Here is a 107,816-nt window from a genome sequence, read left to right as displayed (position 1 = left end):
TTTAAAATTTCATTTCTTACTAAACTAAGCTCGTTAGTTGGAACCACGTTTATGGAACATAGAAAAAACTGGGATTCCTTTCCATCAAATTCCATGTCACTATGTAATTAAAACAAAAGCAAACTCTTAACATGAAATCAAAGATTAACTGGTAGCGTACTTGACACTTGAGTTTTCAAATGTCAAAATCCCAGACACAGCAACATGTGCAAAAGTATAATTTTTTACATTGTTTAAATTAATTAAAAACACATCATAAGTGATTTTTTTCCTATCCTGGTTTTACTCCTCTATAAAATTAATGCTCAGTAGGAATTACCAGTTCTTTGCCTTGTTGAATTGAGGAAGGAGTCTTCAGTGTTCAATGTTTCTTACCTTAATAAACATCATCTCCTAGTTACCTTTTCCCTCATGCAAAGAAGCCACTAAAGTGTTTATAAGATACAGGGGCCACATTTCTGCTGAATTGAAAACATGCCTGAGGGTAGAGTTTTCCAGATGCTCTCACCCTGGTGTTTTTCCTTCTGGATTTCTGATTAAAGTTCTTAATATAGTTGGTAAACCCCTCCTATGTCTCAGTGAAAACCAACATGTAAATAAAATGCATGTGCCCAGTAACATAAGTACTTACCAATATTTGTCTGCTGCTTTAGTGACTCTAAACTCACAGACAGGGCCTTAATTCAAATTCTACAGTAGAATGTGATCACCATTAAAGATGTATTTCAGTGTGTTAAATTGACCTAAATGATAACAGTAGTTTTCAGGAGATGTGTCAGTATAGAGGGTGGAATGCTATTTATTCTATCTTCTTGCAAGCGTTGACAGAAGGGCTGGAAGTGTACCCACACCCACTCATGTTTTAACAGATTGGTAGTGACCCTTAATGAAGGATTTTTCTTGTGTTCTGTTACTTGTAATATCCTGTCTTAGAGACTTTATTCCAAACTTAATGTTAAATTCAAGTAGGATAAAATGTAACAAAAATAATGAAATAATGTTGTATTTCATCATTGGAATCAAGATAAAAAGATATTTCCTCTCAACTTTTAGAGATTACCTTCCTTTGGAATTACTCTTTCATTTCTTTGCAGTGACATTCCAAATCAATAACATTGTTATCTTTCAAAGGAATTTGTTTGTCCCCAGACATGGCTGCAGATACGAAAAAAAGAAAACATCTTGTGTTTTTAATTTATTCATTTTAACTTATTACTTTCCAGTGGTTGAAGTAAATTCTTAAATTAGCAAGCCACTTGTATTTCTGATTTTTCTGTTTGCTGGAGTTTTTACTGAATGGTCTTGTATTTATGGATTTCAGGATAACAACGTCAACAGTTCAGGGCTATTTAGTTACTGAACAGTGAGGGCAACAGCTTGAGAGGGTGGAGGGAGCTGGAAAAGTAGGTTTTTGTGGACACTAGCCAGGACTTTAACCATGAATAAAAGGTTTGGGAATGAGACTCTATACAATTATTTGCCCTTTCAGTTCTCAACTGTATATTAGCTATGACTTTATTATTATTAACAACAATTGCTACCTTTCATGTGTCAATCCACGAAGTCCACTGTGATCTTTGAGAGAAACTGATAGGAAAGCAGAAAGCCTTTTCAGAATTTAGGTAACATAGTTAAATTCTAAAAGTTTACACAGGTAATAAAATTTCTGGAAGATCAATGTTTAGAATATGCATACAATTAATTTATGATTTTGTCAAAACAAGACTGATATTTAATAGATGATTTCTTTTCTTTTTTTGCTCTCTCCTTCTCTTCCAGCTGTTTTCCTTTAGGACAAGATGTGAAATGCCCAGAAGGAGTGGTTTTGTGAGGGGCTCCCCGCAGGGTGGGCAGGGGGGTGGAGAGGGCGTGGCAGAGGCAAAACTCATGGTGCCCGTGACTGCCTGCTGTGCCCAAGGTAGGCAGGGGGACCAGAGCCCATTCTGGGCACCTCCCCCAGGGAAGCCTGCTCTCTGCAGAGGGCCCTGCTCACTCACCAGGTTTCCCATTAAAGCCTGAGTAAGAAAATTAGCACATTTACAAGAAACAGAATTCCACTGCATCCTTCATGTAAAATGAGAGTAAGGAGAAAAATATTTTTTCTTACAGACTATCTTCCCGTTTATCTTTTCCTCATTGTAACAGAGACACTGCTCACACATGTAACTCCACTTTTATGACCCTGCAGCTTGTTAAAGGCCTTGTTGAATGCTACAGATGTAAAAACCTGGCAGAAACTGCCCAAGAATGAGACCAGTATCTGGGTCCACAGACACTGTTATTTTCTTTGGCCACCCTGCTTCCAGCCCTCCCATTCAGACCTGGATTCTCAGCATCAATCAGAATGATCACCACATCACCACTGAGGAGGGGTGTTCCACTGAGAACATGTGGTCTCTCCCAGCTCCAGGCAAGGAGGAGCTTTCTCCATGGCACAAGCCACCTTTTCATCTTTTGGACTTGAAGGTATCTCACAAAAATAACATCCACACTCAGAGATGAGGTAAATGTCTGTTAATTTGTATGTAACAAGGCAATGTATTGGTAATTTTTAAAATTAGTTCCAAAGTTTAAAAGAATATATAGGTTTTTAGGAATCATTTAAAAATTACTTTAAAAGAGGCCGGGCGCGGTGGCTCACGCCTGTAACCCCAGCACTTTGGGAGGCCGAGGCGGGCGGATCACCACGTCAGGAGATCGAGACCATCCTGGTTAACACGGTGAAACCCCGTCTCTACTAAAAATACGAAAAATTAGCCGGGCGTGGTGGCAGGTGCCCGTAGTCCCAGCTCCTCGGGAGGCTGAGGCAGGAGAATGGCGTGAACCCGGGAGGTGGAGGTTGCAGTGAGCGGAGACGGGGTCACTGCACTCCAGCCTGGGCGACAGAGCGAGACTCCATCTCAAAAAAAAAAAAAAAGTACTTTAAAAGAGTATAATCCTTATTTTATGTGATCACTAACTTTACTGTAATATTTTACCACTCGTTTCTTTTCTTGGAGAATGCAGAATTTCAATCATTTTTGATGGAAAATAATAGTAATTGGTCTTAGCACTCAAATAAAATGGTATCAGCATAAAACATTACGAACATTTTAAATTTCAATGTACAAAGATAATTACAGATTTAAAAATAAAATAACATTTTTCTATAAAATAATAATTATAATAACTGAACTTAAAATACTTAGAAACAGATTGGAATAGCATGCCTGATGAAGTCTTAAAACTAATACAAAGCTTATGCTGCATGTTTTGCTCTTTCAGAAAGGTAGGCTGGGCGTGGAGGCTCACACCTGTAATCCCAGCACTTTGGGAGGCCAAGGTGGGCAGATCACCTGAGGTCAGGAGTTTGAGACCAGCCTGGCCAACATGGTGAAACCCCATCTTTACTACAAGCACAAAAATTAGCCGGGTGTGGTGGCACACACTTGAAGTCCCAGCTATTGGGGAGGCTGAGGCAGGAGAATTACTTGAACCCTGGAGGCGGAGTTTGCAGTGAGCTGAGATCGTGCCACTGCACTCCAGCCCGGGCGACAGAAAAAGACTTCATCAAAAAAAAAAAAAAAGAAAGAAAGAAAGAAAGAAGAAAGGAAAGGAAAGGGAAGGAAGGAAGGAAGGAAAAAAGAAAGGTAAAGTGCCCATCCCTATATGCACACACATAACCCTGCTTCAGTCAAGAAACATTGTTACTTACACCATCTCTATGGACAAAGGGTCTATACACTCCACTGGCTATGAAATACATAAATATCTTTGTTTTTCCAGGGAATTTTTTTTTTTTTTGAGACGAGTGTCGCTCTGTCGCCCAGGCTAGAGTGCAGTGGTACGATCGTGGCTCCTTGCAACCTCTGCCTCCCAGGTTCAAGTGATTCTCCTGCATCAGCTCGCCAACTAGCTGGGATTACAGGCACCCGCCACCACGCCCAGTAATTTTTGTATTTTTAGTAGAAACGGGGTTTCACCATCTTGGCCAGGCTGGTCTCAAACTCCTGACCTCAGGTGATCCACCCACCTCAGCCTCCCAAAGTGCTGGGATTACAGGCATGAGCCACTGTGCCCAGCCTCCAGGGACTATTTTCTAAATGCTTGACAATGTAATGACACAAAATAGAAATACATTCCCATATTTGAACTGACTCTATTCGAAAAAAGAATTTTTAAATGTCTTTATCAGAAGAGATAAAAGAAGTTGCTGCCATTTAAGAGGTATTTTTGACTGTGAGTTGTCTGCTACTTCACCATCCTTGTCGGAGGATTTTCTTCCTTCATTTTGTAAGATGTTGGTGGATTGCAACCCTTTTAGCAGTGTGCACAGCATAGATTCCACATAGGGCCACTGAGGCCTCTTTTCCCACGCAAGGATCCTGAATACAGGTGCAGGGATCTCTACAACTCCTGCTCCTGGCAGGCATTTCCTACGAGGACGCAATGTATGCCAAAGGAGAATCAGACAGGCTTACTCTGCTAAAATTTATTCTTGTCCAAAAATGTCTCTTAGGAGAACTGTGGTTGTCATGTATGCCTTCGTCTTGTATGTTGATGTACATGTGTAAAGTTTGAGTCCTTCATTTGAAAGAATGGCTGTTAAAGGAGAGTTTAGGAGATCTGCTGAAACCTGGAAATAGATTGAATAATGGGTTAATCAAAGACTAAGGGATAAAGTCTCTGCCTATACTGATAATTCATTAGGAGTTTTCTTTCCCAGAAGACACTATCTCCACATACGGTGATGAATTCTCTCTTTTGATTCCCCGTGGGTCCTGGTTACATGGGCTTCAATTGTAACAGTTAAACAAACCTCCTTGTATATGCAGCCTATATTTTTATGCCTGGCTGGAGGGAATAACACCCCAAAGCCGCTGCAGCCTGTTGTGTGGTTGCTGGGAGAGTGAATTAACTGTTTTGATTTTGAATGAATATACCCCCAGCAAGCCATGTGGCCAAAATAGTTTCTTAGGTGTCAAGATGACCACATTTATGGAACTGGTAGTACACCCTTCCCAACACCCTGGGAACCTATGGGGCCAGGCGTTCCTTACCAAAACATGCAGCAATACAAGAACGGAACTCATAGCAGTTTTGCCTGCATGCCTTTCTTATTTCTGTTCTAATTTCCTTTCAACCATTCCTTTATTATCTTTATCTATCTTTCCAAAGAAGGAAAAGACATAAGGACATGTCAACCTGCCTTTACATTATTCTGTTGCTACCATATCTCCAGGAAAATTAGACCAATTAGTTTATTCAGATTGTCTACATCAGGAAGTTAAGAATCAGTAAAACCAGCTGATGAAGAGTTTTGTGCTCGATGTATTTCTCATGAGCAAAATATTTGCCTGAAGCCTTTGTTCAGCAGGTGGCCTTCCCTGATTTTCTCCAGTAGAAATGACTTTATTGCCTGAACAAATCTGCGACCAGTTTATGTTTAGGCACGTGGTTAGGGATGAGTGTGTGGTTTCTGTTCACTTCCTGGAGTGGGAATTCCTACACTGCAGATCATGAGAATGCTGAGGAGTCAGTTCCACTCAGGTGTGAGCTGAGGTCACCTAGACTGTGGCAAATGGATTCCAACTTGGTATGTGACACATAACAGCAGTTACAGCTTTCTCTTTGAGCTGAGGCATGTGTATCTAGAGATCTGTAAACATGTCCTAGAAGAAGAAAATAATTTTGAATTCAACCTCTTTCAAGGCAATAAACTTTTACCAAATTAGTTAGTCCAAAACTATTGAGGAAAATTAAATGGCATAGCTGAAATTCCTAAAGTACCAATTCTAGTAAAGAATTATGCTAGGCTGGGTGCAGTGGCTCACGCCTGTAATCCCAGCACGATTACGCTAGGCCGGGCGCGGTGGCTCACGCCTGTAATCCCAGCACTTTGGGAGGCCAAGGCAGGCAGAGCACTTGAGCCCAGGAGTTCAAGACCAGTGTGGGCAACATGGTGAAGCCTAGTCTCTACTAAAAATACAAAAATTAGCCAGGCGTAGTGGCCCACACTTGTAGTCCCAGCTATTCAGGAGGCTGAGGCACAAGAATTGCTTGAACCCAGGGAGCAGAGGTTGCAGTGGGCCAAGACTGCACCACTGCAGTCCAGCCTGGGCGACAGAGCAAGACTCTATCTCAAAAAAAAAAAAAAAAAAAAAAATGACTCTGGTAAGTGTCCCCTGTTGCCAGATGCTGATTTTTTCCATGACTATATGGAGATGAGGAGTGCGAGGTAGATTTCTTAAGCTAAGAGGGACACACATATGTATATACACATGTCTACATATATATGCTTAATATATATGTACTGATTATATCAATTTAACCAAGAAAATTAGTAACTTGTGTTGATTTCCAGTGGAGATTGAAAGGATCAAATCTTTTATTTTTATTAAGAATGAAAGGGTTGGAAATCTAATTTCTTCTTTATTTTCCTTTTTCTTCTTCACCAAGAAAATGAGGTTTTATTTATTTATTGTTATTTGCACCTGTTTTGTTCTTTCACTTCTTACAGCCAGTTGGCAACTGTGGCCCTGAACACTTTCGGTGCTGTTGCATATTTTTGAGAGATCAAGTAACACCAATTAGAGCAATAACTACAGTATATCTAGAGATATAACCAGTCGGTATCAATAACCACAGACATCACTTATATTTGCCTTCCCACAACACTTTCAGTTACATATAAAAAAATATACTGATACGGTTTGGTTCTGTGTCCTCACCCGAATCTAGTGTCTAATTGTAATCGCCAGTGTTGGGGGAGGGACTTGGTGGGAGGTGATTGGATCATGGCGGTGGACTTCCCCCTTGCTGTTCTCTTGATAGTGAGTTCTCACAAGATCTGGTTGTTTAAAAGTGTATAGCACTTCCTCCTTTGCTCTCTTCCTCCTGTTCCACCATGGTAAGACATGCTTGCATCCCCTTCACCCTCCGGCGTGATTGTCAGTTTCCTGAGACCACCCATCCATGTTTCCTGTACAGCCTACAGAACTGTGAGCCAATTAAACCTCTTTTCTTCATAAATTACCCAATCTCAGGTAGTTCTTTATAGTAGTGTGAGGATGGACTAATACATATACCTATACACACAGACATGTGCACAAACCCAAGTACTTACGGAATTTTTATTTAAATAAATGTATTTTGGCTGAGCACAGTGACTCATGCCTGTAATCCCAGCACTTTGAAACATTGAGGTGGGCGGATCACTTGAGGTCACGAGTTCGAGGTCAGCTTGGCCAACATGGTGAAACTCCGTCTCTACTAAAAATACAAAAATTAGCCATGTGTGATGGTGGGTACCTGTAATCCCAGCTACTCAGGAGGCTGAGGCGGCAGAATTGCTTGAACCCGAGAGGCGGAGGTTGCAGTGAGCCGAGGTCGTGCCACTGCACTCAAGCCTGGGCGATAGAGCGGGACTCTGTCTCAAAAATAAAAAATAAAAATAAATAAATAAATAAATGTATTTGCATACTTTTTAATTCAAGGAGTAATTTTGTAACAAAAATACACACCCATGGTTTATCTGGCAGCATCAGGAAAGTAAGTGCGGTTTTCTGGCCCATGTCAAAATCATTTGCCATAAAAATCATTGAATATTATATATCAGTTACTCTAAAATAGCTGATTTTTCTCTCTGTTCTGGCTATGTTTTAGCCCAAACACATTTGCCTCCTTTGGGTCCTAAAGTTTTCAACTGAAACATGTTTTCTCTCTTTTCCAAAATTGTTGTGCCTATCTGGACCTGCACAGTAGCCATTTAAAGACTGACAATTTATCTGTCATACAGACAACTTTGAAGATTCATAAAGCTTATTGATGCCTTTTGTTAGAAGAGTCCATTGATACTTAAGAGAATGCTAGAATGTAAAATTAACCTTCTCCCAATTTGCCAAGGGCATATTTTTCTGTAATAACTGGATTCACTATGCCTTCATACTAAAGGATTTGTAACACCACATCTATTGGAATCTTGTTGGGCTACATCTGTATGTGAAAGTGAGGCATCATCATTCAATCAGTCCTGATTGAGCTCATCACAGGACAAGCAGCATTTCAAACTCTGTAAGAGAGAAAACCTTTCATCTATTTCTTCCCATTACGAGATGACACTGGGAAAAGGAAAGGATGGCTGCACATTGAGGAAATATGGCCACTGAGCTCATCTCCCTTCCCCTACACTCCTCATCCACCTAGCTCCTCTTTTTCTGGTGCCTTCTCCTTAGAGCAGCAATGCCCAGGAGAACTCTCTGAGATAACGGGAATGTCCTGTATCTGCACCATCCAATACAGTAGCCACTGGTCATACAGATCTGTTCAGCACTTGGCAGAAAGGCCAGTGCAATTGATGGACTGTATTTTTTATTTCATTTAATTTAAATATTAGTGACCACTGGCTACCATGTTGGGTAGTGTGGCCTTATAGTTATTTGCATCTGGCTGGTTAAAGAAACATCTGTTCTTCTCAGACCCAATTTTTATAAGATGCTAAATCTTCTACAACAAAGAATAATCTAAGCAGTTATTACAATGTTACAAATTTTACATTTAATCATTCTGTAGTTTAATAATTTGATGGAAATTTAAGAACTTTAGAAGTTTTTCTTGGCTGGGCACAGTGGCTCACACCTGTAATCCTAGCACTTTGGGATGGCGAGGCGGATGGAGTTCATCTGAGGTCAGGAGTTCAAGACCAGCCTGGCCAGCATGGTGAAACCCTGTCTACTAAAGATACAAAAATTAGCCGGGCATGGAGGCGGGTGCTTGTAATCTCAGCTACTCGGGAGGCTGAGGCAGGAGAATGGCTTGAACCCAGGAGGTGGAGGTTGCAGTGAGCCGAAATTGTGCCGTTGCACTCTAGCCTGGGCAACAAGCATGAAACTCCGTTGTTTTTTGTTTTTTGTTTTTTTAAAAAAAGAGTTATTCTTATGCCTAAGCATGATTATACGAAATTCTTAGGGCGGGAGCAGTGGTTCACACCTGTAATCCCAGTACTTTGGGAGGCCAAGGCGGGCAGATCACTTGAGGTCAGGAGTTCAAGACCAGCCTGGCCAACATGGTGAAAACCTATTTCTACTAAAAATACAAAAATTATCCAGGCATGGTGGTGCATGCCTGTAATCCCAGCTACTCGGGAGGCTGAGGCAGGAGAATCACTTGAACCCAGGAAGCGGAGGTTGCAGTGAGCCGAGATCATGCCACTACACTCCAGCCTGGGTAACAGAGTGAGACTGTGTCTCAAAACAAAAAAAAAATAGAAATTTTTCTTCAAAGGAACATACATTCTGTAAGACTTAGTTTGAGATTAAAAGTGCTGTAATCATCATGGTAGTAAAATAATAAATGTGATATATCTTAACATTGCTGACATTTATTATAAATAAAAATATTATAAATAAAAATTACTTATTATAAATAAAAAGTAGTGTGTCCAGCTAATCTCCTATTGTTTAGTTAATAGATGACTTTTAGAATTTATTAGCTCAGCAGTTTGATGAAACATACAATTCTCATTTAATAGTCTACCAATTATATTCAGCTTTCGTCCTATAAAGAGATTATGTCTTACATTGCAAAGAGACATAAAATCATTGAGTTTTGTCATTTCAATATTTCAAATACATTGATGATGGAACAACATTGTCTGAAACACAAATGAGGCAGAGTTGCTATGCTTGAAAGAAAACTTTACAATGTCAAAACTTAGGTTTCGTTCTCATTCCCTTAATTGATGTGTGGTTCAAACGATGTCACCAAGTTAACCTCTCTCTTTCACAAAAATCAACTGAACTGCTCAATCTACATACAGACTTTGTGGCGGGGGGCACGCAGTAGGGAGAAGAAACTTTGAGAGGGAAAGCTTGGAAGGGTTAAGATTGTGAAAGGAAAATTTACTTGTTTTAGCCACTCCTCCCAGAAGGAAGCTTTGACCCCTAGGGAATCACTCCAGGAGCTTTTGCCATCCAAACCCACATTGTAGTCCCCCTGCAAAAAGTAGAGGCAGGTCATGCTGAAAGTAGCACACATGTAGGGTATGAAGCTCACAAAGGAGCTGGCCTATAATGCTCTGTCCACTTAAATAGCAATCTCAGCTGCATCCCAAGATTTTAGAAGTCTTTATCTCATCAGAAAGGGATCAAGAACAACTGCTTCTCTGCCTGGTGTATAGATCTGTGTATTCCATTCCTCCTGAGCTTTGCTTTGTTTCTTTCTTTTTTTTTTCTTCTTCTTCTTCCTTCTTTTGGGGGTGGATGGGTTCCATTGTCTATTGCTTTGCTTTTTTATTTTCCAACAAAGAAAACCCTGAGGATTAAAGAACATAATTTTTCCTTCTAGGCTCCTGGGTCGTTATGTTAAATTACACAATATTCTTCATTTCCCCATTAAGTACATTAATTTCCTAGACATATGCTTTGTCTTCATAATAGTCACAGATGTTAAGTTTCATGTATATGTATACAAAATAAAAAAAACTTAAGAAGCCACATGAAAGGCTTACTATGGGAGGTTAAATTTAATTACTATCACATATATTTACTTATGTAGTATTATTTATTGCTATTGAGGATGAAACTGACCTTTTTCTTCTCTTGTCCAAATTCCTATCTAAGGGGCCTAGGTGTCAGAGGCATTTGAACAAGAGCAATTCCATCTTCAACAGGGGCTGGGTAAAATAAGGCTGAGACCTACTGGGCTACCTTCCCAGGAGGTTAGGTGTTCTTAGTCAAAGGATGAGATAGGAGGTCAGCACAAGATTCAGGTCACAAAGACCTTGCTGATAAAACAGGTTGTGGTAAATAAAGAAGCCAGCCAAAATTCGCCAAAACCAAGACGGCTACAAAAGTGACCTCTGGTTGTCCTCGCTGCTCATCATACACTAATGATAATGCACTGGCATGTTAAAAGACACGTCCACCAGCACCACAACAGTTTACAAATGCCTTGGCAACATCAGGAAGTTACCCTATGTGGTCTAAAAAGGGAAAGAACCCTTAATTCCAGGAATTGCCCACCCCTTTCCTGGAAACCTCATGATGAATTCACGCCTTGTTCAGCACATAATCAAGAAATAACTATAAGTATATTTAGCCATTCAGCCCATGTTGCTGCTCTGTCTATAGAGTAGCCGTTCCTTTATTACTTTGCTTTCTTAATGAAATTGCTTTCACTTTATGGACTCGGCTATAATTCTTTAATCCGTGAGGTCCAAGGACCCTCTCTTGGGTTCTAGATTGGGTCCCCTTTCTGGTAACATAGGGAGTCATGGCTACAAACCATAAAATCTCTTCAGATGGGTTTTATTTAACCCTATATAACATGGCTTACTTTCCAATCTGACCCTGGCATAATTTCACATGACAGATAAAGAAGGAAATCAAAATATTTTACCCCCAAATATGTTTATTTGTAATATTTTGAAATGGCCTGCAAAGCCATTCTTGTGGAGGGAAATTCTACCTGTAAAGAACCTCTAATAATGTAAGTAGATCTTTCGCTGTTCCAGGCCCTCCCAATCCTGAAGAGAAACTGAGAGTCTAGCACCCTTTGGAGGGTCTGAATAAGAAACACTCGCTATCGATTGTCTCTAAGGGTGGCTTTGTCTACATAATAAGAATCCTGATCTCCACAACCCCTTATCTTGACGCAGCCACTCCTTTCTATTGATTCCAAGCCTTTAGATAACAACTCTTTCAACCATTTGCCAATCAGAAAATCTTTGAATCTGCCTATGACCTGTAAGTCCCAACCGTTCAAGTTGTCCCTCCTTTCTACATGGAACCAATGCATACTGCAAATGCATTGATTGATGTCTTATGTCTCCATAAAACATATAAAACCAAGCTATAGCTCAATGACCTTGGGAAAATGTTCTCATTACCACACGAGACGGGGCCTTGAGCCTTGGCCGCTCCTATTTGGCTCAGAATAAACTTCTTTAAATATTTTTATAGAGCTTGACTCCTTTCATCACTACTTTTGAAACTCAGGTAATAGTATCTCATAGTAATGAGAAATAATATCTTCTGATGTAAAATTCTATTTCTGTCCTGTCCTTGTGTATTTAAGGTTAATAATTGTCTCTTCCATATTAATGTATGTATCAATCATTCTTAAACTTTACAAGTGAATATCAGAAGTTTTCTAAGTTATTCTAGGCAAAGTCTGACAAAATAGAGTATCTGAGTATCTATTTATGTGTTCACTAAATATTTTATTTGAAGATTTTGATTGTTTTTGGTAGATGCTGTTACTCGGTGGTGGTTTAATATGTGCCTTTGACATCTGGAGTAGCATGTGGCAGTAGTATTGATGGCAGCGGCAGGAGCCAGGAACAAGAGGGAGCCCTACCCCTTCCAAGTTGGGGCAGGAGCTCCCTGGGTGCTGCTGCAGCCACTCTAGTCACAGCTGTGGACCCAGGTCTCCCCCTCCACAGAGCAGGCAGGAGCCCCGCCCTTCCAGGTGCAGCTGCAGCTGCCCAAGTCGTGGCTGCGGGCCGGACCTCCCTGTGCTCTTGGTGGTAGGAGGGAGGCAGAGGCAGGCAGGAGCCCCGCCCTCCCAGGTGCAGCTGCAGCTGCCCAAGTCGTGACTGTGGGCCGGGCCTCCCTGTGCTCTTGGTGGTAGGAGGGAGGCAGAGGCAGGCAGGAGCCCCGCCCTTCCAGGAGCCCCGCCCTTCCAGGTGCAGCTGCAGCCACCCAAACCGTGGCTGTGGACCCAGGCATGTCTGCACTCTCGGGGACCCAGGAAGGCCCCCCTTCTCCCCTCACAGGCTCCAGAGCGCCTGCTTGCACTGCCTGACTTCTTCCTGCTGTCAGCCCCTGCTCCAATCTTGGAGCAAAGTCGGGGCCAAGCCTGGGTGCTTTCACAGCCCAGCCGGGTGTGCACACACTCAGGGCGGTGCTAACATACCAGCCCCCTGTCGCCTTGGATCCCTCTGGACTTTGGGTGCTGATCAGCATAGGAGGGAAGTCAAGGGGGTGCTGAGGGAAGCTTGGCACTGGCCTGCAGGCACCCCTTGGCACCTACAGCCTGGGCACCAGGAACAGCAGGAAACAAACAGGTTCCAGGGTGGAAGGGCGGGGGGGGGGCGGGGCCTGGTGAGGCCTCACCTTCAGGCCAAGGGGGTCCTAAAGGCTGGTGACTGGGCTGCCAGTCCCGCAGACCAGAGTGGGAACTTGAGGTGCCTTTTCTGGATTTGCCCATGGACCAATTGGCATGCACTTCCTCCCCTCTGAGGCCCATAAAAGCTCCAGGCTCAGCTGGGACTGAGCAGACATTGGGATGACCTGCCAGCAGAGAGAAGCTACGCACTCCAGGGCCACTTCTCTGCTGAGAGCTGGAAAGATGACAGGGTGACTTGCCTGCAGAAAGGAGCTTTTCACTCCAGGGCCTCCTCCTTGCTAGGAGCTGAACACTCGTTGGAACACCCTGGCTGTGGAAAGGAGCTACCCACTGTGGGTCTCCTCTGAGCTGTTCTGTATCATTCAATAAAGCTTCTCTTTGGCTGGCTCACCCTCCACTTGACTGTGTACCTCATTCTGCCTTGTCGCAGGACAAGAACTCAGAACCCATTGAATGGCAGGGCTAAAAGAGCTGTAACACAAACAGGGCTGAAACATGCCCCTTGCTTGCCATGTTGTGGGCAAAGAGAATGAAAGAATAGCCGTGGCCCTTTGGGAAGCCCAGACCTGGGAGTTCCCTGAGTCAGGGCTGTGACTCCCTCTTTAGGTCCCTGTGGTTCTGGCATCTCTAAGCTTCCAGGCATCGCTGTGTTCCCTGGTGCCAGCCGTGGAAGGTGCTTGCAGTGCACCTGGTCCAGCTGCAGCCTTGCAGAGAGCTGGTGTCAGCACCTGGAGCTGCCCATCCCACTGCAGCAGCCGGCATGTCTAACTGCACTGTGGCCAGACCCAGTGCTCGCTCACACACCTCTTGCTGCCCCATGCCTGGCTCACCCCTGGCAGGCATGGGATCCAGGCTGGTAGCATAAGCCAAGCGCAACCTTCCAGGCCAAGTGTGTGGAACGAACCCAGAGTGCCCGATCAAAACTCAGGCAAAGGCACCACCGGCCAGAAAAGTGACACCTCAAGGATCCGGTAACAGTATGTGTATCACGCTTGTACGTGCATAGAAGTGACTTTGTATAATTTTACATTTTTTAGGTCGAATAATGAATGCCAATCAACAGGGTACAGAGGTTTATGATTTCCCTTTTTTTGAACTAAGGTTTAGTTGTCTCTTTTTGGACATTTCCGTTTATATATTGCAGGAAGTAATAACTTCTTGGCGCTTTTTTATTGACAAACAGGTCCTGATCTGGGAACAAGTTTTCTTTTCTGTCACTGCTGACTTATTTTTAGTCATTGGAATACAATTCCATTATATTCATTAACATGAGATTAATCAAATGAAAGATTTTTTAATTGAAAAGAATCAAAATTCATCTTTGTAAATAAGGCTTGAAACCACTAGCTAGACACAGATCTCAGGAATCACACCACAGGGTTAGAATTCTGTACTCTGTGGATGAAAAGAGTCAAACATCTACCACATACATTTAAGATATACATTGGTTTGGTCCAGAACGATGCACGAGTTGAGCGTGGGGCTGGGGGTGAGGGGGTGCTTCCGGTTTATAAGTAGATTTTTAAATTTTGTGGCAGGTAATTGGTCGAAAAAGTTACTATCAATAGAAACGAATGTTACAATAAGAGGTAGTGGAGACCAAAGTTTTTTTTCTGTTCTGTTTTGTTTTGTTTTTTGTTTTTGTTTTTTTTGAGACGGAGTCTCGCTGTGTAGCCCAGGCTGGAGTGCAGTGGCACGATCTCTGTTCACTGCAAGGTCCGCCTCCTGGATTCACGCCATTCTCCTGCCTCAGCCTACCAAGTAGCTGGGACTACAGGCGCCCACTACCGTGCCCAGCGAATTTTTTTAATATTTTTAGTAGAGATGGGGTTTCACCATGTTAGCCAGGATGGTCTCGATCTCCTGACCTCGTGATCCGCCTGCCTCAGCCTCCCAAAGTGCTGGGATTACAGGCATAAGCCACCGAAGTTTTATCATCCAGATTAAGCCTTCAGGTAGCAGGCTTCAGAGAGACTAGGTTGTAAATGTTTCTTATCAGACTTAAGGTCTGTGTTGATGTTAACACTGGAGGGTATAATGAGGCATGTCTGACCCCCACTTCCCTCCACGGCCTGAAGTAATCTTTCAGTTGCATTTTAGAGTGATCTGGCCTAGGAGGAAGTCCATTCAAATAGTTGGGGTGGCAAGGGGAGCTTAAAATTGTGTTTTTGGTTTAAAACTCCCAGAGGCAGAGCTCCGTGTTTAAGAACAAGAAGCTGGGACAAGAGCTTAGCTCTATAGAAATAGCCAAGTCTAAGGCCACAGGTAGCTCTAGATATGAGGAAGTAACAATTCTTCTACAAATGGAGTGCAGGCTTCTTGTGATTTTTTCCATTAAAACAAAACTACATAGATAGCCTTAGGTTTTAAAATACTGCCTTTCTATGTGTAGTGCATAGTTTAGGTGTGTAGTTCTTAGAGACAAAATTTTGCACTGCATTCAGCTTTTATTGCTAGTCAGTTCAAACACCATAGTTCCTCTGAGTTAACTTCTTTCTTTTAGCAATAACAGCAGTCATTTAACATAGTACTATATGCTATCTCGATTCTCAGGATGCTCTGTAAGGTAGACTTTATTATTCCTGTTTTACATGGGAGAAATTAAATTTCAGAATGTCTAAGTGGGTTTTCCAGGATCATATACCCAAATTTATCTGAATCCAAGGCAAGTACTCTTTGCATTTACACTATAAAACTTCATCTCTGTAACCTTACCTTGGTCGGACAAGACAGGGGCTAAATCAAGGAACCCTCTTCCATTCAGATTTGCCTTCAATTTTCATAAAACACATTTTGGTCTCCTAATACACTTAAGCACTGTGAATCATAAAAAGTTAACATTTAATGAGGCACTTGCCTGGCATATAGAGTCTCTCTACTCCTTGCTTCTCCTTTCCCTCCTCTGTTACCGCAGTGGCTTTGTTAAACTGGAATAGAGGAATGAAAAATAAAATTAATTGATAGCAGTACTGGCTAAAGATTGCCAAAGCATAAGACATGAATAAAATTTAGTCAAGGGATATGGAATTTTAATTTATTCTTATTAGTCTATTCAGGCTACCATAACAAAATTTCATAGATGGGGTAGGTTAAACAACAGAAATTTATTTTCTCACAGTTCTGAAGGCTGGAAAGTTCAAGATTAACGTTCTAGCCAGTTTGGTTTTTGGTGAGCACTCGCTTCCTGGCTAGTGGACAGCTGCCTTCTCACGGTGTCCTTGCATGGTGGGAGAAGAGAGAGATAGAGGAAGAGAGTTTTTCGATGCCTCTTATAAGGACACTAATTCTATTGTATCATTGTATCAGGGCCCTATCCTTATGAAGGCCATGTTACAGTCACATAAGAAGTTAGGGCTTCAAGATATGAATTTTGGACAGACACAATTCAGTCAATAGCACTCCTAATTTTTCTATTTATTATACTGTGCTTGTCTGAGAGTAGAGCAGGTATGTCATTGTCATGAAAATCACATAATCCATCCAGAGCTTGAATAGTAAATCACTGGAGAGGAATTTATATACATTTTGTTTACTTTGATTTTAAATAAAGTTTTTTGAGACGCGATCTCACTCTGTCACTGAGGTTGGAGTGCAGTGGCACAGTCATGGCTCACTGCGGACTTGACCTCCCCGTTTAGCCTCCCGAGTAGCTGGGACTACAGGCACATGCCACAACACCAGGCTAATTTTCGTATTTTTTTGTAGATATGAGGTTTCACCATGTTTCCCAGGCTGGTCTCAAACTCCCCTGCTCAAGCAATATTAACACCTTGGCCTCCCAAAGTGCTAGGATAACGGGCATGAACCACTGCACCCGATACAAAAAATTTACATTACATATAAATATGTTTAACTTATTAATAAAATTTATTGTCATTCAAAAAGAAATAATCATTGTTAACTATTTCTTCAAAAGTAATGATTTGGCCAGGCGCGATGGCTCACACCTGTAATCCCAGCACTTTGGGAAGCTGAGGCGGGTGGATCACCTGGGGTCAGGAGTTCGAAACCAGCCTGGCCCACGTGGTGAAACCCCGTCTCTACTAAAATTTCAAAAATTAGCCAGATGTGGTGGTGGGCACCTGTAATCCCAACTGCTCGGCAGGCTCAGGCAGGAGAATCGCTTGAACCTGGGAGGTGGAGGTTGCAGCTAGCTGAGATCACACCACTGCACTCCAGCCTAGGTGACAGAGCGAGACTCCATCTCAAAAAAAAAAAAAAAAAAAAGGTATGCTCTGACTCGAAAGTGCTCAGAATTTACAATTGACATATAAATATTGTAAAACAAAATTCACATTTAAACCAATCCAACCTATATTCAGGCCAGAGAAACACAATTCTACAGGTATCATGGGAAATATGTGCTTTATTCCCTATAAAAACGTATTAGTTATTGTGATGGTTAATATTGAGTGTCACCTTCATTGGATTGAAGGATGCAAGGTATTGTTCTTTAGTGTGTCTGCGAGGGTGTTGCCAAAGGAGATTAACATTTGAGTCAGTGGACTGGAAAACGAGACCTACCCTCAATCAGCTGCCAGCAAGGACTCAATAAAAGCAGGGAGAAGAACATGGAAAGACTAGACTGGTTTAATCTTGTGGCCTACATATTTCTCCCATGCTGGATGCTTCCTGCCCTCGAACATCAAACTCCAACTTCTTCAGCTGTGAGACTCCGACTGGAGTCCTTGCTCCTCAGCTTGCAGATGGCCTACCTGCAAGTGGGACCTCACCTTATGATCGTGTGAGTCAGTACTCCTTGATAAACTTCCCTTTCTATCTACATCTATCCTATTAGTTCTATCCCTCTAGAGAACCCTGACGAATACAGATTTTGGTATCAGGAGTGGTTCTAGAGGAACAGAATATTAAAGATGGAGGTCTTTCATTGGTTTTGGGGTTTCTGGAGTTGGCTGGTTAGTATGATTAGACCCAAAAATGCTAAGGACCCTACTTCTAATAGTATGGAGAACAGCGATAGTCCTTGGCATGAACTGTTTAGAGAGTTATGCGAAATAAATGCGTCTGATACTCCTGATACACTGCTCATGAAAGGCAAGGAGTTTAGTGACACTATACATAATACTTTTGACCATATGTGGAGAACCAAGGAATGTAATGAAGTTGATTGGTTGCTTCTAAGTTCACTGGCCAAAGTAGTGAAAGAAAATGATGAACTCAGGGATTCTAACTCCCAACTTCAGAAGTAGATACTGAGCCTCAAATCTTCTAAGATTGCCCTGAGCAAGAGTCTTATCTCCTGTAGAGAAAGAGCTGAAATTGTGGAAAATCAGACACAAGCTCTTATCATGTGCGTGGCTGACCTGCAATGAAAGGTGCACACACACCCTTGCCAGGTGTCTGCTGTTAAGGTGAGGGTATTGATTGGAAAAGAATGGGAACCTGCAACTTGGAATAGGGACATGCAGGAGGACCCTGATGAAACTAGGAACACTGAGCTGGTGAAATCTGATGAGCCTCTTTTGCCAGAAGAAACAACTTCCCTATCCCCAGTAGTGGCAACATCCCCTCCCCGGCCCACACTGCCATCAGCCTTTCCATCTTTGCATGAGGAGATAAACCCTGTGTGCCTGAGGCAACCACGATGGCCTCCCCTGAGGCAGTTGCCAGGCAAGACAATGTTGATTCTTCTCATTTCCCACCTGCAACACCCTTGTTTGCTTCTAGACCTATCCCTAGACCAAAGTCCTGGTGGGCACCTAGAGGTGAAGCTCAGAGTGTGACCCATGAGGAGGTGCGGTACACTCCAAAAGAACGGCTTGAGTTTTCTAATTTATGCAAAAAGCAGAAATCTGGAGAACAGGCATGGGAATGGATATTAAGAGTGTGGGATAATGGTGGAAGGAACATAGCGTTGGGTCGGGATGAATTTATTAATTTGGGCCCACTAAGCAGGGATTCTGCATTTAATGTTGCCGCTCAGGGAGTTAAAAAAGGCTCTAATCATTTATTTGCTTGGTTAGCTGAAATATGGATTAAAAGATCCACTGTGGGGCCAGGCGCGGTGGCTCACGCCAGTAATCCCAGCCCTTTGGGAGGCTGAGGCAGGCAGATCACAAGGTCAGGAGATCGAGACAATCCTGGCTAACACAGTAAAACCCCATGTCTACTAGAAATACAAAAAATTAGCTGGGCGTGATGGTGGGTACCTGTAGCCCCAGCTACTCGGGAGGCTGAGGCAGGAGAATGGCATGAACCCGGGAGTCAGAGCTTGCAGTGAGCTGAGATCGCACCACTGCTCTCCAGCCTGGGCGGTAGAGTGAGACTCCATCTCAAAAACAAACAAACAAACAAAAACACTGTGAATGAGCTAGAAATGCCTGATCCCCTTCGGTTTAATGTAGAGGAGGGATCCAAAGGCTTAGGGAGATTGGGATGCTGGAGTGGATTAGTCACTTCAGACCTAGTCATCCCAGCCGGGAGGGTCCAGAAGATACACCCTTAACCTATACTTTTTGAAATACATTGTGGCTTCAGAGAGAATAGATGGCAAATGTTTCCTATCAGGCTTAAAGAGTCTGTCCTAACAGTCTTAAGGTCTGTGTTGATGTTAATGGTAATAAGACATGTCCAACTCTCCCTTCCCATCATAGCCTGAACTCGTTTTACAGGTTAACTTTAGGATACCCTTGGCAAAGAGGAAATGCCATTCAGATGGTTGGGGAGCTTAGAATTTTATTTTTTGTTTACAGTAGGTGTTTAAATAAAGAGAATGGATAAAATCACTTAGGAAAGGTATTTAGAAAGAAGACAATACTAACACTAATTCTTAAAATCAAGAGTACATACATACATACATGTGTATCAACCCTCAATGCGCAAAATATATTACCATCTATAAACACTCAGGCATACTCATAAGTTTTCCTTTAGGCCTATTCGTGAGAATCACTGAATTATTTAGTTGCTTCTTAAGTATGCTTTTCTTTCTTTTAAATTAGGGATCTTCAAAGAAATTGGTCTGATATGGTTTGACTCTTGTCCCCACCCAAATCTCATCTGAAATTGTAATCCCCACATGTCAAGGGAGGGACCTAGTGGGCGGTGATTTGATCATGGACGTGGTTCCCCCATGCTGTTCTCATGATAGTGAGTGACTTCTCACGAAATCTGATGGTTTAAAGGTTGTATGATCCCCCTGCCCCCTCATGACACCACGTAGGATGCACCTTGCTTCTCCTTTGCCTTCCACTGTGATTGTAAATTTCCTGAGGCCTACCCAGCCATGCAGAACTGTGAGTCAATTAAAACTCTTTTCTTTCTAAGTGACAGTCTCAGGTAGTTCTTAATAGCAGTGTGAAACAAACTAATACAGAAAATTGGTATTGAGAGAAGTGGGACATTTCTATAAAGATACCTGAAAATGTGGAAGTGACATTGGAACTGGGTAACAGGCAGACATTGGGTAACAGGACATGACATTGGAACTGGATAATTGGATCAGTTTGAAGGCCTCAGAAGAAGACAGGAAGATGTGAAGGTTTGGAATTTCCTAGAGACTTGTTGAATGGCTTTGACCAAAATGCTAGTGATATGGACAATGAACATCTAGGCTGAGGTGGTCTTAGATGAAGATGAGGAACATATTGGGAACTGGTCTAAAGGTCACACTTGCTATGCTTTACCAAAGACAATGGTGGCATTGTGCCCCTCTCCTAGAGATCTGTGAAACTTTGAACTTGAGAGAGATGATTTAGGGTGTTTGGCAGAAGAAATTTCTAAGCAGCAAAGCATTCAAGATGTGACTTGGCTTTTTCTGAAAGCATACAGTCATATGCATTCACACAGAGATGATCTGAAATTGTAACTTATGTTTAAAAGAGAAGCAGAGCATAAAAGTTTGGAAAATTTGCAGCCTGACCATGTGATAGAAAAGAAAAACCCATTTTCTGGGGAGAAATTCAAGCTGGCTGCAGCTTAATTTGCCTAAGTTAAGAGAAGCCAAATATTAATCACCAAGACAATGGGGAAAATGTCTCCAGGGCATGTCAGAGATCTTCACAGCAGCCCCTTCCATCACAGGCCTGGAGGCCTAAGAGGAAAAAATGGTTGTGTGGGCCAGGTCCAGGACCCCACTGCTCTGTGCAGCCTTGAGAATTGGTGCCCTGCATCTCAGCCACTCCAGTTCCAGCTGTGGCTAAAAGGGGCCAAGGTGCAGCTTGGGCCATAGCTTGAGAGGGTGCCAGCCCCAAGCTTTAATGGCTTACACGTGGTGTTGGGCCTGCAGGTGTGTAGAAGGCAAGAACTGAGCTTTAGAAGCATCTGCTTAGATTTCAGAGGATGTATGGAAACAAGTGAATGCCTAGGCAGAAGTCTGCTGCAGGGGTGGAGCCCTCATGGAGAACCTCTACTAAGGCAATGCAGAAATGAAATGTGGTGTTGGAGCCCCCACACAGAGCCCCCACAGGGGCACTGCCTAGTTGAGCTGTGAGAAGAGGGTCACCATCCTCCAGACTGCAGAATGGTAGTTCCATTGACAGCTTGCACCGTGCACCTGGAAAAGCCACAGGCACTCAGCACCAGCCCATGAAAGCAGCTGCAGGGGCTGTGCCCTGCAGAGCCACAGGGGCAGAGCTGCCCAAATCATATGCAAATTTCTAAACCTGGCTTGAGTTTCTTCCCAGAAAATGGATTTTTCTCAAGGCCTTGAGAGCCCACCTTTTGCATCAGCATGCCCTGTATGTGGGACATGGAGTCAAAGGATATTACTTTGGAGCTTTAAGATTTAATGACTGCCCTAGATTTGGCACCATGCTTGTACAGCCTGCAGAAATGTGAGCCAAATAAGCTTCTTTTCCTTATAAATGACCTGGCCTCAGGCATTTTGTTGAGCAACACAAACAGACTAAGACAGTAGAAATCCTTGTCTTGTTCCAGATCTTACAGGACAAGCTGTAAGTATGATGTTAGCAGTTGGCTTCTCATAAATGAACTTTATTGTGTTGAGTTACAGTTCTTTTTCTTCTTCAAAAAAATTGCACTCAGGGGTATCCTTAAAGAGGTACACGCCTTCTATGTCTAATCTGGTGAAAGGTTTTTTTCATCTCTCTCTCTCTCTCTTTGCTTAGAGAATGGAAGATAAGAGTTTTTATCATACAAGGATATTAAATTTTGTCAAATGGTTTTTGGCATCGAATGAGATCATTATATGGTTTTTGTCTTTAAATTCTGTTAATGTGGCATGTCACATTTATTGATTTGCATATGTTGCAAATATCATATTGGCATACCATCCTTGCATTCCAGTGATAAAACCATTTCTTAAAAGAAGACATGCAAATAGCTAACAGCTATATGAAAAAATGCTCAGCATTACTAATCACTAGAGAAATTAAAATTAAAACCACAATGAGATATCATCTCTCACCTGTCAGAATGTCTTTTAAAATGTTTATTAACCAACTTATACATCCTGAACATGTACCCCAGAACTTCAAATAAAATAAAAATTAAAATTAGAAAAGATTTAATGACTGCCCTGTTGGGTTTTGGACTTGTATGGGACCTGTAGCCCCTTTGTTTTAGCCAATTACTCTCATTTGGAATGGGAGCATTTATTCAATGCCTGTACCCCCATTGTATTTTGGAAGTAACTGACTTGCTTTTGATTTTACAGGCTCATAGGCAGAAGGGACTTTCCTTGTCTCAGATGAGACTTTGGACTTGGACTTTTGAGTTAATGTTGGAATGAGTTAAGGCTTTGGGGGACTGTTGGGGAGGCATGATTGTGTTGTGAAACGTGAGAAAGACATGAGATTTTGGAGGGGCCAGGGATAGAGTGATATAGTTTGGCTCTGTGCCTCACCCAAATCTCATCTCAAATTGTAATCCCCATGTGTCAAGGAAGGGACCTGGTGGAAGGTGATTGGATCATGGGAGTGGTTCCCCCATGCTGTTCTCATGATAGTGAGGCAGTTTTCATGAGATCTGATGATTTAAATGTGTGTGGCAAATTCCTCCTCTCTCTCTCCTGTTGCCCTGTAAGACGTGCCTAGCTTCCCTTTCACCTTATGCCATTATTGTAAGTTTCCTGAGGCCTCCCTAGCCATGCAGAGCTGTGACTCAATTAAACCTCTTTTCTTTATAAATGACCCAGTCTCAGGTAGTTCTTTATAGCAGTGTGAAAACTAACTAATACCTAGTCAGAAAATTTCTTTTAAGTAAATCTTCTGTCTAAACAAAAATAGCTTTAAGAAGTTGACAAGATTAATTCAGGACATAGAAGATTCTGGTTAGAATTGGATGTTAGGTTAAAGACAGGGTCCTGGGGTGCTAAAGAACAAAGTAGAAAGAAAGCCCTGGGGACAGGGAAGGAATTTGTGCTTTTATCATACAAAAGGGAACTTCTGAGAATAAACATGTAGTCTCATGACTTTATTATTTTCCTAAAGCCAGAAGCCTTTTATTTTGCTTTTCTTTAACAAGCTACACTCATTATTCAGCTTAAGGTCCTTCACTGAGCAGCCATCCCTTAATACAGAGTTTATATCCCAGTAGATTCAATTTTAAAACAAAGTTCCCTGAGATAGTATCTATATTGTATTTTAGACCAAATAGTGGATCATGTATACTAGGGTTTCCTCTACCCCACTAATATTGTGATTTTACTAAGAAAATCTCTTCATTTTTAGACCTGGTTTGTTCTTTAACATTTCACTATTATTTATTATTTTTAGTTTAAGTCCATTTCCAGAAGTTTTCTACCACACATAATTTTATTAAGGTATTTAAATTGGATTCGGTTTAATATCATTTTAAACAAAACCTTCATTTTTGTCTTTGAATTAGTACCGTATTTGCTTTTTAGAAGTAATTACTGTTTCCTAGCACTCAGCAATTTAAAAAAATAACTGGCTTTGTAGACAAACCAACTTTTGCAAATAACTTATGTAAAACTACTTATTTAAAATTTCCTAGGGATCCCCTCTCCTGTTTTGCAGAATGAAGTGTGTGTGTGTGTGTGTGTGTGTGTGTGTGTGTGTGTATGTGTGTGTATGTGTTTAAACCAACACGCAAATTTTGCAGAATGACATTTCTTTCTTTTTTTGTCCGGTTAAAAGCTAAAAAAAAATGACTGAACTTATCCATTAAGAGTCACAACATTTTCATGGTTAATTGGTGGTCTTTTTTCCCCTGAGATTAATTCAATATTCTGTTCTGTATTAATTTCCCCCAGAAAATTTATGGTATAATGCATCTTGTTTTTATATGTATTCTAACAATTTTCTATTTTTATATTTAGTTGTTTAAAGAAGACCTTAAAGAAACACAAATTGGATTTTTCAGATTTATTTTCTCCATCTTTTAATTATGGAAAATTGCAAACATAAAAGTCGGTGAAGAGAGGGAGTGATTCATTTTCATGTACCTCTTATCCAAGTTTAACAATTGTGAACACGTGGTCAATCTCACTACATTTTTATATATTTTTACTTTAGTTGGCTTGTTTTTTCTTGTGTTTATTTAAAATGCTCTAACTTTATCTCCTGTTGTATTCAACATTTTACCCTAATTTTTGTGTACAAAACTGACCATGTTTCTCAATTACTTTAAATTTACTGTTAGTGGGAACCAATTTGTTTGGTTTTGCTTTCTCAGGCATTATTCATACTTCATGGTGAACATTTGGATGGGTGTTCGGGGACTCTTATATGTGTCGACAAGAAGCATTTCTGATTTAGGCCTACCTGGATTCTGAGTAGAGGAAAAACTGGTGAAACCAGTTTGACTGACATAGGAAATGTGACTAAAAATAGTACATTTTTCAAGTTCAGTGAAGGTTGAAACTGACAATTTTAAGTTTCCTAACAATGGCTACACCATCAACTCTATTCCTTTGTGTTTTTCTTTCTTTGCATAAGAGGAACATTGAAGCAAGGAGTCCAGATATCATTGACTGTGTGAGGGAGGTTGGCTTCTGTTACTTTAACAAGCTCTCATTTTCTTATTCTTCCTAGTGTCCAAGGAATGCTGTGGATATTAGAGATTTATTAAAATGTCAGCGAGTCATAGGTTACTGGTTCATATATTTTCTACAATGAATTAATTAATGACATTAATGATGCCATATGGGTCACTTTAAACAGTGTCATATAAAAGTTAGGACACATTTAAAAGGGTATCATATCCAGATATCGTATCTGCAGACCTGTGCCTCCCAGTCCATGGAGCAGACAAGAGCCTTGTCCCCCCAGGCACAGCTGCAGCTGCCCAAACCACGGCTGTGGACCCAGGCATCCCTGCACTCTTGGGGGCCCCCAGGAAGGCCCCCTTTCCCTCACAGGCTTGGATGTGTGTGCTCCCACTACCTGGCTTCTCCCTGCTGTCAGTGCCTGCTCCAGTCTCAGAGCAGACACTCTCACAGCCCAGCCAGGTGTGCACACACTCAGGGCAGTGCTGACACGCCAGCCCCCAGCCTTGGCCCACTACAGAGTTTGGGTGTCGATAAGCATTGGAGGGAAGCCAAGGGGAGCTGAGGGCAGCTTGGTGCTGGCGTGCAGGCACACCTTGGCACCTATAGCATGGGTGCCATGAACAGCAGCAGGAGGCAAACAGGTTCCTGGGCAGAAGTTGGTGGGTCCCCAGTGAAGCCCCACCTTCAGGCCAGGGAGGACCTTAAGGCTGGTGAGTGTGCTGCCAATCCCATGGATCAAAATGGGAACTTGTGGTGCCTTTTTCCGGGCCACCCATGGCCACACATGGACAAATCAGTGCGCACTTCCTCCCCTCTGAGGCCCATAAAAGCTCCCGGTTCAGCTAGAGCTGTGCAGGCATTAGGACAACCAGCTGCAGAGAGGAACTGTCCACTCCAGGGCCTCCTCTGAGCTATTCTGTCACTCAATGAAGCTCCTTTTCACCTTGCACGCCCTCCACTTGTCCACATACCACATTCTTCCTGGACACAGGACAAGAACTCAGGACCTCCCAAATAGCAGGACTGAAAGAGCTGTAAGACAAACAGGGCTTAAATACGCCCCTTGCTTGCCACATTGCAGGCAAAGAGAAGGAGAGAAATTCTGTGGCCCTTCAGGGTGCCCGGACCTGGGAGCTCCCCACGCCAGGGCTGTGACTCCCTCTTTGGGGCCCTATGGTTCCTGAAGTCTCCAAGCTTCGTGGTGCCACTGCATTCCTTAGTTCCAGCTGTGGAAGCTGCTGGCAGTGCACTTGGTCCAGCCACAGCCTCATAGACAGCCAGCACCCGCGCTGGCACCTGGAGCTGCCTGCCCCACTGCAGCATACTTGACTGTGTGCAATGGCCAGAACCCACGCTCACTCACTCATAACACCTCTCACCACTCCATGGTTGGCTCGCCCTTGGCAGGCAGGAGATCCAGGCTGGGAGCATGAGCCAAATGCAGCCTGCCAGGCCGAGTGAGCAGAATGAGCCCAGTGGGCCTCAGCAAAATTCAAGGAAAGGCGCCATTGGCCACAAAGGTTTCCAGCCAGAAAAGTGACACCCCAAGGATCCTGTAAGAATGCCTGGCTAAATTTTTTTTTTTTTTTTTTTTTGGAATGAGAGTCTCACTCTGTTGCCCAGACTGGAGTGCAGTGGTGCAATCTTGGCTCGCTGCAACCTCTGTCTCCCGGGTTCAAGCAGTTATTGTGCCTCAGCCTCCTGAGTAGCTGGGATTACAAGTGTGCACCACCACACCTGGCTAATTTTTGCATTTTTAGTAGAGGCGGGGTCTCATCATGTTGGCCAGGCTGGTCTCAAACTCCTGATCTCCAGTGATCCACCTGCCTCGACCTCCCAAATTGCTGGGATTACAGGTGTGAGCCACTATGCCTGGCCTTGTATTTTTGGTACAGATGGGGTTTCACCATGTTGCCAGGTTGGTCTCAGACTCCTGAGCTCCAGCGATTCACCCGTCTTGGCCTCCCAAAATGCTGGGAATACAGGCATGAGCCGTTGCACCCAGCCAGAAGGCATTCTTTAAGAGCACACAACACAACTCAAATTCACGTGTTAAAATTGTTTATATGTCTGTTTCTGTGTTGAGTCCATAATACCAAGGGCACAGTCTGTATTTTATTCATCTCTGTGTATGCCTTACAAACAGTAAACAGAACATTTATGTCCAAGTGAATAAAGGAGTGAGGAGATCGATATTTATATATAATGTCTACACACCAAATCACTTGTTTAGAGTACTTAGACATAGCAAACTTATTTTGAGTGAGACCACTAGGTTGTAAAACAGTGATGGTCTTTGTAAATGATGTTGCAGATGAAAATTTGAGGATAGTAGTTGTTTATGTACTTCCTGTGAAGTACTACAGGCCATGCATTGAGGATTAGAAATTCATTACCCACTTGTGAAGTTTTAGAAAGAGAATGCTTACAGGAAGCACATCATGACCAAGGTTCAGGAAAGAGGGTAAACACTAGGGATGAGATTGCATCTGCATATATTTTGTCTACAAGGGCAGCCTCTAAAGACTTCAGAGCACACAGAATAAGGGCATTGCAGTGTTAGTGTGCCAAGAGCACCTAAGAATATTGTGCAAATAGAAAGCATGTGTGTGCTGAGAATTAACCGGAAAAATAGCCTTTTAAAGAGTAACCTTTATCTGGAAGTTTGGAAAATTGAGTAGTTTTGGTAACTGAAGATAACTTTAAAAGTTAAGTTGCTTTGAAAATATCATTTTGCAACACTAAAAAAAGTTGGAATAATTCTCTCTGCTTTTTAGTTGTTTTAATATCCTGGACCCGTGTGCAAATAATTTATTTTATTTAGCTAGATATGTTATTTTTTTAATTATTAACCTTATAGAAATATATTTCTTCTTTATATTTGAATATGACATGACACACCATCTTTATTTCCTAGCAGTTGATGAGGGATATTCTGCTCTCATTTTAAGATTAAGAGGTTGCTAAATAAGAAAGTAGCAGGCTGGGAGCATGTGCCTGTAGTCCTATCTACGTTACTTGGGAGGTTGAGGTGGGAAGATTACTTGAGCCTGGGAGTTTGGGGTTACAGTGCATGATCGTGTTTGTGAATAACACTGTGGCCTGGGCAAGATAGATCTTGTCTCTTTTAAAAAAGCAATTAAAATGAGATTTTCAGAAAACACTTATTTGCACATGATGTTGCATATGTGAATCCAGTGTTTCAAAGAGCAGCATGAAGAGGTAGAGACTAAATTTGAAGACACATTTATTCTGTATAAATCAGACCACGCAATCATTTTCTTGCTAGACAGGAAAATCTCTCTCCTTTCCTAGTAGCTTAATATGTTAACATTACTGGGAAAGATTCTTAAGCAACAGTTTCCATCCATGTATTATTTTTAGCTCTGAATATGTAAAGAGCCCTAGGACATAGTACAAGTATGTCTCAGGTATGTATTATTCTTTTTGTCAGTCGTAGCTTGGATGAATGATATTTTCAATATATCAGCAATCTACACAAATGGCCTGCTACTGTTTAGTTGTTTAAGAAAAACCCTATGCCACCCATCTCCCAGCAGGGGTGTGTGTGTGTGTGTGTGTGTGTGTGTGTGTGTATGTGAGTGAATGTGTGTTTTCCCAAGGTTGGGATTTTGTTTCAAGTTGGTGATGAATAATGAGAAATTGAGCTAGTTGTAGAATAATTTACTGTAAAGCTTTATAATGTTCTTTGCTCTGGGGTTATCTTATCTTGGGAGGCAAATCCAGAAACACCAGTGATCAGTTCTGATTGGCCAGGAAGAACAGCCCCTTCTGGCCACCTTCTAGAGAGCCTGTCTACCTTCTAGAGAGCCTGTCCACCTTCTAGAGAGCCTGTCTACCTTCTAGAGAGCCTGTCCACCTTCTAGAGAGCCTGTCCACCCTCTAGAGAGCCTGTCCACCTTCTAGAGAGCCTGTCCACCCTCTAGAGAGCCTGTCTACCTTCTAGAGAGCCTGTCTACCTTCTAGAGAGACTGTCCACCTTCTAGAGAGCCTGTCCATCTTCTAGAGAGCCTGTCTACCTCAGGGCTGTCCCTGGAAAGAGTGTAGGTCTTACACTCTAAGGCAGATTCTTAGAGTGTAGGTCTTTCCCAATTATCCCAGCATTGTAATCTTTTAGAGCTGCCTGTAAAAGATGTCTTGTCCAATTATCTCACTTCATAGAAGAAGAAATTAAAGGTTAGCCCAGACCTGCTGGCTTTGTTTTTTGGCAGGGGTCCTGCTCGTCACCCAGGCTTGAGTGCAGTGGCATCATCTCACCATCTCAGTTCATTGCAACCTCTGCCTCCTAGTGACATCCACGAGCAGGGAGCCTGCAGGTCTGGGTGTGTGCACGTGCCCTGACTGCCTGGCCCTGTGGTCAAGGATGGGGGAAGGCAGCTCTGCCTGCAGCTCCACCCCCTTTATAAAGCACTGTGGTGCCTTCTGCTGGGGCATGTGCTGAGTGGTGCCTCGCAGGCACTGCCCTCAGGAAGTTCACTGGCTTGTGTAGAAGCTGGTAGGAATGTGCTAAGAACAGAGGTGTCAGCAGCCAGGTATTGGGCAGGTCCCAGGTCTCTGAGCCTCAGTTTCCTCATCTGCAGGAGGGTGGTAACCCTGCCCTGCTCAGCTTACCAGGTACAGATGTAAGTTTTCAGTGCAGAGGAAAAGCAGAGACCTTCCCCTCAGACGGCCATATTGCCTTGTTGCTGTACCCAACACTCCAGTGCTCCCCCAGGGGGTGTCCTGGCCTCCTCCTTTGTAGCTCTCAGGTGTCACATGTGGGTCCTGGCCTACCATCCCCTCTCCCTGTCTAGAAATGAGGCCTGCTGAGCTTGGAGCTGCCCCACTCCCTGCTCTCAAGCCATCTGCTCCTGGGTTAGCCTGTGGCTGGCCTGGCCTGATTCTACACCGACGTGGGCGTTTCTCCACTGCTGGGGCAGCGGTCGGCCATCCTGGGGCCTGGGTCAGCTCTCAGCTGTGGCCATTGTGCCTGTGCTTCCCCCAGGTCCTGGTGGTGACTCCAACCCTGCCCTCAGATATCCCAAGAGCAGGCTGACTGTCTTCCCCATTCCCACCTTTCCAGTAGCTGCTGCAAGAAGGGACAGACCCTGCTGCAGAGAACTTGCCACGGCGTTTCATGCTGCGGCTGTTGGGGCCAGGCTGCACGCTCCATTCTGGGGAAGAGTGAGGATTCCTGATCATCGGTCTTAACAGGGGACTGTCCAGTGGGTACCTGGATAGGCTGCCAGGAGTAGGGTGGAGTGGGGTTAGAGTAGTGCCTGCTGCCCGTTGAGGGTGTGTGGGTTCCTTAAGGGTGCGCGTGCTGTAGTCTGCGTGTATGCTGTAGTCTGGGTGCATGTCTGGTTTTTTTCTCCTCCTTATCACTAATCAGTCTTGTGTAACCAGGTTGGCCCTGCTTCCTGCCTACGGGTTATGGGTGTATCAGTGGAGCTGCAAACGGGGTGATAGGGCGTCAGCAGCTTTCCCACACACAAGAGCTTCCTGACACCGAGCGCCTTATCTCCAGCCAACCTCTGGCTCCTCCAGGGATCCTGGGACTCAGGCTCATACTCCAGCATGGGGGGCTTTGCCCTTCTGGTGGTGCTGTCCTTTGGAGGCACCTTGGAACAGGGGTGCAACAGAGTTAAGGAAGTGCCATCTGTTGCATGGATACCTTGCTGCCACTCTTGTCCACCTTCCTGGGGTAAAATCCTGGGATGGGTCTTTATTTAAGAAGACAAAAGGGAGAGAGAATGCATAGAGGCCAGGAGCAGTGGCTCATGCCTGTAATCCCAGCACTTTGGGAGGCCAAGGAGGGGGTGGATCACTTGAGGTCAGGAGTTCGAAACCAGCCTGGCCAACATAGTGAAATGCTATCTCTACTAAAAATACAAAAAAATTAGCTGGCTGTGGCAGCAGGAGCCTATAATCCCAACTACTCAGGAGGCTGAGGCAGGAGAATCGCTTGAACCCAGGAGTTGGAGGTTGCAGTTAACCAAGATCACACTACTGCACTCCAGCCTGGGCAACAGAGGGAGACTCTGTCTAAAAAAAAAAAAAAAAAAAAGAATGCATAGAAGTTGTCTGTGTGACCCTGGGCAAGTCATTTCCCCTCCTTCCCTCCTTGGGAGTCAGCTCCTTGCCTGTGAACGGGGACAGTGCTTCTCCCTTACAAAGCTGTTGTGAGAATTAAAGTAGAAAATGCACCTGTGGTGGTTGTTGGTAGTGAGTGGTTCCCCCAATCCTGACTCCCCTGCAGGATGAGGCCTGGGCCCAGGGACAGGGGATGGGCTGGCAGAGGATGCCCGTCCTAGAGAGGAACCTTCTTGGCAGACGTGGAGACTTAGCTAAGCAAGAGTCCAAGATCTAAGTTTGAGGGTGCATCTTACACCCTGCAGCCATGAGTCTGCAGCTGGGTCGAGTGGCCTTTCTAAGCTTCAGTTCCTTATCGGTAAAGCCTGGGCAGTGGTGCCCAGCGTCTTTCACAGGACACAGTGTGAGTGCAGATGGAGACCCGCTGAGCAATCTGCTGGGGTGAAATTCATGGGGAGCACCCCTCCAGAGAGGGATGGCTCGCACAGGGCCCTCAGCCCAGCCCCTTGCAGGCTGGACCTTGAAGAGTGAGGCTCTGAGGCGAGACATGAGCACCTGGTTCCTGGCCTGCACCTGCATCTGCACCTGTGTCTGCTCGGGAGTCTCTGTCTTGGGGGATGGACGAGGTGAGGGCTGGGCACTAGTGTCTGTATGAGGTGTGTGGAGAACTAGGGCATGTTTGGGGGACTGGTTTGTCCGACGTTGAGACCCTAGGGAAAGGTTTGGCCCAAACTGTGCTGGGGCATGTCCTCTAGGGGTCAGCCTGGACCTCAGTCTCTATTCTCCCTACCTTTACCTTCCTACCTTCAGTCCCCGCAGCAACCCTAGTCTCCCTTCCTTCACCCTCTTGACGCCTCTCTAAGTCTGACTTGCCCGTGTACCATGGGTCAGAGCCCGCCACTTCCCAGGCCTCCCAGTGCTTCCCTGGGCAGATTCTGGGATCATTCAGTGGTGACTGCCCTGCTAGGGTGTCAGCTGTCAGATCCCTTCACAACCCCCCAACTCAACTCTGCCCTGAAGCACTCACGGTGGGCTCCCAACTGTCACTGTCTCCAGGACCAAGGGCCAAACTTCACCTGCCTCACCAACAACAATCTCAGGATCGATTGCCACTGGTCTGCCCCAGAGCTGGGCCAGGGCTCCAGCCCCGGGCTCCTCTTCATTAGGTGAGCGTGGAGGGCCATGCCCACCTGGACAGGGATGAGGGTGAGGTCCCCAGGATGGCAGCAGCTACACCACGACAGTGTAACAGCCCCGTGGTGCTGACACTTGCCCTTTCTAGCAAGCAGGCTCCTGGTGGCACACATAAGTGCATCTTGTGGGGCAGTGAGTGCACTGTCGTGCTTCCACCCAAGGTGGTGCTCCTGCCGTCCGACAATTTCATCATCACTTTCCACCACTGCACGTTTGGGAGGGAGCAGGTCAGCCTGGTGGAGCTGCAGTACCTGCCCTGGAGACACGGTATCAGCTATAGACCTGGGGCAGGGCCCCTCGCCAATAACATCCTGGCTGCCTGGGGGCTGGGGTCAGGGCCCTGCAGCCTGTGACCCCTGTGGCCCAGCGAGTGTTCTCAGTCCCTGCCAAGTGAGATCCAGGGCTGGGGGCAGGCTTGGCCCCTGGGAGAGGAGGGCACACATGGTTACTGCGGGGGCAGGGTTTTGTAGAAAATAAAGATGCAGGGCTGCTAGTTTGGGGCAGGGGCTGGCACTAGAGTTATGTGAAATGCACTTCAGCCATACCAGGAAGGACTCCAATAAGATGCTGGGAAGGACTTCCAGCAGCAGACTGTGAAGGAAAGGGAACACAAGATTTAGAAACCGCCTAGTCTAGCTGCAGAGGCCAGAGGAAGTCATTGCTGTCCTGTCCCGCCTGGGGCTTTTCTGGACCAGTCTCCCTGTGAGGTGCCTGGTCTGAGAGGGCCTGGACCATGCCCCACCCCTTGGGTGTGTTGACTGACACACCCAGACCCATGGGGCTTCAGCCTTAGGTAGATTCACTCTGTTCCAGTGAAGCTGGACCCGCTCTCTGACTTGCAGAGCATCCTGACCTGGAGCATCAGTCCTGCCTTGGAGCTGATGACCACACTTCTCAGCTATGAGCTGGGCTTCAAGAGGCAGGAGAGGTAACACTTTGACTGGCTTCCCCTGGGGTCCTCTCTCCTGGGAGCAGCAGTCCAGGGCAGACTCCCCACTCTAAACAAGGAGATGTCAACTTGGAGTGATGAGGAGGGGAGGAACTGGAGCCAGGTGTGTGTGTGAACACACACGTGCTGACATGCACCTGTGTGTGCTTTGTGTGTGTGTGTGAGTAGGGTGAGTGTGCCTGTGTCTCTGTGAGTGCGTGCACATGAGTGTGCATGTATGTATGTGTGCACACACGTGTGCACTGAGGCTGCTCACAGCCCTTGGCCCTTCCTGCCCACAGGCCCTCTGATCCCACCCTGGGGGCGGCCAGGCAACACCTTTGTTGCTGTGTCTGTCTTTCTCCTGCTGACTAGCCTGACCTACCTCCTGTTCAAGCTGTCGCCCAGGTAGGTAGCTGATGTGTGTGTGTGTGTGTGCGCGTGTGTGTACATGTGTGAGCGGGCAAGAGTGTACACGTTAGTGTATGTGTGCAGATGTGTGACTGTGTGCATGTGTGAGTGTGTGGTGGGTGGGCTGTCAAGGGCCACCCTTGTCTGGTTCCTACCCTCCCCTCTCCACTGCTTGGTCCTGGATGGGGTGGGCTTTTCCAGTCTCCACCCTGGTCCAGAAGAGGGTTCTCAAGTTGCCAGGGGAGAGCAGGGAAGGGGGGTCTGAGGCAGAGGCTGAAGATAAGGGCAGCTTGGTCCTGACCAGACCCAGAGTCACCGAGATCAAGAGCCGGAGGTCCTAGTCTCCTGCCTCTGGAGGAGCTTGGTGTGTTCTTTTGTTCACACGTTATATGAAAGGTCAGTTGGGGCATCTGGTATGCACAGGACCCTGTTCTCACCCTGGCCGATGCCTTAGAGAACAAGATGGACAAGGGCCCTCCTTAAATAAACCATCACGCCTCATGCACCACATGTCAGGTTACAAGAGGGAGTGCAGGGGCCATGTCAGGCCGAGGATGTGAGGAAGAGGGTGTGGGGAGAGGGGTGTTGGGTGGGGCTAAGCGGGAGGGTGCTTGGCTTCTCCTTGGAGCAAAGGAAAGTGTGAAACTGTAACGCGACCTAGTTTATGTTTTGAGGAATGGATTGCTGGAGTAAGGGGACATGGGGGACCTGCTGTGGGCCATTGGGGGCCAGTGGGGTGCCCACAGGGAGATGATTTGGCATGAGCCAGTGAAAGAAGTGGAGATAGAGCAAGGTGGAGGGAATTGCAGGGTCTTAGGGGGAGAATAGAGGGGACGTGTGACTGGATGAGATTTGAGTGGTGACCCCTGAGGTGGGGAAATGGGGGACATCCTTGCGGGGAGGTTGGCAAGGTCTATTTGCACCTGTTGGGTTGGAGCCCCAGGTGACATCCTTGTGGGAGGGTCAGTGGATCTTCGGCAGCAAGTCTGGTGCTCAAGGAGACACTGGGTGGGGTGGCAGCCACAGAACTTCTGCTGATGTCAAAGACAAGGTTCCTGGAGGTGCTGGCTCCCTCTGCGGGCTGAGGACCCGGCTGGTAACTCCCCATTCTGAACCCACCATTGGAGGTCATGCTGTAAAGGACGCCTGCCTTAGTATAAATCAGTTCTGTGCGGCCGTTAGGCAAGGAGGCCCAGTTGGGTCCTGCCCTGAGAGTGGGTTGGGATGTGATGAGATGGGAGAGAGGCAGTGGCAGGGATGAGATGGGTGGGCCTCCTGCTGATGGAAGGAAGCTCAGCCTCTGTGGTGACCTCAGGCCCCCTGCGTCCCCATAGGCCTCTGACTGGCCTCTCCTGGCCTCAGGGTGAAGAAAAACTTCTACCAGAATGTGTCCTCTCCAGCAGTGTTCTTCCAGCCCTCTACAGTGTGCACAATGGGAACTTCCAGGTGTGTGCAGAGACCACGGCAGGGCGTTGGGGGCAGGTGTTGCCCAGAGCTCCGGCTTGCCCGAGATGTTGGCTTTCAAGAGGGTTGGCGGCCAGTATGGGAGCCTTGTCAGTGCTTGGAGCCTTTTTTGTATATTCACTGTATTTCAATTTATACGCTGTGTCTCCAGTGGGGAAAAACTGGCTTTATTCTCCGTTACTGATTTCTTTTTGTTCTCATGTCTCCAGTTCCACTGTTGATGGAAAAATGTAAATTTCTCATGACTTATCTCTGTCCCCTCTGGTTTGCGGCTGTCTGCACCCACCATGTGCCTCACCTCCTCCTTCTGCGAAGGTGTCTGTCCCGTGGCTGTGGGGAAGGGTCTGTGGTGTGTGTGCTGCCCTTGGGGCTCTCACTGCCTCTGGGCTCCTGCTCTGCCTGGTCCCCTGGTCCCTACGGATCGCATGCTGGCACCACAGCTGAGGAGTGGGCTCTTCACTTCCCCTTCTGTTGCCCTGTTGGGCCCACACAGCCCAGGCACCAGTGAACAACTTGGGGGTTCCATCAGCCCCTCCCCTCCCTGCTGGGCTGGCGGTTCATGCCCCCTGGGTGGGAGGAGGGGGAGAGGGAGGGCTCCAGTGAGTGGTCCCTGGTTGTTCCCCTCAGACTCCTCACTTTGGGCAAAGGACAAGAAGCAGTGAGGGCCCCTCCCTGGGTTCTGGGCCAAGCTGACCCCTCTTCTCCAGGATCTTCCCTCCCTGTGCCCTAGGGCATCCCTGGGCCCTGTGTGGCAAGGATGTCCCCTCCGCACTGCAGCTCCAACTTACTATGCAGAAACATCCTTTTCTCTCTCAATGAGGAGCCTAGTTTTCAAGATTTTTGTCCAAATATTCAATTTGAACCCTAAACTGGGCACCTGGCTCTTGGCAGAGTCTCCCCTTTTCCCCAAGGTGGTAGGTGTGACTGTTAGGAGCCTGGGCAGCTGAGTACAAGGCTGAGCAGGACACAGATCGTGACTGTCCCCTGGACTGTCATCCTGTTATAGGCACCAGCTCTTCCCTAGAGAACAAGGGCACCTGCCAGTTGTTATTTAGACCCTCGGGTGGTGCCGTAGGTTTGTCTCCAGGGAGCAGTGCAGTGACGGAGGGTGTGTTGTGTGTTTAGGGAGCAGTGCAGTGACGGAGGGTGTGTTGTGTGTTTAGGGAGCAGTGCAGTGACGGAGGGTGTGGTGTGTGTGATGCATGGGATGGAGGCTCCTGGTCCCACCAAGGGAACAGCTTCCTTTTGGAGGTGGGGGCCTCCTGTGGCCCCACAGAAGGATCCAGGTCTGCTGGCCATAGCCCAGTGCTTTGAAAGTCACCAGTCCTGACAGTGACTCGTGTGTGTGTGTCTGTGTGTGTGTTTGTGTGTATGTCTGTGTGTGTGTCTGTGTGTGTGTGTGTGTGTGTGTGTGTGTGTGTGTGTGTGTGTGTGTTGGGAATGCCCAGTCTCTGCAGCTGCTGAAAGGCCCTGAGGCACATGCTGTCAGGAGCTGGCTCTGTCCTGGGCAGATATCACCATCTGTACCTTGGTTCAGGCTGCCGTGGGCACCAGACCCTGTGCTGGGGGAGTGCTGAGGAGCCTGAAGGGACTCAGGGTCCCATGATGAGGATGGGCTGGCACATGGAGGAAAGACAGAATGTCCAAGACACAGGCGCTGCTTGGCCTCTGGGTGTGGACCTCAGGAGGGCTTCCTGGAGGAGGAGGGAGGCTGGGCTTGCCAGAAAGGAGGCAGCTGCTCCCAGGATGAGTTCTGAACATGCTGCCTGAGCCCTTCGCTCCTCCCACACTCTGTTCCAGACTTGGATGGGGGCCCACGGGGCAGGTGTGCTGCTGAGCCAGGACTGTGCTGGCACCCCACGAGGAGCCTTGGAGCCCTGCATCCAGGAGGCCACTGCACTGCTCACTTGTGGCCCAGTGGGTCCTTGGAAATCTGTGGTCCTGGAGGAGGAGCAAGAGGGCACTGGGACCAGCCTCTGGGGCAACCTGAGCTCAGAGGATGTGCTGCCAGCAGGGTGTAAGGAGTGGAGGGCACAGCCGCTTGCCTATCTGCCACAGGAGGACTGGGCCCCCATGTGCCCCACCAGGCCAGCTCCCCCAGACTCAGAGGGCAGCAGTAACAGCAGTGACTACTGAGCCTCGAGCTGCTACGGGGGATGCCACCCCTCATCCCTCCCAGGAAACACACAGAGCCCTGGGCCCATCCCAGCCCTGGCCTGTGGCCTTTTCTGTGACCATCAGGGCTTGGAGACCCAGCAAGGAGATGCCTGGGTGCTGGCTGGTCACTGCCAGAGATCCGGGCTGCATGAGGACCTCCAGGGCACGTTGCTCCCTTCCGTCCTCAGCAAGGCTTGGTCCTGGACGTTCTAAGTCCCTGACTTGCCATATGCATCATGTCCATTTTGGGAAAATGGACTTAAGTCTCTGGAACCCTTGTCTGGGACTGAACCTCCTGAGAACGGGCCCTAGTAGTGGTTGGAGGTCCTCTCTGGATGGAGGCTCAGGGGCAGCTTCAGGGAGGAAGGATCCCTCTGCTCAGTGCCTGTGGGGAGAACCTCTACCCTCAGCATCCTGCCCACAGGTTTCTCCTGCTGTCCCTTTTCTTTATCCCTGGCCTCTCTGAGAAGAAGGTTATGGTCTCTCAGCTGTTCCGCCCTCATCCCCTTAAAGGGCCAGCCAGGGCCCAGTGGACACAGGTAAGGCACCATGACCACCCGGTGTGACCTGTTTGTGCCTTCCTGAGGCACCTTTCTAGAGATTAAAAGGGGCTTAATGGCTGTTCCAAAGTGCAGATGGCTGGGAAGAGGGGCCAGAGGAGGAGTGAGGGGTGAGGTTTGGCCAGCCCTGGGCTTTCTGGGCTCTAGGGACAGCGTGGTGGAGGCTCAATGACACTTTTGGGGACAGCAGGGTGGAGGCTCAGGGACAGCTCTGGAGACAGCAGGGTGGAAGTTCAGGGGCAGCTCCAGGGACAGCAGGGTGGAGGCTCAGGGACAGCTCTGGGCTGAGCTCAGGGTGGAGGCTCAGGGACAGCTCTGGGCTGAGCTCAGGGTGGAGGCTCAGGGGCAGCTTCAGGGACAGCAGGGTGGAGGCTCAGGGACAGTTCCTGGGAGGCCAGCGCCCTTCTTCCTCTTTGTCCTCATACTCCCATCTGCTCCAGGAAACTGAGAGTTGAGGCTGGAGCTCCCAGACAGTCAGTGCTGGAAGTGACCATCCAGCAGTGATGGTGGCCTGTGAAGGGTCCTGCTTCTGTCCTCAGCCTCTCATGGGGTGGGCTTGGGGAGGAGCTGTGGTCTGGAGAGAGCGGCAGATGGAGCACAACATGCCTGCATTTGTTTCCTAGGGCTGCCGTAACAAAGTGCCACAAAATGGGTAGCTTAGAATCACAGAAATTTGTTGTCTCACAGTTCCAAAGACCAGAAGTTGGAAATAAAGATGTTGGCAGTGTTCCCGACTACATGTTCTTAGGCTCCCACGAAACAGAAGTTGATACAAGGCCAAGTAAGTTTCCCAGACAAGGCTTTATTAAGTCTTATGCCCCTAAAGGCTGGGCAGAAAAGAGACGTATTAAGTCTTATGCCCTAAAGGTTGGCCAGGAGGAAGGATTCTTGGCTGGCTCCCCAAGGGGAGTGCGTTGTGGTGTCCTGAGGGTGACATGCATACTTTATGAGTTAGGTGAGTGTCATTACACCTATGGGGTGGAGTGAAGGGTGCTCAGATGCAGTAAAGAATCATGCTAACACATACATTGCGTGATCAGAAAATAGCTGAAAAGCCCATACCTGGGTGGGGACTTTAGTATTATAATGAGGCCAGGGGTAAGGATTGGTCATTCTCCTGGCCTCGTGCACAACAGGGTGATGGAGTCAACTCCCTTGAGTAAGACTTATGGCGAGATGCTGCTTATCTTAGTTTATTTCAGAAGGTTGGCAGGGTCTGGCCAGCGAGTATGGCACCTGGAGGGTGGTGCTGCAAGGTCTGGTGGTCAGCGGGCATGTATGGAACAACACGTTAGTTGGGGTGGGCCGAGTCCCATTTCTACTCTGTCTCAGCAGGGCCGTGCTCCCTCTGAAGGCACTAGGAAAGTATCCATTTCGGGCCTCTCTTCAGCTTCTGTTAGTTTCTTGGCTTGTGACAGCAAAACTCCATTTTTTTTTAAGATGGCGTCTTGGTCTGTCGCCCAGGCTGACGTGCAGTGGCGTGATCTCAGCTCTCTGTAACCTCTGCCTCCCCGGTTCAAGTGATTCTCCTGCCTCCACCTCCGAGGTAGCTGGGATTACAGGCGCCAGCCACCATGCCCAGCTAATTTTTGTATTTTTAGTAGATACAGGATTTTGTCATGTTGGCCAGGCTGGTGTCAAATTCCTGGCCTCAAGTGATTGCCTGCCTCCATTTCCCAAAGTGCTGAGATTACAGACATAAGCCACTGCACCTGGGCATGTCATCTGTATATCTTTTTTGGTGAGGTGTCTAACTTTTAATTGGGTTGTTTTTCTTTTTGTTGTTAGAATTTGTTTGTATATTTTGCGCACAAGTCTTTTTCAGGTTTGTTTTTTAAATATTTTCTCTCAGTCTGTGGCTTGTTTTTTGATTCTCTTAACTGGATATTTCACAGAGTAGTCATTTTAAATTTTAATAAAGTCCACATTATCATTTTTTATCTTATGAACTGGCTTTTGGTATTGTATCTAAAGACTCATCACCAATCCAAAGTCATATGGATTTTCTTCAATAACTTTTACAATTTTATATTTGAAAATTTAAGTCTACAGTCTATCTTGAATTATTTTTTAGGGGTGAGCTATGAAGTTTGTACCTACGTTCATTTTTTTCCCTATGGTTTCCGATTGTTCTGTCGCCATCTGTGGAACAGACTTTTCTTTCCCCACTGAATATTTTTGCCCCTTTGACAAAAGCAGTTGACTATATTTATTTGGGTCTTTTGGGTTCTGTATTCTATTCTGTTTATCTATTTGTCCATTCCTTCACCAATATCACTCTCTTCATTACTTTAGCTTTGTGGTAAAGCTAAAAGTAATGAGTGTACTGCTCCTAACAAAGAGTATCTGCATTTATTTATATATTTTTTATTCTTCCCAACCATGATCCAAGGTTTTCTGAATGCATATTTGGATGTATTTTGTTACATTTATACTTAATAAATTCAATTTTGGGGGTGCTATTATAAATGGTAATTTTTTTTAAATTTCAAGTTCAAATTATTCCTATATATTATTGCTGATAGAAAGTCAGGCAGTGCATGGTGGCTCACTCATGTAATCCTAGCACTTTGGGAGGCTGAGTTGGGAGGATCACTTGAGCTTGGGAGTTCTAGACCAGCCTGGGCAACATAGTGAGACCCACTCCCCCCAGTAAAAAATAAAATAAAATAATTAAAACAAATAAATAAAAGAAAATCAGGTGGGGCTTGGCACGGTGGTTCACACCTGTAATCCCAGTGCTTTGGGAGGCTGAGGTTGGAGAATCTCTTGAACCCGGGAGCTGGAAGCTGAACCCGGGAGCTGGAAGCTGAACCCAGGAACTGTGATTATGCCACTGTCCTCAAGCCTGGGTAACAGAACGAGACCCTGTCTCTAAAAAGAAAAGAAAGAAAATCAATTTAGTTTTGTCTACTGGCCATCTTCTTTTTCTTTCTTTCTTTCTTTTTTAATTTTTTGAGAAGGAGTCTCGCTCTGTCGCCAGGCTGGAGTGCAGTGGCACAATCTCAGCTCACTGCAACTTCCGCCTCCCGGGTTCAAGCGATTCTCCTGCCTCAGCCTCCAGAGTAGCTGGGATTACAGGCACGCGCCATCATGCCTGCTAATTTTTGTATTTTTAGTAGAGACGAGAGTTCACCACGTTGGCCAGGCTGGTCTCGAACGCCTGACCTCAAGTGATCCGCCCGCCTCAGACTCTCAAAGTGCTGGGATTACAGGCGTGAACTGGCCATCTTCTTTGATTACTATCTCAATGCGTTCCCGTCAAGGCACGGGATGGTGGTCTCCAGTTCAGTTGAAATTTCCAAAATCTCGGCCTGGAAAAATCCAGACGCTGATTTTCAGAGATTCTCCAGAGCTGCCGCGAGGGGGCGCCCGGCCCTGCCAAACCCGGAGGGCGGCGCGCGCGCGAACCGTGTCCGAACCGCACGGCGGCGGCGTGGGGCGTCCACTGTGAGGACGGAGCTTCCTCTCAGCACCCACCCCGGAGGGGCCGGGGCTTCGGGACACCTGGGGCCACGTCCGCTGTGAGGACAGGGAGACGCTCCGGGACACCTGGGGCCGCCGGGGAGAAAGTGAGAAAAAGGCTTCCTGCCGCCGCTGTGAGTGCAGCGGAGCGAGCGCGGCGCGTTTCCCGTCTGGCCATTTGTACCCAGACTTCACTTTGTACGAGCGTCCCTTCATGGAGGCTTGGGCGGCTCACCCCCAGCACAGGACAAGATGCCGGTTACCGATGCGATTTTGTTTCTGGGGAGAGACCCTGGTCCCCGGAGAGGAGGAGGAACGTGGAGAGGCCGTTGTGCCGTCGGTCGGGAGGCTGGGGACTGGCAGGGGCCACAGCCTGAGGCCGAGGAAACAGACGCCCCCTGATCGGTGCTCGTGTTTTTTTTTTTTTTTTTTTTTGAGACGGAGTTTCGCTTCGGTTTCCCAGGCTGGAGTGCAATGGCACGATCTCGGCTCACTGCAACCTCCGCCTCCCGGGTTCAAGCGATTCTCCCGCCTCAGCCTCCCGAGTAGCTGGAATTACAGGGACCCGCCATCACGCCCAGCTAATTTTTTCTATTTTTAGTTGAGACGGGTTTCACTATGTTGGCCAGGCTGGTCTCGAACTCCTGACCCCAGGAAATCCACCCGCCTTAGCCTCCCAAAGTGTTGGGATTACAGGCATGAGCCATCTCGCCTGGCCAGTGCTTGGTGTTTTAAGGCTTATTTGTTAACGTAGTGGAAACAACGCAGGAAAATGGAAAAGTAGCACATTATGCTCACTGCACTGCACTCCAGTCTGGGCGACAGGGCGAGACCCTTTTTAAGAGTAAAAAGAAAATAAAGAAAATAAATTGAGTTTTGTCTACCGGCCATCTTCTTTTTGTCTTTTTTTTTTTTTTTTTGAGACAGAGTCTTGCTCTGTCACCCAGGCTGGAGTGCAGTGGTGCGATCTTGGCTCACTGCAACCTCCGCCTCCCGGGTTTAAGCAATTCTCCTGCCTCAGCCTCCGGAGTAGCTACGATTACAGGCGCCCACCACCACATCTGGCTAATTTTTGTATTTTTAGTAGGGATGGGGTGTCCTCATGTGGGCCAGGCTGGTCTCGAACTCCTGACCTCAGGTGATCCACCCACCTCTGCCTCCCAAAGTGGTGGGGTTACAGGCGTGAGCCACCACGTCCAGCCTTTTTTCGGTTTGTTTTGTTTTAAGAGAGAAGGTCTTGCTCTGTCACCCAGGCTGGAGTGCAGTGGTGTGATCACAGCTCACTGCAGCCTCGGTGTCCTGGGCTCCAGCAATCCTCCGGCCTCAGCCTCCCAAGTAGTTAGGAGTATAGGCACCAGCCACCATGCACAGCTAATTTAAAAAAAAAAATTTGGCTGGGCGCGGTGGCTCACGCCTGTAATCCCAGGTGTGAATGACTTTGGGAGGCCTTGGTGGGGGGATCACCTGAGGACAGGAGTTCGAGACCAGCCTGGTCAACATGGCAAAACCCCGTCTCTACTAAAAATACAAAAATTAGCCATGCATGGTGGCGCGCACCTGTAATCCCAGCTACTCGGGAGGCTGAGGCAGGAGAATTGTTTGAACCCTGGAGGTGGAGGTTGCAGTGAGCCAAGATCGCGCCATTGCACTCCAGCCTGGGCAATAAGAGTGAAACTCCGTCTCAAAAAAAAAAAAAAAAAAAAAAAAATTGGCACAGACAGTAGGATCTTTACGTTGCTCAGGTTTGTCTTGAACTCCTGGGCTCAAGTGATCCTTACACCTCAGCCTCCCACAGTACTGGGATTACAGGCGTGAGCCACTGCACCTAGCCTGGAGTCTCTTCTTAACTTCCTTCTCCCTTCCCCTTCTCCTTCCCCTTACTTTCTTCCTTCTTTTTTCCTTCTTTCTATTTTTTTCTTTTTCTTTCTTTCTTTTTTTTTTTTTTTTTTGATACTGAGTCTCGCTCTGTCGCCAGGCTGGAGTGCAGTGGCGCGATCTCTGCTCACTGCAACCTCCACCTCCCGGGTTCAAGGGATTCTCCTGCCTCAGCCTCCAGAGTAGCTGGGACTACAGGCGTGTGCCAACACGCCCAGATAATTTTTGTATTTTTAGTAGAGATGGGATTTTACCATGTTGGCCAGAATGGTCTCGATTTCCTGACCTCGAGTGATCCGCCCGACTCGGCCTCCCAAAGTACTGGGATTACAGGCGTGAACTGGTCATCTTCTTCGATTGCTATCTCCATGCGTTCCGGTCAAGGGACGGGATGGTGGTCTCCAGTTCAGTTGAAATTTCCAAAATCAGGGCCTGGAAAAAATCAGACGCTGATTTCCAGAGATTCCCCAGAGCTGTCGCGAGGGGGCGCCCGGCCCTGCCAAACCCGGAGGGCCGCGCGCGCGCGAACCGTGTCCGAACCGCACGGCGGCGTCCTGGGGGGTCCACTGTGAGGACGGGGGGTCCACTGTGAGGACGGGGGGTCCACCGTGAGGACGGAGCTTCCTCTCCTCAGCACCCACCCAGGAGGGGCCGGGGCTTGGGACACCTGGGGCCGCGTCCGCTGTGAGGACAGGGAGACGCTGCTGCAGCTCCGGGACACCGAGGCAAAAGTGAGGAAAAGGCTTCCTGCCCGCGCTGCGAGTGCAGCGGGGCGAGCGCGGCCGCGTTTCCCGTCGGGCTGTTTGTATGTGGACTTCACTTTGTGCGAGCGTCCCTTCATGGTGGCTTGGGCGGGTCACCCCCAGCGCAAGGCCAAGATGCCGGTTAGGAATGCGAGTTTGTTTCTGGGGAGAGACCCTGGTACCGGGAGAGGAGGAGGAAAGCGGAGACGCCGTCGGGCTGTCGGGATGTTGGGGACTGGCAGGCGCCACAGCCTGAGGTCGAGGAAACGGGCGCCCCCGGATCAGCGCTCATTTTGTGTTTTGTTTTGTTTTGGAGACGGACTTTCGCTCTTGTTTCCCAGGTTGGAGTGCAATGGCGCGATCTCGGCTCACTGCAACCTCCGCCTCCTGGGTTCAAGCGATTCTCCTGCCTCAGCCTCTCGAGTAGCTGGGATTACAGGCATGCGCCAGCACGCCCGGCTAATTTTGTATTTTTAGTAGAGACGGGGTTTCTCCATGTTGGTCAGGCTGGTCTTGAACTCCCAACCTCATCAGGTGATTCACCCACCTCGGCCTCCCAAAGTGCTGGGATTACAGGCGTGAGCCACCTGGCCTGGTCAGTGCTCCGTGTTTTCAGACTCATTTGTTAACATAGTAGAAACAACACAGGAAAATGGAAAAGTAGGCACATTATCATGCTCACGCCACTGCACTCAAGCCCTGGGCAACAGAGCGAGACCTTGTCTCAAAAAACAAAAACAAATGAAAACAAAACCAAAAACACCATTGTGTGCGTCTAATGGAAGTGAACTCGTCAACAACAGTTTTTCTTTTGTTGAGAAAGTCTGTTTAATTTGCAGTGTATTTGTAATGGTACAGAAAATGACGTCTGTTTTATAAACATTCTCATCCTAAGTTAGTTGAAATGTATTAACTATATCAAGCTTTGACATGATACCATAAAATTAATTGAAGAAAGTCACTAATCTTTTTTTTTTTCCCTTGGCCTTCAGCATTTTAAATAAAATCAGATTTCGTTAAGGTTATTTAATACTGAGCTGTAAACCCGTATGGCCCTGCGGTGTCTTTTCTTATTTTTTCTTTTTGCTTTTTTTTTTTTTTTTTTGAGATGGAGTGTCGCTCTGTCTCCCAGGCTGGAGTGCAGTGGCGTGAGCTCAGCTCGCTGTAACCTCCACCTCCCAGGTTGAAGCAATGCTCTGTCTCAGCCTCCCCAAGAACTGGGATTACAGGCGCCTGCCACAATGCCCTGCTAATTTTTTTGTATTTTTAGTAGAGATGGGGTTTCACCATCTTGGCCAGGCTGGTCTTGAACTTCTGACCTCGTGGCCACCCGCCTTGGCCTCTCAAAGTGTTGGGATTACATGCGTGAGCCACTGAGCCAAGCCTCTTTTCTTTTTTTGACATGGAGTCTCACTTTGTCGCCCAGGCTGGACTGCAGTGGCGCGATCTCAGCTCACTGCAACCTCCACCTCCTGGGTTCAAGCACTTCTCCTGCATCAGCCTCCTGAGTAGCTGGGATTCCAGGCCTGCATCACCACGCCGGGCTAATTTTGTATTTTTAATAGAGGTGGGGTTTCACCATGTTGGCCAGGCTGGTCTCGAACTCCTGACCTCAAGTGATCCACCCACCTCGGCCTCCCATAGTGCTGGGATTGCAGGCAGGCCTGAGCCACCACGCCTGGCTGCTTTTTTTTTTTTTTTTAATTAAAAAAATTTTTTTGTTTGTTTTTTGAGACAGAGTTTAGCTCCTGTTGCCCAGGCTAAAGTGCAATGTCCCGATCTTGGCTCACTGCAACCTCTGCCTCCTGGGTTCAAGCAATTCTCCTACCTCAGCCTCCTGAGCAGCTGGGAATACAGGTGTGCACCAGAATGCCTGGCTAATTTTGTATTTTTAATAGAGATGGGGTTTCACCATTTTGGTCAGGCTTATCTCTAATTCCTGACCTCAAGTGATCCACCTGCCTCTGCCTCCCAAATTATTGGGATTATAGGTGTGAGCCACTGTACCCAGCCTTTACATTTTTATTGATTGATTTTTTTTTTTTAAGAGAGAAGGTCTTGCTCTATCACCCAGGCTGGAGTGCGGTGGTGTGATCATGGCTTACTGCAGCCTTGACCTCCTGGGCTCCAGCAATCCTCCTGCCTCAGCCTCCCAAGTAGCTTGGACTATAGGCACCAGCCACCATGCACTGCTAATTTAAGCAGGATCTTTATGTCCCTCAGGTTTGTCTTTAACTCCTGGGCTCAAGTGATCCTTACATGTCAGCCTCCCAAAGTGCTGGGATTACAGGTGTGAGCCACTGCACCCAGCCTAAGGTCTCCCCACTTTTTTTTTGAGACAGATTTTCACTTTTTCTTCTCAGGCTGGAGTGCAATGGTGAGATCTCGGCTCACTGCAACCTCTGACTCCTGGGTTCACATGATTCTCCTGCCTCAGCCTCCCAAGTAGCTGGGATTACAGGCATGCGGCTAATTTTGTATTTTTAGTAGAGATGGGGTTTCACCATATTGGTCAGGCTTGTCTCGAACTCCTGACCTCAGGTGATCCCTCACCTCGGCCTCCCCAAAGTGCTGGGGATTACAGGTGTGAGCTACTGCGCCCAGCCCTGCGGTATTTTTCTTTTTTCTTTTTCTTTTTTTTTGAGATGCAGTCTCACTCAGTTGCCCAGGCTAGGGTGTAGTGGCACGATCTCCGCTCGCTGCAACCTCCCTTTCCTGGACTCAAGCGATTCTCCTGCCTCAGCCTCCCAAGTAGCTGGGACTACAAGTGTGTGCCATGATGCCTGGGTAATTTTTTGTGTGTTTTTAGTAGAGGCGGGGTTTCACCATGCTGGCAAGGCTGGTCTCAAACTCCTTACCTCAAGTGATCTGCCCGCCTTGTCCTCCCAAAGTGTTGGGATTACAGGCATGAGCCACCACGCCCTGCCCCTGGGGTCCTTTTTTGATGGGGATCTCTAAGGGTCACTCCAAGCTTTTCTATGCTAATCGGTGTATTTAAATTTTCCTTATTTTAGAGTCCATTTTGTTGTGTATTTTTATTAGGAAATCACCCATTTTCTCTCTGTTTCCAGTTTGATTCAATATGTTTCTCCTTTTTTTTATTTTTTATTTTTTGAGACGGGGTTCTGCTCTGTCTCCCATGCTGGAGTGCAGTGGCGCAGTGGAGATCTCGGCTGACTGCAGCCTCCACCTCCTGTGTTCAAGTAATTCGTCCTCAGCCTCTTGAGTAGCTGGGATTACAGGTCTGCGCCACCATGCCTGGCTGATTATTGTATTTTTAGTAGAGACTGGGTTTTGCCATGTTGGCCATGCCGTTCTCAAACTCCTGACCTCAGCTGATCCGCCCGCCTCGGCCTCCCAAAGTACTGTGATTACAGGCATGAGCCAATAAGTTTCTCTTATTTGACTTCTAATTTATATCTTTCTAGTTTTTTACAGAATTCTTAATTCTATTTATTTCTGCGGTTTGTTTCCATCAATAATATTTTAAAAAATATCTGGGGACTGTTGTGGGGTGGGGAGAGTGGGGAGGGATAGCATTAGGAGATATACCTAATGCTCAATGACGAGTTAATGGGTGCAGCACACCAGCATGGCACATGTATACATATGTAACTAACCTGCACATTGTGCACATGTACCCTAAAACTTAAAGTATAATAATAAAAAAAATAAAAAAACAAAAACAAAACAAAACAACAACAACAAAATATACTTATTAGTTTATCTTGTTTTCAATTGAGGGAATTGTTATATTAAACAATTTCTTATGACCCAATGACAAGCTTTAATTATTTTAAAATAATTCCTGTCTAACACAACACCTTTTGCAGGAACCAGCTGTCAGTGGTATTGTTACTGACCAGAGTTTCTTGGCTCTCCAGTAATAGAAATTGACATGAGGATGAGCAAGTTTCCCAGACAAAGCTTTTATTTAGGTGTTTTGTTTAGCTTGGTTAAATTTATTTCACAAAGCTTTCGTTTTTGTGTTTTATATTCAAACACAAAGGAGGCAGCAGAAGAGAGAGAATTCTGTCTGGCTCCCTGAAGAGTCAGGAGGAGAGTGTTTTTAGGGTCTGGCCCGATTGCCCAGGCTGGAGTCCTCTGGCACCATCTCGGCTCACTGCATCCTCCCGGGCTCGAGCCATCCTCCCGCTTCAGCCTCCCCAGTAGCTGGGACTACAGGTGTATACAACCGTGCTCAGCTAATTTTTGTATTTTTTTTGTAGAGATGAGGTTTTGCCATGTTGCCCAGGCTGGCCTCAGATCCCCCCAAAGTGCTGGGATTACAAGCATGAGCCACCATGCCCGGCCCAGTGTGTTCTTATTAAATTTCAGTAATTAGTTACGCCATTTGCCTTTCGTTCAACACTGAGATTTCGTTTTTCTTTCCTAATTATCTCATACATGGACTTTGGTTCCATTAAACTATTATTTCCTTGATCTACAAATTGCGGGTGATTCTTAGAGATTATCTAAGAAATAATTACATTTTGTTTTTAGAAAAACCACATTATTAACTTTACTACTGTTAGATACCACACCTGCTGTGACTTTAGGGATTTTGCTGGACAGTGTCTTAGACAATTTGCTAAGGGTGGACATTGGGTGAATGGCTTGAGGGAACATGCATTAAATACTCGAGACACCCAGGAGGCTGCTGTGTCCCTGTAAGAGAGAGCATACAAGACTGCAGGCCACTGGGGTTGAATGCCTTGGAAAGGGCAGCATGCAGGAAGGAGCACACAGTGTGTGGAGGTCATGGTCAGTCCTGTGGTCCTTGTTCTAAGGCCAGTGGGAATCCATTGTAAAAGTTGAATCAGAGAGTGACATTGTGAACCTTGGGTTTGAAAATGAGAATTTTGCCATTTTACAGTTGAGATCACCAGTTGCGGGCAGGGGGATTGTGCTCTTTCTGGTGGGTTGCACTGAGGAGAGCAAGCATTGGGCTGAGGTGTTTCCCCTGGGAACGCAGGGTCTGCATCTGCTCAGGAGGAAACACGGGGCAGACCCAGCTGGGAGTTATCTGCCAACGTTGTGAAACTGAGGGACAGCTCAGGAACATTCCAGAAAAAGGAAAACCCAATCCAAATGGAAAGAGACCCTTTCTCCCACTTGGGGCAGGCAGTGAAGTGAAATGGGTCCCTGGATTGGATTGTCAGGTAGAGACCTTGTATTTCCTGATTTGGGAGTTACGTGGTGGTTAGCTGGGAGGCCGTCTTTGCTTTGGTAAAATACACTGGAGTGTTTTGTGTGGAGTTGCTGTAACTGCTGAGGAATCTAAGAGAAGGGATAAGTTACACTTTACACTGCTATTGCAAGATTCCTAGAAGTATGAAATTACTGTAAAGTAAATTGAAAACAACCACAGTAATACCATGTCAGTAAAGCAGAGATGGCATCAAACTTCACTACAGAGGCCAAACCCAGTCCAAATTCAGGTCAGTGGAAGCTGTGTACCAAGCACCCCGGTGAGAGTCTGGATGCTGTATCAGTATTGCGGCTGCAATATCAGTATTGAGGGTGTCACATGAGTCTTAGGGGTGTCATAGCAGTATTGTGGGCGTCATATCAGTATTTCAGGTGTCATATCTGTATTGTGTGCATCATATCAGTATTGCAGGTGTCCCATCAGTCTTATGAGTGTCATATCAGCCTTACAGGTGTCATATCAGTATTATGGGTGTCATATGAGTCTTAGGAGTGTCATGAATCTTGTGGGCTTCACATCAGTCTTATGGGTGTCACAGCAGTCTTGTGGGTGTCATATCAGTATTACGATATGCCGTGATATGTTATACCAGTATGATATCTCTTCTGAAAACACCTTCACAGACATACCCACACATAGTGCTTTAACAGCTCTCTGTGTATTCCTTAATCTGGTAAAGTTGACACCTAAAATTAACCATCACAGTATTTATGCCTGATTCATGGCTAAAATTTCAGAATTTTTAAAAATTTTAGAATGAAAGCCGGGCACCATAGCCAGACACCGTCCCTACATAAATATTAAAAAGTTAACTGGTTGTACTTGCACGCATATGTAGTTCCAGTTACTCTAGAGGCTGAGGTGGGAGGATCTTTTGAGCCCAGGAGATTCATGCTGAAGAGCTAGGATTGTGGCACTGCATTCCAGCCTGCGTGACAGTGTGAGACTCTCTCAAAAAACAATCAACAGTAATAATATTATTTGGAATAAATTTAACCAAGGTACAAGACTTGTACATGAGGCTGAGCATGGTGGCTCACGCCTGTAATCCCAGCACTTTTGGAGTCCAAGGCAGGTGGATCCATGAGGTCAGGAGATCAATACCATCCTGGCTAACACGGTGAAACCCCGTCTGTACTAAAAATACAAAACATTAGCCAGGGATCGTGGCATGCGCATGTAATCCTAGCTACTTGGGAGGCTGAGGCAGGAGAATTGCTTGAACCCAGGAGGCAGGGGTTGCAGTGAGCCAAGATCTTGCCACTGTACTCCACCCTGGGTGACAGAGTGAGACCCCATCTCTGGAAAAAACAAAAAACAACAACAAAATAACTTGTACATGGAAAATTTCAAAACATTGCTGAAGTAAATTCAAGAAAGCTTACATAAATTTAAAGACACCTCATATTCACGAACTGGAAGACTTAATAATTCTTAAGGTGGCAGTACTACACAAAGCCATCTACAGATTCTTTGTGATTCCTGTTACAATCCCAACGTCCTTTTGGCAGAAATCAACAGGCTGATCCTGTCATTTATACGAAATATCAAGGGATGCAGAATAGCCAAAATAGTGTCAAAAAAAAAAAAACAACAAAAAAACAAAACAACTCAGAGGCTCACATTTCCAAATTTCAAATCCTACTATAAAGCAACAGTAATAAAATCAACATGATTCTGGTATAATCCATTGAATAGATCAATGGAACTGAATTTTGAGTTCAGAAATAAACCCATATTTCTATGAGCAATTGCTTTATTTTTATTTTTTTGAGACAGGATCTCACTCTGTCTCCCAGGCTGGAGTACTGTGGCACAATCATGGCTCACTGCAACCTCTGTCTCCTGGGCTCAAGTGATCCTCCCGCCTCAGCCTCCCAAGTAGCTGGGGCTACAGGTATGCACCAGCACATCTGGCTAATTTTTTGATTTTTTTATACAGGTAGGGTCTTGCTGTCCTGCCCAAGTTGGCCTCAAACTCCTGTTCTCAAGTGATACTCCTCTCTTGGCCTCCCAAAGCATTGGGATTACAGGTGTCAGCTACCATGTCCAGCCTGTTGATTTTTAAAAATGTAATTTCTTTTTCTTTCTTTTTCAAGGCATGGTTTTGCCCTGTTGGCCAGGTTGGAGTGCAGTGGTGTGAACGTGGCTTATTGCAGCCTAAACCTCCTGGGCTCAAGCAATCTTCCCTCCTCTGTCACCCGAGTAACTAGGACTACAGATATGCATCGTCACACCTAGCTAATTTTTAAGTTATTTGTAGAGAGAGTGTTTTCCTGTGTTGGCCGGACTGGCCTGAAACTCCTGGGTTCAAAAGATCTTCCCACCTCAGCATCTCAAAGTGCTGGTATTACAGGTGTGGGCCACCACCCCCAGCCTGGAATGGTTTTCATAATTACATTCTCATGTTGTTTGTTGCTGGTGTCTGGAAATACAGCAGATTACTGTGTATTGACATTTTGTGTTGTAGTTTACTAGTTTTAATAATATTTTGGGGGTTTGTCATGATATTTCTGTACATAAGATAGCTCCTGTGATCTGTGAGTAGCCATTTGTACTGTTTCCTAACACATATAAGTTCTCTTTACTTCTTTTTCTCTCCTATTTGTTGTGGATGGAACTTCCCGTACAGTGTTGAATACAGTGATGAAAATGAGCATTGGTGCCTTGGTCCTGATCTTAGGAGTAAAGCACTGGGCCCTGACAATGGAGATTGTGCTAAAGTCCGATTGTGGTGTTTAGAAAATTCCTATCCCTGGTTTGTTGGGTGTTTTTATGATGAAATGGTGTTGACTTTGTTTAAAGTACTTCCTGCATCTATTGAAATTAGCATGTGGGTTTCTTCTTTATTCTGTTTATTTGATGTTCCTTTGCAGTGATGGCTTTAGTATGCCAAACCAGCTTGATTTTCTGAGAAAAGGATGTAGTGATCATGTTGTGCAATCCTCAAAATACGTGCTAGTATGAAATTACAATTATTTTCTTGGGCATTATTATTATTATTATTTTTAATTTTTTTGAGACAGAGTCTCACTCTTGTCGCCCATGCTGGAGTGCAGTGGCACGATCTCGGCTCACTGCAACCTCTGGCTCCCAGGTTCAAGCAATTCTCCTGCCTCAGCCACCTGAGTAGCTAGGATTACAGGCTCCCGCCACCACGCCTGGCTAATTTTTGTATTTTTAGTAGAGACAGGGTTTCACCATGTTGGCAAGACTGGTCTCAAACTCCTGACCTCAGGTGATCTGTCTGCCTTGGCCTCCCAAAGTGCTGGGATTTCAGGTGTGAGCCACCACACCCAGCCTCTTGAGCATTATTAATTGAATAATTATACTAGACATTGATCTGTACCTTTCTGTTCTTGTGATGTCAAGTCCTAGTGTGGTTTAGTATTAAATTGCGGATGGGATTGGGTATGGGTTGGTTTACTATTTAGCGTATTAAGTGTTAGAAGTTTAGGGGAAAAAAATTAGCAGAAAGAAAACATACCTGAGGAATTGCGGGGAAGAGTATGATGAGGTCTGGGTCAAAGTCAGGGTTTAGGGTTAGCAAGAGAGTGCCTGTAGCCTTTGTCAACAGTAAATATCAGTCCTTTTCTTGAGACAGGTTCTTGCTCTGTTGCCCAGGGAGGAGTGCAGTGGCACAGTCTTGGCTTATAGCAACCTCCAACTCCTGGGTTCAAATGATTTTTAGGCCTCAGCCTTCCAAGTAGCTGGGAACACAGGTGCGTGCCAACATGCCCAACTATTTTTTTTTTTTTTTTTTTTTTTTAGTGGAGATGGGGGTTTCCTCATGTTGACCAGGCTGGTCTCAAGCTTCTGGCCTCAAGTGATCCACTCACTTCTGCCTCCCAAAGTGCTGTGATTATAGGCAGGAGCCACCACGCCAGCCTGCACACAGGCAGGCAAAGATATTTTAATATTCTTTTAATTGGCACTTCCTTCAGTATTAGTCAGTGTAAGCAACTTTTCATTTATTTCTTAGTTGAGAGTTCTTTGGGTCACAAATCAGATGACATTTCAGTATGTATAGGGGTATGCATATGTGAGTGTGTTGATGTGTATGTGTGAGAGGAAGTGCAAACATAAGTATGACAGAATGAATATGCACACCTCTGTTCTTGTGTGCCTAGTGTGTTAGGGTTTGCTTAGAGTTTGATTTAGGGTTGGGGTAATGGTTAGGTTTAAGTTATGGAGAAGGGTTAGATGGTTAGTGTTAGGGTTAAGGGTTAGGGTGAGGGTGAGGGTGAGGGTTAGGGTTAGGGGTTAGTGTTGGGGTTGGGGTTAGGGTTTTAGAGTTAGGGTTAGGGGTTAAGGGTTAGGGTTAAGGGTTAGGGTTGGGGTCAGTGGTTAGGGGTCATGGTTAAGGGTTAAGGGTTGGGGTTGGGGGTTAGGGTTAGGGTAAGGGTTAGGGCTAAGGCTAGGACTAGGGTTAGGGTTTGGGGTTAGGGTTAGGGTTAGGGCTAGGGCTAGGGCTTTGAATAAACTTATATGGTAGCCAAGTTGTGGTTACAGTGGGCCTTGGGTGAGACCAAGTTCTATGGCTACTTCATGTGTGAACCAGCACAGTCTCAGTGGTGGTGGCCTCAGGGGTGCTTATGTTACCCCAACTCCAGCTCCACATGCCTCAGCAGAGAAAGAGAGACTCTGCTGGTTTCAGAGAAAGAAAGGGAAGAGAACAAGATCTCTACTTGAAAAATTAAGAGAATTTTTCTTGATGTTAATCCAAGGCCACCAAAGCAGTACCTTTACGTGTTTGCTACTGTGTATTGGGCTTGGGACCTAAGTCTCTTTGAACACTTGGAGAGTGTTCCCAAAAATAATGGGCACCAACAAGCCCAGACTGTGAAGACTACAATAAAGACTGACCTCTTCAATGCCCAGATATAGATGAACATCTATAAGTATCAAGGCCATCCAGGAAAACATGACCTCACCAAACAAGCTAAATAAGGCACCAGGGGCAAATCCTGGAAAAATAGAGATATGTGACCTTTCATACAGGAAATCCAAAATAGCTGGTTGAGGTAATTCGAAGAAATTCAATATAACACAGAGAAGGAATTCAAAATTCTATCAGATAAATTTAAAGATAAGATTTAAATAAAAAGAATAAAGCAGAAATTCTGAAGTTAAAATGCAATTATCATACTGAAGAATGCATCAGAGTTACTTAAAAAAATTGATCAAGGAGAAGATAGATTTAGTGAACTTGAAGTCAGACTATTTGAAAAGACAAAGTCAGAGGAGACAAAAAAGAATAAAGAATAAAGCATGCCTACAGAATCTAAAAAATAGCCTCAAAATAGGAATCTAAGAGTTATTGGCCTTAAAGAGGTGGTAGAAAAAGAGATAAGAGTTAAACATTTATTGGCCCAGTGCAGTGGCTCACGCCTGTAATCCCAGCACTTTGGGAGGCCGAGGCGGGTGGATCACAAGGTCAGGAGATCAAGACCATCCTGGCTAACACGGTGAAACCCCATCTCTACTAAAAATACAAAAAGAAATTAGCTGGGCGCGGTGGTGGGTACCTGTAGTCCCAGCTCCTTGGGAGGCTGAGGCAGGAGAATGGCGTGAACCCAGGAGGCGGAGCTTGCAGTGAGCCAAGATTGTGCCATTGCACTCCAGCCTGGGCTACAGAGTGAGACTCCATCAAAAAAAAAAATTAAACATTTATTTAAAGAAATAATATTAGATAATATTAAACAATTCCCCAACATTCGATATCAACATTCAAGTACAAGAAAGTTACAGAACATCAAGCAGATTTAACCCAAAGAAGACCACCTCAAGGCACTTAACTGAACTCCCAAAGGTTAAGGATAAAGAAATGATTCTAAAAGCAGCAAGAGAAGAGACACAAATAACATTCAGTGGAACTCCAATACATCTGACAGCAGACTTTTCAGGGGAAAATTTACAGGCTGAGAGAGTGGCATGACATATTAGAAAAGCTGAAGAAAAAAAAGACTTTTACTTTAGAATAATGTATTTGGCAAAAAGTCCTTTAAACTTGACAGAGAAATGAGAACTTTTTCCGACAAACAAAAACTGAGGTATTTCATTAACACCAGACCTGTCCTACAAGAAATGCTAAAGGGAGTTCTTAGCCTGAAAGAAAAAAAGTGAATGAGCAATAAGAAGTCATCTGAAGGTACAGAACTCAACTAGTAATAGCACATGGAAAAACACAGAATATTATAAGATGGTAATTATGGTGTGCAAAAATCTCAAATAGAAAGAGTAAACAATAAACCAGTAAAAAATAACTACAACATATTTCCAAGACATAGACAGTAAAATAGGGAAGGAAGAGAAACAACAAAAAGTTTAAAAGAATGGCAATGGAGTTAAAGTGTAGAGTTTTTATTAGTTGCTTTGCTTGTTTCTTTGTTTATGCAATCAATGTTAAATTGTCCACAGTCTAAAATGATGTGTTATAAGATATTATATTCAAGCCTCATGATAATTTTAAATCAAAAAGCATACCACAGATGTACAAAAAGTAAAAAGCAATAAATTAGATAATATTAAAAGATAAATCACCTTCACTAAAAGGAAGACAGGAAGAAAGAAAAGAACGATGAGAGGACAAAAGTCAATCAGAAAACAAGTAACAAAAGGGCAGGAGTAAGTGCTTATCAATAATAACATTGAATGTACATGAATGAAATACTCCAATCAAAAGACAAATAGTGGATGAATGGATAGAGAAGCAAGACAATAATCTGTGACCTACAAAAAAAAAATACTTTACCTATAAAGATACATTTAGACTGAAAATAAAACGATGGAAAAAGTTATTCCATGCCAATAGAAACCAAAAAAGAACAGAAATAGCTTTACTTATACCAGACAAAAATAGATTTCAACAAAAGACTGTAGGAAGATATGAAGAAGGTCATTATATAATAATAAAGAGATCAATTCTTGAAGAGGATATAATTGGAAATATATATGCACCCAACACTAAAGCACCTAGATAAATGAAGCAAATACTATAAGAGCTAAAGAAAGAGACATCAATACAATAATGGCTGAACACTTCGACACCCTACTTTAGTCATTGGATAGACCTTCCAGACAGAAAATCAACAAAGAAACATCAGACTTAATCTGCACTGTATAACAAATGAACCTAATAGATATTTACAGAAAATTTCATCCAACAGCTGCAGAATACACATTCTTCTCTGCACATGGGTTATTTTCAAGGATAGACCATATGTTAAGTAGCAAGTCTAAAAACATTAAAAAAATTTGAAGTAATTTCAAGCATTTTCTCTGACCACAATGGAACAAACTAGAAATCGATTAAAAAATGAATTTCAGAAACTATACAAACACTTGGACATTAAACAATATGCTCTTGAATGATCAGTAGGTCAATAAAAATGTTAAAAAGAAAATGGAAAAATTTCTTGAAACAAATAATAGAAACATAGCATAGCAAAACCTGTGGAATATGGTAAAAGAGGTACTATTATGAAAGGAAAATTTCTTTATTTATTTTTCTTTTATTATTATACTTTAAGTTTTAGGGTACATGTGCACATTGTGTAGGTTAGTTACATATGTATACATGTGCCATGCTGGTGCGCTGCACCCACTAACTCGTCATCTAGCATTAGGTATATCTCCCAGTGCTATCCCTCCCCCCTCCCCCCACCCCACAACAGTCCCCAGAGTGTGATGTTCCCCTTCCTGGTCCATGTGATCTCATTGTTCAATTCCCACCTATGAGTGAGAATATGCGGTGTTTGGTTTTTTGTTCTTGCGATAGTTTACTGAGAATGATGATTTCCAGTTTCATCCATGTCCCTATAAAGTACATGAACTCATCATTTTTTATGGCTGCATAGTATTCCATGGTGTATATGTGCCACATTTTCTTAATCCAGTCTATCATTGTTGGACATTTGGGTTGGTTCCAAGTCTTTGCTATTGTGAATAGTGCCGCAATAAACATACGTGTGCATATGTCTTTACAGCAGCATGATTTACAGTCCTTTGGGTATATACCCAGTAATGGGATGGCTGGGTCAAATGGTATTTCTAGTTCTAGATCCCTGAGGAATCACCACACTGACTTCCACAATGGTTGAACTAGTTGACAGTCCCACCAACAGTGTAAAAGTGTTCCTATTTCTCCACATCCTCTCCAGCACCTGTTGTTTCCTGACTTTTTAATGATTGCCATTCTAACTGGTGTGAGATGTATCTCATTGTGGTTTTGATTTGCATTTCTCTGATGGCCAGTGATGATGAGCATTTTTTCATGTGTTTTTTGGCTGCATAAATGTCTTCTTTTGAGAAGTGTCTGTTCATGTCCTTTGCCCACTTTTTGATGGAGTTGTTTGTTTTTTTCTTGTAAATTTGTTTGAGTTCATTGTAGATTCTGGATATTAGCCCTTTGTCAGATGAGTAGGTTGCAAAAATTTTCTCCCATTTTGTAGGTTGCCTGTTCACTCTGATGGTAGTTTCTTTTGCTGTGCAAAATTTATAACTGTAAGTGCCTATATAAAAATCAGAAAAGCTGCAAATAAATAACCTAACAATACATCTTAATTCACTAGAATAAAAAGGCCAAACCAAACTCAAAATTAGAAGAAAAGAATAATAAAAATTAGAGCAGAAATAAAATGAAGAAAACAGTGCAAAAGATCAATGAAACAAAAAGTTGATTTTTTGAACAGTAAAACAATTGACAAATATTTAGACAGGCTAGCTAAAAAACAAAGATACAAATTAATAAAATCAAAGGTGAAAAAGGAGACTTTACAAGTAACGTTTCAGAAAATCAAAAGATCATTAGTGGCTACTATAAGTAATTGTATGCCAACAAATTAGAAAACCTAGAGGAAATTAATTCTTAGACACACACAACTTACCAAGAGTGAACTAGGAAAAAATCCAAAACCTGAACAGACCAATAACAAGTAACAAAATTAAAGCCATAATAAAAAAATGTCTATAGGACCAGACTGAAAAATAGAGAAGGAAAGAACATTTCCAAACTCATTCTTTGAGGCTGGTATTACAGTGATATTAAAACAAGACAAAGACACATTTAAAAAGCAAACTGCAGGCCCATATTTGAGAATATTGATGCAAAAATTTGCAAAAAACCTAGTAAATGCAATTAAACAATACATAAATAGGTAATTCATAATGACCAAGGGGAATTTATCCCAGAGATACAAGGATGGTTCAACATGCAAATCAGTCAATGTGATATATCATATAAACAGAATGAAGGGGCCAGGAGCAGTGGCTCACGCCTGTAATCCCAGCACTTTTGGAAGCCTAGGTAGGTGGATCACCTGAGTTCAGGAGTTCAAAACCAGCCTGGCCAACGTGGCAAAACCCCATATCTACTAAAAATACAAAAATTAGCCGGGTGCAGTGGTGGGCACCTGTAATCCCAGCTACTTGGAAGGCTGAGGCAGGAGAATCGCTTGAACCCGGGAGGCAGAGGTTGCAGTGAGCTGAGACCATGCCATTGCACTCCAGCCTGGGTGACAGAGGAAGACTTCATCTCAAAAAAAAGAAGGACAAAATCCATGTAATCATTTCCATTATGCTAAAAAAGTATTTGATAAAATTTAATATTCTTTAATAATAAACCCTTTGAAAACTGGGTATGGAATGAACATATCTGAACATAATAAAAGTCATATATGACAGACCCACAGCTAGTATCATACCAAGTGGGGAAAAACTAAAAGCCTTTCCTCTAAACTCTGGAAGATGACAAGAATATCCACTTTTACCACTGTTATTCAACATAATTCTGAAAGTCCTGTCTGGAGCAATCAGACAAGAGAAAGCAATAATAAAAGGCACCCCAGTTGGAAAAGAAGTCAAATTATTGTTTTTGCCAGTGATATAATCTTATATTTGGAAAAACATAAAGACTCCTCTGATAGGGTTTGAATGTGCGTCCCCTCCCAAATCTCATATTTAAATGTAATTCTCCATGTTGGAGGTGGGCCAGGTGATTTAACCATTGGGGTGGATTACTCATAAATGGCTTAGCACCATCCCACTTGGTACTATCTTCATGATAGTGAGTGAGTTCCCATAAGACCTGGTTATTTAAAAGTGTGTAACTCGCCCCTCTGTTTTCTGCTCCTGCTTTTTGCCCTGTGATGTGCAAGATTCTGCTTCAACTTTTGCCATGACTGTAAACTTCCAGAGGCCTTCCCAGAAGTGCATGCCAGTGCTGTGTCTTCTCTACAGCCTGTAGAATCATGAGCCACTTAAACCTCCTTTTTAAAAAATAAATTACCCAGTCTCAGGTATTTATAGTGATGGGGAAAAAGCTTAATACAGAAAATTGGCACAAAGGAGTGGAAAATTGTTATAAGAATACCTGAAAATGTGGAATCAGCTTTGTAATTGGGTAAACAGGCAGAGGTTGGAAGAGTTTGTAGCACTCAGAAGAAGACAGAAAAATGAGGGAAAGTTGAGATTTTCTTAATTTTGAATGGCTGTGACCAAAATGCTGATAGTGATCTGGACAGTGAAGGCTGAGCTGAGGAGGTCTCAGATGAAAATTAGAAAATTAGGACCGAAGCAAAGGTCATTCATGTTGTCTTAGCAAAGTGGTTGGCTGAATTTTTGTCATGCCCTAGGGATATATAAAAGTTTGAATTTGAAAGTGATGATTTAGGGTTTCTGTTGGAAAAATGTCTAAGCACCAAAGCGTTCAAGATGTGGCCTGGCTGCTTCTAACAACCTATGCTCACATGTTGGAGCAAAAAAAAGTAAGTTGTAATTTATTTTACTTGCAAGGGAAGCATAGGGTAAAAGCTTAAAAACTTTGCAGCCTAGTCATGTGGCAGAAAAATAAAAAGCTTTTACAAGAGAGGAACTTGAGCAGGCTGTGGAGCAATCACTTGTTAGAGATATTTGTATAACTTAAAAAAAAAGCAAGTGTTGATAGCCAAGACAATGGGAAAGAGGAATTGAAGGCATTTTAGAAATCTAAAAGGCAGCCCCCCATCACAGACCCTGAGGCCTAAAAGAAGAGAATAGTTTCTGGGATCAGGCCCAGGAACTGCTGCCTTGGGTAGCCTTAGAACATGGCTCCCTGCATCCTGGCCACTGCTTCAGCTCCAGGTGTAGCACAAATTGGCCCAGTTACAACTCCAGTCACTGCTTCAGAGGGTGCAAGCCATAAGCCTTTGTAGCTTTCATATGGTGTTAGGCCTGTGAGTGTACAAAATGCAAGAGTTGAGACTTGGGAGCCTCCACCTTTACTTCAAATAATGTATAAAAAAGCCAGGGTGTGCAGGCAGAAGCATGCTGCAGGGGTGGAGCCCTTATGAAGAACCTCTACTAAAACAATGCAGAGAAGAAATGTAGAGTTACAGTCCCCATGTGGGCTGCCTACTGGGGCATGGCCTAGTAGACCTGTGAGGAGAGGATCACTGTCCTCCAGACCCCAGAATGGTAGATCTAGCTACAGCTTGCACTTTGCACCTGGAAAAGCCAGAAGCACACAAAACCAGCCAGAGGCACACAATACCAGCCCATGAGAGCAGCTGTGGGGGCTGAACCATGCAAAGCCACAAGGTCTAAACGTCCCAAGGCATTAGTGTGCCCTGGAAATGGGACATAGAGTCAAAAATAATTATTTTAGAGCCTTAAAATTCAATAACTCCCCTTCTGGGTTTCAGACTTGCATGGGTCCTGTGGCCTCTTTCTTTTGGCTGATTTCTTCCTTTTAGAATAGGAATATTTACCCAATGCCTATGCCCCATTTTTATCTTGGAAGTACTTAATTTGGTTTTTATTTTACAGGCTTATAGGAGGAATAAACTAGCTTTGTCTTAGATGAGACTTTTGACTTTTGAGTTAAGGCTGAAATGAGTTAAGACTTCAGGGATTATTGGGATGTCATGATTGTATTTTGAAATATGAGAAGGATATGAGATTTGGAATGGCCAGGGGCAAAATGATATAGTTTAGGTGTGTGTTCCCACCAAAATCTTACATTGAAATGTAATCCTCAATGTTGGAAGTGGGCCTAGTGGGGAGGTGATTGAATCATGAGGGCAGGATTTCCATGAACAGTTTGGCATCATTTCCTTTGGAGCCATTCTCACAATAGTTAAGTTTTCATGAGACCTGGTTATCTACAAGTGCGTAGCACTTCCCCCCTGCCCTTGCACTTACCACGTGATGTGCAAGCACCGGATTTATTTTTCACCTTGATTGTCAGTTGTCAGAGGCTTCACCAGAAGCAGAAGCCAGTGCTGTGCTTTCTGTACAGCCTGTAGAACCATGAGCCAATGAAACCTATTTCCTTTATAAATTAACTAGTCACCGATTATTTTTACAGCAATGTGAGAATGGCCTAATATATCCATCAAAAAACTATTAGAAGTAATAACTTGAGTAAATTTGCATAATACAAAATCAACATGTACAAATCAGTAGGATTTCTATATGCCAACAGTCAACAAACTGGAAAAGAATTCAAAAAAGTAATCCTATTTGCAATAGCCACAAATAAAACAAAATGTGTGGGAATTTACCAAAGAAATAAAAGTTTTCAACAATTAAAAACGTAAAACACTGATAAAAGAAAGAGAAGACAAAAAAATGGAAAGTTATATCTATGTTCACAGATTGGAAGAATCAGTATTTTAAAAAATGTCCATGCGATCCAAAGCAATCTGTACTTTTCATGCCATCTGTATCAAAATAACAATGACATTCCTCACAGAAATAGAAAAAAAATCTGAAATATATATGGAACCACAAAACACCATAATAGTCAAAGCTATTCTGAGTATATAAACCAAAACTGGAGGAATCCCATTACCTGGTTTTAAATTATACTATCAAGCTATAGTAATTAAAACAGCATGACACTAGAATAAAAAGACATAAAGACAAATGGAATGAAATAGAGAACTTAGAAACAAACTCATACAGCTAAACTAAACTTATTTTGAACAAAAGTGTTGATAACATACAACAAAAAATAAGACAGTTTCTGTAATAAATAGGGCTGGGAAAACTGGCAAGCCATAGGCAGAAGAGTGAAACTGGAACCCTATTTCTTGCCACATACAAAAATCAAATTAAAATAAATTAAAAACTTAAACCTAACACCTCAAACTATCAAAATTTTACAAGAAAACACTGGGGAAACCCTTTAGGGCATGGTTTGAGCAAAAATTTCTTAAATAATGCCCCATAAGCACAGACAACCAAAGCAAACATGGACAAATGGAATTACAGCAGGTCAGAAAGCTTTTTTAAAGTGAAGGAAACAAAGTGAAGAGAAAACCCACAGAATGGGAGAAAATATTTGTGAATTACCTATCTGAAAAGCAATTAATAGCGATGTGATATGGTTAGCCTTTGTGTCCCCACCCAAATCTCATATTGAATTGTAATCCCCAGGTGTTGAGGGAGAGACCTGGTAGAAGGTGATTGGATCATGGGGTTGGTTCCCTCCAGGTTGTTCTTCTGACAATGAGTGAGTTCTCATGAGATCTGATGTTTTTATAAGGGGCTCTTCCCCCTTTGCTTCACATATATGCTCTCTCGCCTGCTGTCATGGAAGAGGTGCCTGCTTCCTCGTCCGCCATGACTGTAAGTTTCCTGAGGCCTCCCCAGCCATGTGGAACTGTGACTCAGTTAAATCTATTTCCTTTATAAATTACCCAGTCTCGCCAGGCGCAGTGGCTTATGCTTGTAATCCCAGCACTTTGGGAGGCAGCGGTGGGTGGATCACGAGGTCAGGAGTTCAAGACCAGCCTGGCCAAGATGGTGAAACGCCGTCTCTACTAAAAATACAAAACTTAGCTGGGCATCATGTCAGGTGCCTGTAATCCCAGCTACTCAAGAGGCTGAGGCAGAGAATTGCTTGAACCCAGGAGGTGGAGGTTGCAGTGAACCGAGATCATACCAATGCACTCCAGCCTGGGTGACAGAGCAAGACTTCATCTCAATACATAAATAGATAAATAACCCAGTCTCAGTTTTTTTATAGCAGTGCAGAAACAGACTAATACACTACAATATATTGAGTTCAAAACATTCTATAGAAAAAAATATAATAAAAGAGTGGACAAAAATTTAATTGGACATTTATGAAAATAAGACATACAAGTGGCAAATAGGCAAATAAAAAGGTGCTCCACATTACTGATCATCATAGAAATGCAAATCAAACCCAAAATGAGATATCATTTCACCTCAGTTAAGGTGGCTTTTATCCAGAAGTCAGTCAAAAACAAATGTTGCTAATAGCCAAGATTTGGAAGAAACCTAAATGTCCATCAACAGATGACTGGATAGAGAAAATGTGGTACATATACACAATGGAGTACTATTCAGCTATAAGAAAGAATGAGAGTCTGTCATTTGCAGTAACAGAAATGGAACTGAAAGTTTTTATGTTAAGTGAAATAAGTCAGGCACAGAAAGACAAATGTCACATGTTCTCACTCGTTTGTGGGCGCTAAAATTCAAAACAATTGATGTCATAGAGATAGAGAGTATAAGGTTGGTTACCAGAGGCTGGGAAGGGCAGTGGGGGAACGGGGTTAGTGGGGATGTGAAATGGGTACAAAAAATTGTTAGAAAGAATGAATAAGACAGTATTTGGTAGCAGAACAGGGTGATTATGGTAAAAAAATAATTTATACATTTTATAAAAACTAAAATAGTATAATTGGATTGTTTATAAAACAAGCTATAAATGCTTGAGGGGATGGATACCCTGTTTTTTATTGTGTATTACTGATTGCATGCCTGTATCAAAGTATGTCATGTACCCCCATAAATATATACACCAACTATGTACCCACAAAAATTAATTAAAAATTACAATTAAAACCAAAAGGAGGAGAGTCTAATGAGGCAGGTGTGACCCATGGCTTGAAGTAGCTTTTCAGGTTAACTTTGGAATGTCCTTATCCAAGAAGAGGTGTCCATTTAGTCAATAGGGGCTTAGAAATTAATTTTTAGTTTATAAGTGGAAAAAAGAAGAATTTTTAATCCTGAGCCATAGCTCTCAGTCAGTCAGTCCCTGCAGGGAACCCTGTTCTTTACTCTGGAGATAAACACTGTTTTTCTTTTCCACTGAATAACACCACATTTCAAAATGAGGGGAAACATCTTGAAACTAAGAGGTATGGCCTTACTAAATTTGTTTTGGTTTCCATTGTAATTAATTTAATCACATGTGTTCTAGAGTTTGTCCTCAGTCTTCTACTTTAGGCTCATGATCTGTTGAATTTGCTCAGCTCCCTGCTCAACAGCAGGAAATCAGAATTATTTAAAAGCCTCATTGTGGCTGGGAGCAGTGGCTCATGCCTGTAATCCCAGCAATTTGGGAGGCCAAGGTGGGCAGATCACTTGTTGTCAGGGGTTTGAGACCAGCCCGGCCAACAGAGTGAAACCCCATTTCTACTAAAGATACAAAAATTAGCTGGGTGTGGTGATTCATGCCTGTAATCCCAGCTACTTGGGAGGCTGAGGCAGGAGAATCACTTGAACCTGGGAGGCAGACGTTTCAGTAAGGCAAGATGGTGCACTGCACTCCAGCCTGGGCAACAGACCAAGACTCTGTCTCAAAATAATAATAATAAATAAAAATAAAAATCTCATGTTTCAAACAAAATTTCTTTTGCATATCAACTGTGTCAACTTGCATATTAACTATAATCATTTTGTTTACTTTATGTCCAATCCTGAGAAATCTTTGAGTACTAATTTCACTCTTTTCTGCCATTTTGGTAAACATACCAAATGCCATCAAACAAAATGCACAAAATTCCTGAGAAATACATTTTCTCCTTGAGGAGTATACTTGTTGTGTTAGAGGAACTCGTGGTTACCAAGCTTCTAGTTTAATACACATGACTAGAATTCTCTATCTTAATATGAGTAGCTAGGTACTCACAAGGCATCTAGAAGGTTAATACCTATGGTCTGAAAATAGCCACATTTTTTTACTGGCCACAGATTACAATTGCAGAATATTTATGGCCATACAAGACATCTTCCACCAAGCCTGAAAAATGTATAAATGTCCTAGGAGTGCAGCATTTTTTGTTAAAGATAATATTAACGAGCTAGCTTAGGTCAACGGGTTAATGGTCATTGTTAAAACGAATAGCCCCGACTTTAATGAGTACATCTGCACCTTCCAAGTTTAATTATAACTCTTTCTCTTTATAGTTAGAGACACTAACAAAAGACAATGCATTCCTGCTCTTGTTTTCTGAGGATGTCCAACTCTGTAATGGAGTCATTTCTAATAAACTTGCTTCTTTCACTGTGCTCTCTGACTCACCTCAAATTTTTTACTGCACAAGATCTAAGAATCCTACTTTGTGGTCTGTGTCAGGACCCTCTTTTCTAGCAACATCTTTCAGCAACACCATGAAGGGACACCAAGACAAGACCCCCACTCCAAGGAAAACAATCCACATAGAATCATTTAGCTGGCAAGTGGGCTGTGTTTTAGGGTCATGAAGCCATTCAGGTTGGCAAGAATGATTACCCACTATTACTTAAGTGAGAGGCCCTAGGGTATAATATTAGGGTGAGAGACTCAGCCCAAAGTAGAGACCTGGGGGTGTCATACTCAGATTAGAGGCCAAGCCCACAGGGTTAGAGGCCCTGGGGAACATTGAGAAGAATGGATTTGGCTAAACAAGATGTTTGCCACTTTCTCTTTTTGGACTGTCCACCTTGTGCTCTTTGTCCCTCACCTGAGTGCTCTGCATATTGTTGCCTTTCTGCTCACCGCCTCCGTTTTGCAGTAGCCTGGAGGCAGCCCCAGGAAAGAGGCCCCAAACAGTTTAGCTTTTACTTTCCTTAGCGATCCTCTGACTTTTAGCCTTGATGTCTTAGAGCTATTGCTGCTACCACTTTTCTAGTTGGCAAAGATAATAAACTAACATTAGAACAGCACCTACAGGTTTTTGACCCCACACCAAGGGAAGGTGGTCCTAGAAGGTAAAGGGCAGCAGTGGATAATAGGAGAATATTTATGAAAGTGTCAGGACTTATTGCTAGACCGACCCTCCAGACACAACCCTTAAAGCCTGCCAAGCCATAAACCCAGCTACTTAGCTGTCAGAGTCCACAGGTGCTTCTAGTCTTTCTGGCATACAGGCTGTATTAGTCTGTTCTTATGCTGCTAATAAAGACATATCTGAGGCTGGGTAATTTATAAAGAAAAGAGGTTTAATTGACTCACAGTTGCACATGGTCGGAGAGGCCTCACACTCATGGCAGAAGGCAGGTGAGGAACAAAGTTACATCTTCTACATGGCAGCAGGCAAAAGAGCTTGTGTAGGGAAACTCCCCTTTGTAAAATCATCAGCTGTAATCCCAGCACTTTGGGAGTCCAAGGCAGTGGATGACCTGAGGTGAGGAGATTGAGGCCAGCCTGGCCGACATGGTGAAACCTCGTCTATACTAAAAGTAGAAAAATTAGACAGGCATGGTGGTGGGCGCCTGTAATCCCAGCCACTCGGGAGGCTGAGACAGGAATCGCTTGAACCCAGCAGTCAGAGGTTGCACTCCAGCCTGAGCAACAGAGCAAGACTCTGTCTCAAAAATAAATAAATAAATAAACCATCAGATCTCATGAGGCTTATTCACTGTCATGAGAACAGCATGGGAAAGACCCATCCCCTGATTCAATTACCTCCCACTGGGTCCCTCCCACAATATATGGGAATTAGGGGAGCTACAATTCAAGATAAGATTTGACTGGGGACACAGCCAAAGCATGTCACAGGTTATGAAACAAATTGATTCTAGCAGGCCAGACATAAGAGAGATGATTCCCTGGACCATCCCAAGGAAGAGTGGTTAACAGATGCAAGTTGTTTTATGCATCAGGAAAACAGGAGGGCTAAATATGCTATTATTAGCACAAGAGAATCAATCAAGGCACAAGCCTTGCTGGCTTCGACCTCAGCAGCTCAAAAAGCTGAGTTAATTGAACTAACTAGGCCCCTGCAGTTGGGAAAGAATTTAAAAGTTAACATTTACACTGATTCCAAGTATGATTTTTTAGTGCTTCATGCTTATGCTGCAATTTGGAATGGGTGGGGACTCCTGACCCCCAAGGGCTTTTCCATACAACATCGTTCAGATTTTGAGCTTGTTAGAGTGCTGCTTTGCTGCCAAAAAGTGAGTATAATTAATTGCAGAGGACATCAAAAGAGAGACTGACCATGTAAAAGGAAATGCCCTTGTAGATGCCACAGCCAAGGCCCCTGCACTGAAAGGGCCAATGAAGCTTGTGGGCGTGCTGGTCAGCATACATAGAACTGGGCCAGAATACCCTGAAGAAGAACGAAAATGGGCCAGGGATTGCATTTCAGTCCAGGGCCCCTCGGGCTGAATGATGGTAATAAATTACTAATGCCAAGTACCAATCACAGGAGTATAACTCAGCACTTTCATGATTCTTTTCACCCTAGAAGGGATTCTTTGTTTCTGTTAATGTCTCATTTGTTTATAGGGGTAAATCTTTTCAAGACACTAAAACAGGTGACTCAGCCCTGTGAGCTTTGTGCCTGACATGACTCAAATGGCCAGCAATTTTCTCCTTCTCCAGTTAAACCTGTCCAAAATTGAGGAACCTATCCAGGTGAGAACTGGCCACTCTAATTTACCCGGAAGCCTTTCTGCAGGAGATTCAAATATTTGCTAATGCTTACTGACACCTTCACTGGTTAGATCGAGGCATTCCCCACCCCATCTGAAAAATGTTTACCAGAAGAAATAACTCCTCAGTTTGGGTAATCCAAAAGCCTGCAAAGTGACAATGGCCCATCTTTCACAGCAGGCGTATCCCAAAACCTGTCCTCAGCTTTAAGAATCCAATATGACCTTCACTCTGCTGGAGACCACAGTCCTCTGGAAAGGTGAAAGGGCTAACCCTACTCTAAAGAAGACTCCAGCTAAATCAGAGGCCTGACTGTCTCTAACACCCATAGCTTATTGTGGGTTAGAACTGCTCCAAAGTAAAACGTATAATTGAGTCCTGTTGAGTTCACATGTGGAAGGCCTTTCCTAACCACAGATCTCCTAATAGATGAAAAGACTCATCAATTACAAAAATATGTCATCAATCTAGGACAGGTGCAAAGGCACTCCGTGCATATGGAAACAAGAGTCTTCCCCTCCCACATGGGAGGAAAATTCAGTTTCAGCTCAGCTAGGGATTTAGTCTTACTAAAGACGCGGGAGGAAGTTCTCCAGCGAGCAGCTTTCCCCAACGTGGAAAGGACCACGCAAGGACACCTGAGCTTTCCAACAGATGTTCAGCGCCAGGGGATCCACAGGTGGGTGCACCTGTGTGGAAGTAAAGCTGTTGCTTATTCTGGGAGCCGAATCCGAGGCGGAGGGAGGTGGGCGCGGGGCTATTTAAACGTTGGCGGAGGGCGGGCTGGGTCGCTGCGCGTCTGCTCCTCCTTCTCACGTTTCTCCTGCCGTCCTAATCCCGCCTTGGCCATGAGGGAGATCGTGCTCACGCAGATCGGGCAGTGCGGGAATCAGATCGGCGCCAAGGTTGGCAGCCGGGGCTCTGAGGGCCTAGCCCGGGCCTGCCGGGTGGCCGGGGAAGGTGTTGGCAGTGGCGGGGGCGGTGCCCATGCATTGCGGCCCCTGGGCTCCCTGCCGGGGACGGTGGAACCGGGTGGCTGGCGAGGCGGCCGGGGTGGACCCCAGGGACAGGGCGGCCTAGGGATGGGGGTGCGGATGAGGGTGGGGGTGGGAGAGCGGCTGGGGCGCCTCCCTGACTCAGCCCCGGCCTGTCTGTCTCCTCCCGTCTCTTGCAGTTCTGGGAGGTGATCTCTGATGAACATGCCATCGACTCCGCTGGCACCTACCACGGGGACAGCCACCTGCAGCTGGAGCGCATCAACGTGTACTACAACGAGGCCAGCGGTGAGACCCCCGTCCTTCCCCCACCGCCCTCCTGGGAACGCGGCCCTCCCCTCGCTCATGCCCTCCCGCCCCACGCAGGTGGCAGGTACGTGCCCCGCGCTGTGCTCGTGGATCTGGAGCCGGGCACCATGGACTCTGTGCGCTCGGGGCCCTTCGGGCAGGTCTTCAGGCCAGACAACTTCATCTTCGGTGAGCTGCGGGCGAGGACTGGGGTGCGGCTCCTTAGCCAGGGCAGCTCAAAATCCAGGAGTGTGCTAAGGTCATCCTCTGGGAACTGTGGAGCTAGGGCCCCTGAACACCCTCCTATCCTCCGAGTCGAGTCGCTCAATCTGCCTCTCCTAAATGGGCTTCGGGAGGAAGGCCCTGGTGTCTCCTCAAGGTGAGGAGTTACTGATGTAAACTCCCTGCAAGAACCTGAGCTGGGGCCGTGGCTACTGCCTTTCCTGAGAATGGGCAGGAGCCACCTGCAGCGAGGTCTGTGAACCCGTCTCAGGTTTGACTCCTGTCTTAATTCCTAACAGGGGAAGCTGCTGTCCTGTAACTCTGGGGGAGGGGGTTTCATCTGCTCCACCTGCAGGGCGAACGGTGCTCTCACCTCACGTGTGACGCTTGGCTCTTTCTGCATTATGGTGGTGACCACTGATGACCGTATACCTGGCCGTCGAGTGACCGGCTGTGCTGTCTTACAGGTCAGTGTGGGGCCGGAAACAACTGGGCCAAGGGACACTACACCGAAGGCGCGGAGCTGATGGAGTCAGTGATGGACGTTGTCAGAAAGGAGGCTGAGAGCTGTGACTGCCTGCAGGGTTTCCAGCTGACCCACTCCCTGGGTGGGGGGACTGGGTCTGGGATGGGTACCCTTCTGCTCAGTAAGATCCGGGAGGAGTACCCAGACAGGATCATAAACACATTCAGCATCCTGCCCTCGCCCAAGGTGTCGGACACCGTGGTGGAGCCCTACAACGCCACCCTCTCAGTCCACCAGCTCATAGAAAACGCAGATGAGACCTTTTGCATAGATAACGAAGCTCTGTATGACATATGTTCCAAGACCCTAAAACTGCCCACACCCACCTATGGTGACCTGAACCACCTGGTGTCTGCTACCATGAGTGGGGTCACCACGTGCCTGCGCTTCCCGGGCCAGCTGAATGCTGACCTGCGGAAGCTGGCCGTGAACATGGTCCCGTTTCCCCGGCTGCATTTCTTCATGCCCGGCTTTGCCCCACTGACCAGCCGGGGCAGCCAGCAGTACCGGGCCTTGACTGTGGCTGAGCTTACCCAGCAGATGTTTGATGCTAAGAACATGATGGCTGCCTGTGACCCCCGTCACGGCCGCTACCTAACGGCGGCTGCCATTTTCAGGGGTCGCATGCCCATGAGGGAGGTGGATGAACAAATGTTCAACATTCAAGATAAGAACAGCAGTTACTTTGCTGACTGGCTCCCCAACAACGTAAAAACAGCCGTCTGTGACATCCCACCCCGGGGGCTAAAAATGTCAGCCACCTTCATTGGGAATAATACGGCCATCCAGGAACTCTTCAAGCGTGTCTCAGAGCAGTTTACAGCAATGTTCAGGCGCAAGGCCTTCCTCCACTGGTACACGGGCGAGGGCATGGATGAGATGGAATTCACCGAGGCCGAGAGCAACATGAACGACCTGGTGTCTGAATATCAGCAATATCAGGATGCCACGGCCGAGGAGGAGGAGGATGAGGAGTATGCCGAGGAGGAGGTGGCCTAGAACTCTCCTTTTCTAGGTAAAGGGGGGAAGCAGTGTGGATTCTTTACTGTGTTCTGACAGCCATGTGTCACTATACGCTTGTTAATTTGTGTCTTCACATCTCCTGCTGCGTTTTAAAGCATTTTTATAGTATGCGGTTTTGACTAATAAAGTATTCTCACAGCATCTGGTTTTGCCTCCATCTTCTTTCTATGGGCCCTCTGGCTACTGCTGCCAGATGCGCATAGTTGTCCTGCAAGGCGGAAGCTGTCTGGGTTCATCACATGCCCAGGAACAAGCATTCCAGTGGCTCCAGGAGGGGTCGGTATGGGCTGTGGACATGGCAGGCAGGCTTCACATGAACTTGGGGATGCCCTGGGCCTTGGGCAGTGACGTGGTGGAAAACCTGTTGCTGAAGGCAAGCCTTGGCTTATCCCATATACCAAACTTCTAGGGGACCAGCTGGCCATGTTTCTGGAACGTTAAAAGGGGTCAGTGACCCTGGTGGACAATGTCCCCAGAGTCCCATCTCAGGGTAGGAATGTGGTCAGAGCTGGCTCTGAACCAGCAATGAAGGGTGGGCAAGTGGGACCCCAGGCACTCCATCATCACGATGGCCTGGGTGTGTTTGTGTGGCCTCATTCTCTTAATGAGGTGGGCATGGGATGTCTGGCAGGGACTAGGCAGGAATCAAGCCCAGTGTCTGCTAACATGCACTGAATCCCAAGTAGAAGGGGATTAGGTCCTGGGGGCCGTAGATGGTGGTTGCTGGGCCTGTGTGCGCAGGGCAGTCCCTCCAAAGGCACAGATGGGGTTTCTGAACAGGAGCTGGGGAGACAGGCAGGTGCTCACAAATACTGCTTCCCCCAACTGGCAACCAGTGAGAAAAATGCCTGAGTGGAGGTCTGACCTGCCCCAGTCTGGAGGGCTGATGCTCTCTGGAAAGGTGGCTAATGTGTACTGTCTGCTCTCTCCCTGTCCCCCACTCCAAAACTTCAGGGCAAAAATAATCCAAGATTGTCAGGATGAGCCTGGTGAGGGTGGCACCTTTGGGGACAGACCCTTCAGCCTGGCAGAGTCTCCTCCCCTGGCTTCTTGGGGAGCCTGGACTGCAAAGCCTGCTTTGGGGAAGCTGTCAAATGAGAGATGTGTGAGCTGGGTGCTGGGACGCATGCACGGACAGTGTTCTCCCTGGCTCTTGTAGAACTTGTCCACGGCCTGTGTGATGGTCTCCTGGTAATTCCCACCCCCACCCCCAGCCCTATCGCACAGATAAGATGAAGCCAGCATAGCCTTGGGGGTGGGCAGATGAACAGGCTCTACCCCAGGTCCCCTGGGAATGCCCATCTGCCTCCTACGTGTCAGGGAAAACAGGTGAGGCCCCTTCTTGTTCTCTGAATGTTGTCAATGGTCTATTGCAGCCAAATGGGAACAGGCAGGCAGGAGAGTCTCATCTCGAAAGAAGTGGCTCCTGGAAGCAGCTGGGAGGTGGGAGAGGTCCCCCATACTCCCCCATACTCCCCCACACTCCCCCATACTCGCCCAACCTGTTCTAAGAGCAGGAAAAGGGGCCTCTGTGACAGCCCTCCTCAGTGGCTCTCACTGTCTGAGGGGTGTCCTTGCCCAACCCAGGTGCACACCCATCTGAGATGGTCTCGCATGGACCTGGTTAGGAAGGTTCAGCTGCAGCAACCACTGGAACCTGCCCACACCTGGTGTCTCCACTCACGTGTGGGGCTAGATGTTCCTCCCTCCTGTAGTGGTACAGCCAGACTGGCAGAGGGGGCAAGTCACCACTGCAGTTCCCACCTGGGTCTGAGGGGGGTTCAGGCTTGGTGCCCATGTATTTCCCAATTACCTGGTTCCATCTGGGGGCTTCATGGACAGGAATGGTGCTTTTCCAGGCCTCTTTTCCACATGCCAGCTACAGGCCCAGGTTTCCCAAGTTTCTGGAGCCCCTCTTCCAGCCTGGCAAGCAAGGCGTGTTGTAGGGGAAAGACATCAAGCCTACAGGCAGCAGAACCTGTCTGGGTATATTCTCTCAACCTGGAGGCCCCTGGTTGTTTACCTCTTTGGGTGAGAGTCGGCTTAGGATCTCAACATTCTTGTAGGACTTCAGAACTGTACAGACAGGGGCCCAGGAGGGAACAGGGGCTGGGACTGGCAGCTAACCAGAGTGGTGGGGGTTGTAGGGCTCAGTTTGGTCTTGCAGGGAATTCAGGGAGGCTTGGATTTGCTGAAGCTCTAGAAGAGCTTGGGCTTGGATACGGAAACAGCATAGAGCAGGGGCCCTTCTGCACACTGGACTCTGAGTAGTTGCACCCTGGTGCATCCATAGGTGTTCCCCACCTGGAACACAGCTTTGGATAGAAGCCAGGAGAGCTGTGGAGGGAAGAGGAGGAGGAGGAGGGAGTCTCAGGACAGCCCCAGCATCCAGGCAGGGCCTCTGCAAGTTAGATGCAGATCCAGCCTGTTGGCCACTTAGCAGCTGCTTGGTTGGCTGCAGATCACCTGACCTCTGTTCACCAGTAAATGGGGGTTGCAGCAGCACTTACCTTCTGGGACTCCTGCAGCTTGAAGGGGCAGCACACACCACGTGCTGAGAAAGCGCCGAACTCAAGCAAGCTTCTCCAAGAGCACCACATCAGATTAACACCCAACCTGTACAGGACACCATCAAATCTCCCCACTCCTCATTCCAATGGAAGAAAAGGGAGTCTCTGTCCTAGGGGAGCAAGCACAGGCCTATCTATGCAGTGGGCACATGGCCCAGGTGGGGGAAAGGCCCTTGGATACGTGCTGGTTTCACCAACCATGCGTGGATTGGGTTTGGCCTGGACCCCTGTACCCCAGGAGGCCGGCAGCCCCCTGCATGGGAGAGGACTGGGAGGTGGGTGGGAGGGCTGAGCTTTGAGGGAAGCCATTATTTGGCCTCATGGGAAGTGGTGCAGGTGGTTGTTGGTGGCTCAGTTCTGCAGGACCTGGGTGATCACCCAAGGAGTGAAAATTGCCTTTTTATGAGAAATTGCCAAAATTGATGTAAGCTCATCAGTTGAAAAGGTGAGTAATGCTGACAGTTGGCTTCACCTGCCCCTTCCCCACAAGTAACTAGTGTTCAGAGGTGGATTTGGTTCCTTCCAAGCCTTTCCCATTTGCATATAGCTGTGTGCATGTACTTTTGTGTGTACACATACACGTTCCCTGGAGGGGTTACTTTTATTTTTTTATTTGGGGGGATAACTAGTGAGGCAGCCTGACACTTGCTGATCTTGTCTTTTAAGTGTGGAGTCCTCTATGGAGTGGGCATCAGGTACTTCCTAGCTGGCCTCTGCCAGCTGTTTGGCTGCCCCAGTTTCTGCCCTTCACAGACATGCCGGCCACCTGCTGTGACATTCAGTGGCCTTGTTTGCAGCTAGTGTGATGAGACAAGTGGATCAGGTACATTATAAACTGAAAAAGCACACAACATGCAGAGGGAAAGGATAAATGACCATGTGTGTACTGCTCTGCTGAAGTCCACATCACATGACTGAGATGACAAACATTTTTTCACCTAACATTTGGGCCCTGAGAAATGGCATCTATGTTTTACTTTTTATTTATGACAGAGTTAGAAGAAATACTACCAGGCTTTCTTTTCCATTTTCCCCAACTCCCACTTTACCCCCTCAATTTTACCTACCTCAGAGAGAAAGTGGAGCTCGCCTGGTTAATGACAGCCTGAAATTATTTGAGCCAGGTCACTGTGTAAAGGTCATACTGCTTCCGTTTCCTTGTGCATCACTTGCGCAGCTCACGTATTTCATAGCTCCCTGTATACAGGTAGATGTGTTGCCCTCCTAGCCGCTTTCTTGGTTTGATACATGCCTGAGATCATGTGGGAGCACTTAAGGTCTAGGCTCATGGGAAGACAGTTCTGCCCACCCCAGCTCATCTCTCCAGCTCAGCCTGCATGCCTGCCTTCCTCCATCTGATTCCAGAGTGGGGGATGGGAGGTCTCACACTGATCTCAAGTTTATGTGACTTTTTCCACCTCTGCTTTCCCAGACAGCCCTTGCTGTGGGACTTGTAAGGAGATTTGTGAAGTCAGTATCTACTTTTCTTGTGTGGGAGTTTTATAAATTAGAGCCCTGTAGGGGAATAAATGTTAGAGGTACTCCAAACCCCTAACATATAAATATCTAAGCCTGGCCCTTTTTTGGTGGTAAAATATATACAACATAAAACTTACCATTTTAACCATGTTTAAACGTACAGTTGAGTGGTCCAATATAATGTGTTGTACAACCATCTCCTTTATCCATATCTACAACTTCTTTTTCATCCTAAACTGAAACACCAAACCCATAAATAAGTCTTTGAATAGAAGACTGATGCATTTGACTCCATAAAAATTAAAACTTTATAGGCAAGAAAAATGCATCAAAGTCAAAAGTCAACAGACTGGGGAAACAGATCTGCAACATACATGACAGACAAAAAGCTAATTTGTGTAATATATATGTATATATATAGCTATATAGCTATCCTAAATTATTAAAAGACCAACAGCCAAATTGAAAAATGGACAAGGGACGTAAAGAAACAGTTCAAAGAAACATGTAGATTTTTAAATATTTGCTAATTTTTTTTCTGTGGTGAAATATGTATAAGAGAAAATTTAAGTACATTAAGTAGAAATACATTGTTGTGCAACTATCACCAGTATCCATTCCAAACCTGTGTTATCATCCCAAAGTGAAACTCTGTATCCACGGAACAATAGCTCCCCTTTCCCTTCCCCCCATCCCCTGGAAACCACATCCTACTTTCTGTGTCTATGAATTTAACTGCTCTAGGTACACTATAAAAGTGGAAAGCATGGAGTATTTGCATTTTTTTGTTTTAATGTTTTCAAGGTTTATGTTGTAGCATGTATTAGAATTTCTTTTCTTTTTAAGGCTGAATAATATTGTGTGTATCAATCATATTTGCTTATCCATTCATCTGTAGATGGAGATTTGGGCTTTTTCTACCCTTTGGCTCTTGTGAATGCTGCTATAAACATGGGTGTACAAATTCCCACTTTCAGTTTTTTGGGGTATATACCCAGATGTGGGATTACTGGATCATATGGTGATTACTGTTTTCCACAGTGGCTGTGCCATCTTACTTTCCCACCAGCAGTGTGCAGGAGTCCTGACTTCTCCACATCCAGCATTTGCTGTTCTCTGGGGCTTTGTTGTTTTGCTTTGCTGGTGGGGTTTTTTTGATGGCAGCTATGCTTACATGTGTCAGTTGGTATTGCATTGTGGTTTGGATTTACTTTTTTCTCATGATTAGTGATGCTGAGCACCTTATCCTGTGCTTACTGGTCATTTGCATATCTTCTTTAGAGAAATGTGTATTTTAAAACCTTTGCTCATGTTTAAATTTGATTGTTTTGTTGTTGTTGCTGAGGTCTTTATATAGCCCGGATATTAATTACTTACCAAATACATAATGTGTGAATATTTTCTTTCCCTTCATGAATTTATTTTTAATCTATTTTTTTAATTTTTAAAAATTTATTTATTTATTTATTATTTTTTATGTTATATATATATTTTTTCTTTTATTATTATACTTTAAGTTTTAGGGTACATGTGCACATTGTGCAGGTTATTTACATATGTATACATGTGCCACGCTGGTGCACTGCACCCACTAACTGGTCATCTAGCATTAGGTATATCTCCCAATGCTATCCCTCCCCCCTCCCCCCACCCCACAACAGTCCCCAGAGTGTGATGTTCCCCTTCCTGTGTCCATGTGATCTCATTGTTCAATTCCCACCTATGAGTGAGAATATGCGGTGTTTGGTTTTTTGTTCTTGCGATAGTTTACTGAGAATGATGATTTCCAGTTTCATCCATGTCCCTACAAAGGACATGAACTCATCATTTTTTATGGCTGCATAGTATTCCATGGTGTATATGTGCCACATTTTCTTAATCCAGTTTATCATTGTTGGACATTTGCGTTGGTTCCAAGTCTTTGCTATTGTGAATAGTGCCGCAATAAACATACGTGTGCATGTGTCTTTATAGCAGCATGATTTACAGTCCTTTGGGTATATACCCAGTAATGGGATGGCTGGGTCAAATGGTATTTCTAGTTCTAGATCCCTGAGGAATCGCCACACTGACTTCCACAATGGTTGAACTAGTTGACAGTCCCACCAACAGTGTAAAAGTGTTCCTATTTCTCCACATCCTCTCCAGCACCTGTTGTTTCCTGACTTTTTAATGATTGCCATTCTAACTGGTGTGAGATGGTATCTCATTGTGGTTTTGATTTGCATTTCTCTGATGGCCAGTGATGATGAGCATTTTTTCATGTGTTTTTTGGCTGCATAAATGTCTTCTTTTGAGAAGTGTCTGTTTGTGTCCTTTGCCCACTTTTTGATGGGGTTGTTTGTTTTTTTCTTGTAAATTGGTTTGAGTTCATTGTAGATTCTGGATATTAGCCCTTTGTCAGATGAGTAGGTTGCAAAAATTTTCTCCCATTTTGTAGGTTGCCTGTTCACTCTGATGGTAGTTTCTTTTGCTGTACAGAAGCTGTTTAGTTTAATTAGATCCCATTTGTCAATTTTGGCTTTTGTTGCCATTGCTTTTGGTGTTTTAGACATGAAGTCCTTGCCCATGCCTATGTCCTGAATGGTATTGCCTAGGTTTTCTTCTAGGGTTTTTATGGTTTTAGGTCTAACGTTTAAGTCTTTAATCCATCTTGAATTGATTTTTGTATAAGGTGTAAGGAAGGAATCCAGTTTCAGCTTTCTACATATGGCTAGCCAGTTTTGCCAGCATCATTTATTAAATAGGGAATCCTTTCCCCATTGCTTGTTTTTCTCAGGTTTGTCAAAGATCAGATAGTTGTAGATATGCGGCATTATTTCTGAGGGCTCTGTTATGTTCCATTGATCTATATCTCTGTTTTGGTACCAGTACCATGCTGTTTTGGTTACTGTAGCCTTGTAGTATAGTTTGAAGTCAGGTAGTGTGATGCCTCCAGCTTTGTTCTTTTGGCTTATGATTGCCTTGGCAATGCGGGCTCTTTTTTGGTTCCATATGAACTTTAAAGTAGTTTTTTCCAATTCTGTGAAGAAAGTCATTGGTAGCTTGATGGGGATGGCATTGAATCTGTAAATTACCTTGGGCAGTATGGCCATTTTCACGATATTGATTCTTCCTACCCAAGAGCATGGAATGTTCTTCCATTTGTTTGTATCCTCTTTTATTTCATTGAGCAGTGGTTTGTAGTTCTCCTTGAAGAGGTCCTTCACATCCCTTGTAAGTTGGATTCCTAGGTATTTTATTCTCTTTGAAGCAATTGTGAATGGGAGTTCACTCATGATTTGGCTCTCTGTTTGTCTGTTGTTGGTGTATAGGAATGCTTGTGATTTTTGTACATTGATTTTGTATCCTGAGACTTTGCTGAAGTTGCTTATCAGCTTAAGGAGATTTTGGGCTGAGACAATGGGGTTTGCTAGATATACAATCGTGTCATCTGCAAACAGGGACAATTTGACTTCCTCTTTTCCTAATTGAATACCCTTTATTTCCTTCTTCTGCCTAATTGCCCTGGCGAGAACTTCCAACACTATGTTGAATAGGAGTGGTGAGAGAGGGCATCCCTGTCTTGTGCCAGTCTTCAAAGGGAATGCTTCCAGTTTTTGCCCATTCAGTATGATATTGGCTGTGGGTTTGTCATAAATAGCTCTTATTATTTTGAGATACATCCCATCAATACCTAATTTATTGAGAGTTTTTAGCATGAAGGGTTGTTGAATTTTGTCAAAGGCCTTTTCTGCATCTATTGAGATAATCATGTGGTTTTTGTCTTTGGCTCTGTTTATATGCTGGATCGCATTTATTGATTTGTATATATTGAACCAGCCTTGCATCCCAGGAATGAAGCCCACTTGATCATGGTGGATAAGCTTTTTGATGTGCTGCTGGATTTTTTTTGCAAGTATTTTATTGAGGATTTTTGCACCAATGTTCATCAAGGATATTGGTCTAAAATTCTCTTTTTTGGTTGTGTCTCTGCCAGGCTTTGGTATCAGAATCATGCTGGCCTCATAAAATGAGTTAGGGAGGATTCCCTCTTTTTCTATTGATTGGAATAGTTTCAGAAGGAATGGTACCAGTTCCTCCTTGCACCTCTGGTAGAATTCGGCTGTGAATCCATCTGGTCCTGGACTCTTTTTGGTTGGTAAGCTATTGATTATTGCCACAATTTCAGATCCTGTTATTGGTCTATTCAGAGATTCAACTTCTTCCTGGTTTAGTCTTGGGAGAGTGTATGTGTTGAGGAATTTATCCATTTCTTCTAGATTTTCTAGTTTATTTGCGTAGAGGTGTTTGTATTATTCTCTGATGGTAGTTTGTATTTCTGTGGGATCGGTGGTGATATCCCCTTTATTATTTTTTTATTGCATCTATTTGATTCTTCTCTCTTTTTTTCTTTATTATTCTTGCTAGTGGTCTATCTATTTTGTTGATCCTTTCAAAAAACCAGCTCCTGGATTCATTAATTTTTTGAAGGGTTTTTTGTGTCTCTCTTTCCTTCAGTTCTGCTCTGATTTTAGTTATTTCTTGCCTTCTGCTAGCTTTTGAATGTGTTTGCTCTTGCTTTTCTAGTTCTTTTAATTGTGATGTTAGGGTGTCAATTTTGGATCTTTCCTGCTTTCTCTTGTGGGCATTTAGTGCTGTAAATTTCCCTCTACACACTGCTTTGAATGCGTCCCAGAGATTCTGGTATGTTGTGTCTTTGTTCTCCTTGGTTTCAAAGAACATCTTTATTTCTGGCTTCATTTTGTTATGTACCCAGTAGTCATTCAGGAGCAGGTTGTTCAGTTTCCATGTAGTTGAGTGGTTTTGAGTGAGATTGTTAATCCTGAGTTCTAGTTTGATTGCACTGTGGTCTGAGAGATAGTTTGTTATAATTTCTGTTCTTTTACATTTGCTGAGGAGAGCTTTACTTCCAAGTATGTGGTCAATTTTGGAATAGGTGTGGTGTGGTGCTGAAAAAAAATGTATATTCTGTTGATTTGGGGTGGAGAGTTCTGTAGATGTCTATTAGGTCTGCTTGGTGCAGAGCTGAGTTCAATTCCTGGGTATCCTTGTTGACTTTCTGTCTTGTTGAGCTGTCTAATGTTGACAGTGGGGTGTTAAAGTCTCCCATTATTAATGTGTGGGAGTCTAAGTCTCTTTGTAGGTCACTCAGGAGTTGCTTTATGAATCTGGGTGCTCCTGTATTGGGTGCATATATATTTAGGATAGTTAGCTCTTCTTGTTGAATTGATCCCTTTACCATTATGTAATGGCCTTCTTTGTCTCTTTTGATCTTTATTGGTTTAAAGTCTGTTTTATCAGAGACTAGGATTGCAACCCCTACTTTTTTTGTTTTCCATTTGCTTGATAGATCTTCCTCCATCCTTTTATTTTGAGTCTATGTGTGTCTCTGCACGTGAGATGGGTTTCCTGAATACAGCACACTGATGGGTCTTGACTCTTTATCCAATTTGCCAGTCTGTGTCTTTTAATTGGAGCATTTAGTCCATTTACATTTAAAGTTAATATTGTTATGTGTGAATTTGATCCTGTCATGATGATGTTAGCTGGTTATTTTGCTCGTTAGTTGATGCAGTTTCTTCCTAGTCTCGATGGTCTTTACATTTTGGCATGATTTTGCAGTGGCTGGTACCGGTTGTTCCTTTCCATGTTTAGTGCTTCCTTCAGGAGCTGTTTTAGGGCAGGCCTGGTGGTGACAAAATCTCTCAGCATTTGCTTGTCTGTAAAATATTTTATTTCTCCCTCACTGATGAAGCTTAGTTTGGCTGGATATGAAATTCTGGGTTGAAAATTCTTTTCTTTAAGAATGTTGAATATTGGCCCCCACTCTCTTCTGGCTTGTAGGGTTTCTGTTGAGAGATCAGCTGTTAGTCTGATGGGCTCCCCTTTGAGGGTAACCCGACCTTTCTCTCTGGCTGCCTTTAACATTTTTTCCTTCATTTCAACTTTGGTGAATCTGACAATTATGTGTCTTGGAGTTGCTCTTCTCGAGGAGTATCTTTGTGGTGTTCTCTGTATTTCCTGAATCTGAATGTTGGCCTGCCTTGCTAGATTGGGGAAGTTCTCCTGGATAATATCCTGCAGAGTGTTTTCCAACTTGGTTCCATTCTCCCTGTCACTTTCAGGTACACCAATCAGACGTAGATTTGTTCTTTTCACATAGTCCCATATTTCTTGGAGGCTTTGCTCATTTCTTTTTATTCTTTTTTCTCTAAACTTCCCTTCTCGCTTCATTTCATTCATTTCATCTTGCATCGCTGATACCCTTTCTTCCAGTTGATCGCATCGGCTCCTGAGCCTTCTGCATTCTTCACGTAGTTCTCGAGCCTTGGTTTTCAGCTCCATCAGCTCCTTTAAGCACTTCTCTGTATTGGTTATTCTAGTTATACATTCTTCTAAATTTTTTTCAAAGTTTTCAACTTCTTTGCCTTTGGTTTGAATGTCCTCCCGTAGCTCAGAGTAATTTGATCGTCTGAAGCCTTCTTCTCTCAGTTCATCAAAGTCATTCTCCATCCAGCTTTGTTCCATTGCTGGTGAGGAACTGCATTCCTTTGGAGGAGGAGAGGCGCTCTGCTTTTTAGAGTTTCCAGTTTTTCTGTTCTGTTTTTTCCCCGTCTTTGTGGTTTTATCTACTTTTGGTCTTTGATGACGGTGATGTACAGATGGGTTTTTGGTGTGGATGTCCTTTCTGTTTGTTAGTTTTCCTTCTAACAGACAGGACCCTCAGCTGCAGGTCTGTTGGAGTACCCTGCCATGTGAGGTGTCAGTGTGCCCTGCTGGGGGGTGCCTCCCAGTTAGGCTGCTCAGGGGTCAGGAGTCAGGGACCCACTTGAGGAGGCAGTCTGCCCATTCTCAGATCTCCAGCTGTGTACTGGGAGAACCACGGCTCTCTTCAAAGCTGTCAGAGAGGGACATTTAAGTCTGCAGAGGTTACTGCTTTTTGTTTGTCTGTGCTCTGCCCCCAGAGGTGGAGCCTACAGAGGCAGGCAGGCCTCCTTGAGCTGTGGTGGGCTCCACCCAGTTCGAGCTTCCTGGCTGCTTTGTTTACCTAAGCAAGCCTGGGCAATGGCGGGCACCCCTCCCCCAGCCTCGCTGCCACCTTGCAGTTTGATCTCAGACGGTTGTGCTAGCGATCAGCGAGACTCCATGGGCGTACGACCCTCCCAGCCAGGTGTGGGATATAATCTCATGGTGCGCCGTTTTTTTAAGCCCGTCAGAAAAGCACAGTATTCGGGTGGGAGTGACCCGATTTTCTAGGTGCTGTCTGTCACCCCTTTCTTTGACTAGGAAAGGGAACTCCCTGACCCCTTGCGCTTCCCGAGTGAGGCAATGCCTCACCCTGCTTCGGCTTGTGCACGGTTCGTGCACCCACTGACCTGCGCCCACTGTCTGGCACTCCCTAGTGAGATGAACCCAGTACCTCAGATGGAAAAGCAGAAATCACCCGTCTTCTGCATCGCTCACGCTGGGAGCTGTAGACCAGAGCTGTTCCTATTCCATTTTCAATCTATTGATTGTGTCTTCAGATACATAACAGCTTGTCACTTTGATGAAGTTCTTTTTATGTATTTTTGGTGTTGTTGTTGTCTGTGCTTTCACTGTCATATCCAAGAAATTATTGCCAGATTCTATGTTATGAAACATTTTTCCTATGTTTCTTCTAAGGGTTTTATAGTTTTAGCTCTTACAATTAGATGTTTAGTCCATTTTAAATTAAGTTTTTTATATGGTGTAAAATAAGGCTCCAACTGTATTGTTTTCCATGTAAATATTCATTCTTAACACCGTTTAAAAATATACTGTCCTTTCCCCATAGTTTTGACTCCCTTGTTAAAAATCATGACTGTGTTTTTTGGTTCTTTATTTCTATTGCATTGGTCTTTATGTCTGTCTCTATGGTGGTACAGCATTGTTTTGGGTACTGAAGCATTGCAGTAAGTTTGAAACCAGGAGGTGTTAGTCCTCTAATTTTGTTAGTTTTTAAGATTGATTTGGCTACTTGGGGTTTTTTGAGATTTCATCTGAATTTTAGAATAGGTTTTTGTATTTTTGCAAATATTGGAATCTTTATAGTGATTTTATTGAATCTGTAGATGACTATTGATAACAATGGAATCTTGATGAGGTTTTGTCTTCCAGTCCATAAACACATGATGTCTTTTCATTTATTTGTGTTATCTTTAATACTTTCCTGCAATGTTTATACTTTTGCTGTACAGGTTTCTCATTTCCTTGGTTAAATTGGTTTCTAAGTATTTTATTCTTTTGATGCTATCATAAATGATACTGTTGTCTTGATTTCTTCTTCAGATGGTTTGTTATTGTAGAAATACGACCGATTTTTGTGTGTTGATTTTGTATCCTGCAGTTTTGCTGAATGTTATTTATTGCATCTGATAGTTTATCTCACAGAAACTAAAAGATTTTTAATATACAAGGTTATGTCATCTGCGAACAGAAAATTTTACTTTTTTAAAAATTGGAATATGTTTTATTGTTTTACTTGCCTTATTGTTTTAACTAACTAGAACCTTCAGTACTATATTAAATAGAAGTAGTAAAAGCAGGCATCCTTGATTTTGCTCTTAGGGTAAAAGCTTTCAGTCTTTCATTATAATGTTAGCTGTGTATTTTTTTAATATAACCTTATGTTAAGGTGTTTTATTCCTTTTTATAGCTTATTAAGTATATTTTATCATGAATGTGGGTTAAATTTTGACAAATTCTTTTTCTTCTTTGATTAAGATGATCACATGAGGGTTTTTTCCTTCTTTATGTTAATGTGATATGCTGATTTTCATGTGTTGGAACATACTTTTATTTCAGGAGTCAATTATACTCATTCATAGTGTATAATCCTTTTAATGTACTGCTAAATTTGAATTGCTGGTATTTTGTTGAGGATTTTTGCATCAGCATTTGTAAGGGATGTTTGTTTGTAGTTTTCTTATGGTGCCTTTGTCTGACTTGGTGTCGGGGTAATACTGTCCGCATAGAATATGTTAGAAAATGTTACCTCCTCTTCAACGTTTTGAAAAAGTTTGAGAAAAACTGGTGTTAATTCTGCTTTAAACGTTGGGTAGATTTCAACAGTGAAGCCATCTTGTCCAGGCTTTTCTTTGTTGCTGGGTTTTTGATTACTGATGTCATCTTCTTGGTGAATCTCCTTGCTGAATAGGTTTATTCAACTTTTCTGATTCAGTCTTAGTAGGTTTTTTGTTTCTAGGAATTTGTTCATTTTATTTAGGTTATTCAATTTTTTAGTGTATAGTTCCTTATGGTACTCTCATACATCCTTTTTTTACTCCAAAAATTTGTTAGTAATGTACCCATTTTATTTTTGAGTTTAGTAATTTGAGTATTCCCTTTTTTTCCTTAGTCAATCTAGATAAAATTTTGTCAGTTTTGATCTTTTTCAGAGAACAAACTTGGTTTTGTTGATTTTTCATATTGTTTTTCTCTTCTCTATTTCACTTATTTCCACTGCTGTCTTTATCATTTTTAAAATTTTGCTAGCTTTTAGTTGTCCCTCTTTTAGTAGTCCCTCTTTTTCCCTCTGTTTCTAGTTCCTTAGGAGTAAAGTTGTTTATTCGGTATCTTATTTTTTATCATTTATAGCTATAAATTTTTCCCTTATGGTATTGTTTTTGATGTATCTCTTTCAGTATTTCATATTTTTAATTTGTCTCTAGATATTTTCTATTTTCTCTTGTGATTTCTTTTATCCTTCCTTGAGTGTTTATACCTATATTTTCAGACATAAAATGTGAAACCTACAAAATTTTCTTGATTTGTTACAGTTTTATTTGTTGTAAGTTTTTATTTTAGAATTAAATGTGTGTATCAACATTTGTTATGTTCTCATAAGCTTTGTAATACAGGGAGATTCCTGGTCCACATATATAAGCCTCTACATGAATATTTTTTTGAAGCATTTAACCTTCTGTTTTAATATTTCAAAGGCCTAAATGAAATTGAGATTTTGGTTTCTGAGATGAAATCATGGTAGGTGATTGATAAATGCTTAAAAATTAGCCAAAACTTAAAATTAAGTTAAAGTTTACCTTCAAGATTCAACCTGAATGAGTTGCCCTGTATTGCTGGTAGTAAAAAATAAGTCTTTAATGGTATAAAAGCAAATTTCAGAGAATGTTTTTTTCCCCATTGACATCTAAATTAAAAGCTGTAAAAAATTTTGATTGCCTTATGCATTTTTTACTTTAGAATTCCAACTTTTTCTGGTTAAAATTATTCCAAATAGATTCCTGTGTATTTGAAAGACAATTTTTTAGTTGAAATGCTTAAGCAGTTAAATAAGGCCATGAAAGTTTCTTGAACTTGTGGGAATCCATGAGAAAATCTGACATTATGTTCTATTCTCTTGGAAGGTAGAAATATCATTTGACTTCTGTTTTGCTGACAAGAAATGTGGTCCTGAGGTCCTGAGCAAGGCTACCTGGGATAATGACCTCACACATGGAAAACGCTGGAGCCCATCTGTCTCCAATCTGCTGTTTTCCAAAAATTAGGGAACTTCAGTTTTCCCTTTGATACTCTCTGTTTCTAACAACCCCAACGCCAGGGCTGTCCTGCTTCTACAAGTGACAATGACAAATATAGGCCTGAAGGAAGATGAGCTGATGGCATTCCCAGCTTACTACCACTCCTTGGGGGCCTTATCTCACATATGTTGATTCAATTCATAGACTCAGGTGGGTGAGGATCTATTGTTCAGCTACATTAGAAGTGACTGCTTAAGACTCTGGTGTGTGGTGAAATGAGGCAGAATTTTCTCAATGGAGTGTTGGGAGAAGTTTCTCCTTATAATTACCGTCTTACTATCACTAAATCATAGCTCAAATAAGGAAATTATTCAAGAAGAAATAGAAATGTAATCTTATGAAGACATAAATTTAGAGATTTGTGGAAAGCCCTTCATAATTTCATGGTGTTCTGTTTGAGCTGGGATTATAGTTGATATTTCATTATAATATATTAGCTGTTCTAGACTTTATGCATTTATGTAAAGTTTTCTTTGTTGTACTTTAAGTTCTGGGATACATGGGCAGAGCATGCAGGTTTGTTCCATAGGTATACACGTGCCATGGTGGTTTGCAGCACCCATCAACCTGTCATCTACATTAGGTATTTCTCCTAATGCTGTTCCTCCCCCAGCCTCCCACCCTTTGACAGGCCCCAGTGTGTGATGTTCCCCTCCCTGTGTCCATGTGTTCTCATTGTTCAACTCCCACTTATGAGTGAGAACATGCAGTGTTTGGTTTTCTTTTCTTCTTTTTCTTTTTCTTTCTTTTTTTTTTTGAGACAAAATTTCACTCTTGTTGACCAGGTTGGAGTGCAATGGCATGATCTTGGGTTACCGCAACCTCTGCCTCCCGGGTTCAAGTGACTCTCCTGCCTCAGCCTCCCAAGTAGCTAGGATTACAGGCATGTGCCAAAATGCCTGGCTAATTGTGTGTATTTTTAGTAGAGATGGGGTTTCTCCATGTTGGTCAGGCTGGTCTCAAACTCCTCACCTCAGGTGATCTGCCCACCTTTGCCTCCCAAAGTTCTGAGACTACAGGCATGAGCCACTGCTCCTGGCCTGGTTTTCTTTTCTTGTGTTAGTTTGCTGAGAATGATGGTTTCCAGCTTCATCCATGTCCCTGGAAAGGACATAAATGTGTAGTATTCCATGGTGTATATGTGCCACATTTTCTTTATCCACTTTATCATTGATGGGAATTTGGGTTGGTTCCAAGTCTTTGCTATTGTGAACAGTGCTGAAATAAACATACAGTGCATGTGTCTGTATAGTATAATAATTTATAATGCTTTGGGTATATACCCCGTAATGGGATTGCTGAACCTTGAGGAATTGTCACACTGTCTTCCATAATGACTGAACTAATTTACACTCCTACCAACAGTGTAAAAGCATTCCTATTTCTCCACAGCCTCATCAGCATCTGTTGTTTCCTGACTTTTTAATAATCACCATTCTAACTGGTGTGAGATGGTATCTCACTGTGGTTTTGATTTGCATTTATCTAATGACCAGTGATGATGAGCTTTTTTTCATATGTTTGTTGGCTGCATAAATGTCTTCTTTTGAGAAGTGTCTGTTCATTTCCTTTGCCCACTTTTTGATGGGGTTGTTTTTTTTCTTGTAAATTTGTTTAAGTTCTTTGTAGATTCTTGATATTAGCCCTTCGTCAGACAGATTGCAAAAATTTTCTCCCAATCTTTTGGTTGTCTGTTCACTCTGATGAGTTTATTTTGCTGTGCAGATGCTCTTTAGTTTAATTAGATCCCATTTGTCAATTTTGGCTTTTGTTTCCATTGCTTTTGGTGTTTTAGTCATAAAGTCTTTGCCGATGCCTATGTCCTGAATGGTATTGCCTAGGTTTTCTTCCAGCGTTTTTATGGTTTTAGGTCTTACGTTTAAGTCTTTATTCCATCTTGAGTTATTTTTTTGTATAAGGTATAAGGAAGATGTCCAGTTTCAGTTTTCTGCATATGGCTAGCCAGTTTTCCCAACATGATTTATTAAATAAGGAATCCTTTCCCCATTGCTTGTGTTTGTCAGGTTTGTCAAAGATCAGATGGTTGTATGTGTATGGGCTTATTTCAGAGTTCTGTATTCTGTTTCATTGGTCTATGTGTCTGTTTTTGTACAGTACCATGCTGTTCTGTTTACTGTAGCCTTATAGTATAGTTCGAAGTTGGGTAGTGTGATGCCTCCAGCTTTGTTCTTTTTGCTTAGAATTGTCTTGGCTATTTGGGCTCTTTTTTGGTTCATGAGAATTGTAAAATAGTTTCTTCTAATTCTGTGAAGAATGTCATTGGTAGTTTAATGGGAATAGCATTGAATTCTTTTATAAATTACTTTGAGCACTATGGACATTTTCATGAATTAATTCTTCCGTATCCATGAGCATGGAATGCTTCTCCATTTGTTTGTGTCCTATCTGATTTCTCTGGGCAGTGGTTTGTAGTCCTCCTTGAAGTGGTTTTTCACTTCGCTTGTTAGCTGTATTCCTATGTATTTTATTCTCTTTGTAGTAATTGTGAATGAAGTTCATTCATGATTTGGCTACTTGCCTGTTGTTGGTGTATAGGAATACTAGTGATTTTTGCACATTGATTTTGTATCCTGAGATTCTGTTGATGTGGTTCATCAGCTTAAGAAGCTTTTGGGCTGAGATGATGGGGTTTTCTAGATACAGGATCATGTCATCTGCAAACAAAGATAATTTGACTTCCTCTCTTCCTATTTAAATGCCTTTATTTCTTTCTCCTGCCTGACTGCCCTGGCCAGAAATTCCAGTACTACGTTGAATAGGAGTGGTGAGAGAGGCCATCCTTGTCTTGTGCCAGTTCTCAAGGGGAACGCTTCCAGGTTTTGCTCATTCAGTATGATATTGGCTGTGGGTTTGTCATATGTGGCTCTTATTATTTTGAGGTGTGATCCTTCAATAGCTAGTTTATTGAGAGTTTTTGACATGAAGGGATGTTGACTTTTATTGAAGGCCTTTTCTGCATCTGTTGAGATAATCCTGTTGTTTTTATGTTTAGTTCTGTTTATGTGAGGAATTACATTTATAGATTTGCCTGTGTTGAACCAACCTTGTATCCCAAGGATGAAGCCATCTTGATCGTGGTGGGTCAAGGTACCCTTATCAGTCTTAAGTTCAGTCTTTTTACATAATCCCATATTTCTTGAAGGTTTTATTCATTCTTTTTTGGTCTTTTTTCTCTATTGTTCTCTGTTCTTTTTTCTCTATTCTTCTCTTCCTGTCTTAGACAGATGGTTTTGAAGCTCTGAGATTCTTTCCTCCACTTGGCCTTTTCTGCTAGTGATACTTGTGGTTGCATTGCGAAGTTCTCGTGTTGTGTTTCTCACCTCCATCAGGTCAGTTATGTTCCTCTCTAAACTGAATATTCTGGTTATCACCTTCTGTAATTTCTTTTATGATTTTTAGCTTCCTTGCATTAAGTTAGAATGTGCTCCTTTAGCTCAGTGTGGTTTGTTATTACCCACCTCCTAAAGCCTACTTTTGTCAATTCAGCCATCTCAGCCTGGGGTCCGTTCTGTGCCCTTGCTGGGGAGGTGTTGTTGTCATTTAGAGGAGAAGAGGCATTCTGCCTTTTTGAGTTTTCAGCGTTTTTGTGTTACGTTTTGTCATCTTTGTGGGCTTATCTACCTTTGATTTTTGACATTGCTGACCTTTGAATGGGGTTTTTGTGGGGTCTTTTTTGTTGATGTTGTTGCTTTCTGTTTGTTTTTAACTGTCAGACCACTCTTCCCTAGGTCTGCTGTGGTTTTCTGGGGGTCCACTCTGGACCCTCATCACCTCAGTCTCTCCTGCACCTGGAGGTATCACCAGTGAAGGCTGCGAAACAGCAAAGATGGCGGCCTGTTCCTTCCTCTGGGAGCACCAGTCCAAGGAGGTACCGACTTGATGCCAGCTGGAACGCTCCTGTAGGAGGTGTCTGGAGACCCCTGTTGGGAGGTCTTGTCCAGTCAGGAGAAACAGGATCAGGGACTGCTTAAAGAAGCAGTCTGGCTGCCCTTCGGCAGAGCAGGTGTGCTGTGGTGACTCCCAGGAGTCTCCAGAGCCAGCAGGCTGGAAAGGCTCAGTCGGCTGAACTGGGGAGACAGCAGCTACCCCTCTCCCTGGGGACTTCATCCCAGGGAGAAATCAGAGTTCTGTCCATAGAACTCTGGCTGGAGTTGCTAAAATTCCGATGGGGAGGCCCTGTCCGGTGAGGAGGGATGGATTTCGGTCTCACTTAAAGAAGCAGCCCGGCCACGGTCAGTCACAGCAGCTGTGCTGTGTTATGGGGGACTCCTCCTGGTCCCTGGTGCCAGCAGGCTAGAGCGGCCAACTCAAACCACAGATAGAGTGGCTGCCCTACCCCGGGAACCCGGTCCATCTCCGGCTGTCTCCAGCCTGCTGCTGCTGGCCAGCTGGAATTCCAAGCCAATGGGACTTGTGAGGTGCTGTGGGAGTGGGGCCTCAGAATGATGTCACTTGGCTCCCTGGATTCAGCCCCCTTCCTAGGGGAATGCACGGATGTATCTTCCGCTTTGCTGGAATTCTCGGGGCAGAGGATGCAAAACTCCTGGGCTTTCACGCATGCCCCAGTGAGCCAGCGAGCATTCCGCCCAGACTCCACACAGCTCTGTGCTTCAGACCCAAGGCCATGGCTGAGCTCACCAGGGGACCTCCTGATCTGCAGGTTGCAAAGATCCGTGGGAGAAGCACGGTTTCCCGGGCAGAGTCGCACAATCCCTCACCGCCTCCCTTGGCTGCGAGTGGGGGCGCCCCTAGCTCCGTGCCACACCTGGGTGGGCCATCGCCCCACTTGTTTTCCTCGCTCTCTGTGGGTCGAGCTGTCTGCCTAGTCAGTCCCAATGCAAGAACCTGGATACCTCAACTGAAGGTGCAGAATTCACTCGCAGTTTTTACTGCTCTCCGTGAGAGCCGCAGGCCACAGCTGCTTCTAATAGGCCAGCTTGGCCCCATCTAAAGTATGATTTCTTAATACATGAGATGTTTTAAATACATAACAATATTTATCACAAATAATATTTTGTCTCAGTGTGATATAAAAATTGCTAATAAATCAATTCTTTTTTGGTTACCACAAAGCTTTCTGGAAATGTAACATCTGCCATTTAGAAAATTTTTGTAGAGTTAATAGAATTTTACCTGAAGGGAGGCTGGCAATATGCATCATAATTTCAAATATTGTATTAATTGTTTTGTAATTTTGTGTTTTTTAAAACTAAACTTATTAAATTGGTTGTATATTACTTTAGGTAGCACTATTTGGTGATGAGAGAATAATAATTTGCAAAATATAAGAGTTCCTTATTATAAAAATGTCCTCTGTTTTATATTACTACCACTTCCTCTGAAAGTTTAAAATTGTAATTTTCTAATTAAATTATATATTCCCAAATGTGACTTGTAAATGTTAATATTTACAATTTTAGGGTTTTTTTTTTTGGCATTTGGTAGGGATAGGGTTTTCTGGTGTCTATGCTTCTTCAAAATAAAAGGTAGAGAGAATGGAATCAGGAAAGGTTAAAACGCAAAGGAACACAATGTTGATGATAGAGATTGTTCATTTGCGGCTGGCCAGGGCCTAATAATATCAAGAGGAAACATGATCAATAGAAAACCTGCATGTCCTTGAACAATATAGAATTTTTAATTTCTCTTAAAATTATTCATGATAAAAATCTCTGTACTTTGTACATTTAAGAGAGAGAAAATCAGAGGGCAGGGGCCTCCCTGATCCTGATAAGAGCGCCCAAAGCACAAAGGATGTGTCTTTATCTCCTCCCAACTCCACGGTGGAAACAGTTGCTCTGGTTATCTTATTGCAGTGATGCACAGAGACATGATGGTCAAAGAGCTTGCACACTTTAAAAAAGAAACGTTGGCTGGGCGCGGTGGCTCACTTCTGTAATCCCAGCACTTTGGGAGGCCGAGCCGGTGGATCACGAGGTCAGGAGTTTAAGACCAGCCTAGTCAAGATGGTGAAACCCCCTCTCTACTAAAAATACAGAAATTAGCCAGGCACGGTGGCAGGAACCTGTAATCCCCGTTACTTGGGAGGCTGAGGCAGAGGAATCGCTTGAACCAGGGTGGTGGAGGTTGCAGTGAGCCGAGATCTAGCCACAGCATTCCAGCCTGGGTGACAGAGTGAGACTCTGTTTAAAAAAAAAAAAAAAAGTTATATTATGTTGAGATTAAAAAAAATAAATGACATGATTTGTCTACAGATCTTTATTACTCTACCTCATTTACATTAAATTTATGAACAAGTTAAATAATAACACACAGGGCTTTTATTATTATTATTGTGATAATTTCTTTGTCAACATTATTTTTACCATGTTGTATAAACAGCATTGTAAGACCTGTGACTGGTCATTGACAATATATACAATATGTGTATATTTGTACGCAGGATCTAGCTCTGTCATTCTTGCTGGAGTGCAGTGGCACAATCACAGATCACTCCAGATTCAAACACCTAAGGTCAAGCCATTCTCCCACCTCATCCTCCCTAGTGGCTGGGACTACAGGCATATGCCGCCACAGTCGGCTAGTTTAAAAAAATTGTAGAGACAGGGTCTTCCTATGTTGCCCAGGCTAGTCTTGAGCTCCTGGCCTCAAGTGATCCTCCAACACTGGCCTCCCAAAGTGCTGGGATTACAGGTTTGAGCCACCGTGCCCTGCCTGCTCATATATTCTTCAATAATGAGATAAGAAAAACCTATCACCAGGCAGGATTTTTAGAGGTTTCCAAAACTGGAACATATGACTTGTGATCAAGCCCTTCCACTGTTTTCTGTCTTTTATCTCTGCAATAACAGTTCTACTACTGTTTTCCTCAACCAGCTAATAATTAAATGTCTCGAGATCGTAAATGTCTATGTTTGTAAACATCATGATTCTGGCTGTACCCTGCATTAAGTTAGATTGTCAGAGAAATTGAGATGTATTTTAGTTATTTGGTTATTATCTTATAATTATTCTTTTGGCATTTCTGCATTTCACAAGGTTCTTTTCATGGAAATATCTAGTTAGAAAGAATAATACTTTTCTAAAATTGTGAGCTCAGTTTCTCGGTTGCCAACTATTGCCACTGCACTAACCAAACTTCCTTCATCTGTCACATGAAATTGTCATAAACACTTTATGTTGTTGATAACCAGTGATAGGTCTCACAGTGCCATTTATAGAATATGATCAAAGTAGTGGTGACTAAGAAATTGTCAATATAATAATAAAACAGCCCAGTATTTTATTATATAAGTTGTATATACATTTAATTTAAGCCAGAGTACAAAGATCTGTAGACAAATCGTGCCATTTAAAAAAAATCTCAACAAATTTGACATTATTATGAAGATGAAGAAACAGATTTATCAAGCTCTATTTTCTTTAAATTATTTTTTATTATACTCTCTTTCTTTGCTTCACACATCTGATCTAAACATCGGCAGTGTTTGTGATCGGTCTTTTGTTTTGGTACATTTAATGGTGTTATTTTCCCCACAACTACTCATGATTATATATATGCTTAGGGACTTACACAATTTTGAAGGTTAATCAAGCACAGTTAGAATGAACTTGATTTGCATTGTCTGTCTCTGAGAGTGGTCAGGGACTTCACCCTCAGCCCAAGGACATTCTGGTTGCCACGTCTCCTGGTGAGAGCTGAGATGTACATCCTGATTTATGTTTTTAATGTATCATATGGGACTCAGTTTTCTTTTATACTCTTACCAACCCATATGACCTCTAAGGATTTTTATTTTATTCTTTTTTCCTCACATCTGTACTATGTTATTGTAAATCCTATGATACTTTTAAAATGAATGTGTCAGATTTACTGAAAGAAAATATAAGGAACACAGTAAAGTTTAAAATTGGGATGAGCAATGAATAACATTTTAGTATAGCTAAGCAATATTTGCATATTTATGTGTAATGTGTTTAAGCAAGTATTGGAAGATATTTATACAAATAATAACATTACCCAAAATTCAAATTGAGTCAACTGTCTTATAATTTTTTAATTTTTAATTTTTGTGGGTACATAGGTGTATATATTTATAACATAAATGAGATGTTTTGATACAGACATACAAAATTAAATAATCACATCACAAAGAATGGGACATCCATCCTCTCAAGCATTTATTTTTCGAGTTGTGAACAATCTAATTACACTTTAAGTTATTTTAAAATGTACAATTATGTTATTATTGACCATTGTCACCCTATTGTGCTATCAAATAGTGACTCTCATTCATTCTAATTATTTTTTGTACCCATGAGCAATGCCCACCTCACCCTAGCTCCCCACTATCCTTCCCAGCCTTTGGTAATCATCCTTCTCTCTATGTTCATGAGTTCAAGTGGGTTGATTTTGAGATCCCACAAATAAGTGAGAACATATGATGTTTGTCTTTCTGTGGCTGGCTATTTTGCTTAACACAATGATTTCCAGTTCCATCCATGGCCTTGCAGATGACTGGTTCTCATTCTTTTTTAGGGCTGAATAGTACTCCATGGTGTGTATGTACCACATTTTTTAATCCATTCTTGATGGACACTCAGGTTGCTTCCAAATCTTAGCTATTGTAAATAGTGCTGCAACAAACACAGGAGTACAGATATCTCAACATACTGATTTCCTTTCTTTTGGGTATATACCCAACAGTAGGATTGTTGGATAATGTGGTAGCTTAATTTTTAGTTTCTTGAGGAACCTCCAAACTGTTGTTTATAGTGGTTGTACTAATTTACATTCCCACCAACAGTAAATGAGGGTTCCCTTTTCTCCAAATTCTCGCTAGCATTTGTTATTTCCTGTATTTTGCATATAAGCCATTTTAACTCCAGTGAGATGATGTCACACTTCAGTTTCGATTTGCATTTCTCTATCAATGATTTTGAGCACCTTTTCATATGCCTGTTTGCCATGTGTATGTCTTCTTTTGAGAAATATATCTTCAAATCTTTTTGGCCATTTTTGACCAGGTTATTAGATTTTTTCTTGTAGAGTTGTTTGAGCTTCTTACATATTGCAGTTATTAATCCTTTGTCAGATGGATAGTTTGCAATCATTTTTTCCCATTCTGTGGGTTATCTCTTCACTTTCTTGGTGTGTTATACTTTATTTTTCATTTATTATTTTTATTTAATTTTTTCATAAGTTATCGGGGTACAGATGGTATTTGGTTACATAAGTAAGTTCCTTAGCGGTGATTTGTGAGATTATGGTGCACCCATTACCCAAGCCGTATAGACTGCACCATATTCGTAGTCTTTTATTGCTCGCCTCCCTCCCACTCTTCCTCCCAAGTCCCCAAAGTCCGTTGCATCATTCTTATGCCTTTGTGTCCTCATAGCTTAGCTCCTACATATCAGTGAGAACATACAATGTTGAGTTTTCCATTCCTGGGTTACATCACTTAGAACAATAGTCTCCAATCTCGTCCAGGTCACAGGAAATGCTGTTAATTCATTCCTTTCTATGGCTACATAGTATTCCATTATATATATCTATATCTATATATCTATAGATATCTATATATATTTATCTATATCTATCTATCTATCTATATATATATATCTATATATCTATCTATATATATCTATCTCACAGTTTCTTTATCCACTTGTTGACTGATGGGCACTTGGGTTGGTTACACGATTTTGCAATTGTGAATTGTACTGCTATAAACTTGCGTGTGCAAGTATCTTTTTTGAATAATGATTTATTTTCCTCTGGGTAGATACCTAGTAGTGGGATTGCTGGATCAAATGGTGGTTCTACTTTTAGTTATTTAAGGAATCTCCACATTATTTTTGATAGTGGCATACTAGTTTACATTCCCTCCAGCAGTGTAGAAGTGTTCCCTGTTTACTGCATCCACGGCAACATCTACTGTTTTTTTATTTTTGGGTTGCAGGAGGTAAGGTGGTATTGCATTGTGGTTTTGATTTGCATTTCCCTGATCATTAGTGATATTAAGCATTTTTATTTATGTTTGTTGGCCATTTGCATATCTTCTTTTGAGAACTGTCCATTCATGTCCTTAGCCCATTTTTTGATGGGGTTGTTTTTTTCTTTCATACTGATTTGTTTGAGTTTGTTGTGGATTCTGGATATTAGTCCTCTGTCAGATGTATAGATTATGAAGATTTTCTCCCACTCTGTGGGTTGTCTGTTTACTCTGCTGACTGTTCCCTTTGCCATGCAAAAGCTCTTTAGTTTAATTAAGTCCCAACTATTTATCTTTGTTTTTATTGCATTTGCATTTGGGTTCTTCATCATGAAATCCTTGCCTATGCCAATGTCTAGAAGGGTTTATCCAGTGTTATTTTCTAGAATTTTTATAGCTCAGGTATTAGGTTTAAGTTCTTAATCCATCTTGAGTCGATTTTTATATAAGGTGAGAGATGAGAATCCAATTTTATTCCCCTACATGTGGCTCACCAATTATCCCAACATCATGTGTTGAAAAGGGTGTCCTTTCCCCACTTTATGTTTTTGTTTACTTTGTTGAAGATCAGTTGGCTGTAAGTATTTGGGTTAATTTCTGGGTTCTCTCTTCTGTTCCATTGGTGTATATGCCTATTTTTAAACCAGTACCATGCTGTTTTGGTAACTGTGGCCTTATTGTACAGTTTGAAATCAAGTAGTGTGATGCCTCCAGGTTTGTTCTTTTTGCTTAGCCTTGGTTTGGCTACATGGCTCTCTTTTGGTTCCATATTAATGTTAGAATCGTTTTTGTAATTCTGTGAAGAATGATGGTGGTGTTCAGATGGGGATTGCATTGAATTTGTAGATTGCCTTTAACAGAATGGTAATTTTCACAATATTGGTTCTACCCATCCATGAGCATGGGGGTGCGTTTCCATTTGTTTGTGTCATCTATGATTTCTTTTCTTTCTTGTTTTTTTTTTTTTTTTTTTTTTTTTTTTTTCAGAGGGAGTTTCGCTCTTGTCGCTGAGGTGGGAGTGCAATGGTGTGATCTCGGCTCACTACAACTTCTGCCTCCTGGGTTCAAGCGATTCTCCTGCCTCAGCTTCCCGAGTAGCTGGGATTATAGGCATGCGCCACCATGCTTGGCTCCATCTATGATTTCTTTCAGCAGTGTTTTGTAATTTTCATTGTAGAGGTCTTTTGATTCCTTTGCTAGGTATATTCCTAAGTTTTTTTTTTTTTTTTTTTTTTTTTTTTTTTTTTGCAGCTATTGTAAAAGGGGTTGAGTTCTTGATGTGATTCTCTGCTTGGTAGCTGTTGATGTATAGAAGAGTTACTGATTTGTGTACATTTATCTTGTATCTGGAAACTTTGCTGAATTCTTTTATCAGTTCTAGGAGCTTTCTAGAGGAGTCTGTAGGGTTTTCAAGGTGAAAGATCATATTGTCAGCAAGCAGTGACAGTTTGACTTCCTCTTTACCGATTTGGATTTCCTCTATTTCCTTCCTTTGTATGATTGCTCTGGCTAGGACTTCCAGTACTATGTTGAAGAGGAGTGGTGAGAGTAGTCTCCTCGTCTTGTTCCAATTCTCAAAGGGAATGCTTTCACCTTTTCCCCATTCAGTATTATGTTGGCTGTGGGTTTGTCATAGATGGCTTTTATTACATTAAGGTATGTCCCTTGTATGCCTATTTTGCTGAGAGCTTTAATCATAAAGCAATGCTAGATTTTGTTGAATGCTTTTTCTGCATCTGTTGATATAATCATGTGAGTTTTTTTTAAATTCTGTTTATTTGGTGTATCACATTTATTGACTTGCATATGTTAAACCATTCCTGTATCACTGGTATGAAACCCACTTGATCTTGGTGGATTATCTTTTTGATATGTTGTTGGATTCAGTTAGATAGTATTTTGTTAAGGATTTTGGCATCTGCGTTCATTAAGGATATTGGTCTGTAGTTTTCTTTTCTGGTTATGTCCTTTCATGGTTTTGGTATTAGGCTGATGCTGGCTTCATAGAATGAATTGGAAGGGTTTCTTCTTTCTCTGTCTTGTGGAATAGTGTGAAAGGATTGGTATCATTTCTTCTTTGAATGTCTGGTAGAATTCTGCTGTGAATCCGTCTGGTCCTTGGCTTTTTTTGTTGGTAATTTTTAAATTACCCTATCAATCTTGCTGCTTGCTTTATTGGTCTGCTTGGGGTATCTAATTCTTCCTGATTTAAGCTAGGAGGGTTGTATTTTTCCAGGAATTTATCCAACTCTTCTAGGTTTTCTAGTTTATGTGCTAAAAGGTGTTCATAGTACCCTTGAATAATCTTTAATATTTCAGTGGTGTCAGTTGTAATATCCCCTGTTTCATTTCTTAGTGAGGTTATTTGGATTTTCTCTCCTTTTCTTGGTTAATCTTGCTAATGGTTTATCAATTTTATCTTTTCAAATAACCAAATTTTTGTTTTATTTATGTTTTGTATTTTTGTTGTTGTTGTTGTTGTGTCAATTTCATTTAGTTCTGCTCTGATCTTGGTTATTTCCTTTGTTTGCTGGGATTGGGTTTGGCTTGTTCCTCCTTCTCTAGTTCCCTGAGATGTGAACTTAGATTGTCTGTGCTCTTTCAGACTTTTCGACGTAGGTGTTTAGTGCTATAAACTTTCCTCTTAGCACTGCCTTTGCTGTATCCCAGAGGTCTTGATAGGTTGTGTCATCCAGTTCGAAGAAATTTTTTACATTTCCATCTTGATTTCGTTTTTCACCCAATGCTCATTCAGGAGCAGGTTATTTAATTTCCATGTATTTGCATGGTTTCGAAGATTCCTTTTGGAGTTGATTTTCAGTTTTATTCCATTGTGATGTGAGAGAGTGCGTGATACAATTTCAATTTTCTTAAATTTATTGAGACTCATTTTATGGCCTATCATATGGTCTATCTTGGAGAAAATTCCATGTGCTGTTGAATAGAATGTGTATTCTGTGGTTGTTGGATGAAATGTTCTATATATATCTGTTAAGTCCATTTGTTCCAAAGTATAGTTTAAATCCATTGTTTCTTTGTTGACTTTCTGTCTTGATGACCTGTCTAGTGCTGTCAGTGGAGTATTGAAGTCCCCCACTATTATTGTGTTGCTGTCTATCTTATTTCTTATGTCTACTAGTAATTGTTTTATAAATTTGGGAGCTCCAGTGTTAGGTTCACATATGTTTAGGATTGTCATATTTTTCTGTTGGATGAGACTGTCAGGTGACAGATGATATACTGTCTCTCTTTGTCTCTTTTAGCTACTGTTGCTTTAAAGTTTGTTTTGTCTCATATGAGAATAGTTACTGCTGCTTGCTTTTGGTGTCCATTTGCATGAAATGCCTTTTTCTACCACTTTCCTTAAGTTTATGTAAGTCGTTATGTGTTAGGTGAGTCTCCTGAAGGCAGCAGATAGTTAGTTGGTGAGTTGTTATCCATTCTGTGGTTCTGTATCTTGTAAGTGGAGCATTTAAGCCATTTACAACCAACATTAGTATTAAAAAGTGAGGTACCATTGCTTTCATCATGCTCTTTGTTGCCTCTGTACTTTGTTTTTGTTTTTTAACTTGTATTTTTGTTTTATAGGTCCTGTGTGATTTATGCGTTAATGAAGTTCTGTTTTGATGTGTTTCCAGGATTTGTTTCATGATTTAGAGCTCCTTTTAGCAGTTCTTAGAGTCCTGGCTTGGTAATGGCAAATTCTGTCAGCATTTGTTTGTCTGAAAATGACTGTATCTTTCCTTCATATATGATGTTTAGTTTTGCTGGATACAAAATTCTTGGCTGATAATTGTTTTGTTTGAGGAGGCTGAAGAAAGGGCCCCAATCCCATCTAGCTTGTAAGGTTCCTGCTGTGAAATCTGCTGTTAATTTGACAGGTTTTCCTTTATAGGTTACCTAGTGCTTCTGTCTCACAGCTCTTAAGATTCTTTCCTTTGTCTTAACTTTGGATAACCTAATGACAATGTGCCTAGGCTAAGATCTTTTTGTGATGAATTTCCCAGGTGTTATTTGTGGTTCTTGTATTTGGATGTCTAGGTCTCTCACAAGGCCATGGAAGTTTTCCTAGATTATTCTCCCAAATATGTTTTCCTGGCTTTTAGAATTCACTTCTTCCTCAGGTACACCAATTAGTGTTAGGTTTCATCATTTAACAGAATGCCAGACTCCTTGGAGACTTTGCTCATATTTTCTTATTCTTTTTTCTTTGTCTTTATTGGATTGGGTTAAATCAAAGACCTTGTCTTCGAATTCTGAATTTCTTTCTTCTACTTGTTCAATTCTATTGCTGAGACTTTCCAGAGCATTTCACATTTCTAAAAGTACGTCCAAAGTTTCCTGATTTTTTATTTTTTTATTTAAGCTATCTATTTCCTTGAATAATTCTCCCTTCACGTATTGTATCATTTTTTGGATTTTCTTGCATTGGGCTTCATCTTTCTCTGGCCCCTCCCTGATTAGCTTAATAACTAACCTGAATTTTTTTTTAGATGAATCAGTGATTTCTTCTTTGTTTGGATCCATTGGTGATGAACTGGTGTGATTTTTTGGGGGGTGTTGAAGATTCTTGTTTTGTCAGATTACCAGGGTTGGTTTTCTGGTTCCTTCTCATTTTGGTAGACTCTGTCAGAGGAAAGGTCTAGGGCTGAAGACTGTTGTTCAGACTCTTTCATCCCACGGGGTGTTCCCTTGACGTAGTACTCTCCCCTTTTTCCTATGGGCATGGCTTCCTGTAAGCCAAAGTGCATTGATTGTTGTCTCTCTTCTGGGTCTAGCCACCCAGCAGGTCTACGTGGCTTTGGGCTGGTACTGGGGGTTGTCTGCATAGAGCCCTGTGATGTGAACCATCTTTGGGTCTCTGAGCCATGGATACCAGCGCCTGTTCCAGTGGAGGTGGTGAAGGGTGCAATAGACTCTGTGAGCCTCCTTAGCTTTGGTGGTTTAATGCTCTATATTTGTGCTGGTTGGGCTCCTGCCAGGAGGTGGTGATTTCCAGAAAGCATCAGCTGTAGTAGTGTGGAGGGACTGGCAGTGGGCAGGGCCTTAGGACTCCCAAGATTATATGTCCTTTGTCTTCCACTACCAACTTAAACATTTGTGACAGTTTCAATATCAGAAATTTATGTGTAATCAAATTTATTCTGGTAGCTTATTTTCTTCTATGCTTCAATCTTTATAATTTAGTTCTCACATGAGGGAGATCTAATATTGGAAATATTTTCAATGTGTATGTTTATGTATTTATTCTAGTTGTCCAGGCACAAGGTTATCAATGTTGCTGTGTGACCAGCCATTGGCTTTTCACATTTACAACCCCTCTGAATTTTTTCTTGCCTTATTTCTGGTGCTGGGAAATTCTGATATTTTCTCCTCATCTCCATTGTAAATTTTAGGGATTCTTGAAACTTTTGATGCACAAACATCCACACTTTCCACATAAGTAAAATATTTTACTTAGATATTTTCTAGCAGACACTGAGTTCTCATGAGAAATCCTCAGTCTCTTTATTTGGAACACCTCCTCCCCAGTATTCCATATGGAGTAGTTATGTGTAGAATGTGATTACTTCATTAATATGTCAAAGTATGGATATATTTTGAACACATTTCTGAAGTTGTAATTCCTTTCTTGATGAATTGTACCTGCGCATGAGCAGAATTGATGTTTTCTGTGGAGCAGTAAGTTAGCACTGGTAGAATCTGTTCTGTGATCCCAGGTCCTTGGGCTCCAGTGTCAATGCTTCCTCCTTAGATCCTCCCTGACACTGCAAATTTACCTCAGTCCCTATTTCTTAATCCAATAGCCATTTAAATTGATCTTCAATTACTTTGTATGTGGCCAGATATTATTTATGGGTTATATTCTAATTCACATTTTTCTGATATAATTTCAGAGAGCCTAGAAAATATCACCTAGTGAATATCTACTTCCATGAGGTCAGTGACACATTTTTAGGTCTTCAACTTCAATATTTAAAATATTTGTCTCTGGAATTTGAAAATAATATGTATGCCTTTTTTACTGGATAAAAAGGCTAATCAGTTGTTCATCTGATTAGTAATCAAAGTTTCTAAAATTTAATACTTCATGTTACTTTATGTTTTATATAAATGTGTATTTCTATGACAGTTTTAGTGTCACCTAATATTATTTACAATGTTGTAATTTTTATTTATATGAATCTTTGTGTTATACATTTTAACGTCATTGGTATTAAAACTATATGTGCAAATAGCTTGAAATAGCACCTAACACATCATGGATTCTATGTAAATATTCACCACTCTATTTCATCACATTTTAACCAATTGATACCATTCTTCATTTGCTAACATTTTGTTTGTCTTCATTCTAATTTGTGTTGGTGTCCTGTCTACATATTAATAAAAGAGAGGAGGTAGGCCCAGACTTCCATCTTGATTAAATACTAAGACAAATGGCACATTTTCCTAGTTCTATTTATATACAACATTACATTTGTCTGACATTATAAATAAGAGTATTCAGTTCAGTACAGCAAAAAAAAAAAAAGTAATCTTAACCTTCCTACAACAGATGTTGGGATATTCATGGATTGTCCACAACTTCCTTCTCCCAACATTATTGTTATTCTTACATCTCAACTGCCATGAAAACCTAGAAGCATGAAATACTACAAATTAGACACAGATTCCCTGCTATACACAAAGTGTAAAATTAAATCAAGAAGAAAGAGAATATATGCGTACTTATACAGCAAGTAAACAGATTAGACTAATGAAAACTCTTCATCAGTCTAGCCCTGGCTCACATAGCTTCACTAGTGAATTCTATTAAACACTTAATGAATAACCAATCCTTCACAAACACTTGCAAAGCAGAGAAGCAGGAAAACATCAATTCATTTTCAAGGCCAGTATTACCCAGATAACAAATCAGACAAAAGTATCACAAGAAAATAAAAGTGCAGACTATTATCCCTCATGAATGAAGACAGAAATCTCCAAAAACTCTAGCAAACTGGATGAAGCAACACATAAAAATGTTAGACAAGCCTGGCATGGCAGTGCACATCTGTAGTTCCAGCTACTTAGGAGGCTGAGGTGGCAGGATCACTTGAGCCCAGGAGCTTGAGGTTATAGTGAGCTGTGACTGTGCCACTCCACCCCAACCTGGGTGACAGAGTGAGGCCTCATCTGTAATAAAAATGAAAGAAAATTAGAAAAAAGTTAGACAATATAACCAAGTGGAATTATCCTACCAATACAAATTTAAAAATCAATCAGTGTAATACATCATATTAATAGAATAAAGGAAAAGACCATGATGATTTCAATGGACGTCTGACAATGTCTGACACTCATTCCTGATAAATCTTCCAGAAATCTAGCAATAGAAATAACTTCCTGAACCCCCTAAAGGACATCCATGAAAATTTAATAAATTCCACTAAGGTATATTGAAAGGCATATTGATACTTCCAACCTTATGGTTTTAAAAATTAACAATGAAATGAGAACTAATAACAGTAATCTATCCATCTGCAAAACATTAAACACCTTTCTAACAATATTTCTTTTGATGTGATAAAGGTAAACATCCAAATTTAATAAGAGGAGTGCTTTTGAGACAACTGAAATTTGGTGTTCCTAATTTTTCTGACTTATTAGCAATTAGAATCTAATTATCAATAATGCCAAGAAGACAGGAGTACTCTCCAATGACATTAAAATGTATAACACAAAGATTTATAGTTAGGCATAATGTATAACACAAAGATTCATTGTTTGGCATAACAGCACTTCATATTTGAATCATCTAATAACATTGTCATCATTGCATATTCTCCTGGAAGTAACACACAATACAGACTTCAAAAAACCAGAGCTTTTGCTGGGGATATATGCTCCTTCCAAAGGCGATTGATTGTGTGCAATATTCTGAGAAGTAATTCCTCCAAAGGTAAAGTGTCGCTATCTGGGCTTCTGGGAATATCCCGAAAATCCACATATTCTAAAAATCTTTTCCACTACCAACCACCATAAATGCTGAACAACAGAACATGCGCTCAACTGCACAAATTATGCTTTGGGGCTTTTGTACACAGTTTTTGCACAGAAATATTTAAGTAAATATAAATTAATTGAAATGTTTTCCAGGTGGATATTGAGGGAGAAACAGAAAAATCCAAGACAATCCCTTGTGGAAGAAAATTCTCCAACCCAAAACTCAACCGAACTCAAAGGGCTGAACAGCGCGTCAATTAAGACCTGTCAAATATAATCACACGATCTAATAGTTTTAAATACGCAAAATAAAGAGCACCAAAGTAAATGTCATTCAGAAATAACAACAACAAAACCAGAGCACCCCGATGCATTTAGGCCTCAAGGAATTCCAAAGTAGTGTATTAGGTATAGTAAATATATATGTAATTAGAAATGTTTAGAGAAATTAGAGAGATGTGTTTTTTTTAAAAGATTTGGCCTATAAAACAGTTAACAATTCCAGTAAAGAAGAAAACAGAAATTCAATGTTTGATATACATACATAAAAATAAATTTCAGGAAAAGTCCGTGTGATAACAGAATCCAAATTATATAAAAGATAGAAATCTCAATGTTTGTTTTTACACATTTTAAGGAAAAAACAACCCTGAAAGCACAAAATGCAGAAAATACTGTTAATAAGTCTTGAGTTTTCAAGTCCCTCTCACTGGCTTTGGCACTTAGAGAAGAGCTAGCACAGGCTCAGGATCCCCTAATGGGCATTTCTGCCAAGGAGACCATCCTCATGAAAATGGAGCCGAAAGCTATGCGCACAAGATGGATGGATGCTCCTCTCCCAGAGACCAGCAGGTGCAGGTGTGCAGGGAGTGGGCCAGGGAGGGGCTGTGAGCACCAACCTGGGAGGGGTGGCTAGACCTCCATTGGATCCTCCTGTCCGCAGGGGCCTCAGAGGGTTCCAGCAGAGGCCAGTCCTAGGTTCCTTGTCCCATGGCTGGCCCCTGAGACTTGCTTCACCTGCCAGCTCTTTCCACAAAGACATCAGGATGGCAAACCCAACCCAGCCCCCTCACAGAGAAAGGGGATTAATGTCAGGGCCCACGGCCATCCTGGCCTTTTCAGTAACTGTTTAAATAGTGGATAGGTTAGGCCAGAATGTGCTGCTGTGGCCCCTGGGATCACATCCCTGGAGGGAACCTGCCTGGGGTTGTGAACTGAAGGGCGAGGCTGGACAGCCCACTTGGGGTTCAGTGAGCCGAGACTTAGTTTTCGGCTCAGTTCCCTCTGCCACTCCTGGGGGACTTGGGCTTGTCTAGAGCAGGCATTGAGGATGGCAGAGAGCAGAGATGCTGAGCTGTCAGGTGGGTGCCAAAGGGTGAGCATGAGGCATCCCGAGGGTTGGAGCCATCAGAAGGCCCTTAGGTCAGCCCAGAGCCATCCCAGCCTCTGTACCTGGAGCTGCAGGGTGGGCGCTGTGCAGTGGGCTGGTCAGAGTGGACTGAGAAGCCAGTTAGGGAGGGGTTTTCATTGCCCATTTTCCTGCGGTGCAAATCAAGTTCCGAAGGCCACAAGCGAGGTGGGGCAGAAACACTGGGCTGAGGCATCACCTTCTCTCCTCTTTGGCTCACATAGGCCCCTGACTTTCTTGGGCTTGCCTGAAAGTGAGAGAAGATCCCTCTTATTGTGCGGGTGGACACAGAAGTCACCAGTCACGTGTGATGAGGAGGGCTGAGGCACCCCCAGAGTCTTTGCAGGGCAGCACCCACTAATTGCTGGGTGGACTGGGAGGCCAGGCTGGGACACTGGGAACTGAGGTCACCAGTCCCCACTGTACCTCGAATCTGTCCCCACCGTGCAACATTGGGCCAGCTCAGGCTCTGTCACCAGCTCCCCACATCGTCGTCCCTCAGAGCCCTAGGGTGGGTTCCCCCTACTCAGTGTCTCTGGCCCGTGCTCTCCACTTTCAGGCCTGACAAGCACCCAGGCCCCACACCAGTGTCTTTCTGAGGGCGTGGGTGTTGGGATCGCTGGTACAGAACTCACAGCTTAGCTACATGTGTGTCCCAGACTTGCTTAATCAATGGAGCAGTGAACCCGCTGCTTCTGGGGTACAGTCTCCTGTATTTCATGGGTCAGGTAGACAGGCTGCCTCCCCTTCACCTCCAGGTGTGCGCACCCACAGTCATCTCCACCTGCAATCCAGTCTCATCTGAAGCTGCACGCTCTGCAACAGACGCCTGTGCACGACCTCGCTGTGCACACAGCAGGGGCTGCCCTCGGTCCCTCACTCTCCCCTAACGCCCCTGCCTCCCAGACCCACGACTCACAGGAGGAGCCAGTCCCCTAGCCCAGGGAGCCAGGGTGGGTGCGGCCTGGGGACTGGGCATGGCAAGCTGGCCCATAGGGTCGTCCCTAGCACCTACCAGAGAGTGTACGAGGGAGCCGAGCCTGCAGCGCCGGGTGGGCAGCGAGCTCCCTGGAGACCCATGCAGCGGGTCAGGTGCCAGCGGCCGCCAGGTCTGGGCGCGGGGCCGGGCCACCAGGGTGCGGCTTTCCGCTCTGGAGAGTTTATGGCCCCTGTCGTGGGACGGCTGCGCAGCCGCCAGGGAGGGACTGCAGGGACCGCGGCTGGGACAGGCTGCTGCGCCAGGCGGCCCTGGACCGCCGCTTCTGCCCCTAAGCCGCCGTCGCAGCCCAGGTGACCGGTTTGTCCTACCCGGGGAGCATCGCCCTCCTCCGCCGGGCCCGAGCCCGGCGTGGGGGTTGTAGGCCGGCACCACAGCGTGAGGACACCGCGACCTCTGCCCCCGGGAGCGCGCTGAATGCCAGGTGGGGCTGCTGTCGCAGGCCGTGGAGCCGCAGCCCCGCTGAATGGCAGGGTCAGGCTGGGCGTCGGGGTCCTGGCAGAGACCGCGGCGAGGGCCAGAGCAGGTGCACTGGCCGCTGCACACGCGCCGCTAGGCTCCCGGACACCGCTGGCGCGCCCCCTGGTGGCAGCCGGCTCAGGAGCCGCGGGAGGGCGGTGCCCAGTCCCCAGCCAAGCGGCAGCGCGAAGCTCCTTCCCCGCTTGGGGGAGTGGGCGTGGCCCAGGGGCCCGACTGCCTTACTAGTGAAAAAGCTGGGGTTGGAGCTGCCACGGGGGGAGGTGGGGGGCCTAGGAGGCTCTCTCTGGACCTTCTGGGTGTCCTCCTGCGACCTCAGGTTCTTCACCTGTCTCAGAGGACTGATGGGCTGGTATGGCAAGGTTGTTTGGAGGATTAAGCCAGATAGTCGCAGTAAAGCCCCATTAGCCCGTCTGGCCTCTGGATTTTTTTTTAAATTATTTTTCTGGCTTTCTTAGGAAACTTTCCAGAATGTGTCCAGGTGTTGAAGCGGGAAGGCTGGACACCCTCCCTTGGCGTTGCGGTTCCTTCCAGACGCCCCCTCTTCTTAGGCTCTTTTCAAGCGCACGCCCAGCAACGTGTGCTCTACCCAAGAGCGCGTCACAGATCTTCCTGTGGGTCTAAAACCAGAAGGCTTTCTTCCATGACCCCTGCCCTCATATCACCGCAACGCCATGTCTCTTGGCAGAGCCGGCTACAGAATCGAGTGTCAGTTTAATGCTTGTTCCCTAAGGTCTCCCTAGGGCTCTTATGACGGCATTAGGGTTCGGGTTCGGGCGCGCCCCTCCGCGCCTGCGCCGGCGCTGCGCGCCCCTCCGCGCCTGCGCCGGCGCTGCGCCTTTGCGAAAGTGAAGCTGTGTTCTCATCAGCAGAGACTCGCAGAGCATGGCGAGGGCGCAGCTGCGTTCTTCTCTGCACATATGTCCGGAGTACCGCGGAGGCGGAGCAGCGTTCTCCTCAGCACAGACCCGGGCGGGCGGGCAGTCCAGGGGCACCCCGAAGGCAGAGCTGCGTCCTGATCAGCACAGACCTTGCGGGCATTACCTCGCTTTGGGACAACTCGGGGCCACAGCGACGGTAAATAAAATTCTTCCTCTTTGCAGCCCTCAACAATCAGGGTCAGAGTCCAGTTAGAAGGGTGAGGGTTAGGGTTAGGGTTAGGGTTAGGGTTAGGGTTAGGGTTAGGGTTAGGGTTAAGGGTTAGGGTTAGGGTTAGGGTTAGGGTTAGGGTTAGGGTTAGGGTTAGGGTTAGGGTTAGGGTTAGGGTTAGGGTTAGGGTTAGGGTTAGGGTTAGGGTTAGGGTTAGGGTTAGGGTTAGGGTTAGGGTTAGGGTTAGGGTTAGGGTTAGGGTTAGGGTTAGGGTTAGGGTTAGGGTTAGGGTTAGGGTTAGGGTTAGGGTTAGGGTTAGGGTTAGGGTTAGGGTTAGGGTTAGGGTTAGGGTTAGGGTTAGGGTTAGGGTTAGGGTTAGGGTTAGGGTTAGGGTTAGGGTTAGGGTTAG

At 43.9% G+C, this 107,816-nt stretch overlaps 1 protein-coding gene, 2 long non-coding RNA genes and 1 pseudogene across 8 annotated transcripts, besides 4 other annotated features; 2 read left to right on the top strand and 2 right to left on the bottom strand.

Annotated features, from left to right (window-relative positions):
- On the top strand, positions 31,644-37,913 carry IL9RP2 (IL9R pseudogene 2; annotated as a pseudogene).
- Positions 41,217-41,276: a silencer, noted in NCBI's record as "silent region_2057". NCBI's record gives its function as "represses an Ori minimal core promoter by ATAC-STARR-seq in GM12878 lymphoblastoid cells {active_cell/tissue: GM12878}" and the evidence as "EXISTENCE:reporter gene assay evidence [ECO:0000049][PMID:35858748]".
- TUBB8 (tubulin beta 8 class VIII) lies at positions 41,268-71,434 on the top strand. Of its 5 annotated transcripts, none has more exons than NM_001389618.1 (5): positions 41,268-41,448; positions 67,980-68,481; positions 68,977-69,085; positions 69,164-69,274; positions 69,775-70,997. In NM_001389618.1, exons 4-5 carry the CDS (start codon positions 69,214-69,216, stop codon positions 70,830-70,832), a joined length of 1,119 nt encoding a protein of 372 aa, NP_001376547.1. In that variant the 5' UTR covers positions 41,268-41,448; positions 67,980-68,481; positions 68,977-69,085; positions 69,164-69,213; the 3' UTR covers positions 70,833-70,997. The 5 variants fall into 5 exon arrangements, with proteins under 5 accessions (NP_001376547.1, NP_001376548.1, NP_817124.1 ...); NM_001389619.1 differs by lacking the exon at positions 41,268-41,448 and adding an exon at positions 43,659-43,920 and having other exon boundaries at positions 67,656-68,481; NM_177987.3 differs by lacking the exons at positions 41,268-41,448; positions 67,980-68,481 and adding an exon at positions 68,593-68,707 and having other exon boundaries at positions 69,775-71,001.
- Positions 43,629-43,678: an enhancer, noted in NCBI's record as "active region_2890". NCBI's record gives its function as "activates an Ori minimal core promoter by ATAC-STARR-seq in GM12878 lymphoblastoid cells {active_cell/tissue: GM12878}" and the evidence as "EXISTENCE:reporter gene assay evidence [ECO:0000049][PMID:35858748]".
- Positions 70,522-70,669: a silencer, noted in NCBI's record as "fragment chr10:93160-93307 (GRCh37/hg19 assembly coordinates)". NCBI's record gives its function as "represses an EF-1alpha promoter that drives an FKBP-Casp9 reporter gene in an ReSE screen in phorbol 12-myristate 13-acetate-treated (for megakaryocytic differentiation) K562 erythroleukemia cells {active_cell/tissue: K562(+PMA)}" and the evidence as "EXISTENCE:reporter gene assay evidence [ECO:0000049][PMID:32094911]".
- On the bottom strand, positions 73,044-75,363 carry LOC124902360 (uncharacterized). 2 transcript variants are annotated; one of them, XR_007062023.1, is made up of 3 exons: positions 75,043-75,363; positions 74,494-74,678; positions 73,044-73,472 (listed from the first exon to the last, which is right to left on the bottom strand). It is a non-coding gene; the product is annotated as an uncharacterized LOC124902360 (long non-coding RNA). The 2 variants fall into 2 exon arrangements; XR_007062024.1 differs by lacking the exon at positions 73,044-73,472 and adding an exon at positions 74,184-74,261.
- Positions 81,665-82,164: an enhancer, noted in NCBI's record as "H3K4me1 hESC enhancer chr10:81665-82164 (GRCh37/hg19 assembly coordinates)". NCBI's record gives its function as "activates a minimal SCP1, AML or CMV promoter by ChIP-STARR-seq in primed H9 embryonic stem cells {active_cell/tissue: H9 hESC(primed)}" and the evidence as "EXISTENCE:reporter gene assay evidence [ECO:0000049][PMID:30033119]".
- On the bottom strand, positions 102,313-106,168 carry LOC102723376 (uncharacterized). The gene is made up of 3 exons (NR_110795.1): positions 105,860-106,168; positions 104,889-105,091; positions 102,313-102,626 (listed from the first exon to the last, which is right to left on the bottom strand). It is a non-coding gene; the product is annotated as an uncharacterized LOC102723376 (long non-coding RNA).
- Between the last annotated feature and the right edge of the window lie 1,648 nt (positions 106,169-107,816).

The sequence above is a fragment of the Homo sapiens genome, chromosome 10, assembly GCF_000001405.40.
Source record: "Homo sapiens chromosome 10, GRCh38.p14 Primary Assembly".
Lineage (NCBI taxonomy): Eukaryota > Metazoa > Chordata > Mammalia > Primates > Hominidae > Homo > Homo sapiens.
This window is presented reverse-complemented; position numbering and strand designations above follow the sequence as displayed.

What these genes read in the sequence shown, in the direction of transcription:
- TUBB8 (NM_177987.3), top strand. Translation starts at nt 68,651, where the DNA reads ATGAGGGAGATCGTGCTCACGCAGATCGGGCAGTGCGGGAATCAGATC. An exon ending in GGAATCAGATCGGCGCCAAG is followed by an intron (nt 68,708 to 68,976) that starts GTTGGCAGCCGG and finishes CGTCTCTTGCAG; the next exon opens with TTCTGGGAGGTGATCTCTGA. An exon ending in GTACTACAACGAGGCCAGCG is followed by an intron (nt 69,086 to 69,163) that starts GTGAGACCCCCG and finishes CGCCCCACGCAG; the next exon opens with GTGGCAGGTACGTGCCCCGC.